The 139,624-nt window shown below is 39.4% G+C and overlaps 6 protein-coding genes, 2 long non-coding RNA genes and 1 other non-coding gene across 12 annotated transcripts; 4 read left to right on the top strand and 5 right to left on the bottom strand.

Moving 5' to 3' along the window:
* Positions 1 to 6,231: 6,231 nt before the first annotated feature.
* Positions 6,232 to 40,326, bottom strand: ubl3a (ubiquitin-like 3a). Its single transcript, XM_061055074.1, has 6 exons — positions 39,595 to 40,326; positions 12,366 to 12,474; positions 10,326 to 10,412; positions 9,121 to 9,198; positions 8,150 to 8,331; positions 6,232 to 8,079 (listed from the first exon to the last, which is right to left on the bottom strand). The coding sequence occupies exons 1-5, from the start codon at positions 39,622 to 39,624 to the stop codon at positions 8,279 to 8,281; spliced, it is 357 nt and encodes a 118-aa protein (XP_060911057.1). The 5' UTR covers positions 39,625 to 40,326; the 3' UTR covers positions 6,232 to 8,079; positions 8,150 to 8,278.
* A 14,629-nt stretch (positions 40,327 to 54,955) lies between these two features.
* On the bottom strand, positions 54,956 to 59,002 carry hmgb1a (high mobility group box 1a). Its single transcript, XM_061055063.1, has 5 exons — positions 58,852 to 59,002; positions 56,461 to 56,621; positions 56,102 to 56,250; positions 55,781 to 55,955; positions 54,956 to 55,636 (listed from the first exon to the last, which is right to left on the bottom strand). Exons 2-5 carry the CDS (start codon positions 56,605 to 56,607, stop codon positions 55,490 to 55,492), a joined length of 618 nt encoding a protein of 205 aa, XP_060911046.1. The 5' UTR covers positions 56,608 to 56,621; positions 58,852 to 59,002; the 3' UTR covers positions 54,956 to 55,489.
* Positions 59,003 to 62,554: 3,552 nt separating this feature from the next.
* Positions 62,555 to 77,885, top strand: uspl1 (ubiquitin specific peptidase like 1). Of its 2 annotated transcripts, XM_061055062.1 has the most exons (9): positions 62,555 to 62,711; positions 64,129 to 64,291; positions 65,002 to 65,124; positions 65,220 to 66,051; positions 69,641 to 69,751; positions 71,231 to 71,360; positions 73,595 to 73,720; positions 74,725 to 74,885; positions 75,751 to 77,885. In XM_061055062.1, exons 2-9 carry the CDS (start codon positions 64,166 to 64,168, stop codon positions 77,496 to 77,498), a joined length of 3,357 nt encoding a protein of 1,118 aa, XP_060911045.1. In that variant the 5' UTR covers positions 62,555 to 62,711; positions 64,129 to 64,165; the 3' UTR covers positions 77,499 to 77,885. The 2 variants fall into 2 exon arrangements, with proteins under 2 accessions (XP_060911045.1, XP_060911044.1); XM_061055061.1 differs by lacking the exons at positions 62,555 to 62,711; positions 64,129 to 64,291 and having other exon boundaries at positions 64,807 to 65,124.
* LOC132988001 (uncharacterized) lies at positions 64,548 to 65,028 on the bottom strand. The gene is made up of 2 exons (XR_009675772.1): positions 64,879 to 65,028; positions 64,548 to 64,725 (listed from the first exon to the last, which is right to left on the bottom strand). It is a non-coding gene; the product is annotated as an uncharacterized LOC132988001 (long non-coding RNA).
* Positions 77,886 to 78,598: 713 nt separating the features above from the next.
* Positions 78,599 to 78,670, bottom strand: trnae-uuc (transfer RNA glutamic acid (anticodon UUC)). Its single transcript has one exon. It is a non-coding gene; the product is annotated as a tRNA-Glu (tRNA).
* A 1,767-nt stretch (positions 78,671 to 80,437) lies between these two features.
* alox5ap (arachidonate 5-lipoxygenase-activating protein) lies at positions 80,438 to 83,198 on the top strand. 2 transcript variants are annotated; one of them, XM_061055059.1, is made up of 5 exons: positions 80,438 to 80,596; positions 80,688 to 80,769; positions 82,264 to 82,334; positions 82,711 to 82,792; positions 82,870 to 83,198. In XM_061055059.1, exons 1-5 carry the CDS (start codon positions 80,524 to 80,526, stop codon positions 83,030 to 83,032), a joined length of 471 nt encoding a protein of 156 aa, XP_060911042.1. In that variant the 5' UTR covers positions 80,438 to 80,523; the 3' UTR covers positions 83,033 to 83,198. The 2 variants fall into 2 exon arrangements, with proteins under 2 accessions (XP_060911042.1, XP_060911043.1); XM_061055060.1 differs by having other exon boundaries at positions 80,455 to 80,596; positions 80,705 to 80,769.
* On the bottom strand, positions 83,119 to 84,930 carry LOC132987998 (mesenteric estrogen-dependent adipogenesis protein-like). Its single transcript, XM_061055058.1, has 4 exons — positions 84,641 to 84,930; positions 84,388 to 84,524; positions 83,983 to 84,098; positions 83,119 to 83,871 (listed from the first exon to the last, which is right to left on the bottom strand). Exons 1-4 carry the CDS (start codon positions 84,841 to 84,843, stop codon positions 83,674 to 83,676), a joined length of 654 nt encoding a protein of 217 aa, XP_060911041.1. The 5' UTR covers positions 84,844 to 84,930; the 3' UTR covers positions 83,119 to 83,673.
* Positions 84,931 to 87,916: 2,986 nt separating this feature from the next.
* Positions 87,917 to 112,270, top strand: b3glctb (beta 3-glucosyltransferase b). 2 transcript variants are annotated; one of them, XM_061055055.1, is made up of 15 exons: positions 87,917 to 88,100; positions 90,800 to 90,837; positions 90,937 to 90,976; positions 91,745 to 91,854; positions 98,503 to 98,579; positions 98,726 to 98,837; positions 98,992 to 99,128; positions 99,725 to 99,788; positions 100,896 to 101,015; positions 103,941 to 104,010; positions 105,631 to 105,744; positions 107,993 to 108,092; positions 108,514 to 108,633; positions 109,403 to 109,547; positions 109,906 to 112,270. In XM_061055055.1, exons 1-15 carry the CDS (start codon positions 88,040 to 88,042, stop codon positions 110,038 to 110,040), a joined length of 1,443 nt encoding a protein of 480 aa, XP_060911038.1. In that variant the 5' UTR covers positions 87,917 to 88,039; the 3' UTR covers positions 110,041 to 112,270. The 2 variants fall into 2 exon arrangements, with proteins under 2 accessions (XP_060911038.1, XP_060911039.1); XM_061055056.1 differs by lacking the exon at positions 105,631 to 105,744.
* Positions 96,595 to 96,956, top strand: LOC132988811 (uncharacterized). The gene is made up of 2 exons (XR_009675865.1): positions 96,595 to 96,844; positions 96,876 to 96,956. It is a non-coding gene; the product is annotated as an uncharacterized LOC132988811 (long non-coding RNA).
* Positions 112,271 to 139,624: the final 27,354 nt, after the last annotated feature.

Raw genomic sequence — 139,624 nt, 5'->3', positions numbered from 1 at the left:
ACTTTGTCTCCAGAAAACAGGCTCAGGGCTCACAGTGATGGTGAGTAAAGTTTTGATTTCCGAGGGTTTTCTACTCTACTTCGGGTTGCGTTAGGATACTCAAATGAAATGCTATTTGACTGGTGAATAAATTAAGTAATGTCTAGCATGTCTGTGATAAAATTAGCCCATTCAGATGGTCACTGGACATGCAAATATCAGACAATATTATCGGTCGGGCTCTGATAATAACATCATTTGAGGGCTAAATATTTTGTCAGTAGCAGCAAACAACATTTGACCATTTAAAATGAAACCTAGAAAATAAATCTGACCCGACAAAACATCACTTCTGTTAAATAAAAGCACACCCTATATTCCTGACAAAAATGCAGATTCTTCTTAATTGAATTTCTCTCAGTCTGTGCCAAAAGCAATAGCAGAGCCTCCTCTCGAGATTAATAAAACTCCAGGGCCTCTGAACTCAAACTATTACATGGGATATAATCCTGAGGGGTTAAATATTAAGGTAGGGTAGGATTGTTGCCAGATAAATGGATTTAATTCCCTGGGGAACTTGCACATCCTCAAAAGAGGACAAAATGAGAAATGCAACCAAAGCCTCAGGCCTGCTGGGAGACATTATACTTTTTTTTGTGTTTGTTCACAAAAAAAAGTGGCACAAGTTCTCTTTAGAGAATCAAATCACCTGTTGATAAGATGAAGGTTTATAAGGCTTTATAAAGAACAACAACAGCCTGGTATTTCTAACACATTTTAGAAATAGCAGATTTTACAGCCCTGCCTGATGTATACAGCAGAGCTTCAAACATTACTAAGAGCAATTATGGTAATTCATTATAAAACTACTTTTGATTACATACACATTTATTTTATTTTTTTTAAGATATATTTTATAGATAGGACAGTGGATAGAGTTGGAAATCAGGGAGTGAGAGAGGGCAATGACATGCGGGAAAGGAGCCACAGGTCGGATTCGAACCCGGGCTGCCCGCTAGGAGGACTATAGCCTCCATACATGGGACACGCACTCTAGCCACTGCGCCACCAGCGCCCCATACATGTTTATAACCAATAAACAACTGTAGATTTCTGCATTTTTTTTCTGTACACTTTGGCATTGCTTGTTGCCATGACGTCATAGTAGCTCAAGATGAACATGGAACATTTCAGATGAAACTTTATCTTTTATGTTAGCAGTATTATTGCCTGCTGAATTACTGAACAGTTGCACTGTAGTAATGATATTACTTTCTGTAGTTGCAAGAAAACTTCTTACAAGTAAACAGAGCCTTCAATGCCCCCATCATAGATGATAAAATGAACTTCACTTCCTTTGATCCATTACAAACAGGTTCTGTCATTTCTTCTGACCCAGGAGAATATATCACCACAAAGTCACTGTTAACTTCTCATTCCCCCCTCGAGAAAGACGTGATCTGTTTTTCTCATTACGCCGAGCTGATTCCCAGAGGACGACGTTCTTCCTTGAACCTGTTATGACCAACCTAACTAATTGAACCTGAGAGGGTTTGAGGCTCCCTGCCTCCCTCATACAGACCGAGACACATGAAAATATTTACCACACAATGAAACATGAAGGCAGCGGAAAAGAAAAAAAATGTACTTTTTTAAACTTTCAGAATACCAAAAATAATTTGAGTCACTAAATAAGTATTTGAGACCATGTTATTATTGACCTATCATCAAGGTATTAAACAGAAAAAAATGACCGGAAAGAAATTACCTACAGAAGGTTGACAATAAGGGCAACAAGCGAGGGAAACAGTCATTATCGCTAAAGAACATAAAGTGTCTATGCTCCCTCCCTAACATTTTAAAACCAGCTCTGGTGTGATTCAAATTTTGATACTTTTAAATGTATTTAAGTGTTTGGATTTTTCTTCTTTTGAGTTTGACTTAAGGTTGGTGGGGTTTTTTGTTCACTGGTGAGGGTTTATGTTTTTTTTTTATCCGGTACATTCATTCACTCCCACCACATGGTTTGTTGCTTAACATCCAATAAAGCTTCATTCAATAAAGGGAGAAGAGTCAGGAACAATAGGAAGTACAAGAGATTTAAGATTTCTAAGATTTCTCTTTTGGCTGTCAAAGTAAAATTGGTCATAAAACAAAAGAAGAGTTTTTTTATTTTTTATTTTCCATACGGTCACGGTACCATGAACTTCCCCAACAAAAGTTCAGACAGAGCATTCCTGATCCAGTTTTGACAGGCACCCACATTTACAGCATTTAACTCCTGGGTTCTCTCTCTCACACTGGCTGTCCGTCTTTAACCGTATTTATTTTAAGATTTTACTGCTAACTTTTAAAGCCTTAAATTGCCCAAATATTCAAGAGCTCTTTTAACTCTATATGTGCCTGGGCATTCCCTCAATGGATGCAGCTTTGCTGATTGATTGTACCTAAATCCTGCCTTGTTACAAAACTGACCAGGCCTTTGCATTCAGAGCCCCCAGATTGTGGAACTTTCTGCCAATTACGACAATTCAAGCTGAATAATAAGCTTCTTTCAAATCCTCTCTTAAGAGAGAAGTACTTCCCTTCTTGCAATTTTTTATGTCCCTATTCTGCCCCCTTGTGGAGTCAAATCACTGTACTACTCTTTCTCTGAACTGATAGAAATAAAGTATCAGTGTCTTTTTTGTGTTCTTATCTTCTCTGTTTTTTTTTTTTTGTCTTTGTTTGTTTGAAATACAGTTTGTATTTTAAGACATATATTTGGACCATCTTCAACAGTCCAATCTTTATTAATTAAGAAATTAACTCTCGTCAAATCAACTTTGCTGTGGGTATAAAACACTCAAAACGTCCCTAAATAAAATTGAGAACATCTCCCATTTAGTGCTATGAATAACTTAATTGTAGTTAATTGAATCTATGAAAAGTGCAACAAACCCTCTTATTTTTTGTGAGTGTTTTACTCCTAGTTTATTAACTTACAATAATTTTGACTCCACACAGACGGGAGGATGAGACGTTAAACACTGAATGAAGTCCTTAAGAGGACTTTTTAGTCTTCCGCAGACGACATGCGGTGTTACTGCTTTGTTTACGTCACTGAAGCCAAACTGTTACTGCGACGTCTCGCTAAGCTTGAATTCCCAACAGCTCGATGTTTCAACTTGCCACTTGATGTGCTATCACTCAGTATTACGTTTAACCTGGCGTGTGTAGTTCTGAGTGGTGGGCTGATCTCACAGATGCTGCATCAAGTTTGATGTTTGAAACTTCAGCAACAACTTTTGTTTTGGCTCGTTATGACGAGGGCTCCGTCGTCTTGAATAGCTCGCTGGTCATTCTTGGTGTAGTCTACCTGAAAGGCCCCAACACTGCTGACTTCACTCGTTTATTCAGTGGACATAGGCTATATAACGCTACTACACTAAAGATAATGTAGCGTTGCCTGTTTCTTCATAATCATGGCAAATAATAGCCTAGCTGGTGCACAGGTGTCAAATGAATTATTTAAACAAGGTAATAAAGAAATAAAATACTACCCAATATAAGGAACGAACAAACAAGCAAATAAACTAAAAACCCATCCCACTCATCTCCTACCCTCCCTCCACCCACAGAGACCTTCACTCTTCAACCATCTCAGTTGCTGTGTAGTGTGTAGCCTACTATGAGGACTGCTGTAATGGAATGGTAGTTACAAGATATGTTCTTTTGAATTGTTGAAGTCGGTCCTTTCGAGCATATCTTGTTGTCCTATCCGAGAGGAGTGTGGTAGCGAAGCAATTAGCGCTCTGAAAATCAGAAATTGTATTGTTATATTGTATAGTTCAACGTATCACAGCATTCCTCGCTTAGTCTGGAAAGATCACATTTGTCTAAGAATGCTTTAATAGTTACAGGTTCTGGAGTGATTTTTTTTAAACGTACAAGCCAGCATAAAATTCACTAAACCTCCGCTGTTCACCTCCTTACAGTGGCTCCGATTACTGCCCGCATCAAATTTAAAACTCTGCTGCTCGCTTACAAAGCAGCAACAAAAACGGATCCTCCTGACCTAAACTCGTTAATCCAGGTCTACACTCCCTCCCGCCCACTACGCTCTGCCAATGAAAGGCGTCTGATCCAACCTTCACAACAGGGTCCTTAGATTCTAACTGGACTCTTCTCCTCTGTCGCCCCCCGGTGGTGGAATGAGCTTCCAAACCCCATTCGATCCCTTTGCACCTTTAAGAAAAAGCTAAAGACCCACTCTTTCATAGAAACCTACGCACTTAATGATATGAATGATGACAATGATGATGATGGTTTTGTTTGATAATCCCTGTGACGATGTTAGGATGGTTTTGATGCTGATTAGGACTCTCAAGAACAGCTGTCGATGTTGTGCTGTGCCTTTGCCTATCAGGACCTGTGTGTCCGATCGGACTCAAAGCTGTTCGTTTGCACTTACTGACATTTCTAGATTCTTGCTTGTGTTGTACTTACTCTCTGATGTATGTCGCTTTGGATATACGTGTCTGCTAAATGTATTGTAGAATTGTAGAAACCTGTCTTTTATATCTTCATGTTTTGTAAGGAATATTATCTTCAGCTTTAATTCTGTGCATTCTTCTTTCTATTTTTTTCTATAAGCTCTCTAGATAAGAGTTTGTGTGGCTTGTCACCAAATTGAAAATATTTTTGCCTGGTATAAAGAAAGGCTTTACTTATCTTCGCAGATATGATTTTGTTGTATTCATACTTGAGTGTTGCTATGGTTTGGTGTAAAACGGGAGAGGGGTGGTGGTGCATTCTCAATGTCTAGTAATTTAATCTGGTCTTCTTATATTTTTAACTTTGTTTTATGTTCTTTCTTTCTTGGAGTTCCAAATGAGATTATACTGCCTCTTATGTGAGCTTTGAATGCTTCCCAGAGAACGGAGGGAGAGGTCCCAGGGATGTTGTTGGTTTCAAAGTAAAGGGAAATCTGAGCTTTCAAGTATTCATGAAATGTATTTTTCGGCAAGTAAGTGTGAGTTTAGTATTCAAGAAGTGTGTGGTTTATTTATATGGTCTAAACGGAGTGAAAAGGTCAAGGGGCTTTGGTCTGAGATAACAACGCTGTGATATTTAACATTTACGGCAAAGGGTACAAGTTCAGCGTCAAAGAAGTCTATCCTACTATAGGATCTGTGGACAGGCAAGTAGAATATGAATATGAAGACAAAGCCCCCACAGTCCAAGAGTGGAATCAAATAACATCCTATATCATTGTGTCAGAGTTCTGACACAACAATGTCAAAGACGTACCCGATGTTATGGCCTATGATGACTACCAAACCATTAGAACAACCTTAAAATACCTGCTTTGGGTAAAGATGAAAGGCTGTGGCATTGGTGTTGACTTAAGTCCAAAGCATAGATAAAAGATATGTAAGGAGGTGGTCTTATTGTAAACTAATAAATTGAGGCAAACTGACTACTGACTACCGTTCTGTGTATTTTGGACCAATACAATTACTTTGTTCTGTAAGTGGGCTTCAGGTTTTCTTGAAGAACCTTGTCAAAAAATGTTTAAGAACCCTTCACTAAAGACAATGCTATAAATAACAGAACACAAAATGGATAAATCTAAATAGCAACAACTTAAATTTAAGTAACAAAGGTAGTTTTAAAAAGAGATTGTAAAAACAAGTTCAGTCTCACTCTGCTATCATGGGAAATTAAACGTATCACAAGACAGAACCAACCTTTTTTTCACGTATTGTGATCCAGTTATACTCGCATGTAAGTTGACTTGATAAGAGTTCATTTCTGACTAAATTTGGTCGCAAAAGAAATGGTCAAATATTCAACAATAAAGGAGAAGAGCACAAAAAGGACCACCGTGATTACTTCATTACTAAATGAAATGACATGTTTCTCCACAAGAGGGCAGTATAGGAACATAATTGTAACAATATAGACAGAACAATGGCATTTCATTCCTTATGAATAATAACAATCACCTTAAAATACTTCTCGGCAGAGTTTGATGACTCACAAACACACTTCATTATCACTTCAGCATGTTGACTGTGAACTCATCAGAATCTCATCTTCTACTTCATTTATTAAATAAATTAATCTAATGACTTCATTGCTTATTGAATTACACCTTTAGCAATACTTAAAAATCATTGCTGATAAAACATTTAAAGGCAGTAAAACTCATGTCACACTAAACAGTGTGATGGATTATGTGAGATATGTAATGACCAAAGGAAGCGGTGCACTTCAATAACCTTTATTTAGTTTACAGATGTATCCCATTTTAAAGTTCAGAGGGGGTAGAGGGAGTATTAGTGCTATTTACAATTGGTTTGAAAACGTTTATCTCTGTACAGATTTGAACCCTGATCAATATAAACAATATTTATTTTTGAAAGATCTATAGTGCTATTACAACGCATTTCTTGAAAACAAAAAAAAGAATTAACACACAAAAGAAAAAAGGGATTACATTAAATTATAAACAGCTGAAAAAAATAATAATAAAAGAGCACAGAAGAAAATAAAAGTACAGTCCGTCAATGATTAGGGAGGTCTTTTTTGCTGCTGCTAAGCACAAGACATTGTCAGCGAGTGACTGTGAACAGGCTAGAAGCTAACCGTATACACAATCATAGACTACACACCGATATACTGTATAGCAACAAGATCTAGAGTCATCATGTCCTATATAAGATTCATATTAAATATATTCTACACGTTACCTTAGTTTGTCTGGAGCATCACTTCCTTTTGAAAAATATAAAATAAAACAATAAAACTCGTATACGTTTGTATTAATCTGATGGAGCACATGCTTAAGTTGTGCAAAATGGACTTATTAATGCAGAGTGTGGATTAAGAAGCGCAAAGTAAGACAAATGAGGAACATTTTCATTTCCCTGCTTGGACAGTAACTGCCAGGACAGAGATCCTTCACAACACTGTTATAAAAGGAGCACAAATAGGAGGCTTTTCCTATCAGAGAGGAGGAGGAGGAGGAGGGGAGGGGGAGGGGGGGGGGACTGACATGACGTATTCTAATCACAACACTGGTCGGTCAGTAATATGCATGGACTGTCAAAAACACAGTCACAAATGTCATGGACAAACAAATAAACCCAAACAAGACAACCACCGCGGATTGTTTGTTTGTTTACTTGTTTGTTTGTTAGGCTTTGTTTGGCTAAAATATGACGACTGAAAGATGGACGTGCTTCGTCTCTACAGTGCTCTGCAGACAAAACAGAAAAGAGTTCTCCCTTGTGACCTTTAAAGGCACACACAGAGGAGGGCAGTTAAAAAAGGACACAGGTGTATGTGTGTGTGTGTGTGTGTGTGTGTGTGTGTGTGTGTGTGTGTGTGTGTGTGTGTGTGTGTGTGTGTGTGTGTGTGTGTGTGTGTGTGTGTGTGCGCGTCTGTGTGTATCTACTGTATGTGTATGTGTGTGTCCTTGTTTGAGTTATCTGATCAGGCACGTCTAAGCTTCGTCTGCTGCACCGAGGGAGATCACACAGGAACATATGGTTGGATGTGTAGACAGGATGCCATGGTGTTTGAATGTGTGTGTGTGTGTGTGTGTGTGTGTGTGTGTGTGTGTGTGTGTGTGTGTGTGTGTGTGTGTGTGTGTGTGTGTGTGTGTATGTTAGGGTGTTAGTGGTTAAAATTCTCAGCAGTCTGTATGAGAAAACAAGGCCACACACACACACAAACTTGGGCACTACATTATTATGACATCCAGCTAGAGAACGAGGAGCCAGTTAGAAACTGACTTTTTACCAGACGTGCTGAGGATGACTAGAAAAGGTTTGTGTTTGTCTGTGTGTGTAGGAGGATAGCAAAAAGGCTGGCGGTGTGCATTAAGAAGAAAAGAAGAAAAGAAAATACACAGCCAAAGTCCAGTTCCTTCCTCTCATTTTCAGTTATGACAACAAATCACGTACAAAACAATGAATCAACTCATTTTGTTTTGATCAAATTCATGCTTCCAAATCTGTTCTTGGATCATCCTGCTGTCTTTCTATGTGTGAGTGTGAGTTTCAGAGAGGGGGTATGAAAAAAAAAGAATACAAGAAGAGTGTGTGTGTGTGTGTGTGTGTGTGTGTGTGTGTGTGTGTGTGTGTGTGTGTGTGTGTGTTTGTGTGTGTGTGTGTGTGTGCATTTGTCTGTAAGCATATCCATCCTGTGGACAGGCTCCAGGACAGGGGACGAGCTCTTAAGGTCCAGGATGTTGGGGGTGGAGAACGGATGAGAAGAATGATGGAGGGCCAGCGGCGAAGGTGTTTATTTACAGGATGACGCAGCAGTTACTCTCCCCAGTCTTCTCTCTATTCCTCTGACCTGGAAAAACACACACACACACACACACACACACACACACACACACACACACACACACACAGTTACACACAATCATCATCATCATAGCAAACACTGATCCTACACAGTCAGAGTGGAGGGCTAAAAACAAAGATGCTCTATTTGTCACTGAATTGGCCTGTTAATATCAATCAGACTCCATCAGCTGCTTATTAACCAAAATATTGAATTAACCAATCACGTGGCAGCAAAGTCAAGATGACCACATTAAATATTTGAATAGAACTGAAACATGTTTTTAGTGACTATGAACTTTGAATGTTTGGAGGTGCATGGTTTGAGAGTTTCAGAGGCTACAAGCTGGTTCCTTGAGCATGACGTTCACTAAACTTTGGTCTGAATGTGTCATAGGTGTCAGTCCAATAAAGCATATTTGAGCTGGGATGGAACATGAGATTTGCGTCAAACCTGCAGCAAATGTATGCGAGTAAGAACACAATCTCAGAGAATCTCTCCCAGCACCGTGTTTAACAAACACTACAAAGAATGTGGAAAAATCTAAAGACAGGAGTGACCCTAAGCAGGTACTAGCAGGGTGTACCTCATAAAGCGAGGGTTTATTAGTTGTATATTCTGCACGCCATGCTGTATCTTAGGGAAACACTTAAGAGAGCCAATTATTTGCACCAGTTAACGTTCCAAAACAGAAGCTATGTGCAGAAATAAATAATGGCCCCCGGAGCAGAACGTTTAAAGCCTGGCGTGTGAAAGGTCCGCTGCAAGGAAGGAGGGAGACAGAAAGCTGGTTACCTTGGGAATTTGGCTCAGGCAAAGTCTCTCTGGCAACTAAATGCATCACTGTGGTCTTCCCCAAGGGCAGTTTGAGAGCTGGCAGGGGAGAGAGACAGAGAGAGACAGGATATAAAGGTTATTCAGTGAGCTACAGTATGAGGGTCTTTGCAAAGTCATTAACCATCAGTATCTTTTTTAAATAGCTCTCTGTAATTGTCAAACTTCTGCTACATCCAGCTCCAATAGAAAGAGCAGCCAACTCTTTTCAAGCAACATCATGAATTACTAAACTGTGGCTTGATGTCTCAAATGTTTTATTGTGAGGTAATTTTGTCGTGCAAGAATTTTCAGGAAAGAGCATGAAACCACTGCGGAAGTGATGTTTTATTTCACAGAGGCTGACTGACTGTTCTCACTACAGTAGCTAAAGCCATTTCCTCTTTTCTGAGAAGTTTACGAGCCGCTGCATTCCCGATTAAAAACACTCAGTAATCCCTCCAGTAAAAAATAACAATCAACATGTAATTTCTTTATTAAGGTGTGTATTCAGCTGCAAGGGAGTCAGTATGGCACTCTACTGACCCCTTACTGTTACATTTTTCCTAAATGAATCATCTCTAATTAAATTGTAGATGAATAATGTTGTATTTCAGTTTTAATTTAACTCTCAAACTATGTATGTATCAATCAAAACAACTTTGTCTGAATTAAATACCTCATGAAGAGTATTCTGTGTCAGTGTGCAAATATGTCAAACTAAAGATTTGGGAATAATCACATAGATGACAGTAGCTCATGGGCAGCCATTAAACCTTGAAAAGACACTAGTCAAAATAATTGAGCTACGTTTTCTTAAAAGCCTGAAAGTCAAAGGCGAAGTAAAGCCTAAAAGGATAACCCCCCCCTCCCTCCCTCCCCCCCCCCCCCCCTCCCTCCCCACACACTGTTTTTCTGTCTCTTCATTGTGCTGTTACTGCCACCGCCAGTCTTGCCCTTTTCCTGACCACCCTCTTTCCCTCTATTTCCTCTCCCCTCCCTCTCTCTCAGTCAAAGCAGGCTTGTCCGGAGCACTGAGGTACCTCTGTTCTGCAGCGCAGGAAAGGGATGAGAACAGCAAAGCACTTTCCAGCAACACACTGCTGAGATTTTTGTGTGCACGTGAGCACATATGGGATTTTTTTTTTTTTTTTTTTTTTCTTTTAGTACATTCTGTGTTTTCTCACCTCCTAATGTTACATTTCCATGTAGAAAACGGCCTTGGTAGATCAATCTCAGGATGTTAGGACTGCTGACCTGCTCTTCTTCCCAGTCTGAAAAAAAGGAAGAGGTGGATGGAAAGAGAGAGTTATAGAGAGAAATCAACATGAAGAGAAACATGCTCATCTTTTTTCTTGTTGAAAGCTCGCTCTCAGAAATGATTATTTTTTCTCAAATGCCCACATTATTTCTCTCTGTTCTCTTTTTAATCAGGCTTAATGTTTCTCTTTCCCTTCAGCTCGATGCTTTTGATGTCTTGCGTGAAGCACATTGAATTGCCTTGTTGCTGAAATGTGCTATATAAACAAACTTGCCTTGCCTTAAATCAAAAATATTGACAATCTTTAATTTAAAATCTGAGAAACAACAGGGACAATAATCACATTACTCAACCCTTGTATTGCCCCCAAGATGTAAATAAGATTTAATTTGTTTGGCTTTTTGTGCCTTTATTGGAGAGATAGGACAGTGGATAGAGTTGGAAATCAGGGAGAGAGAGAGAGAGAGAGAGTGGGGAACGACGTGCGGGAAAGGAGCCACAGATTGGATTTGAACCTAGGCCGCCCGCTTGGAGGACTACAGCCTCCGTACATGGGGAGCGCACACTAACTACTCTGCCACCAGCGCCCCCTAACAAAGCTTTTTAAATAAAATATTGCTACTGAAAGGTCAAAGACAATAGATTAGAAATTTTAAGGGACAAAATGCATCAACTCTTCAAAGGGCTCTGTCTGAGTTCATGATGAAAAGCTTTACATTTGAAACCACTACATAAATGAAGGGTTAACAACGCGGTGAAAAGATTTGTATGGTGAAATAAAAAGGCCACCAACAACCGCACTGAAGATATTTTAAGACATTTAAGAGCCTAAATTTCAGATAATTTATGCAGAATGTATAATAAGATGGCTTTGTGGAATGGATTACAGAATATAAGCGTTGAAGAATGCAAGGTGTGGCTTGGGAAGAGCCGAAGGACAAATGTGAGAGCATTAAATGAGAGCGAAAACAGAGACGGCAGCAGAGTCTGGCCGCCAGATGTTTGTGTCCGGCTAAGCAGAGGGTGTTGCTTGCTGCTGACGGAGAGCCGGCTCCGGGTCTCACAGGGTTCAGATTTGTTGTCTGGGAGGAACGCGGGGCGCTTCCAAAACTGACTGGAGTGTAAGGAAAAGTCCTCTTGTCAAAGTAGAACCTGCATCCGTCAGCGTAATTTATAGTTCTTCATGCACTGTGGGCTGCCCATAAACCAGACTACAGTCGGAGCATCGTGGGAAAAAGTGAACAGTCTGTTAAGATTTGAAGGTGGTGTAAGGTCGAACCCTGAGGAAGCAGCGTTTAGGGAGTGGGTGTATTACAGAGAAGAGGTGGCTGCACTGCGATCCCACATTCCTGTACGCAATGATAATCAGGCCGAAACAAGGAGTTCACTTTTATTCAACAGCAAAGACTGTCACACTCCCTCACAGCCACACACGCCTACATGTAAGTCATTATCAGAGGGTTTGGTTTTGGTCTCAGCTCTTTAGAAACTCGCAATAGCTTTTTCATCTGCCTTTATTTGTGTTATAGAAAATACGGCCTAGCTTAGTCGGAACACCTGCTGTCCAGGTGCTTTAGCAGCTAAACTGTTAGCAATTAGTGCTAACGCAAACACACAAATGCTGTGCTTATGCAAAGTGATCAATTACAAAAGAAAGACGACAACATTCTATTTATGCACAATGTGGTGGGGAAATAACACTCGGTTATCAGAATCCAAATATTACTGTTAAAATTGGCCTATGAGACTTCAATTAAAACGTAGAAATGTTGTAACGATTAAATCGAGGGTGAGTGACCTGTATACGCTTCCCCAAAAAAGATAAACGCCTGGATCATCTGAGGTTGATTCCACTCAAAGCAGTCCTCATTTTATTCCTTTTACATACTTGAATGAAGTTGGAGCTGCTTGTCTGTCTGCTGTCTTTGCCGGTAACAAACAGAGGTGTCTCAGTGCACCTACTCACCCATTGGCCAGTTGTCATAAACATGTTTGGCGATGTCCGCTGCCGAGTCGTTGGGAGAGAAGAGGAACTCTTTCGTCTTCCCGCTGACTAAAATAAGCCGCAGGTTTATCTGCAACACAGATGAAGAAAACCATGAGAAACATTATAGTGACACATTACTGTCTCATACGTTAGATTAACACATTCAAATCAGGAGGCATGCAGGTCCTAGTTCACTTATTTAATAGGAAACAGGAGGAGGATATGAGGACCCTGAAGGAGCGTCCTTCCGCTGGATCAACTACCATCTGCCTCCACAACTTCCTCTTATTCCCCCTCTCCTCTCATATCTGCCTTACTCTCCTTTTATTTTTCTTTGGTTCAGTATTCTGCTGCTTACAAGCCATTTGTCACCTCATCATCTTTAAAGCTTTCAAACAAGATCATTTGCCATCAACTCCTCGGGTTTCTCCATATAAACTCCAAATATAGACGCCATCTACATTTTTAAATAACCTCTTAATGTAGATTTTAAATGTAGGTTAATTTAGTTTTTTATTTTGTTATGCATTTTTAGGATTATTTCCTGGATAGCTGAACACTATTAAACCCTTACTTTCAGACATAAAGTAAAGTCTTACAATTATTTATGAATGAGAGAGAGTGGTGCTAAAATGACCCGACCAATAACCACTTCTTCAGATTGCTGGAAAATGTCAAACCTGCGGTAAAAGCGTATCCCAGGGGTCAGTGAGAAAGACGAATGTACTAATCAATGAGTGACGGTGTCAGACTCTGCTAGCAGACATCTGTCCTCTATCCCCTTTGCACAGAGGTTACAGCGAGCCACTGAACAGTTAAAATGACAATTAAACAATCAGAACGTGTCACCCAAACTTCTGAGAGGAGGCATTAAACAAACTCACTGTTTACATCTGATTAGTTTTACTTTGCTGAACTTAGTCCCACACAGATTTTTTTCTTCTTTCATCCTAAATCACCAACATACACAATAAACAGTTTTAAATTAATTTCTATTCTTTTGCTTATTAATTAAATTTACTTCTGAGCAAAGTCTGTGCATGTGTGTGTGTTTGCATGCGTGTGTGCTTAGTGTGTCTCGCCTGCAGTGCCCGCATGGCACAAGCACGTGTGTGTCATTGTTCCTAGGGTGTTTCCATGTGCCGAGCGTCTGTTAGCCCTCTACGCTACAACCCCCCCCCCCCCCCCCCGGCCCACCTAACCCACTCAGCTGAGTGACACAAACACAAACATGTAAACATATATACACACACACACACACACACACACACACACACACACACACACACACACACACACACACACACACACACACACACACACACACACACACACACACACACACACACACACACACACACACACACACACACACACACACACACACACACACACACACACACACACACACACACACACACACACACACACACGGCTGCAGTGATGTAACAGAGCTAACGCCAGTGGATGTAACATAGATCTGCGTAAGCCCGTTATCAAATCAGCTTATAGGTTTAAGAATGTAAGATACATACAAAAACATAAACATAGACACACACACACACACACACACACACAGTTTTTTAAAACAGCTAGGCCAGTTCACACATTGACCTCAACAGTGAGCCATCAATCACACAGTTTACAATCTGCCTATGAGAGGTCACATGTACAGTATCGCCGTCATCCATAAAAACACTGTAAACAAACAAGCAAAAAGTCTGAGACTAACGTTTATTATCATTGTCAACAAATCTGTGATCCATTTCTCCATTAGATGTTTGGGTCATGAAATATTAGAAAATGGTTAAAACAAATCTCCATGTGTGATAAACTCAAGATGACATCATTGAAATGTATTTTTTAATAAAGAAATTCATTTCAAAAGATGGAATCAGAGAATATTGACCTCTTGTTTCCAGCTGATCACAGAATTATCAACACTCCTACAGACAGCATGATTGGACTATTTACAGACTGAACTGAACGATAAACACAAATGAGACACTGATCATAAATCATGACACGCTTGTTTATTAAAGAATGTACTCTCACAACAAAACCTCAGAATGAATCTGAATGAGACAGATGGGAGTCAGAAATAATGAGAGCAGGAAGCACCTTTACATAAGCAAGGCCTTGCTCCTTCCTAGTTAAACAACTGGCTGTTACCATGGTATCACCATGGCGACAGCCGCTGGTGGGAGGCTTAACCTGATAACTCCTACAAGATAGCTCTAACCCCCCCCCCCCCCCCCCCCCCCCCCCCCCCCTTTTTTCCAACCATGTCACATCACATTGTCTTTCTCTCTTTGCAGCAATCTCTGCCTCCCCTCCCCTCCCCTCCTCTACCTCCTCACCCCTCCCTCCCTCCATCACTGTGTCTGTCGAGGTCTCTCTGCACAGCTTACAGTGGAGGAATGTACAAGGCCAGAATAACAAGAGGCACTGAGCTAGCTTCAATTAAACAAGGTAAACTCTGCCTCTCTCTTCACATCATCAACCTGCACTTCTTTCTTTCACTCTGTTTGCTTCCCTCCCTCTTTCCATCCTCCATTGCTTTCTCAATTCTCTCTCCATTTTCTTCCTCACATGTTACTACAGACAATCTTCTCTGACATTTAAATCCAGTTTAATTAAGACAAGTCAACTATTCAATATTAAATAGTAAAACACTCTCGAAAAAATATCTAGAAGCCTTTCTAAAACTTCAAATCACATTTTCAAACGACCAAAATGAAATAAAATTGCAGCAGAAATGTGTGGCACTTTGCACAATGCATTTTGATTCACAAGTGAAGTGAATGGTACAAGACTCATCCGTAGAACTACACTAATTAAAAGCCAAAGTAACTCTAGACTGATGCCGGCAGGGGGAGGGGGAGAGGAAGGTGACGTTGTTCTACTCAGCCCACCAGATTTCTTTTTCTAGAGTAATGCCATTTCGTTCCACTGCATGAATGTTACGTGGATTTGGGTGGAATGGTACAAAAGTAAGGTGGAACTGGAACTAGTTGTTCTGAAACGCGGCATGCTAAAAATGCCGTGTCAGCTATCTGAGAGATTGCTCGTCAACACACTGATGTACAGCCAACCTTTATAGGCTACTGGTTTCAGGTAAGTTAAAGGTTACATTCAACATCAGTGCAAAACGTAAAAAATGTCCGTCAAAGCTAGCAAAATGTCGGCAATCGATTTCCATCAATTTTATATTTAGAATGTTTTGCACTGCTGTCAAGGTCCAGATATCAGAGCTGGGGTCACACAATGGATGTGAAAAGCTCTGATTAGTTTGACTGCTAACACATAAGTAACACAGCAACACTTAAACAACAGGAAGACCTGCACACATCTCCTCAAGGAGAAGGTTACATCTCAGCAGAAACGTTTCAGAAAACTGAAGCTGGTCTTGCAGCTTGTGGTGGAGCAACACTCAACAATAAGTCATCCATCTGGATCTCTAGAGCTCAGCTTTCCTCTCTTTTAATTTCAGATTTTAACTGAATCAATCTCTTTTTTTCTCTCTCCCCGAGGGTCCCTGTTCTCTCTCCCTCAACTCTTCGGCGCAGAGGGGCAGGTAATGAGCTTTCACAGCCGGCTCAGGGAGGAATATTCAATTACAACCTATTCTCTGTAACAAAAATACAACCGCTCCAGGTTCAGGGAGAGCCGCACTTCATGCATAACCATGCAGTAACTACACATATCTTCAGGCCAACAGTCAATAACAAACAGCACGCCCTTGCCTTCAAGCAGTTTCACTCAGAGCTAGGGGGAAAAAACGGAAGAAGGCATACTGAGTAGATAACTTCCTCACTATGCGGTACGGATGTGAAAGCTTTTGTAAGTTCTGGTATCAGCTAGCCTAAATGTGAACGTACTAAAGAAACAGGCTACTTGTGCATGAAACAGGCCCCACAGCGCCACACTTTTCTACCTCCTCTGCTGACTGCAGAAACACTACAATGATCAGACGCCGCTGCCAAGTAGTGCCACGGTGTAAACATGTGCAGTAAGCAGACCCTCCTGGCTAAACACTGCTTGCTCACTGTGCAGAGCAGGAAATTCAATGCCATCTATAATTATTCTTCCCCGAGTACCACTCTCAAGTCTTTCTCAGGGGCAATAATGTGTGTGTATATGTTCGTATGTGTGTGTGTTTATAAGTGCATTTAAGAGTATTGCTACTCTTTAGAGCCTCTGCAGCAAGTAAACAAATTACAGCGTGGAAAGCCTTCCTGTGGGAATTTATTAGTGCAGCTTTATAGGTAGTCTATGCAGGAAGTTTTGCTGCTGCTGTCAGTGTGGATTCCTAACTGTATGAATGAATTCAGGGGAGGAGGGAGGGGTGATTAGCCTGACTGGGGTCTGTTTTAAAGCAGGCCAGCTGGATGCAGCAGGCAGCAGGCAGCACCGCTTTGACTGGTTCATTAAATCTGCAGAAAACTCAACAGTAAACCGAAGAATGAAGCCGCACAGCTTTCAGGCAATATGAGATCCCACAGGAATCATCAGTCGCTGACTTTATTGATATATTTAGATGGCACTTTATTTCTGGAAATCAATTTATCTAAATGAATATTAATTGCTACCAACTTCTTGGAGGCATAATGGGGTGTCTTGTTGCTTATTGGAAGACGTGTGGGAAGAAAATAAAAGGAAAAGAGCAGCCTAACAAACACTCGTCCAATTTTTTAATTAGTCAAAACTTTGTAAATATGACAGCTTCGCAAGCTGTACAAATGCAAAAAGAGTAACAGCAACCATTAGTCTCCATAAGCACATAAATCTTTCATGGCACCATCATTTTTATTTTATTCAAGCACACTCAAAAGGGAATATTAGACAGTAATTGTGCAAGAAATTACAGGCTGAATGCATGAATCAGAAGCTGCAGCTTCATTTTCTTAGATGTTACAAAAGAAAGCAAGCTCACAAGGAAATAAGTCGTCAAACAGCCTCATTTTGTCTTCATTTTTAATTGAATGTTGTAAGAAGAGTTTTTTTTTTGTCAGTGCGTGTTCTTACCAGAGTAGTGTCTAGACCTGCTCTGTATGAAAAGATAACTTCTGCTCAAATCTGGCACTGTGTAAATTAAATGGACTCTCTCGCGCACATTCACACAGACAGCAGGCGGCGGCTGACTGATGATGAGATATGAGAAACAAAGCCTGAGGTGAGGACTTGTAATCTCAGCATCTCTGTGAGGTTGGGTGTCTGACAGGGAGGGGGTAGTGTATTAATGCTATCTGTTTTTAGGTGCTTTCTTAAACTCTTACAGCTTCTTTGATTTTCAATTCCTTGAAACGGGCTCTCTTTAATATTTACTTGAGAGATCTCACACATTTGTAGACACACATCTGTAGATAAACATGTGAGTTTAGATCGTCAGATGGATATTTTCATCCTGGAAAAGAGCAGAAACTCTTCTGAGTCAACTGCAGAGGAGTGCATCTCTTAAATGAAAGCAGTCAAGGTTTGAATTAAGCTTTACAGCAAATTTAATAGATCAAACCAGGAGACAGAATCGTCCTATTGTGAGATTGAAAAATAATATACAAACTGAAGTAGCCTAGTTTACTAGAAAATTCAATTGAGCAGCACTCACACCATGCAATCCGTACCTTGCCCAAGCACGTTTGACCCCCAAAGTCAAGTTTGTTTGACTAGTTTGAGTGCTCCAAACTGTACTTAATCACGGTACACTACCTTAGCCCTGACACGGTTGGAAGAGGTGCGAATAGTACGGGTGCTGGAGCAAGAGTATGGTACCGCAACATGTACATGCAGTACAATCAATGAGACCGTTCCTCTCGACTTTCATTTTAAACAGTAGCAGTGATGCAGAGCCACAAAGTCAGTAAAGTTGCAGTGATGTTCTCTGTTTTTTTTTTTCTCACTGTGGTGACTCTGTGGCCGTGCTTCTTTTAAGCAAAGTATTGTATTACGACGTGATGACATGTGTACAACATCCCAGTTTGGCCTTGAGCAATGTGAGATCAGTCCAGCAGGGGATGCTTTGCTGCTGACACACGATTCGTCCGAGTTAGGCTCCGTTTTGAGCCCCTCGAGTAACAACTTTTTGCAGGGACACAACAGACTTCTACTTCAGATCAGATGCAGGACAGCAGTAGGCAGCAGTAAGACCCTGCCCTTTATTATATTCCTTAATGAGCATTTATCTTGATTAACTTCACTAACAGAAAAAAAAAAAAAAAAAATATGACGTGTGTGAACAGCTAAAAAGGGCAGAAAAATATCACCAAGCTAATATATAGACTGTGAATTAGAACTGAGCACAAGTAAAATATTTGTGTCTGAAAGTCAAACCAACAGAAAATAGGGCAGAGTGCAGACAGTTTCAACTGACTGAGAAGGAGAACGATTCCTGTGATGTATACTTCTCCTTTTTTTTTTGTTGCTGTTAGACAACACAGAAAGACAAGCCATGCAATTGGACCGGCTCAGATTTATCCAGACACATTACACTTACAGTCAAGCTCTGCAGGTTGCCATGCCAACACCAGGGAGCTGGTTAGTCATCTGTGCCGTTATGTCATGTTTTATGCATGTTTTGTATGAAGAAGACCTCTCAGACAGAGCCCTTGTAATTAATGCAAAATGATGATGCACCATAACATCATTACAATGGCCTTTAGTGAGACTGCACATACTTTGCTATTTCTGGTAACACTCAGGGGCTGTTTGAAAAGCTCTGTCATTATATTGTTAACTTCTATGAGGGGCTACTTTTCACCATCGCACATTGTTAGCTGAAGATATGTTACTCAGTTCAGTTAAATATTGAATTAAATCAAATATATATTTCTATCTAGGCAAAGAGGTCATGCCTGAATGATCCAAAATGGAAAATAACCCCGCCTTGTCTCCATGTTTAACACTGACAGCTCGCATTTTACACTGCAATAGAATCCACAGTTACTTCTTAAATCTAAATAATCTCGTGTTCCTATTTAACAAGCTTTATTTTGAAGTTTCTGAAGGCTCAACAGTTCCTTTAGGTGTTGAAATTGTTGCTCCCTAACGGCTGGTTGTGTAACTGTTTGCTAACTATTTAACAACATAATGAGAGTGTAATATCTGGGTGGTTAACTCTGCTATGCTCTGGATGTCACTGCTGGCCTGTGATCAAAGTTTTCTGTCCCTGTTTGTGCATAAAGAGAGCAGAGGGTTCAGCAGGACATTCAACACAGACCCCTTTTCCTGCTGGACTCTTTGAAGGCCATCAATCATTAAAGAGAGAATCTACTGTTAGAGAGACTGTAAGAGCAAACGCCACAGACCTTTGTCAGATGCACTCGCTGCTTCTGAGTGCTAGCTTCCTGGTGCAGAGGCAGCTGATGGCTAATACATCTGAGTTCTAATGGCTTTGAATGGCGTAAAATTAATGTTTGTCCTTCTCAATTAGAGCCCTTGTGATATTAGACTTTTAAGAACGATAGAGTGATTTAAAATAGGAAAAATTACTGATCATTCGGCCAGGTGATTAGATTGTTTGAGTAAGAATGAAAATGAGATTATCTACGTTAATTGTACATCAAAGTGTATTTCCTGCGCTGTGACAGGTGGCCGCCTATACAGCAGTTCCCGTCTTCCACTATTTGCCAGTTTGGGATCAATAAAGTACATCTATCTATCTATGCATCTAAAAACTGTATAACTGAGAGCAGTAAGTAATATTCGCTCTGTAACTGTTAATGCATGATATGTTCTGTTACAATATTGGAACAGATACACAGAAGCCAATATATACTATAAAATACTTTTCACAAGAACATCCAATGTACTATTACTGTTTAGTTGAAAGGTAATGAGACCTTTTGTTTTTTCGTCAAAATCTTTTAAACTTCCAACTGCACTTAAGTAATTGATCCAATTGGGCTGCAGGGGGAGTAATGATTAGCCAGTCAGTGCAATGGAAACTAAGTTGTGAAGTGTTGTCAAGCTGTGTGCTAGGGCTGGACGATAAGGCCTACATTTTAAATCACACACCCAACTTGATATACGATTCTAAGCGACACACCAATTGCCCCAAGAGGGGTTAATAAAGTTATTTTTTTTAAAGCAAACATAATGTGACTAAAACACATTTTTCTTTTATATGATCAGTAAATGATTTGGCGTTCATTAGTGTTTAAAAACAGACATCTTGGGGTGCTGGTGACGCATGTGTGGAGGCTGTGGTCTTCCGGGGGGGGGGGGACAAAAAAAATCGTCACGCAAGGGCTGCCTAATCTGGTCTTTAATGTCATATCTCAACACCCACTTCACTCACTCTTCTTCAAATGCTAGCTGGACTGTAAACAATGCAATGCACAGAATGAGGCAGTCCTGGTCCACAGTTATTTGTTGCTAACTACTGCTACAAAGGCAAGCCCCAAAACATTGACCGTCCCTTTAAAGGTATTATCGGGTCAGATGATAGCTGATGGTTTCTAGGAGTATATGATGTTAGAGATGTTAGTTAAACTCCCACCCTGTCATTTATCGATAGTGTAGCGCTTGTAGCTAAGATATTTCTCCATTTTGGATTCAGAAGAAAATGAACAACAAAACTACTGTGTTCCTTAAGCTGCTCACACTAGCATCCCTCACACGTCTCATTACGACTCAGTCGCCTCATCATTCCTCGTATCTCTCAAAGCCCCTTTTCTTTTTGAACTGTCATTCAATAAACCTATCCTTTGATATGCTGACGTCCTCATCACAGCTCTGTGTCCTTCCTGTCACGAGCACCATCAGCTGTTTCCTGCGCTCCGGCTGGCACCGCACCTGACAGCTCTCCGCTTTCTGTCCGCTCCCTCTTCATCACTCCCTCCTCTTCGCTTACAGTCTGATAACCCTTTAATCCATCAGTCGCTTCTCCACTTCACAGAATCAGGTATAGCTCTCTTTCATGCTGTCATCTTTCCCTCTCCATGCTGAACTGAAAAAAAAATCTCACACACACACACACACACACACACACACACACACACACACACACACACACACCCTGGGCTGCATTCCTCTTTCCTGACAGACAGCAGGTAGGTATATGCCCCTGATCAAACGCTCTTCCTCACACCTCGTCTCCGTGATCGGAGCTGTCACGACAGGCTGACGCCGGTTTTGCGCCGCACTTGCTGCCTTTCTGACTCTCCCTTAACTCCTGTGTCTTACTTCATTCATTCTTCAAAATAGCAGTTCAACACCCATGGGCTAAATGAATTAACATGCGAAATGTGAGCCCTGCCAAAACTGAAGCAAACTACTTTGCATTACCCACACACTAATGGGGGGGGACAGAGAGGGATCAAAGGGATCTTAAGCAGACATAAGTGTGTGATGTGACAGCGAGAGAGAGAGAGAGAGACAGCTGTGAGGAAGAAGGTGAAAGAGCTGATGGACTCTACAACATGCAGCTGCATTAGCTAGCATGGTGAAGAGATTTAACTGGTTCATGTGTGGCTAAATATTTACACCCATCCATGTTTATCCGCAACCAGAAGTTTGACTGTCCTCCTTTTTAAGGCTACTTCCCTTTTTCCACTAAAAACCAGAACAACTCATCAACCATTGACGTAGATTTTTAAAGAGTTACGACAAGGGTGGAGATGTTGTAAGTTAAACTTATTATAAAAGATTGGAAAAATTTCCAATGATTTCCTTTTCTAGGGAACATATTTTGTGTGTTTTAGTTTTGGAAATCAAGCAGGTTTTACTGCCTTAAGTTATGGTGATGAAATCTTGAGATAAAACTACAGGCAGTGAATAATAGAGCAAACTGTGGGACACTATAACGACTGCAACTTTGAACATTTGGACATCAAATGTTAGATATTAAGGACTGATAACACTGTCTGACACTTAAAGAGATAAACATGCGCATTTGAGGTTACAAACAACTTCTATGCTCAAACTTACTTCCTCTTTTTTATTTGAAGAGGTTACCAACTATCCTGAAAACTGATACACATTTGAATACCTTGATGGTTGCAATTGAAAAATAAAAAAACACGTAGTGCATGGTCAACACTTTGAAACATCAGAATTAAATGATATTTCTGTTCTTGTGTCCCTGATAAAGTCAACAAAGCCTTGTTAATATGTTAATACTTCATGTTAAGCTTTTTGTTTCACACCCTTTTTAGCAAGTCAATTTACTGTGAAGTTTTTTGTATAGAATTTCATTTGCATTTCCATGAGGCTTTATGACACACATTTGACATTTGCCCAGACAAGACCAACCCAACATATACAAACACAGGGGGCAACGTTTTGAACTTTTTACATCACATATTTTCAAATTCAACAGGAGTAAGGAAACTTCTTTGAAAAAAAAAAAATAAGAGCCAGAGAAGACTAAAGACTGATGGAAAAACATGAAAGAAAATGTCACTTAGTGAAGATACTGAAGTGAGACAATCTTTTTTTTATCCCCTCTGACAGCCCGATCCACACGTCAGTCCTCAGCTAAGAGGCTCGGCTGTCCTCATCTCATCAGGAAAAATAAAACTCCACTGGATAATTTGAGAAATGATTTAAAAACACATTTCACAGTGAAAGGAGAAAAACAAAACACCAGATTTTCAGAGTCCGGTCTTGCAAATCAGCAGTGAAGTGCTGATCTGATGCTGTGCAGGCACCATGAGAGTGATGACGAGGTCTAATGCTGCGGGAGGACACACAGAGGAAACGCTGACATTTTTGGAGACGTGCCAGAGGGACAGAGGAGGGAAATTAGAGAGAGAGGGCAAAGGGACAAGAGCGAGACTCCGAAAAGAAAGAAGCTGGAGCAATGAAGGTCAAAAACAGGCAACAAGAGGACGAAGTGTGAAGGTGAAGAGAGCAATGCAATCTGCTTAGTTCCTTCAGTAGTCCCATAACTCTCTGATGTTTTCAAATTCACCCACATATTTTCCACATGAACTTTGTTGTACGCACACGAGCTGTGGGCCTAGACATGAAATTGCTTTTCTTTGCTTTAATCGATTCTCCTCTCATCCCTCTGTCAGCGTCCAGAGTACTCTTTGTCCTTCTCTCAGTGTGAAACACGAGGAGATAGACGACAAAGAGAAAGGCATAACAAGGATCTGAGCAGTAGAATCAGATGCGTTTCTCATGCCATCGTTGGATGGGCAAAAAGAACAGGGGAAAGGTCAAGTGAGGTAAGCACCTTAAGGAGCTGATAAGGAGTCCAGTGAGGGCAATGTTTTCCCGCCCGCATGCTTCAGGCTAAGCAGGTGGTAATCAGCTGGTTACATCGACCTACGTCTTTAGATACAAACTGTAAGAATGCAGACGGAACTTCAAATGTGTTCCAGCTATGAAGAGGGGTTATGTAAAGGTATTCAAAGGCAGACCTGTGTGACCCCCATGTGTCAGGGGGTTAAATAGTTTTGGTCACAGCTGATAGTACTCAGGGAGCAACATGTTCACTTAGAACCGGTTTAGAGGATCCATCTTTCTTTATTTATCTTTTTGGTATCCCTCTTGAAAACAACCGACTCCACAGAAAGGCCTTTCATCTGGGTGAAAAAAGACCCACGTATCCACAACTGATGATGGATTTAGCCTTCCTGTATTCTGACATTATTATTGGGCCGGTAATGCCGGAGCATGGATTTTCTGGAATCATATTTCAGCTGTACCTTGAATGGGGCGAGCACATTATGTCCTTGCTGGAGATACGCGGAGGTTTGTTGGCCCAACTGAGTCGAGTAATGCAACATCACTTACGAGGGCCTTTTTTTTTTTCCCCCAGACGCTCCAGTATTTTCTCATATAAATCAGTCTGCCATAACTCAAAAGGTGAGTCATCCTGCAAAACACAGTCAAGATCCTTAAGCAAAATAAGGGTGTGCTGGGTCACTCAGAACCGTCGCCTTGCGCTCCAATCGGTCAGAACCCCTCCTTAAAGCCAGGCGTAATGGATACTGTTTTTTCACATTTTTCAGATGAGGGCTTGTCTATTGTTAAGCGTCACTACAGTCACTACTTTAAAGTAGTACAATTAAAGTAGGAATTTCCTTTTTCCTCTGGTCATTTTTTTTTTATATCTTCAAAGGCTTCCACTCATTCCGTTTAAAGTCATTCATCAGCTGCACTACTAAGACCAAATTAAACACAATCTGTCCCTATCTCACCCTTTCCCTTCTAACAATTGTGGAAGTCTGCTTCATTATTTAATTATTCAAACTGTTAAACGTTTGTGATGCCTTGCAGTTCACCATGGCGACTTCCTTCTCCTTTTGTGTTCGCTTGAAAATACAAAAAAAATGAAACAGCAAGCTGTGACTTTAAGCTTTTTGGTATCAAAGAGCATTAGCATTTTTTTTTTTATTGTCTTTTTTTCTGTGCAGCTCTGTTTTCCAAAAATGCCTTGCAATTTGCTGCATCCAGCCCCCTTTTCTGTCTGTTCAGCTTTAAACCAAAAAAAAAAAAACTACCCGTGAACACACAAAGCCACCCAAAGTCCGACACACCACATGTCGTCGCGCCGCTGCTGTGAAGGGACCACACAGACAGACCATCAGCCCTGATGATGACTTTGATGAGACGACCTCCTGTCCTTTACATCCTTCATGCTACCATTTGCTCTGCATCAGCCCTGTCTGCTCCCCCCCTCTCCAACTTCCTCTCACTCACTGACTTCCATCACAGGGTGTCTCACCAGTGTGACTTCCTCCCCTGTGGTTTCCTGACCCCCCCATACGTGAGATCCCTGAAGTCAAGTAAAGCATCCTCATGCTGTTTCTACCCCCTCTCCACCCCCCAAGAGAGAACATACATACTCTAATGTGACCTCTGCCTCCCCCTGTCTACCTCCCTCTCCTGTCTCTACAAACCCTCCCCCCTCCTATTTCCTAGGTGGTCTCCCCAGCGGTGTGCAGTCAGACGCCCTGCAGTCAGGATTAGCTTCATATGTAACCTTTTCATGTCCTTTACAAGCATCTCCCTTTTCTATCATGTATGCATAATGGTATCGAAGCCTTTTTCTTTTTCCTATCATTTTTAAACTTAAAATAAGACTTGTGTTGTGATGAGGTAATGCTCAAAAGGTAGTTTTTAGTTACATTTTTTTTAAAAATGCTGTTTGCGTGCTGCTTCCAGCTTCTAAATAATGACCATTTAAAAGGCCTGTTTATGCAACTTCTTTAACATATTATTATAAGATACAACGTAAAGCAATTGTGGATGGAATCATTACAATTTACCGCAAACATTTTGTCCTTCGTCTGTCTTGTTCTTGTCCCATGACACTGATGCTGTTTGGTAAATCATGTAGGTTTTTTTTTTTCCTTTCTAAAGATGGTTGGAAGGAAGGACATTACTGCACACACTGAGGTTGAAGAACTGCATCTCGTTCTGTCACCATCTTTGTCCCTTTCCTCAGATGAGATAGAATGGCTGAGCAGACATTTAAAAGAGAAACTGACGTAACATGCGAGGGAGTCAGAGAGGAGAAACGGCTGGGGGACAGCAGTGACATCCACAACGCTGCATTTTCTTCTCTCCCCCTCAGTGAAGAGTACTGCCCTGCAGTCACCATGCACGTGACGCTGTCAGTGCATGTGTGTGTTTGTGTCGAAGATAAATTGTGTGTCTACATTGTGAGTGTGTGTGGTGCAGAGAGAGAGAGAAAGAGAGGGAGAGAGAGAGAGAGAGAGAGAGAGAGAGAGAGAGAGCGGGGAGGAGGCACAGATTGCTGGCAAGCTGAAATGCTCTCTGTGCTGGAATTTACCAGATGGCACTGAAAAAACACAACCAGGAATATTACTACTACTACACACACACACACACACACACACACACACACACACACACACACACACACACACACACACACACACACACACACACACACACACACACACACACACACACACACACACACACACACACACACACACACACACACACACACACACACACACACACACACACACACACACACACACACACACACACACACACACACACACACACACACACACACACACACACACACACACACACTGCAGAGTAACTCTCAATACAATACAATACAATACTTTATATAGAATAGAATAGAATTACTTTATTGATCCCAAACTGGGAAATTGTGGAAATGTGAAAAATATGCTGCCCACGATTATGATCATATCAAAATACAGCAATTCAATGATCATTAATAAATTGCAAGACAATCATATAGTGATGCTACATTATACCTGATAAACTGAAGAATAGTAAATGCCATTAAAAAGCTCAAATGCAGGATTAAGGTTTTCATCCCCTACCTCTTAGCATGCTTTATCCTTTGACTTCTTGACAACACTGAAGTTCTAGAGGTCTGCCGGGCAAATACAATAAATCATGAATTTTTAAAGAGACATTCTTTAAAAATGCTTAATTCTGTATGTGTCTGTCTCTGCAGTGTCTACCGTGGGTAAAACATGCATCTACAGGGGCTTCCACTTTGTTCTTCTTTTCTTTTCTTTTTTTTTTTTTTCATTGTTGTCTGGTAAGAGTTCTGAGCCTTTGGTTATGTTTGTGTTGAGCGCCACAGGAAAAAGGCAGCGTCTATGGGGAGGCATGGGGAAGCAACACAAGCAACAACAGGAAGGAACAGAGCAGACAAGAACAAGCAGGGGAGGGGAGGGGGGGGTGGGCTGTCTGGGGACAAAATCAAGATCTTTAACAAACATTGTTGCACCCGGAGGAAGAAAAAAAAAATGGATTTAGATGACATCATCAGCTTGGGGTGATGTTTAGAGGATGTCGGGATCATAATTAAAATGTTTACAAGCAAAAAGTATCCAAAAGAATTGTCTTCTTTACATCTATCTCAGGGGACAGGCTTACAAAGTCAATATATTCAACACTGTGACTTTTAGACTGTGACTGAACTGTAAGATCAGCTGAATGAGCTTTTCTGTGTCGAGCTAATGCTGCTCTTATTTCCCAACGAAGATCCGACTTTTAAATCCCAGATATTTTGAACCCTGCTCTTTCTTTCCATAACTGTATCTTTAACCAACTGATCTCTGACTCAGAGAGGCCACTTCACAAAATGTGTAATTAGACTAAACCATGGGTTAATATCTGATGTCCTTTAGAGGAAGTCAAAGTTCTGCTGCTGCTGCTGCTGCTTCCCCGAAGATAAACCAACGCTTCCTCATTACAAGAAACAGGGGGAAAAAAAAAAAAAAACGATGAAAAGCCCTAAATCACTCCAGTCCAAGGTCCAATGCTTCATTACTGCCAGCTCATTCAGATAAGAATTCACATGCACACATGAAACACACACACACACACACACCCTGCTGGGGTCATTAGAGATATTCATAGTCAGAATTGCTCAATAACATCCAGCATGCAATGACAAATTTGTGCAAGACAGCATGAAGGCCAGATATACCCTCTGTGCAAGCTCCCTCTTTCACTCACATACTCACATTATATATACACACACACACTCACACACACACACACACACACACTCACACACACACACACACACACACACACAGACAGACACCCACACACGTTTCTGGCTGTCTCTGACCACAGCCTCTCTTTTTCTCACTGACTGTTTCATTCAATACAAAAAGATGCAAACAAGGAAGAAATGATTCTTGCTTCCAACTCCCTGTTACTGTTTCCTCTGACAGCTGATATATTCAAACACTAGATCGATACAGTGTTCCATCCTGTTCAACATAAAGTCTATAACATTAGGATCATATCCTGACTAGTGGTTAAGTTGTTGAGAAGACAAAAAGTTTAGTGCTGTACATTAAAAGAACATTTGCCAATACATTTTTAAAAGTTATTTATGCTTTTTTATACTTTATCAATCACTGAGGGGAAATTCTGGTTTACACTCTGTTATGGAGAGACATGCTACTCACACACATAGGCCTGAAACACACACGCACAAACAGGACCTGTGGATATACATTAATGGAGAGGGTTCAGAGGGGGGCTGCTGCACAGGGAGCAAGTTGGAGGTGTTGGGGTTTTGGTGGGTAGCTAAAGGGCACCTCAGCAGTACTCTGGAAGTGAACTGGCACCTCTCAAGCAACCAGGCCAACTTCCATACTTTTGGTCCACACCGGGACTTGGACTTTCGTTCTCTGTGGTTTGGGACTGAGGATCTCACTAAATAAGCTGAGGATGTTGTCAAATGCTCTTGAAAATTGTAGAGAAAAAACATTTACACATAGACCAATTAACCACAAAGATTTATAGAATGAGTAAAACATAACACTCAAATTGAAAACCACGACATGGAAACAGTCTGTGTTTAGGCCTGTTTGAGATCTGTATACCAGCTGATGTCTGAACATCCGGCCAGTGCAGCCTGACCTTTGGATGACTGCTCTCTCTGCCCTCTCTAGGAACTGAAAAAAGAAGTCCCTCCACTGACTCTAATTCCCTCAGAACATATTGTCTATCTGACTGAGCTGGCACGGGACTGTGAATATCAGGTCAGAATTAAGCACTGATTTAGAAATGGCAGCCTGTCCCAAAAATGAATCAGGAAGAGGGACAATTGATTCTTGCTAGTCGGCTGCTCTGACGCATGCACACACAGTGCGCGCTGGCATGGTGCTGCTTTAATATAAATGTCCCCTCAGCTGGAAATTGTTTCCAGTGTAGCTGAAAGGCTCCTGTTATTGCACTAGTCAAACACCACCCATAGCCCATCCCACCCCCGACTATTCCTGCACATACTCTTTTTACTCAACACTTCCACTTAGGGAAACACAAAGTGCATATTCACATGAGTGCTGTTGTTTTACATGTATTTAAATAAAGTAGTAAAAACAGCTGTAGAGTTCCATGGAAAGACTGTCTTATGTAACATTATTTGAATGCCATACACCACAACAAGACACTTTATCAAGATGCATGAGTTTGTCAATGAAAATAATGCCTGGTGTAAAACTGATATCAACACAGAACAGGCTTGCGCCAAGCATAGTGACTGAGCAAAATACCTGAGCAGAATTTACAGAGAAAAGTTCAAGGCAAACTGATGTCTGGATGGATAGATATTAGATAAGGCTAAAACGCAGGTTTATAACTGGTTATACAAGTGAGAAAAATGTGTTAACTTCATATTTATTTAGTAAGTATAACGTTTCTAAAGATGTTAGGCAACTCGTCTTCTCATGAGACTGTGACTCTTAAATTTCACTTCCTCCTTCTAGTTTCTTCATTGAGCAAGCCAACAATGTGTCATTCCTTCAGAATCAGAAGTAACATCTTCAACCAAAACGCTGTTGTTTTGCCCATTTACTTTGACTCACAGTCACAAACAAAGCTAAAAGGGCTGCCACCTCAAAGTCATAGTTGACCAAACAAACCAGTTATGTCACTAGTCTTCTACTAAGTTAAGCCTTAAACTCCAGGAGCTACATCTCGTCTGTTCCCTTTGAACCTTTCAGACCCATCCATTGTGTAAAAGGCCAGGCCTTCCACCCATTAAGACACAAAGGGGTGGGTGACATATCATGAAGATTTACAGCAGACGCAGCAAGACACTTGTTTCCAATAGGATGTTGTAACAGTTGCAAAGTGTGATACAGCAGAGAGAGAAGTTTTTTGCAATGTTTCTGGGATGTGTCACGACTACTCTTCACTAGGAAGTTAGCAGAGACAAGCCAGGCTTAAAGCAAGTAAAAACCAGAGGTCTCCACACATTATGTTTTTTGGATGAGAGGAAATGTGGGGAGGGGAGATTGGGGATGGCATGCACCAAATGGTCACAGGGCGGAGTCGGCCGGTGCGTGGAGTGCCTCCGAGTAAAGCAAAAAAGGGCAATGTAATAACAATAATCAAGTTCAGTCTCATTGCCAGTTCTTCCTGTAAGAATAATGAACACTTTTGCATTGTTGTTAACCGGCAGCTTATCATGCTTGTAAAACGTATATTTTAAATGATCATTCTTATGTTTATTTATCTCACTGTAATGAACCACAGTGTAATTATATCATAGTATAAAAAGAATGTAACTCATACCCATGTTACTGCCTAAAAAGGAACATTTAGATAATTAAATGAACATCTTAATTGTAGGACAAATAGTCAACAAACAAGCTGCAGTATTTATTCAAGCGAGAAGAAAGTTGTTTATTCTCAATTGTATTACTACACTGGTAAAAAAAAAAAAAAAAAGGCCTTCCGACAACATTATGGCACGGTGCCATAGCAACCTGTATGCAGACAAAGGCCTTTAGGTGCAGTTCAAGTTTGTGCTTTTCTCTGTAACAAAAGTGAACCGGTGGAGTGGGTGTTACTCCACTGGCAAAGCCATCAGCTAACACACCACACTTAACAGGAAGAACAGGTTGTGCTTAGGCCTGCTTCTCTATAACCCTTTTCACACATACGGAAATCTCATGAAAAACTCCGGAGATTTGGCTACCCGGAGGGTCTTTAGGCTGTGTGTGAACGCAAACAGCCGCATTTTTCGCACAGACTTTACCCGGAGTTTCTCCAGCCAGACCCCTAGTATTTTTTCCGCAGAAAATCCGAGTGAGCCGAAGTCTGAACGCGGCAGCATATTCCCCCGGAGATTTCAGCTCGAGCCAATGGGAAGAGAATGACGTTTATATATACGGTGACTGCCTAAAGTGTCTGCCCACGACCACTCTGCACTCTGAGCATTCTGTTTTCTGTTCGTCAGTATGTTGTTCTCCACTCTTTTGTGGATGTTGTCATTCCATTGGACTACACATAGCATTGATATAAAGGCAAATATTCTCATTATAACGTTGTGTAGCGGACTCTGTTGCTTCGGCCGTTGTTTATTTACGTCACGTCCCCCCTCACCTCTGACAGGGATAGTCCCCCGCTGTGAGGAGCATATGTGAACGGCTAGGTCGGGAGAATCTCTCCGGAGCGGTCCTCCTGTAATTATCTAGATATTATCCGGAGTGCATATGTGAAAACAGCTTATGCAAATGGTACGTGTGTGCATGCATGCACACACGTACTTCAGAAGTGGCCAGAGGCAGAGTTCATTTTGGACTTTGATGTTTTCAGTGCTCACGTATTAATCACACTGACACCCACTCATTTATGTCATCAGACTGCCTAACACTTGGCAAAAAAAAGCTGAGGAGTGTCCTCACTTTGCTTCAGAGCCGAATTGTTCAGAGTCCTGAGAGTGCTGCAGAGATGACTGCTGTTGTTATGAATCAGTAATCAGCGCTGTGTATTTGGTGTTTATGATGTCACAACTGCTGTTTCTACTAAATATTCAAGGAGATGAAGACAGGCAGAATTAAATACGTATATTTTCACTGTCATGAAAGATCAGGAGCAAAATCAACAGTGTAGACCAGAGACTTCCTCTTAGACCGAAACCCAGGAGCCCTCAAAACGATGAAGTAGTTCAACACATTCCTCAGCCTGAGCAAAGCCATACCTGCCAACACTGCCTGCTGAAAAGAGGGGGATTTTCCAGCAGAATAAGCTCTTATCCCAACAAGCACACCCTGACTTTTTCGTCCTCTGGGTTATTCACAGAACGGTTCATTCTTCTGACTTGGGCTGATCAGAAGTGCAAACGCACTGTCAAAGAGATGGGGTCCCTTTCAAGCCCGCTGGAAATGAAATCTAATAGCTTCATTCTTAAGATTTAATCTAGCTGATTATCAATGTTTGCTTTGTGAAATGAACAGAATGTACCTCTGGCTTGAATTATCATGTGCAGACTAAACAACAAAGACAAACTGCGGCAAACATCCAGAGTGTGATAGTTTCATTAAGACACACACATGGGTGTCTTTATTTAGGAGAATGAGTAGAAGCCCCCAAACTTCAGTGAAACATGAATTTTGCACACAATCTGGGTGACTAATCTGATGTTTTGTATGTTTTTGCTCCGAGCTAAGTTCAAACCACCAGCAAGTTCAACTATTTAGTTAGGTGTAACAAAGACACTACAAAATAAAAGGAAAGTTTTATTCACTCAAAAACAGCAATGCCATTGTTAATGCCATTTGTTATTCACCCGTTGTGAACCTAGTTTCAGCTGTATATTCATCATGTAGTAGCCTTGCTCTGATAACAAACCCTGACGTTGGTACATAAACATACAACAGACACTGTGTGTTTATGCACTGTGTCAGTTCAGGGAAATGATACATTTAAAACTTTCATTCTCAAACACTAAAAGGAGAAATAGCCTTTTGGTTACTGAGTTAAAGCTAGAGCGGAGGATACTTAAACCTATATTCTTTATAGTGGCCTGCAGGGGGCGTCTGCACTGGTTTTACATAAATGTCAGCTTGATACTCTGATGATTTATAACCTCAGTAAACATTCTCCTGTTATGTCAATGGTCTCAATCACTAGTTTCAAGTCTATGTTTATTTTCTAAATGATGGTTCTACTCGGAGGAAAATGGATAATAAAGTAGGTGAGGTGTTAGGGCATAGCTATCTGAACAGGAAAGAGTTGCAATGTGTGTCCACCCTGTTGTCTTAATAAGGTCACTTTTAGCTTAAAAGATACAGGATGGTGACATCATGCACCAGTAAGTAAGGTAGGACTAGATAATTAAATGCATAAAGAGTGTCACATGCACAGACACAAGCTGCATCAAAAAAAGAAACACAAGCAAGCAGTTGCATAAGCAATCAATACATGAGAGGTTCTCAATAGGACTCCCTGATGGTGTTGTAGACACCCATCAATACAATTGAATTAGCCCTACACAGCCACAGAGGATGGCTGAACGTCGACAAAAGCTGGGCTAGTACCCGCAGCTGCCACTGGAAATACCAAACAAAATCTTTAATAAAGGCAAAGCACAATAAAAACGTTATATTCTATGACGCAGCATAGAAACAGATCAACAACTTCCACGGCTGACTTTAATTCACTTTACATTTACATCCAGTTAAAAATGTCTAAAACAACCATTCATGCCTCGTCATTCATCTAACACTCCGATTCTTTATTCTCTTGCAATGTTTTGACATTAAAATAAATGGAGCAAAACTCCTGCACCTTCGCAACTTATTGTCAGAACTTTCCGTGGCGCTCCGAGGCCGACATGTGACATTGTCACAGTCAATGCATCAACGCGTGCACCAGGGGGAATATGATGTAATAATGATCTGTGACTCAGACTCACAACGCACAGCATCAGCAACACACACACACACACACACACACCCATTTACCAACAGGCCTCATCCAAGTGTCACTGTCACTGTTCAATAGGGTTCTTTGGTCTCCCTCTGAATGTGTCAATCAAAGCCTCCGTCAGCAGCTCCGCCCGAGGCCACACACCACCTACAGACTTCTCTGTAGGGATGTCTCTGGATGCTTTGTGTCGTAATGCTGAGCTAAGCTGAGTGAGAAGACGGACAGAGAGTGCTGTTTTCAGCAGCAAGGATTCCCCATCCATTGTTCTTTGAACCGCGACCAACCTGCGCCCTGACCTCTGATAACGACCTTTGACTCCTGTGTTGGTGTGTGTCGATTTGTGTGTGTGTGTGTGTGTGTGTGTGTGTGTGCCCCCAGGGGACTCTGAACAATGTGGGACCGAACTATTAACTGCTTTCAAAGCCCTCACACAGAGAGGCTGAGGTAACTAACTTACTAGATGTACACAGATAGAGACATACACATTAATCAGGTGTAACTGTGTCTTCTAATGTCATCATTTTCAACAGACATAAGTCATAATGGTAAATTTAATAATGCAAATTTGCAAATGTTTAATACTTTCAGATAAAGCTGAACTGAAAATTGTTTTTGTTCCTCTAAAGAAAACTGAATGGTTTTCTTTTTTTTTTAAAGGATTTCAGTCTTCTATTTGAAATGTATGTTCATTTGAGAATAAGGGCACATATAACTATAGTTGGTACACATGAATGAAATATTTATTTCTAACTATAATCAATAAGCATATTGATTATAATAGATGAACAGTTGAGTGTTGATACATTTTCTTCTACTTCCCGGTCTGGTTGAGAAACATGACTGTGATGGCCACCGTTTACAAAAAACTAACTAACTCAGCTCTGCACAATGACAAAGTGTTTTTGAAAGTGTTCGAGTCAGTGCGAGGGTGTGTGAGTGCGTGTACGTGTGGTCACAGTGTTTATTTCTTAATATGTTATCAGGTTTAGATGTGCGCCTGTTCATCCTCAATAACCACATCCTTCCTGGAGGACAATCCGCACATGACATGTTGTTACATCTGTCTGCAGAAAAAAGTGTTACTCACTGCTCTACTAATGGCTGATAAATTATTGACCCATTCTTTATACATCTTTCATGAGCACAGCTTGATTTCTGGGTTGTTTATCGTTCTCCAATGTGGCCTTGGAAGAGGTAGTAAAAGTTAGTAAAGGAAAATAGTTATGGACTACTAAAACAAAACTGTTGCAAGAATGGCATTCAATGACTTTGTTAAAGTAAAAAAAGTCAGATCAGAAAAATGAACTTTGAGCCTCAAGAGTATAAGTCAGCCTTTTAGCGTTTCATTTTTTTGTTTTCATTTGCAGAATTGTTTGCCGTATCATCCGGACATCATTTACAGTTGTTGAGCAGTTGCTTGGATCAGCAAGCTTGAAGTTTGTTTATGGCAGTAATATGATATCAGAGATGCTACTTCTGTAATTCATTCATGTATTACAACTAGGAGTGCAAAATATAGTCAGCCCACAGTGCAATAAGTACCTTGGATATTTGGTCTGATTTTTGGGTTCACACTTTCCCCGTCTGCATCAAGCAGGTAACATGTGGAGTCTGCGTGTGTAACAATCAGCAGCTTTACGTTAACTGTAACGCAGTCTGTTGCTGTCAACTTACAACCTCTGTAAGTTCCATTTGAGAAGCGACAAGTGTAAATTTATCTTCCTCGTCTCTCTCAAGAGGTATTTTAAAACCTGAGGCTGGTGGTCCCCATGTTGGAAATCCTAACTCTAACTAACTTCCAGCTACCTTATAAGCATGCAACAAGGTGGAGTTTTGTTGGACTGAATAAATATCTTGGTTACTGGTACACGTCCATCTAGCTTGTCTTGCTAGTCATCTAGCTGGCTCTTAAAAAAAAACAACATGAACAAAGCCAACAGTTTAAGGTCAATAATGGGATTTAATTAGTGAAGCCTATACTCAGTGCAAACAGCTACAACACACCCAGATTCTTCTCAGCCACGCCCCTTATCATACCTAGTTTTTACTTAATGAATGAGCCACAGAGACCAAACCCGTTTATTGAGCCATGCTGTAAAAAAAAAAAAAAAAAAAAAAGCCTATGTTTCCGTTGAAAAGTTGGGCATTATAATATGGGCTATAATGGGTATTTCTTTGTTTTCGGAGCAAGCCTCAAGTGGACACTCAAGGAACAGCAGTGGGGTTTTTGGCACTTCCATATTGGCTTATTTTTATTTTACCGTTTATGATTTATTATCAATTAATCTGCCATTTGTATTCTTTATTTATAGTTCAGTCAGTTGAAGAAAATGTATATTGTCAGTCACAAATTTCTAACACCCTTCAGGGATAGCAAATAATCCACATAAATAGTAAATCATTTATTGGGCTCATAAGGGTGCTAGTTCAAAAGTCATGTACTTCTCTGTCTAGATCTTCGTCCCATAGGTCTGATCTGCTGTTCTGGGACAGATCCAGAGTGTTGATGTTTGAAAATCCCTCTCTGCTTCATGGGCCGCTCTTCTCTTTTCTGGAGTGTATTCATTCATCTGGTCTCATCTGAGGTGCTTTATTCTCCTGCTGCCTCTGTATGACTTTCTCTCTCTCTCTCTCTCTCTCTCTCTCTCTCTCATACCTGCGAACCCCCCACCCAAATCTCTTCACATACTCACGCATTCACTCACAAGGGCATCCAGACCTCAGATCCAAGCGTCCCACTGTTGCCATGGATACCACTTCGTACCCTGTCAGCACTTCTGAGCTTTGCCTGGAGCGAGGTAATTTCTCCCCCTCCTCCCCCCTTCAAACCCTCCTCTCTCCTTTCTTTCCTTTTCTAAGAAAGAAAAAAAAATACCATCCTCCGTTCTCAAGAGGCATGACTATTCTGTCTCAGATTCATTCACCCACAATGTTTGGCAGCAGCAATCTCCTCCCCTCCTACTCCCACTCCCACTCTATACAGCCAGCAGAAGTGTGTGTGCATACACACTCTCTTTACAGACAGAGACACAGTTCAGGGAAAGGAGATGGAGGGAGAATCTGCATCTGCTGCTGATTGCAACCACACAGGATGAGTTAAATGCACATATTTCCCCATGTTTCCTTTGGGAACACATGGAGCTAGTTTAATGCAAGCTAAGCCACAAAGAGAAGACGTTTCTTCTCGAGAGTTACACTGGCAGAAATACTGAACGTCTTACTGATGTGCATAATTTGACCTTTATGTTTCTGCTGCAGGCACGTGAATAACACGAGCCTTAAGACAGCAGTTCTGGCAGAAAAGCCGGTTTAAAACTATGCTTGAGATTTAGCAGATGAAGAAAGATTACTACTTCACCGTTAGAGAAGTGAACTGTAGGCTGAACCCCGGGGATGAATGATGTGATAATAATGTGATACTTCCCTTACAGGGAAAACTTGGAGCCTAAATCAGGCTGAGCTTTAAACCAGCTGGCAGGAATTCAGTATTGTTTAAAGACGCTTTAGCAGTGGGGCAGGAGGCTCAAACCAAAGACCTCGAGCATAACGACGGTGAGGCTGTGAAACATAAGAAATAGAGATGCTCTAATACTGACACAACTGTCTGGAAACCTCAAATTAAGGTAACATTCAAGAGCAGACACACCAGTTTATGCAACAATCTGACCCCATAGCGTCTTTCTTTTTGTAAATGTAGCGCTGGAATGGGATGAGCTGACGCTAGCTTAGCTTGTTTGCAGTTATGGCTTCCTTGTTCATCCTTTGAACGTTTTCCTGACAGCCTAATTATCAGAATAGGTCCCCTACCTTTCAAATAAATGGACCTAGTGACTAAAACCAAAAAAAAAGTAGTAGTAATAGTAGCAGAATTAAACAGCTGTTAAAAACAGTATTTTGGATATGGGACTTTGGGCAAGCTTGTACACAAGAGCTGGTATCCAAATGAGCTGATCAAACACAATTCCAGAATTTGTATCTGCCTGAGATATTGCCTTAAATTCTGTGCTAGGTATCTGCAAGCACATCAGTCAATGCACCAAGCCAATACCATTAGACAACCCCAAAGATCAACTGAAATAGTTAGGTGCGAGCTAAAAGTATAATGGTCAATGGTAGCAAAACGTCAGCAATCCTTTTTTTTTTTACACCAATAAAATATTTTTTTGGTATAGGAAGGGTAATTGGCATTGGCTGATGTTCGAGTTTAGGTAGCTGTATCAGTATTAGAGAGGGGGGGAAATGATTAAGGTTCTCTGTCAAGTGAAACACTGTGAGGAATAGTAAAGTCAACACAACTGCAAACTGCCCTCTAACACACTCTACCTCTAGGTAATAGGTAACTGCACTCATCCACACAGAGAGTGACCCATGAGACTATCTATAAATATTCTCTAAGAGTCAGGGAAGATTTAGCTTCTGCGTTACATCAGGTCAGAATATCAGAGATCTGGCTCATGATTATGTCCATAATCCATGGAACTTCCTTGCTATACTTAGATGCTTTAGCCTTGAAAGGACCAACACGTTCACATCTGAACTTCCACACAGCATTACACCGATATCCCGACAGCATAATGGACCTGCTGTTTCAGGGGGATCAGCTGAACGTGGACGTAGCAGGAGCACAGGCACAGCTGGGATCGCTGGTCTTTGCATCGAGGGGCACATAACGTGGTTTTATCCTTTCTATACATAGACCTGGAAGTATTCTTGGAGCCACCAGGCACTCGCTGCAAAGATGACTGACAGATGGAGGGTTAATATTATGTCAAAGTCTGGGTAAACCCAGCTGAACACGTTTTTTTATAAGCGGTTCAATTTGAGGAATAGCTTACTGACGAGGAATGGCATAAATCTTTTTTGCTGACAGCTCGTAATACACAACCAGGAAGCTTGTGCACAACAAGTACATAAGTCATAAGAGGATAGTGTCTTGTGGGGGGGGGGTAAGCTGATAAAGTCACCTGGCGATGACCACGTACTTAGGGTCATAATGTTTTGCCGTCTGTTAAAGTGCAACTGCATCAGCAGATGTCATAACAACCGTCGATTGCACTCAAAACTAGAAAAAGAACAGCTAATCTCCAGGTTCACAACAAGTCACACATTAAGTTTACAGTAGACGCAACAGATTGGCTCAAGACGAATGTAGTTTCGGATGAGGTGCCAGTGCAACCAAACCTGAAATGGGGCATACAAATCCCAGTGCAAAACAATTCAATTAGTTGAACATGTCTGAACATGTCCCATAGGACAAAAAAAAAAAGGTTTAATTTGATTTGGCTCCCTCACTACCTTTTACTTATGATCACAGTTCATCATTTTGAAAATAAAATGCTGCCTCTTAGATATTTCAATGTAGCCATGCATATATATTTTTTATACCTAGCCAGGATGTAATTTACTTCCTTTAATTTCCATCTGATGCATTACTGGACTTTTTTTTTTCTGTTTTGTGGCTTTTTTAAACGACAACTCTACAACATCTACTCAGTTGTCATTCCATCGACATTTCTTTGACAGGTCAAAACAATTATCGCCACGGTAACGAATTAGCTATAGTGTAACACCAACATTAATGCAGACTTGATGATGTGATAAATGAGTGAATATTGAGCTTTAAAGAGCTTACTGGTTGGCCTACACGGTCAAGCAATAGTAAAATCAATGGGAGCCATTGACTGACCTGAAGCACAGGAAAATAGCATCAACAAAGTTTTTTGGTTTTTTTTAAGAGAAGAAATTGTCAGAACAAATAAAAGATTTAACTAGTCAAATATGAAGGCAGAGAAGTCGGATAGGACCATATCAGTTTAAAGAAACAGTGCCACAGTTTCCTTCACTAGATGGGCTGGAAATCCACAAACCAAACTGTGGGAACCACTGGGATGTAAAGCTCACCATCACTGTCATACTGGGCCTATAAAGCTACATTCTTAACACTATGAAGAAGAAGAAGAAGAAGAAGAACATCCACAAACCTATTCTACACCTTTGAGTGAACCCCCCCTCATGCGAATGATTAAGGGTGAAAAACTGTCAAGTCTCTTACCATGTCCGCTGGGGTGCAGCTGCTCGTCATCGTGAAGGTTTTCCAGGTCCTCAAAGGGATTCACAACACACGCTCACACACACACACACACGCAAGGCAAAGGACACAAATATTTCCCTTTTTTTTTTTTCGTCTCCCCTTGGTGAAAGCTGCTCACGAAACTCTTGAATCCAAGTCGTTTATTTTGGTTTATAGAAGGAAACAAAAGACAGAATGTATCCCAGATGGTGACTCGCACTCTCCACTGTCACAACACTGAGGTAGTCGGTACGTGTTTCAACGCTTCTTCTTCTTCTTCCTCCTCACTATTGCACAATCATTTCGTTGATCATTTTCCACACAATTCGGTCAAATTTGAGCGTGTAGTTAATGATAGTTGGATAAGCGGTCGACCCGAGGGCCTCCTCCAACTCTCCAATCATCCAAGAATCTGCCGCTGTAGAAAAGGTGCCTACGCCATGCGAAAAACTAAATACCGCTGGCACATCCGGACTCGGATCTTTTTCGCTCTTGGTGAAAAAAAGAAGAAACTATATCCGTAAGGTTTAACGGTTCACGTCCTCTGAAAAAAACTCAAACGCTTCAGTCAGTTGTTAAAAACGCGACGCACGATGAATTGTGCCAGTCCCTCTCCTTGGAAACGGGAGTTTGTGGTGATTTGTTGTTAATTTACTGACTGCAGCGCTGTACCTTTGAGACCCGTTCAGCTGTCATCCTGCCTCACCAACCTTACGTCAATACGGTGACGTAAGACGACACGGGACTTCCTGTTACATATTTCAGAATAAAACACAGGACATATTGTATTATTTCACAAAAATATTTTCATATTGTCTAATGGTGAACCGATGAATAACACAAGTGCCCTCCTGGACACGGGTGGGTGCAGTAACTCTGAAGCTAACTTTTCAAAAGTACACTCAGTTTACTGCACATTGCACAAGTTTACTTTTTCTTTAAATTTAATTTAATTTTATTTACCATTTTGTACCTTTTGCACAATTTAGAATTTATTACTGTAAATATTATTCATCTTATTTTACCTCTTTTTATTTTATCTATTTTACCTCATCTTATCTTACCTTATTTTGGTTGTATTGCACCGTGGGACGGAGACAAACGCAATTTCGATTCCATTGACAATAAAGTTGACTTTGACTTTGACTTTGAGGGAGTGGCCAGAGGTGGCCTGGGCCATGCTTTAAATGGTAGGCCTAAATTTGTATTTATATAGGCGTAGTGCTTTTCTACTCTTCTTGACCCCTCAAATGCCTTACACATCACATTCACCAATTCAGACACATATTCACACACTTACTGCAGAGGATGCTATCTTAAATAAAATGCCAATCAGCATTGACATGCTAATCAGCATCAATGCAATTTATACTCACTGATATTTTGCCCAAGGACACTTAGACACATGGACAAGAGCTAGGATTGAATTGCCAACCCTCTGATTGAGATCGACTCTACCTCTGCGCACAACTGCCCAGAAATCTGATAGGCCAATCTGATGGCCTAACTACATCATTAAACAAAGACCAACACATTACAACGGAGAAAACATAATCAAGAGCTTTTTAGCATGTCTGTTCAGAGGAGAAAACATTAGGCTAAAGCAGGATGTCCAGATTGTCCTTCCAGATGGGAAAATGGGAAAAAAGTGTCCTGCAAAATTTACTCCATTTTTTTTTTTTTTTTTGCCATACAATTTGTGTGGAAGGATGTTCTTGTGACTTTGTTTTATGAAGGTTATGTTTTGGAGATATTCATGAAAATAATAATTACTCTTAATAAAGTACGACAACGTGGGAAAACAATCTTCTAATAATATCGAGTAACAACACAGCTCAAATAAATACATCCTTTTTTTTTGTACACGATAATTACCTTCGAAGTTCTATTTTGAAGTCTAAGTAGCTCTGAATCCGGGTTTTATGTCTGTCAGAGTGCTGCTTGATGCAGCCCCTTTAAAAACATGGCGGCAGTCCTCAGCTCGGGGGCTGCATCAGAGAGGAGTGTCTGAAGTAACGGGAGATCATTGGGAGAGCGTAATGCGGAGGAACCGCACACACCTCCGGAGAAACTGTGAGGATGGGGGGGAGATGGTGGAGTTGTCTTTTTACTGAGAGGGTCAAAGGTGTGGGGAATAGGAAATGAGAGCTTACTGGAAAAGGAGGAAATCCATCTTTTAATATTTGATAGATGCAAAGTTTTGTAGTTCAAAAGTGTGGTCCTCACTCCAATGGGTGGAAGCATTCCAGCTCTACACTGGAAGACCCTTGCTGAGATTCAAACCAGGAACCAACTTGCTCTGAGGCTACTGGTAACCCCTACATAAACGTGTCTCTTTGCAGTGCTTACTATATGAAAATGAATGGTTGTTCTATTTTTTTTTTCAAGACAAACACAGCATTAAAAGGAAAAAAATTACATCAACCCACCCGTTCACTAAGGTTGAACACCCAGTCTGTCCCACACACATTTTAAAACTTGTGGTGATCGTGCGTTTGAGGCTATATAGCACCAATCCTCTTGAATTACATGCCCATTGATGTGTAGACAGGCCTATGGGTAATCAGGTCCATCCAGTCTACTTACTGATCTATGTTTTACTGTGCCAATTAGTCATACTGGTTATGGCAGGATTTTTTAATGTCAGTCCATGAAGTACTCATTTGTTCCTGTTTTTATTATAGGCTATGTATGTTGTTATTTTGTTGATGTAAAGCACTTCGTGACCTTCACTGTGAAAAGTGCTATATAAATAAACTTTAATGTCTTACTTGCTTACTTACTTTTCCCACTCAGTAGCGGTGAATTTTCCTGAATATTTCTTGCTGCATTCACACATCGGCTTAACAACATTTCTTCCTGAAATTTTACGATGTGGCTGGCAGGACAAATCTAGGATAAAGTCAAGATGGAACTATTAGAGTTTAGTGTTCACAAATGCAGTAAGAAAATGTACTGAAAAATATGCATGAGTATAGTTCACTGTCCACAAACAACTAATCAACGAATAAACCAATCAGTAATGTGGACTGCATTTTCTGTCATGGGGAGAGCTGAACTGGGTCAATAATGGCCTTTGATAGCATTAGTGATTTTGGGGGGCTGAATAAAGGATTTAACGTATCTATACTACAATAAAGAATATGATATAGAGATTATATCTAATATTCTGATAAATCAAAATGAATGAGAGTTAACAGTTTTATCATATTAGTTCAATATAGTTGTGGTCTTATTTATGACATGCATCTAATGCATATGTAATATAATATCCTGTCTGTGCAGAAGTGATCTTTCTTGTGTGTGTGCCTGTGTCTGTGTGGTTTGTGTGTGTGCATGTGCATGTGCATATGTGTGTGTGTGTGTGTGTGTGTGTGTGTGTGTGTGTGTGTGTGTGTGTGTGTGTGTGTGTGGGCCCTGTTTCCGTCAGAGGTTGAGATGTGTATCAGCAGCAGGTCTGTCCTCTCTCTGGTGGACTGAGTGAAATCCATTGTGGCATCAGGAGTGGCTTTTTCTCTGAGATCTACAGGATTAACCACCTAATCTCCCCACCATAAAGGGAGAGTGGAGAGGGGGTAGTGAGTCTAACACACACACAAAAGGGTAAGCATGCCTGCACAAACACAGTGAGGTGTGAATGTGTTTTTGTTGGCCATGTTTTCAAAATTAAGGTCAGTGTGTGTTTTTCAGCCACTAAGCCAAGTGGGGCAGCAACCCGAAGCTATTGTCTTTATACACTCATGATTTATTTATAATTGGTTGTTTTAAGACACACAAAATGACAAATATTTCTAAACCCTCATAATTCCGCATAGGTACGCATGAAACTGCTTGCTTTGTCTGACCAAAGCTATTACATATAATAATATTAAAATAGTCGCAGCAAATCTCCTCATTTTAAAAGCTTTATATGTGACAAATGAATGATGTGGTTGGTGGATTCATCAGTAAATCAGCATATGTTTTAATATCCACATTCTCCCTGTTGAGCCTATACTCTCATGCATGTGTACAGGTGTGTAAACTGGGTGCTTGCACATAAACAATGCACCAACCACCTCAGTCATTATTTAGTAAGTCTTTGACTTAAGTGCAACTCTATAAATTATATAAATGCAACTTATTTCTTTCACATTATATACAAAGGTACTAAAACAATTACAACAATCATATCAAGAAGTACGCGCCAGTGTCTGCAGAAATACACTTTCTATCACCCACTTTCCTACTTGTACTTTCACAAACTGCCATTTATATAGGTTGCATGAATACGAACATGAAATACATGCATTCGTTTTTTTTTTAAGTTTGTGGCTGGCAGCAGCTAATATTGTCGGTATTTTGAGCAGCTGTTTAAAAGACACAACAGTGAGGGTAAGTGTCACAAAAGTCTGACACGTTTTAGCCATTAAATAAAAGTTGTACATATAGTGTTCTTTTACATATTACATAATCAGCTTTACTAACACATTTTAATCAGGCACTATGTAAAATATCTAATCATTAATTATAAAATGTGCATAAATTGATCTGTTAGTTGTTCAAAAATCATCATTACATTAAGTTTTAACAATTTTTTTCAAGTATTGGTTAATGGTAGTTATTACAAAAGTTACCTGCTACAATACCTCTTTAAAAGTGCAGGTACAATGTAAAGCAGGGTATACAATAAAACACTCAAAATATAGCGTGCCGCTTTCTACTCTCAAGGATTTCTTGCAGTCCAACAAACTAACACATTCAAAACTTAATGTCCAATAAAGGACCCAGGAAAAATCACTGTGTCTGAATGATTTATGGTAAAGTTCTAACGATTTAGCTTATTCTACTCAGCATTTATTGAGTATGAGCTTGTTTTTATTCTGTATATTACATGAGACTGGGTATAAGAAGCCCAGCCTGACTTCACATTCAAACAGAAGTGCTTGTGTATAATCTGCTGGCTGTCTCATATGTTCCAACCAAAACCTGAATGAACCTAGACAGAATAAACACAAGTGTGTGTGTGTGTGAGAGTGTGTGTGTGTGTGTGTTTCTCTGTGTGTGTCTGTCTATCTATGCCGCCTGTGTTTCCCTCCTCAGCAACTTGCCTGTACTTGTTCCATAGTGCCGGATGGTGTAATATGAACCAGCAGGTCACCTTTACAGTGCCTCAGAGCCCCTCTTTAAGGTCTGCTGATCAAATATAAATGTTACATTTTGTGTTAAGACAATACCACTCTGTAATCCTCTTAGACTCTGCTCTCACTTAAACTTTCGTCTGAGCACCTGCTGCCTCATTCAGACCACACACAGACAAACTGTTAACATGAAGCACATGTAGCACACATCTCATAAAAAAGGACCATCATTAACAGGGTCTTGTGTTTGAAAAGTCGAAAGGGCATGATAATAGTACAGCAGTTCATTGCACACTGTCAGAGAAGAAGATACACTGATCTATTTCTGCTCCCAGTGTCACTACATGACAGTTGCTGCTTTTTGACTTTGAAGGGCGGCATGCGCTACGCACTTTGTGGTTACCACTGATCCATATATAAACACTGACGCTGATCAGCACATGGAGATCCTGCTGCTTCGCTTCACGCAGATTATTAACATGAACCATGTGCCATCGGCTATTCTAAGAAACTGAGGCAGACTTTGAGCTCTGACTGTGGCTGTGCAAAGGTTGGTGCTGCTTGGAGCCACCAACAAAGCAACACAACACCCAGCGTGACGTTTCACACCGCCCTGACTGGAAGGACAATTCAGAGTGGCTCTCGTAGAGGACATGTGGACAATTTGTCCCTACCATAAACCCACAGTCCTGTTTGTGTCCCCTTCCTGCATGTCTCCTGGATGCCCATCTGATCCTTGAGTTGGAGATCGATGACATCGATGACACTGCCTGACTTTATCTAGATGGTATAGTTCTTTTCAAAGAAAACTGTTGGTTTTTAGAACTGTTGGTCTGTAAGGCTTTTTTTTTTTTATCAACCAATGGTTTGTATTTCTCTTTCCAGCACCTCCATAAGAAATAGACATTAGCCCTCTTTTCGACGAAAAAAAAATACTGTGGTGGATTCTGTCCAAACACTTATGTTCCCCTCAGAATGACTTAAATTGCTTTCCTTTCATCTCTAGAGCCACAATCACATGAATAAATTCTGCTTTTGATACTTATGTTTAAGGCCAAATACCTAAAGGACTACTGACAATCCAATCAGCCTTGCGTACACTTTGTGTCAAGCAGACAATAGATCTCTAACACACTAAAATGAGATCTTTGATCATGATAAATATTAGACCTGTTCAACATAATCTAATAAATATTCATGTGCTATTAGCATGCTATTGTGGTGTTTGGCTATAGTATTCAAGAGACACATGCTTTGGAACCCCTATTTTTACCTTCAACTTTTGGATTTGTCAGTGTTTTATAGAAAGGTTTAAAAATGATTCCTGTAGACAATCGTCATGTTTGCATCGTCATAGTTAGCGCATGTTAGCGGGCTAAACTAAGCATTTAGATAAAGATCGTCAGTGACAGGGGGGCAATGGCAAATGTGATCAAAACCCTTCCATACTTTCACTGAACTGTGTCAAGGCGGTGATGATTGATGGTGATGAGTTCAAAATATAAATCATCTCACATTTGAACCCATTCTTCTCTGTGGCTGACAGCTCTGTCTTCATTACTTGGGATAAGCTTCCTCTAGAAAGGGATAGTCAAAACCTGAGTTGGATTTGGCTCAGACTTAGCAGGAGACAGCATAAGCCTGAGCTTATCTACAACGAACTGTTGTTGTGGGGGATCAGGAGGAGGTGGGTGCTTCTCTCTTCTGCCCACCTGTCTAACACACTCCATGGTAAATGTACACAGGGATTTGTCCTGAGATTTCACTGATAGGCCTTTTTTGCTGGAGGCTAAATCTGAGATACAAGGTTTAAAGTAACTGCTGTGTTTTGAGTCATTGTCAAGTGCGGCTGGTTGTTTGTTGGGCGAGGCGGGCGCTCTAGCCCTCGTCATACATAAAAGCCTCCTCCCTTCTGTTGAGAAAACAATTTGTCATCATCTTACGTTTTGCCATCTGTCTCCCACAGTAGGGAGTAAAGTGCATGCTCAGTGCTTGTGTTTTGTATCTAGAGTCTGTAAGCCTGCCTCCGGCTGTGTACACAGGTCTGTTCTCCTCCTGTTTACCTGTGAGTGGGAGTTATTTAACATTTTATGTCTTTCTGTTTTTATGAGTACACTTTTATCAAAGAGAGGCTCTGTTCAGTATACTTTTACTGGCTTTTGAGAAATATTAATCTCTTCAGCCTCATGGTCACTCATGGGTTCTTCACAGTTCTTCAGCCTCTGGGTGTGTTCAGGCATGTCAGGTATTGTCTGTTTGACTTTTATCATGCAGCAGTTTAACTGGTATCTTCTTCCTATACTGCATACATAACAAAGTCAAAGGTGGATTTGGCTGTATGCAGGAAAATGGTCAGTGTGGAGAGCATAAAGTGCAAATGCAATACGCCGTGATGAAATAGCTCCTGTCACTGGTCATCTGACAACGACTTAGCTTGAATTGCTCTTAATAATCACACACACATCACCAAGGACAATTATGTTGCCATGGATAAGACATAATTAGCTCTCAGCTTTATTCATCTTACATTTAGTCTTTTATTTATAATGGGCCAATAAGCATGAATGTAGAATCAACAGTTATTCCATTAACCTGGTATGCCATGCCGGCACGTCTTCTAGTTTCTTTTTACAGAAAGTTAATCCACAGGAGCTGTATCTTATTAATAAGAAAAACAACACAGACAGATTTTTGTGTTCTTTATTTCAGGGACAGACTGATTTTTTAGAGAAGTCATATGACACTAGGAAGGCACTAAACCTGCACAATCATCTCGTAAAAGAATAACTTGTCACTTGCAGTAGAAACCATCAAACCTGGATGTGCCTGCAGTGACTATTACCACCCTACCTGGTTGCTGCTGCTGCAATTTTCCTAATCATAGTGTCTATTGTCTTTTCACTCCAGTAGTCATAGTCAGACATTACCATGTACGCACGCACACACAAGTACACTGAGTACTGTATTTTTAGAGCATACCACAGGCATCAACCTCTGCCTACCTGAGTCAACCTCCCTCCCCCTCCTGATGCTCCTCTCTCCGTTCCTCCCTCTCTCATGGTGACAAGGCAGGTATAAAGTAGAGGGTGAGGCGGGGGGGGGGGGGGGGGGGGGGGGGGGTTATGAGCAGTGCATGACTAGCATTAAAGCTTCCATGTGGATGTCAGACAGTTATTGTGGCAGAAAAATAACTGTGATTAGATGAGCTGCAGTCCTCCCTGCAGAGCCCACATCAACAACAAGAGGCCTGTCAGACAACATCGATTGTGGCTTTCATGGTTACCCTTTGGTTTCAAAACTTTACAAGCTCAAACACCCACAAAAATAAAGGCACAGAGTCTCCATTCTGCGAGAGTGCGTAACTCTTCAAAGCAAATAATAAGATTATGTTTTGTTTTTTTTTTAGCTCAAGTGATTATCTCAATAGGTGTTTGTTCCAGGATGCTGCATTGAGTCATCAGGGGTTAGGGCTGTGTTGTTGTTACATGATTTTGGTTTTCACACCCAGCACATGGCAAATGTATAAATATAGAGTGTTCATTGGAGAAAAACACAGTCTGGAAAACAGAGAGGGCAGGGATAATGCTGACTCAGCAAAAGTAAATTGTTAATAGAAGGTTAGTTAAGAATGACAACACACTTCTGATTCAATGTACCGTGATGGTTGTGAAGTGCAAATTGAAAAACCCTTAAATTGGGCAATGTGGCTGTCTGCATATTGTTTTTTGGAGCTATACTAGACCATATTTGAGGAGCTGAAAAGAAGCCTTGGGTTAGCAGATACCTTGAGTTATCTATAAACGCTAGCGGTAGTTTAGTTTGCCGGGTGGATACATTATTCACCGTATAGGCTATCAGTTGGGATACTTATTATTTAAGCTATAATAAAAAGAAATATTGTAAGCAAAAAACATTAACCAAAAAAACAAAAAGCTGATTCCCGAGAATGTTAACTGAACACCATGGTAGCTACATGTTCGTTACAAGGCAGCCATAACCTAAAGCACAGACTTACAACAGTTACACATCCTCTCTCTCTCTCTCTCTCTCACACACACACACACACACACACACACACACACACAGAGTTAATTAGGTACATATGGCATGGCATGATTTGATTTGGGTGTTTAACAGAAAAACTAGTTTTTTCTATTTGACCTATTTGCAGCTGGCAAAAGGGATCACAAATGAATTGATCACTTCCTCATGATCCAAGAAAAAAAGGGGGTCAGAACAGTGGAGCAGCTCTAAACCAGTTAAAGGAAAAAACTGGATTATTACTGCAGGGTGCAAACTGTATTTTTAGCCCCTTGTTTGAACACATCGTTGTCAAAGAACCACAAACACTTTATGTATTGCAATTTCAGTGTTAGTTCATTAGCATTCAGGCATTCGTGTGATGGTATTTTCTCCGGTTCTCTCTGGGTTCTCCTGGTGTACTGCATGCTGGCTCACTCTCCCTCTGTTATTGTTTTACTGGGAAATTTTAATAGAAGGAAGCATGGCATCACCTGGTATTTTATTACTATGAGAAGTCAAAATGTCTGCAGCAATAAAAGGCTTTATATTCTACTTTGACAGATATGGAAAACAAGGCTGCACAATGCACGTATGATCCGGGAAGCACGGCAAGACAAACTTCTGAAGAAAGAGAATGGGATTATCTCCTCCAAAAAAAAAATTGCACCTATCGTCTGGCCTGACAATATGTTTATCTCTCCATGTCTGCTATATTGATCACATAGAATAGATCTATTATATTTTGTCAGTAAAACTTCAGGGCTTTGACTTAAAGAATGTATAAATTCCTGAATGAATTTCACAATGAATTCCTGAATTATGTTGGTATTAGATAAATACAAGAAAAGATGTGTAGTGCAGAAATCTGATGAAAGCCGCCGTTAAGACTGTAGCAGCTTTTAGAGTGATTCCTCAGCACTCTAAACCATCATCAATGTATTTATTAAGGGAAACTCCAAAGGAAAGAATGTTGCATTAATGGCTGAAGCCTTTAATGTGTTAGTCATCTGTATTTTGAATCTATTTCCTCAAGAAAGTTCCTTGTTTTTATTTTGCTTTACTAACAACAGAACACTTCATGGTGAGTGTTGATCCACATATACTAGTGTTAGCCGCATTTCTCTGATTTCTTCTCCTTTGTTCATAGGCCAAAAGTCAACACACAGTTGAACACATGGGTCATACAGACACACAAGCTATACTGTTTAAAGACTGACACAACGCTGACACTGTGTCAAACAAAAGAAATACAATGAACAAAGAATGAAGCTTTAGATGACTCATCATGAGACACAACTCTGTCCGCAGGATGGCAAACGTGATTTCACAAGATCCCAACATTTGTTGAGCCACCTACTCAGGCATTTGAAACACTCAGAAACACATAGTGGCTTTCACATTAAGCAGGTGTGTAGGCACAACAAACCTGGTTAACCTGGTGGTTCATGTTTTCTGAAAGTGGTTTTAGAAAAATAGTTTTTGTGTTTTATGTCTTTGAATTTGTGTATTTTTCTGTATATTCATTTATTAACCAGCAGCAATATTCTACTTAATCTTTGTTTTGGATGGACTTGTTTCGTTTCAGTTGACAATGAGTGCTTGATTTCAGTTCGTTTCAACTGCTGTCAGATAAATGTGACACATTCACACAAGCTTAACTTACACCAATGAATTATTTCTGTTCGTTTCTGCTGGTTCTGTACGGAGAGAAAATGGGAATACAACTATGTGAACATTTCACAAAGAGTTTGAGATAATCGTTCATGTCTGATGAGTTTGTTTCAGACGTCATAGAGGCTGTCGCAACGTTGAAGTAGGTGTGTTTTAGAAAGGGGGACTTGTTCTTTGCAACAGCACCATCCAGTGGAGAAAGAGAGGAATATCAGTGTACAGCAGGAGTGACATGATGCTGCAAGAAACATCTTTAAAAAAAAATTAAAAAAAGCTGCTTCCTTCAGATTAACTTGAGGTTTTTATCCAGCAAAATTACTTCTTAACGACTCGCTTCTTTACATAAAAACGGATCTTTGTCTGCACAGCTGATCGTCATGCTCTAGGTCTGATCAAAACAGCCCTCACGTGATTGGTGCAGAGGTGGGCTGGGACTGAGACGATGCATCTGATTGGTCGCTCACTTTGACTCACATTGACAATTAAATGCATTAAGCTCTATTATTTAAAGAGTTTTATTTTTTTAAATCTTTTTTTATGAGAGATTCTGATGACACACTCAGACAAACACATAAAGGAGAAATACATTGAACACTGAAAGAATGCAGTGTACATTTAGAGCATCTGCTGAGTCACAGCCTGAGCTCTGCAACATCATGAGCTCTCCTACAATTATTTTTTTTATTTTATATTGTACTAACACTTTTTTATGAAAGACTGCTCAGGATAAACTATCATCATCTTTTGGACATGGAAAACGGCATATCCTTGTTGCTGTGGCTCAATGGTAGAGTTTGTTAGTTCGTAAATCAGAAGATTGGGGGTTTGGTGCTCAGCTCACGCTATCACATGTGTAAGCAGTGTAATAATGGCAGCAGTGTAATAATGCTTGTGACTGCAGTAGTACGGTTGGGCAGTTTGGCACTCTATGAAGCAGTCTCTAACACCAGGGTGTGAATGTGATAAGTTGTGTAAAAGTGCTTTGAGTTGTCAGAAGACTTGAAAAGCCTGTGAGCCTTTTGCAGTTAATCTGGGAGATGGGCATTTCTGTTGCAGGGGGTCTTTAGAGATGCATGCACATATAAAGAAACAGAACACGTTTTATAACAACGACTGAATGAACAAAAATCAAGAAACCAACTCACTGAATCACAATCCTGAAGGGTGTCTTTTGTCTTGTTCAGAAAAAGCAATTAATCCTCCTATCCTGCCAGTCCTCTGCAGAGCCTTGATATGCTTACTTCACTGAACACAAACCTGATAGTTACAGCTTCATGATGAGTGTCTCATGCTGCCTACAGCCTTGTGACTGTGCAAAAACAAATGAAGAAATCAATTGTTTCCAACGGATTTTCTGTTGCATAGAAATATCACTTTGTGGTTATCACATGCCCTCGAAAACAACAACTGACAATAAATCTGTTTTTGAAATGTATACAAGCACAATCATTATTTCTAAAAAAAAAAAAATGTTTACATTGAACAACAATTGAGAAAACATGCATATCCAAACCATATAGGGCAGGTGCTGAGTCATGCAAAAAAAATATATATTTAAAACAAATGTATTTCACCAGGGCACCATCTTTCTCTGGGCAATGTATACAAGATTCAGAAAATGATGCAAAAGGGGCACAGGTGGCTAAGTTGTTAGTGTGCGCACCCCATGTACAGAGGCTGTAGTCCTTTCAGCGGGCGGACCAGGTTCAAATCCGACCTGTGGCCTCCTTTCCCGCATGTCATTCCCCCCTCTCTCTGTCCCTGACTTGCGACACTATCCACGGTCCAGTCTCTGAATAAAGGCATTTTAAATTTTTGTTAAGAAAGGAAGTACTCAATCCTTAACATTATCCAAGAAAATGTGTGCAAAAAATGACACCTAACTACACCTGAGAGAGATCTGTATGCTATCTGTAATGCTGTTCTGAGACAAAGAGGTACAACAGAAGGGTGAATAAAAATCAGTTGCCTTAGAATTCATTCTCAAATAATGTAAAATATATATAGTTGTCACATTATGGTTGAATACAAAGTGAGAGAACCCAGTTGCAGACAATGAGGTGAATGCAGTCAAAAATAAGACTAAAACAAAAGGCTTACTGTTTTGAGTCCACAGAGTTACATATCCACAGAAACAAAAACAAATGACAAGTCCATCAGAGAAACATGTAAAAACCCAGGTAGAGCCTCGAGAAGCAAATCCACACACGGAACATGTAGCGTTAAGAAAGGAACCAACACTGCGATCAGATAGGACATGAAACTTAAAACACTGGGGGTTATCACTTTCAGAGAGACAGGTGTCATTTAGGACAGACGACACAGAAAGGGCCTGCCACACAATCACACAGGCATGCAGGAAAGCACAGCACGGTAGGAAGTCAACACACTATGCATTTGAGGGGAATATTAAATGACAAAATAAATCAGGAAAAAAAGATAACAGTAAGATGTTTTTATACAGATAAACACAATGCAACACACAGAGAGAATATAATGCTCAGAAAAGTTCATCAGTCAGTCAGTCAGTCTTCACAGTGGAGGAAATAATTCCCCAAAAGAATTACCAATCTCACAGTTCTTAAAAATATTGGTGATGAAACATAAATTGCGATGCTGACCCGCAGTGTTTCAAACATATTTGCGTAAAGTTTTTCTCTGTCAATCATTACGGTAAATGATGCATGTCATAAAGGTACAGCACGGACAGTGTTAATACACTGATGCATTATAGTTTTAATGTAACATAGTAGAAGGAAAACAGAGTCAAAAAGGGGACCTGATAGATGCTCAGCATCACCACAGCTTCCCTTGTACTGTACATTTTTTTGAATGGTGAGACTATTCACCTTGGAAGTACAGAAAGTTCAAATTCATGCTTTTACTCAATTTCGCCTCTTAATTAATTATCTAAATGTTTTTGGACACACCTCTGACGATGGATTTCTTCACGTTTTTGGATGCATTTGCCGTATTTGACCATTTGGTGTCGCACATGGACCACAGTTTGATAGCAGTGTGCCTAGTGGACACCAGGTGGCTGGGATTATCTGGTTTTGGAGCCGGCCGTAGCGCTCTGTAGCTAAACCTGCTATATACTGAATACGCACAGTGGCCTACACAGGCCCATACACAGATCAACAGCTGAGAGCAGCCACGAGGCGCTACAACTGTTTCAGCACTGTTCACCCCTTTACAGACTCCCTGCTGTGCAATAAGAATCTGTCGGCACATTCAGTGTGTGTGAGTGTAAACAGTCTCTATTTTATCTGCCTGCCTAAATCTTCTGTAACTGTAAGCAGGCCATATAGCATGTTGTACCCAGAAGCAGGGTAGAAATAATAATGAGCAGTGACAGCAGCTTGCAGCTGTCACATGTGTGGTGAGAGGGCCTCAAGTCATGTTCCCTAACAGCTTTCCTGTTACACGGATGTAGACGACACATCCATGATATGACCCAAGGTTGGAGGGGGAATTTTCTAAACATGACTGTCACCTTTCACTAGATTCAAATAGACAAGGAAGAGGAAAGCATGACGTTTAAAGGTGAAGGAATGATCAGGGTTAGCAGGAGGCTGCGTCACCTTCAGGGACAAGCTGCCTGGTGTTTCTTCAGAGTATAGTGCGGAGGTCAGCTGCTGCTGCCCTGTGTTTGCCTGACTGTCCTCCATAGCAAGGCTCATCCAGTAGGCCAAGACTGCCTTAGATACAGGGGATAAAAGGCAGCACAGAAGACACATATTTGTTTATTTGCATTTCTGTGCTGCTCTGATCATTTCCACAAATAGGCCTACTTGTGCCTGACAGTCCGACCCCCCGCTGTCTCTTGTGGGGGAAACTCTGCCATTCACACCTCATTGTAGGCCTACAGTTTGTGTTTGTGTGTCTTTTAGGATTTGATGGCAGTGGTTTGTACACACCAGCCATATTCTTATGTCACTGGGTCTGTCAAAGCACATAATCCTTCTTATATAATATATTTTTTTTTACCCTGGATGGGACCTAGAGAGTACGTGCGAGATGAAGCAGCTGTATCTAAATAAAACAGGAACAGGCAGCGATGCATGTTTGCCTCCAGAGCATACTATGATGCCACAACTTTCATTGCATCCACACCAAGGCAAGGGCCTTCAGCTGGGCGAGCTTCTTTGCGTTTAACCATGTTATGCTTAAGTAAACAATATACATCTACCAGTTTCGGTGATGAGTCATTCTTCATGCAAGCAGCTAATGAAAACCTGGCTAACCATTTTTTTTTCTTTCCCAGCAGACTGAAGTCAGCTCCGTTTGACTTGATGTACTATATTCAAATGCAAGTTGCCACACAAGATTACGCAGACATAAAAAAAAATGTACCCATTTGTCTCTTTTCAACATATACCACAGAGGATGGTTTGTCAAAGCTGCTTTAGAGTTGTATATTTAAATTCAAATTATAGAGCTGCCTTATATCCATTCTTCCAGACAGCTTTTTACACCATTAACTATGTACATTATATGTGCTCTCCCTGCACAGACTCATGGACAAGTTATTAAAAAAAAATGTTTATTGACATCAGAAGCAATTTAAATTTCAACAATAAACCAGGCTTTTTTTCTTACTTTTGCTATTACAGTGGTACGTAAAGATCAGTAAAACAACCGTGATACGTCAAATTCGATAACATGTCATTTAAAATAATAACACACAGGAAAAGGTGGAAAAAAAGGAAGAGAAACACTCAGATCAAACTCAGAACGTTTTTTATGTGCTGTGCACCTCTAACTAGGGTAATTACTGAAGGCCCACCCCTCTACACTGTACCAGGCCGGATAGTGGTCTAGGAACTATCACTGGAAATAATAAGACTGGCAGAAAGATACAGATACGACACTTTTGTAGTGTTAACTATACAAAAAAGGAGAAAAAAACTGTACAGCATAAAAACAACTGATATACACAGCCTTTTTTGATGTTTTTTTTACCCCTTGGATACTAACGTATTTTCTTTCAGTAAGTGAAGTGTGTACAAGGGGGTTAAATGCTTTATAAACAAGAAATTGACCACTATATATGTCACCATCTAATCATCATCATCATCGAAGTCGTCGTCGTCATCGTCTTCCTCATCATCATCGTCGTCGTCGTCGTCTTTTTTCTCCACCTTGGCCGGGGCTTTTGCTGGTGCTGCAGCGCCGGTTTTGCCCTTAGCACGATAGGCTGCAACATCCTGTATTGGAGTAATCAAAATGTGAATCTAATATTGAGACTTGAGCTGTCATTGGGCTTTAAAGATTACGACAAAGCATGATTCATCATTCGTTTGAGTTAAGTCCTCTGGTAGCATCGATGCAACAAATACCCATTTCCTTACCTTCTCATACTTCTCCTTCAGTTTAGCGGCCTTCTTCTCGTAGGGCTGCTTGTCCTCTGAAGAGGTGCCGTTCCACATCTCGCCCAGCCTCTTGGCAACATCTCCAATGGTCAGACCAGGGCTCTCACCTTTCACCTTAGGGCGAAAATCTGCGCAGAAGATGAAGAAAGCGGATCTGGGGAGGAAAACCAGAAAAATATTCATTTTTTATTTATCTATACGTCATAAAAACATTGTTTTTTAATTTGCCTTTGCATTATTGGTTTGTTTGACTCAAATTAAAGTCACTTTTAACATTAACACGAGGTTGGGATTACTTACGGGGGTCTCTTGGGGGCATTGGGGTCCTTGAACTTCTTCGTCTTGCCTGCTCCCCTGGCAGGCACGTAGTTCACCATCTCCCTCTCATAGCGGACTTTGTCCTGCCTTGCCAGGTCCTCAAACTTGCCCTTCTCCTTGGCAGACATTGTCTGTAACCACAGGGAAAACTGGATTATTGTACTATTCCTATCTTTTAATTTGACTGTTTTAAACAGATCCCTTAAGTTAAGTGAGGGACTGAGTTACCACCAGCTAACTTAATCCAAATTATGTGAATGGGTTTTAAAGATGGGTGGACCCCTGAACAATATTTGAATTAAAAGTAAAAGAACCCGTTATAACAACCATCGGACTCTTACCTTCCAGCGCTCAGAACACTTCTTGGAGAACTCGGAAAAGTTCACAGAAGCCTCAGGGTGTTTCTTCTTGTGCTCCTCCCGACAGGTCTGGACAAAATACGCATAAGAGGACATCTTGCCCCTCGGCTTGGTCGGATCTTTCCCCATTATGACGGCAGTATCTACAAAGGAAATATATTGAAAAATAAAATAAAACCAGGGGGGACAAAAACCTTAAATAAAAAGATCTAAAACCCTAATGTATTTGTGGACATGTTTAATTATCCATTTACACTGTATTAGAAATTAAAATAATTAAGAAAGTATTATTCATGTAAAATCTGAATATTTCATTCCCACCTACCATGCATACCTGTACTCTACTAGAGACATCAATATGTGATACCTATAGTAAGTACTTATTGTGACCCACCCTCTTTGCTGTCAAACTACACAAGTTAAGACTCATCAATTCAACCTGCCAACATAATGAGGCAAATGCTTATTAAAACAGCTGTTTTGACGACAATGACGACATCGTTACTGTGCCCTTTAAATAAAAGAGCAAGGGACTCCAATTGTCGTGGCTTTAAACTGACCAGACCCCATTACCACGGATTTCTGATTTAAATCATATAGACAGGTCTATAAATATATTTTCCTGCAGCGATTAACTCCCCGACCATCTTCCTATGATTCTGCAAAAGTTCCCCCCCCCCCACCACCACCCAAGTACAACTAACATAAGCTCAGCCCTGTGTGGGACCGCGAAAGCGTCAACACAATATGACTCGTTTTTTTTTTTTTTTTGTTAAGAGGAAAAAAAAAAAAAAAACACTCTCAGACATGGTTTGCAATAAAAATAGACCTCCAGGAAACTCCCCATTTCATTCGCGTTCATGTTTTAATGAAACAAATAACTTTGACACAAAAAGACACAAATATGAGATAAAGTCGTTATTTATTGAAAATAAAACACTTAAAACTGTGTTTAATGTGATTCAACACTTCAGCACTTTAAGTGTTAATTTTGCCTTATTCTGAAAATGATTCTTCATCTTCATCCAAAATCTTAAAAACTGATAAAATTTGTCGCCGTGTTTGCCTGTTTAACGCCACTGTAACTCCATGTAAAGCTCCGTCGACTGAAGTAGTAATGGCGCATAGGCTTTCGTTGAGGAAAAGGAGGTCAACAACGACGGCAATATTTCTTCTTCCATTTTGTGAGAATGCCTTCTTCATGAAAGAAAGTCCCCATCAAATGTCTCCTCACGCCCCCTAGTTCGCTTTGCAACACGACAAATACGTCTGGAAATCCGGTGATCTTGGCAAAATATTTCCCCGATTGAAACCTATTGCACTAGCCGGTTTGTATGGTAATACATTGGGTCTGTGCTGTGTCTATGAGCGGGCTGTGCTACTGCCTTGGTTTCTATGAGCTCCTAATGGCCGCTCGTCTTCATCCACTAACATGGAGAATATGGCTCCTTCTCTTTGTGTCAGCGCACAGCCATTGCACTGCATGCAATAGAGGGCAGAGCGACCGCAGCGACCACTTCATTTCAAGCCCCAAATTGAGACTGTTAACAGCATCGGAAAAACCCAGAAAAGGCGTCGTTCGAAAGACGAAAGATTGAACTTTATTTTGTCGTCGTTACATTTAATAGTTACGCGTTGGTTTCTCGAGAAAACACGGTTAGAAAAAGTTGAGCTGAACTGCGCCTCTGTCGCTGGCTTCCCTTTGCCTTGCCTCCTATGCGAATACAGTCAGCCATTACAGTAAAGCGCAGATCGTGAGGTAATTTTTTCACCGTCTTGTTGGGTGAATTATTTGCAAACAAACACACGTACGTGTAGGTTTTCAGCCTGTCTTTCTTTTTCTTATGTTTTAACATTTTTTAATGTCCGTATGGAAAACCGCTATCTTCCGATGACAGGCATTCAGCTTCGCAGTGCAGTGCAATGCAATGCCAATGCCAAGCTAGTGGTAAGTCTCCTACCATTGTCGCTAACCGTGTTGTCCGCTAGACATTCCTGAATTTTAACGCGATAAATACCATTTGATTCGACTCCATTTTGCACAAATGACTCGACAGTAGTTTACAAAATTATTCCTATTTGACACAATCAAAAGTTTTCGTCGAATTTCGTCAAGGTTAATATTTTTTTCTTCCTTTTTTTTAAAGAGCGTCTGGTCCACACTCCCTGACAGGGCAATGTAACGCTGCCTGCCCAGAGCCGGCTATTTTTTTTGTTGTTTTTTTTTTTCCATGGTTCCTCGCAAGAAAATCATTTCTATACAGTAAGATGTTTAACAATCAATCACAGCAATCACATAATTATAATATTTAAAAATGTTATCGTCATTTTCATCATTATGAACACTTGTGAATTTGCGTGTGTGATACTTACCAAGGGACTATCGCTGGATCTCAATGCTCTGCAATGGCTGTATGTGAGGGAACAGTGGCGATACGCAGTGTCTTCAGTCTTCAGCTCTCTAACATTACTCTCGGCGGGGCTCAAACGCCATTGGCCAGCGCCCAGTCTGGCGCTCCTCTGGTTGGCCAGAGGCTTTTCATTGTCCTAATAGAAGACGAAGGCTCATTGGCTGCCTTTTGTGAAACGTCACTGAAGTTTTCTGAGGCGCGTGGATACAAAATATTTCTGTCAGAGCATGCTGTAGCTGGTAGTAGTGTAGTGTGTTTGCCATAGTATTGAATTCACTACGTTGAGCACAGTGTACAGTAGGCAAGTTAAATGAATGAGACAACGTGGAGCGCTTGTAGTCAGTGAACCGGGTGGCTGTAAACTGTTGTGCGACAGTGTTGGATGGGCTGTCCCCCTCTTCATCAACTAGCCCCATTGTCCATTCTCCTCAATACACGGGAGCTTATTTGCAAATTATGACTTTTAAAACGTATCAGAAGAACATCGCGTAATCGCGTGCAAATGACAGAAGACGCACTTGCCCATCCCATACGGGATAATTAGGCACTGGATATGACATTTTAAAGAATTTGGCATGGAGTTTGAATGCAAGCACAATAGCATTTCAGTCTATACAATGCCTTTTAATTGCCGTATAAGTCTGAATTTACCGTTTTCGCCCTTTATGAGAAGGAGACTATCACTACATGGCATTATCACACCATTGTACTGCTAGTCTTCCCCACAAGCACACTTAATTATCACTATTAATGAGGCACTCATTTGATACTTAGGCAATATTTACATAAAAGCCAGCATTTCTTCTGAAGACAGAGACGTCAAAAGTGATATAGGTAGGTATCATATAGGTAGAATATGCCTCATGATTGATGGTTTTACATTTTCTTGGCACAGTCAATATTTTATGTCTCTGTTTTTTTGTTTCATATTCTAACTGAAATATGAAAATATTCTGTAACACAGTTTAAATTCCGCTTTAGCTGAAGTTAGTAGATAAAGCATTCATATGACAGACGGATTTTGTAATTTAGTGCCAAAAATAATTAATTTTTTATCAAGTAGACAGAGGGAAGTATAGGCCTATTGGTAGAAAGACTGCTTGTAGGCTACTTCACATACTATATATCTGTACAGGTCTATATTGTAGCTTTTTTTGTCAGCTGGCACACCTATAAATCTCAAAACATTATTTTGTGCACTAAAATAAAATAGAAAACAAAACACTAATGAGAAAACAAATCAGTTTATTTTTAAGCAGTTAATTTTTTTTCGCCCAACCAAAATGTTGTATTGAGTTCTTTCGGTATTAACTCATATATTTCTCATCCGGACAATTATAACTAATTTGATTATTTCATAGAGATAACCAAATGGAATTTGGAATAAGTCTTATTGGCACATTTTCAGCATTTTTGCCCTCATGTTTAAACAAATGCAACATTTCATTGAACTATTTGTTGTGCTTGCTGTTCTACAGCCATTAGCTCTGCAAAGGGATGTCAGTAGGCTACAGCTATTCAAGATTCAATATTAACTTTATTGTTTCACAAAGGGATTTGTCTTGGGCTCTTCACCCATTCTGCTGCCATAGAAAGACAACAATCAACATCATTCACATTAAACATGAAACAATGAACAACACAAATTAAGAATAGCCTATAAATATAACATCAGGTTGTTAAAATACCAGGGCAAAAATGCAGAGACATATTATAGTCCAGTGCCTATATCCTGTCTCATTGCTGCTATTTATAAGCCTTATAGACACAGGGATGAATATTTTTTTCTTACCAGAGGGCAGAAGCTTGTATTTTGCATGTAGAACATGTTATGTGATGTGATTATTCACTACAGAGCTCAATTATTATGGTTTGGCATAGCATTTCCTGTGCACGATGCTATCAAACAATCTATACTCCAATGAGTTTGATGACAGTCTGTAGTGATGTAACAACTATCGCTGTTAAACTGTGTCTATATGATATCTCTTGAACTGTTAAACAGATACAGGTGCTCTGTAAGATCACTTGTATGATTTAACACAGTATTTGCTAAACCTGTAAAGATTACAGAAGTGCAGTTGCCTATTTTTAACATACACAGTTTGAGCAGTTAAGAATGCTGACTTTTTTGACCCAGTTTTCTTATCTCTGACAAAATGTTAAGTTGTAAACAGAGGAATAAAGGCAAGACTTTTTCATTTCAAGGATTTAAAAAAAAATCTGTGATAAGGCCTTCTTTGTCCAAATTAAAGGTAATGTAATCTGAATTTAGAGCCTTGTTTGTGTGTTTAAATATAGATGTGGGGGTTGGAGGACCAAATATGAGGGAAATGCAAATGTTTATTATGGTTTTTCAAAATGTAGTCCAGCCAGCAGTCATATGCCCATTTAGGATACTCTTATATACTCAAGGAATGATCCATTATTTCAGCATACAGTTAGTGATGAAATAGGTATCTAAGATGCTTCTGCTTAGCAGCTAATACAGAAACAAAGAAAAAATGGCTGACACATAGTTTATTCTTATCCATGAATTAAGGAAGGGAAGGGTGAACTGATTCCAAATGCCAATCACAACCCAGACTCAGGCCACATGTCTGCCTGTGATGCTGCCTGTCTGAGTCTCATTTTGCATCAGGAGATGCCACGGCAGAAAGCTATAGCCTGCTCATGAGGCTAGGAGGCGGCCGGTTTATGCATTCTAATGAGCACTCCCTGGGAAAAATATGCAAATTCATTTTGTCATCAAGAGGAAAATAGAGGACAGGAGAGCAGTAGATACAGGAGGGGCTTAATGGAGGAGGGCACATGCAAGAGGCGGGATTGGGTGGAGGGAGATCTGAGTGTGTGCGTCTGTTTATGTGTGTGTATGTGTGTGAGAGATGGGAGGCTAAAGGAGCAGAAGGTGTATTATGGAAGCAGAGTGAGGGACATATGAAACCCCACCATCTAGTCAAATCCACTCTAATTTTTCTCTCAAAAAGACACACACGCTTGGTTAAAAAAAAAAAAATATATATATATATATATATATATATATATATAAAAAGAAGCATCAAAACAGATTTGATTATAGTCTGACTGGTTACGGGTAATGCCTTATTAAATGTGTGTTTTGATCATCTTTTAGGAGTAGATGCTTCTACTCATACTATAACCACTACTACTTACAAGATAATTAATATTATTAACAATGATGACAATAATAACAATAATTATGATAATAAAATAATTATGAATTTGTATTATTAGTAGAAGCCTACAATTAAAGCTAACATTATTATCATGAATACATTGTTGAAAATAATAACTATATAACTATATATCCCATGATTCTTACTTGCTGTTAATCTGTATATTTCACACTTCAGTAACAAAGCTGATAAAAAATGTCATGTAGATATAAACAGGTTTAGGCCTATTAAAAAAATGAAGATTGCAATGACACTTATTTTCGGGTTTGAATGCATCTTAAAATATATCAAGTTTGTGTACTCTCGACTGGTGCTGATTCCATTGGTAGTGCAATATCAAACAAACGTCAGTAACGTTACAATCATACACCGTAAATATTAACCCGTGCACTTGTTGCGGTTCACTTCAGTTACCATGTGGGAGGCAAGCGGAACCTATGTCCGCTAGAGGGGGACGACAAAAGGTGCTGCACCCCGGCCGGCACACAAACGTTTAAGACACGAACGGGCTGAAGGGTGCACATGGACTCTCCCCGCGCAGATATGATTTAAAGAATCTCGCACTGTTCCTATGGATTTAAGCTACCAGCATCGCGCTGACAGATACACTTCTGGTTTTGTCACGGTATGTATAATTTTAATAACAAAATAACTTGAAATGAGTCTTTGGGAGCGACTGAAACGAATGCCCGGCTGTAGGCTAACTCGTTAGCATGCTAGCAGCCTGGTGTAGTTAATGCACACACGCCTGTGAATGGAGATTATCTCAACAGTAACTTTAATTGTTTTCCAAACAAAGCAATATCATTACGAAATGTTGTCCATAAATAGTTTTTCTGTGTGTGTCAGGCGAACCTTTTTTATTCCACTGCTGGTTTGATAAAATCTATACACTGCTTTGTTTAAGCATAGGTCGCACCAGTACCATGGTCAAAACATTTCATGATTAATGTGATGATCTGTGTTTTCATTCTGAATGTGTGCATCTCAATGAAAGATCTATGTTTTCTCTTCCAGATCTGACACAAACGTAGAGCCTTACTGGATGTGTTTTTGGTCATGAGGCTAGTGGTGCACACAAAGAAACAAACAATAATCCTTTCCTACTTTCAAAATGATTATATACATTTGGACCTTTTTAATTAGAGAAAGTTGGGCTTTGGTAATTAATTCCATTACATGTATTATTACACATGAATTTATCACACCTGTTTTAAAATCTTTACACTGGCTGCCTGTTAGTTTTCGTGTTGATTTTAAAATAATTTTATTAGTTTGTAAAGCATTACATGGCCTTGCACCAGACTACCTATCAGATATGATTTTAGTTTATGAACCAGTACGGCCCCATCAGATCCTCCAGTTCCTCTCTCTTAGTTGTTCCACAGAGCAGGACAAAAACCTTTGGTGATGCTGCTTTCAGGTGTTACGCGCCGAGACTGTGGAATGACCTTCCTGAGGGTCTGAGAGGAGCCGAGTCTTAAAACTTTATTCAGTCCGGCTTTTATATAGTGTTTTATATCAATTCAAATCTTAACACTACTGTATTGTCTTTTTTATCCTACGACAATTTTGAATATTTTCCTCTTTATGTATTTATTTTAATATCTTGTTGCTTTTTTGTGTCTTATTTTATTTTATTTTTATACATATCTTTTAATTCTTATTGGTGTGCATTAGTCTCTCAATGATTTTATCAATGATTTTATAAACTACTTTTTGTCAACAACTTTTCTGCACTCTTGTTAAGCACTTTGAACTGCAATTTAATTTGTCTGAAAGGTGCTATACAAATAAAGTTTGATTGATATTACATCTTTTTAAATTCAAATGAGGAGCACTCACGCTGACAGCCAATGCGGATTAATTGCAGATTTAGATGTGAAATGCAATAACACATTTGTTAAAATTTTTATTCTCCTCCCTTTACATGTTGTTTATATCATCATATAGATCACCTTTAAAGAGGAATTCACCTCTATCATTGTAATAACATCATTAGTAGTGACATACCTTGTGTTTTGCTATATTTTTCTCCTCAGCTTCTTCGGGAGGAGAGGTGAGCCAGGTTGCAGTGGCATGGTTGTGTATTCTGAATGGCACCGGACAGCAATGGACCCGAAGAGCAGCTGCAGTTTGCCAATGACTGATGAAGACACTGGTTTGGGGTCTTTGGCCTCACCACTGGTGGGGTATTTGGGAAAAGTCAGTAGAGCTCTTGTTTTCCTCTCGCAGTGTCACTTGCGCAAAGCTGAATTGAATTTGAAACATACTGTGAATGGGCAGTACCAATCCAAATTAAACAACAACAAAAAATAAATAAAAACGGAAATCTTTGTTGGTAAAAGGCGAAAGTTTCTGGTAAAGTTGATGATGTGTGAACGAGAAGATCTTTTTCTTACACTGCTTTGAAAGTTGTGTACCACATGCAACATGTTTTTCTTATATTTTGAAGAAAGTGTTTCGTTTTTTCGTTTATTCTTAAGATGTGCCATTCAGCCTTTCCAAACTGTCACTTAAACTGACTGAGCAAAAATGTGAAGCTCAAAAAGTCTTCAAACCTGACATCTCTGTCTGCAGAACCTGTGCATACTTTGACGTTAACTTTCAGCAGAATAGTTTATTGTAACCAGCAAAATCTAATAAAAATATTGAATATAGTGAACTTGTCAGATGTGGCACTAGGGTGAAAGCGTTGCTGATACATGGCAGTGAGTTTATCAGTTGTTGTGAGAATGTTAACAATCCAAAAATATCAACTGGAAAGTCTAAGATTTGTCATATTTGTCCACTCTTGCATCTTTTACAAAACTGGAAATATCTTGGATTCAAAATTGAAATGGTGGATTACCTCATCTTTTTATTTTTTTGAGGTCTGTGGTCTTTGCACTTACATTTCTGCTATCTTTCTAAAGGTTCAGGAAAGAGCTGCTTCACTGGAGTGTTGTCCCTGGTGTACTTCGAAGGGCTTGAACTATGCTCTGCGCTCTTACCGCATCAACCTAAAGGAGTCCATAACACTTTGCACAAACCCACAGGTAAATCCCAGTACTGCTTTCACACAAACAAACACACTTCCAACAAAACAGCCTTCTCTTGCCATGTTAATCATTCTGTATCTATTCCCACACAGTGCCTTTTCCCTCTGGTCAGCCGGTCCTTGGAGGATGTTTTGGCCAACTTGGTTCCCGTGGAGCCCTCTGTTGGGAGCAAAAGAAAAAATGCCATGGCACAGGAAGACGAAGAAGAGCCGATTAAACCCATGCAAAAACGCCTGCGATCAAGTCATCAGGACAGTCAAAGTCTAACAGACACGCATGTCAGCCAAGCAGAGCATGTTGCTCTAAACATTGTTAGTAATGGCCAACATGCAGAACCAAAGACAGACAGTGGAAAGTCAAATGGATGCCACTGGGATTCTCCAGTTGCAGAGGCAGGATGGGAATCACAACAAGAGAACGAACTAGACAAGAAGCCAGAGACTGTTACTTGTACGGATGGTATTGTTTCTACTTGCAAGACCGCAGTTGGACACCTGCAGAGCTTATTCGACAGCTTGCTGATCACTGATGAGGACAAGCGTGAGGCAGAGGAGAACAGACGCTGCAGTTTGGACTCCAATCCACCACTTCTCACAGATACGGATATTCATTCAACCCAAATCAATACTCTGAAGGTGCAGAAATCAGAGACTGCAGAAAACAACACTTGTAAGAACATAACAAGTGTTGAGTCTGAGACGGAGTCAGAGTCAGATGAGCTTGTAGCAGTTCCCAATCAGCTTTTCTGGAGGAACAGCAACAACCTGTGCTGGTTGGACTCACTGCTTGTTGCTTTGGTGAACTGTAAGAGCTTGAGAAAGTGTACAGCTAAAGATGAGCCTCAGCGTTCCTCTGTCCGCCAGCTGCTGCAAAGATATGAAGACATTTCCGCTGATATCCAAGTCCATCATCAGACCGGCAGAGGTGAGTAAACAGATCATTTACACCATAGATGGGAGTGGTCCATTACATTTGTTTTTTGTCCATTTGATGCCTTTTTGTTTTATAGAGGCGCGGATGATCTTCTTCATCCGCGCACAGACCCAAACACCAGGCCCGTGTTCACAAATATTCTGAGAATCCTCTGAGAGCTCCTAACTTAGCTTAAAAATCCTTGCAAGGAGTCTTAACCCCAATTTACACATACTCCGTGCGCGCCGCGGTCCGTCAGCGCCGCGCACTACGTTGTACTTAACTGCCACTCTAGTCTATCATTGTGTTCACACAGGGCGCGCTGCGGTCCGTCTCCGGCGCGTGCCACCAACGGCACTACGCTCTGCTCCGTTTCAAATACGCAGCGAGTCTATTTTCGCCGGAGTACGCTGCAGGCACGCGTCAAGCTGGACAGAATATGACAGCCCGGACAGGAAGTCAGACAAGGAAACGCACAGAGCATCCGGTCAATTTCAAAATAAAACACAATATACGGACTCGCGATCGTATTTTTCATCACTTTCAACATTTCAACATTACGTCAAAACAGGAACCAAATTAACAACAATGCATCTTCAGAAAGACAAAGCAACATGTTGTTTGCATGTTTTTCTCTTTATTCGCACTCCGCTGCGCTGACGTCCCAGAAACGGATTCAGTGTGAATGGGCGCGAGCCATCCGACTGAGTAAAACCGTGGCGCTGGCGGACCGTGGCGCGTACAGAGTATGTGTGAATTGGGGGTTAGCCTAGGAGTGATTTAGGAATATTCTCAGTCAGGACAAGCATCTTAGTGAGGTGTTGTTGACCCCGTTGCTAGGTATGACACATTTTTTCAGAAGCTGTGATTGGTTGATCCAACAAAATGGAGAGAAAAAAAGTAAATCATAGAATCGAGTCAGAAATTGTATAATGATGAACACTATGAAATTAGCACCTGTGTGATCATTTGTAAGATGTATTTTAAAAGAATATGGCCTACACAGTTTGAAATCTCAGACCCACTTGAGCAGCAGCTTCTTCACATGCCAAAAGTTGTATCACCATGTAAAGAGGCTTAATTAGTGATTGGACACACCTGTGGAGGTAACCACATGTAGAGAAACTCAACGTGTCTGTGTCACTTTGGAGAGAGGTGGTAGATGGATTTAAATGTCTTCACCAATCATTTTTGTCTGTTGGGACCAACATTGAGTCAAAAATAATTATTCCTTATGTCCTGTTTGGAGAAAATTGTTCCATTTTCCCCTCACCCTAAGAAACTATTAAGCCTCTTAAAAGTCCTCCTCCCTACTCCTAACAGTTTGACACCTTAGGAGCTCTCTTAAGGGCTAAGACACTTCGATACCTGGGCAGTCCGCCCAGGTATTGTCCGTGTGCGAAACACTGAGCACAACAGACTGTCATAGAAAATCTGCATCATTTCAATAACAGCCCCAGTAAGATGAAAATTTCCACAAAAAAATGTAAATCTGTGATAAGAGTACTGTAAAAATTCAAAAATAAAAAATATTCCTCTTATAAACTTTAACAATTCAGACTGCTTGTGTTGCATGAGTCAAACAAAACAATATGTGCATGTGTCTCAGGACTTTATTTTCAACTTTTGGACCAAACGTAGCGTTAAGTTTCTGATTGTTGTCACCTGTAACAACTTGCTGATACTGATAAATGCAGACACATTGAGATGAGGCGGAGAAAAGTTGAAGCAGTGTTTAAAACAAAAGTGACCGTTCACTATGAAATATCAACGCAACGCAAAGTTCACGTTCAGGGTTACTAACTGTTGTGGCCAATACAGTTTATTTTAAACCTCTGAGGTGGAAACGATGGCATTCCCTAGATGAGAAGGTGTAAATTAGTATTCTTGTGTAAGTGTTATTTATGTATGAATTTTACCATTAGTAATGTTATTTTCACACTAGAGATAAATAACATGATATAATTCCCTTGAAACACATGGACCTTATCAAACCCTATCGTCCCTTTGAATTGTTACATTATGTTTGACTTTTGTCATTTGCACCAACAAAAGGCTTAACACTTGTGGGAAAAAAAATTATAAAATTAATAATTTAAATGGGAAGAAATTCATATGTTACAGTTAAATCAATGAAGTACTTTTTTTGGACACTTTAAAAGCAGTGTGAAAAACAGAGGTGGTCTGCATTGCTTGATTCCACAAGACAATGGGTGTGGCAAAAAGAAGCTCATTATGTGATATAATAACATCTTGGTGCTATCTGACCGTAAATGTCGTGCTTACCAGTGGCCGGGCTCCCCAAGCATATTACTTGACCACTTTTTTTTATTTATCATAAAAAGCTGTGTGCACGAGAGAGAGAGCAAGAAAGACAGATGTCCCCTGTCCGTATGTCCTTCCCTTAAAGAGTACAGTCTTTTACCTGCTCTTCGTAAAGTGTCTCGAGATAACACTTAATATGAATACAAATATTGATTGATTGAAAGGCACCGATTGAGATGCAGTGCTCATGTCAAAATTGAATGCCTTTTGTTAGAATGTTTTCTGCAGCTGCTTGTAGCCAATGAGGTCAAGCAGTCTTAAGCTGAGTACACACCTAACGCGAAAATAATATTCCTGTCGCGTGATTGCGCAAATGTCATTGAGTTGATCAAATTTATTGAAGCGAATTTTCGCCCGTCTGACCCTGAAGCGACAAGCTTGCTGAGGCTTGTCACCTAGATACCAATGCTTGTTTGCGCCTCCTTCTCCTATAATCAGCCACAGTGGGTACTGTTATCACTGCCTTCAACCTGTTGACCGAAGTCAGACAAGTTGTAGATTCAAACACCGTCATCTCTGTGTTTACAACATACTTTGGAGCAGCTCTGTGAATATCACTGTTTTCTTCAGGAAGTGCATTTACGGCCACTCAGACTTGTGCAGCTCCAGTAGTTTCTCCTCCATTCCTGACGTCAGCCTTGTCATCGTCTTCTGTCAATGATGATTGGCTGTCGCGTCAAGGCATCAAGCGAATTTGTCGCTGAAGTTGAATTTCGCGTCTATTTCGTTGCACGACGAGTCCATCGAACCACACCACGCGATTTGCGTCGTTCCATTGACTTTCTATGTACTTTTGTAGCACGGCAGATTACATTTGCGTTTGGTGTCTACACAGCATGAGTTAAGGATGATTGTTGTGAGTCGCGCCATCAACAATAAGCCTCCTCCTAGACGGATCACCTGATGTGATAACAGAATATCGAATAGAACATTTCAAGTAGTCCTATTTTTGTTTTTAGCGTACTGCTGTCGATGCGTTCAAAAGAGCAGAAACACACAAACAACAAAGCTTCAAAATATGGCGGAGCAGGACAAGATGCTGAGTGTAAGAGAAATGCAGAATTGGGAGTAAAATGAGCAGTTTAAAGTTTTTTGTTACACATACTAAAATAAGTTGGAGAATATATAGCATCATACTGTGGGAAACACTGCTTACGTTATAAATTTAGATAGATAAGAAATGTATTTAACTTACCAACATGCATTTGTTTCATTCATTTAATTTAATGCATTGCCTCTACATGTACTTGATTTATCTGAATTTGATTCTGACTAGATGGCGTTGTGAGGGTTCCACATCACGTGCTGAAAGGAGCCAACGAAGAACTGCAGAGTCTGAGGATGTCGATCTTTAAACTTCTGCAGCCCAAGCTGCACGTCAAACTTGGTAATCTCAGTCTCTGAAGGCGTTCTCTGCACCTGTTTACTTAGATGAATTTAGTACCTGAAATGTGTCATTTTTGTGGGCTATTCTACTTCCTGTCCCTTGGACTCTTGACTTGAATGTATGTTTTGAAACACTTCACAACTACTACAAAATGTCACAATTCCTCAGAGGCAGTCGAAAAGTGTTTAGTTGTAGTATATGATACTGTTACGCCCTGCCATAAGGCGGCCCTATGGGGCTAACAACAAACCTCACATTGACCCATTAAAAGACACTAAACACCTTAACAAAAGTCAAAAGGGATTTATTACAATTACTTAAACTTAATGATAACAAAGAGCAACTTGGAAACAAAACACAACAAACAATCCCCGACCGAGCAGCACAGTAGTCCCAACTCCAGATGCCTCCTCCAAAATGCCTCCTTTTTCTGCAGCCAACACTGGGCTTTTAAATATTGAGGCCAGGTGTGCCTGTTGTTCAATTAGTGGCTTCACCTGTGCTGGAGACAACAGGAAGTGCAGAAGGAACACACAGCATAGGGAAACATATAGCCGTAACAGATACTACCACCCAAAAACTCCTCATTTGACCCAATTTTTATGAAATGTTATGAGAAAGGCAGCAGAGCTGCTTAATTGAGAATGTGCTATGTCATGGTTAACATTCGGACTTGCTGCAGATCTATTTGTCCATGCACTTTCCCTTAGTGGCTTGGTAAGACGAAACCGTCCCGCACGCCTGTGAAAAGCTAAAACTACAAACAAATGAACTCTTATTAAAAACTGACCTATGAAGCCACTGCTGTGGCACTACTGATCACAAAAATGTGTTGGATCAGAAACTATGAGCAGATTGTGCTAAGCTGTGTGAGCAAGTTGTCTGGGCGAATGTTTTTCAAACTGCACAGCACAACGATCACAGGGCCCCTCAAGCCTTCTGTTCATTAATATTAGATTTCACATTTTTACATAGCCTAATGCCACTTTTCATTTCACACAGATTACTCCTACAAAACAAAGTCACAGAGGAGATTTGTTTTTGCGAATTGCAACTGCAAAAACAATCGCACTTTGATAAAACACAACATGACGGGCTCCATGTACAATTATCCAACAGCTAACGTGCATAATAAATGACCTTGTATTATTTTCTTGAACCACAGAGTTTGCTTCAGATATTGGTCTGACAGGGCTGAAGTAACTGTGTGATATTTCAAAGTAAGAATTATCATCTGACAATAGCAGTAAGTGACATGTCCTGACATGCACTTGTTAAATAATCTTTACATTTTAATAAAGTTGGAAAACTTGCTTAGTTTTTGTCACAATGTTTTTAAAAAAGAGAGGGAGGCAGGGAAAGATTAGGAAGAAAAGCAGAGGTGTTCATATTTTGGCTATCTTTCATTCACAGATTTACCTCATAATAATGATGGGAGGATGACGTGGGTGGATTCTCTAACTAGTTTTTGTCCTTCAGGTTGCAGGGAAAGCCCGGTTTTCGCCATGCCGCTTCTACTTACCATGGACACGTGGGCGGAGCCTCTCTTTCAGTCGACCTTTCTTTGGGAGTTTGTGTGCAGTGAATGCAAAGTTGCCATGAAAGAAAGGTAGGTGATGATCAATGCATGCCATTTTAGTGGACTCACCTGAGTGTGTGGTCTTTTCGGAACTGGCTTAAGAAGTTGAACGAGATTGTATAATATGAAAGGATGGTACCACAAGCCAATATTGATACAACCTCAGAAACCTTCTGTTGTACCGCCCACATTGTTAATTGACTCTCATAGCCGTGCTCTTTAAAAATGATGTGGCTGCCGACACACTCTGATTGCTGACCACGGCCCCTGATTGGCCAGTGTATGATCAAGTTTTACCACCAAGCCTGTCTAGAAGTTATGAGATCTTCTATTTATTAACAGTCATTGACCACACCACTTATTTAACGCAGACCACTTTATACTGCTTGCTCTGTACAACTGTTTTGGTACTTTAAATACCTCGGCTAAGTCACGAGATGGTTCAACAGTTAACTAATCTTTGGTAATTTCACAGATACTACTCGTGATATTTAGTGTTGTAATAAGAACATCACCAAAGTACAGATAATCAACTGTTTATAATTGGAACAGCTAAAGATTTTAAATCAATATTAGCATTAACAACTTATTATAATGTTAAGATGGGGAGGACTGATGATGTTAATTATTGCATTTTGAGACGAGATTAACATGTATATAGATAAAAGTCTTCAAAGTTTGGGGGAAAAAAAGCTTTATTTTACATTTTCACAGTGAAGAATCTGATTGATTTAATCCACAGTCTTTTAAAATTTCAAACATAACCTGAGCATCACAATCCTTAATGTATTAGAAATTAAACACAACCATCTCGTGTTTGTTTTCTGCTGGCGTCTCACAGCAGGCACAGAGCAATAAACTAAACAACAGGTGGATTTAGTCCTTGCTTCAGCAGCATGCCAGGTGTTGTTTAAATGCCAACTGTCTAGCTAACATAATATCAAAGATATCCTTCTGAGCACAGCCATATAAAGGAAGATATACAGCTGTAAGAAATCAAGAGACACTTAACATTTACGGCTGTGACGATTCTGCAAACCTTTATTTTTCTTTATTTAACTTATAGTGTAAAAAAATCAGGTGGCATTATGAAGTTTTCAAAGTCTGAACAGCTCTGGGTTATGACTCTTCCAAGCCTGATAACAACCAAAATTACACAAGTGTTTAGTGAGAAATCTGATAGCTCTTGTGTTTGTGTGTGACGGTTAGGGTTATGTTTGACACAACCTGCACTGAACGAAAACAATGACGCCTGTTAAACCAGATCTGCCATGCTTATCAAGAGACAGGCTATGCTACATTAGCTTTAGTATGACAAGGGGACACTGCAGCGAAGTCATTCAGGACCACTTAGCACCCATCCACAAAACCTGCAGGGAAAAAGTTGCAAGTGACAAAGACTCAGATTTAATGCAACATCTGTGTGATCAGATCACCACCCAGCACTACAAGCCAAGGTAAAGGTAGAGATGGGACAGATCCCATCTAAAATCGGTAGCACATGTGGTGACTCAGTGACTGTTTAACATCTTATCCTCTCATCTGTGTGGAGTAAATATTATTGGCATGATGGGTGTCAAACAATATAACATCCGGAGCTTGAAGACTTCCAGCACTTCATAGATTAAAATATTTAGAATTAACTTATTAATAACCCTGCATGAGAAAAGTTCTCAATTTTATTTTACTTCTACAACTCACTTAGCAGACGCTTTTATCCAAAGCGACGTACATCAGAGAGTAAGTACAACACTAATCCATGCATTGCGGGGTTAAGTGTCTTGCCCAAGGACACAACGGTCATGTTGTTCAGCTGGGGATCGAACCCTCGACCTTCCGGTTGAGGCGACGACTCTACCAACTGAGCCACAGCCGCCCACTTCGGTCCTTTCTACTAAAACGTAAGATTAAGAAAAGCAGTAAAGTACAGGGTTTTTCTCATGGTGCATTGTAAGAGAGGAGTGATATATTATTTGTGAATGACAAAAAAAACAAGACATGTAGGGCAGTATATAACCTGATTTTTTTTTACCCACATTAAGAGCTTGGGTGGTGATTGAGTTAGTATATGTGTTACATGTTTATTGGTATTGGATCATTGGTTGTCATGTGATATTGAAAAATGTTGTCCACCATCTATAAAATAACTGTATTTAGTTATTTTATAGGTCAGCATCTGTCTGTTGAGATTACTTTGACTAGTAGAAGGCGCGGTAGTAGTTAAACTGTTTAAATCCTAAATGTCTGTCGTGTTATTTTTCCAGGGTTATGAAAACTCTCCCGACCTTCACGAACATATTACCTGACTGGCGCCCTCTCCATGCGGTCCACGCCGCCCCATGTAATGTGTGCGGCAAGAAGGACCAGAGGAGGACGATGTTGCTGGAGAGGTGAGAACAAAAAACTTTTTATCTACCTTTGAAAATATGTGGACAGAGGCTTATATGAAACCTAACATTTGTTCATTGGTGGAGATGCATTAACTTCAAGTAGGTGCAGTATATCGACCTGTTTACTTTCAAATTGTTATTGATGAATTTTGGAGATGTGATTTTAGAGTCTTTACTCCTGATTGGACCAATGTTAGCAAACTAATTGCACCTCCGCTTAGGACGGACAATACTTGAGTTGTTTAAGCACAGAGAGTAAATGAATGACTGTTTCAACATAGGACACATAAGTGCTACGTGTAGTTCAACTGAATCACAATTGAGTAGAGGAGAACATCCTGCCGAACAGAAAACACAAAGAAGCTGTTAAATGATGTGCACGGAGATCGTAGCAGTCGCGTGCATACAGTCCAGGCAACAACTCGAGCCATAGGTTATAAGCGGCACTCCCCCCTTCCATTGACTTGAGCTGAATTCTCTGGATAATATCCTGATGCGTTCTCACATAAGCTCTGCGGAAAAAATACTAGGGGACTGGCAGGAAAAACTCCTGAAATATCAGGAGGTTTCTGCAGGTGTGAAAGCCCTATCTGTCTCTGTAACTGATCGACAGGGTGAGTTAAATTACCAAATCTATACGACTTAACCCTTAAACACAATAATCTCAAATTTCCACAAAAAAGTGAACACATTTCATGATGACTCGCTTGTAAGTTAACATCAGCGTCACAACAAAGAAAAAAAATGTAGTTCGATGGTTGCCTCACACACTACGTTTCTTTTCTAAAACAGTTGAATTAGCTTTATATCCATTAAATTGTATATGATTTAGAGGAGTCAACCATCAGAAATTAATCAGTAATTGTTTAGAATATCGTTTAAGCCAATTTCTTGGGAATGTCTCATTGAACTCATTGTTAATAGACCAAACAGTTAACCAATCAAATGAAGAAGAACATGCTGATTATTTGCTGATAAAGTCTTTTGCTTTGTGTTTTGTCTAGTTTGCCTCCGGTGTTCGCGCTGCACTTTGTAGAGGGGCTTCCTGACAATGACGTCAAAGTCTACACCTTCACCTTTAAGGGTAAACGCTACTCAGTCTCAACTGTCATACAGTACAAGCAGACACTGAAGCACTTTGTCACCTGGATTCACAAGTCTAATGGTAAGTTGTTGTTGTTTTTGTGTTGTTGGGTTTTTTTTGGGGGGGAGTTGGGTTGGGTTGTCAACATCTACCATTACCTAACTAGAATTTACCTCTTTTTTTTTATTATTTGATAAAGAAGTGAAATGAATAACTTTGCCAGGTTTGGTCAGAATGAAATGTAATCGGTGGAAGTAACTTCATGGAGTATGAATTCAAGTGTGGGAACACTTGCTTGATTTTGCTTCTCGGTATGAATCTGTCAGCTAGTTTTGTAATTGGTGTGAAACCACAAACTCTGTAGCTCTTAGCTGAGTCACATGAAGAGAGATATCTGTATTGCTTTTCATTGAAGTTTGCCAACAGCACCTTCTGCTGGACAACTCCTGTAGTGTTAAACTGATGAGGACTGCAGACAGAGTTGGGGCCTGTTTCATCATTGATTTGAAAGACTAATTTTAACCATTTAAAATGTATCTTGGCTTTGCAATGTTTTCAGGGCATTTTTTGGTTTAATTAGGTATTTTTATTATATAATATATATATATAATTATTGTTTGTCTATTAATATTGCAAACAGATAAAGCTTTACTGGCCAAGTATCAATTATCATACAATATGAACAAAGCAGTGCATCTTTATTTATGTCAACCAATGAAAAACATGTACAAGTGTTTATATACAATAATATATATACTGCAGAGCACTTTGTAAACATTAGTTTTTAAAGGTGCTATATAAATAAAATTATTCATATTAAATAATTTGAACACATTTTGTGCATGATTATGTTTCTTTACAGAATATATTGTGATAAATACACATTAAGTAATAAGTAATTGGTAAAAGATGAGTAACCGTGGATTGTATTGACTGTATGCTGCAGGATCCTGGCTGGAGTACGACGACCTGAAACATCCAGACTGGGAATCTCATCTGACGCTCCCGGTCCCTGCTCACGAGATGCACATTGTCTTCTGGGAGGCGGAGGACGATAAGGAGCATCACGTCTGTTCTCCCTCCAGCACGTTTACTGAAACTCCCCTATCCAAACGCAAGATGAACTCCAGTCTGTGCGACAAAGACTTAAAAGCAGATCGACTTTTGGCTCGCACTCCAGATCAGTCGATTTTTACATCGCACAATGACACGGACATCATGTGTGCGCTCTCAGCACCTGAAGACTCGACAATCACGGCTGGTCTTGATGCATCCATAGGTTCGACAACACTTCTTGACACCTTCCAAGGCCTCAGCCATAATGACATCATTACACTCACACTTGTGGAATTAAAACCTGACTCAGAAACGGAGCCTCTAAATGACATCCAACAAAATCAGGATTTGGTTGTTTCCAGTAGGATTGAAAACCTTGACTCTACACCTGACAGCTCCTCAACTGTTATATGTAATAAAAACTCTCATGGCTCTGTAGCAGAGTTCCCCACCCTCTCCAGCTCTTCTGGATCTGAGGACAGCTCGTCGAGTGATCCCACATTTTTTCCACGTGGCAGGGGTGGACGGAGGAGAGGAAGAGGAGTTGGCAGAGGCCAAACTGTTGGCAGACAAAACACAAGAAGGTCAGCCTCATCCAAAGCTGCCCCACTTATTTCTGCATTTCCTGAGCCGCCCAAAGTGATCAGTCACAAACCTGTGGATCTTCCAGCTAAACAGGAAGCTCCTCAAGTTGTTTCTTCTTCTGACGCCTCACCCTTGTGCTCGAGTAAGGATAGTCCCACAATGCCTCCAACGCTAGATCAGAATGCTCGTTTGTCCTTCCTCCTCAGCAAAAACCCACTACACAAAGGTGTCAAGCCGATTTCTAAAGTCCCCCCCACCCCAGTTATACAAGTAAAGAAGCCCATTCCTCTTTCTCAATCTACACCAAACCCTGTAAGAAAACAGCAGATTTCTGCAGCCGTCTACCCCAAACCACCGCTTAAGACAGAAAAAACTGATGGTCTCCCACTGAAAGCTGCAGAAATGTACGGAGCATTCGGTGCAAAGACCTCAAACACACAAAGTCTGCTTCCAACCCCTGCCAAATCAATCCCATTCAAACCCCAAATTTTACTGACGAACACTACAAAGGTGTCTGGCACATCACTTCCTATTCTTGGAGAAAAGGAAATCTACTCCTCAAAGAAACACAGCAGCTCCTCGAAGGTTCCTCCAGGTGTCGGCACGACTGAAGCCCTCCGGTACAAGCTAATCAAGAAACTGAAGGCGAAGAAGAAGAAGCTTGCCAAGCTTAATGAAATGTTGGGTCATCAAGGCAGAACTAGCCTCAGACCAGACAGCACCGACTTGGGCTCTCCGAGCACCGTCACCTCCAGCACATACGACAGCTCCATCTGCGACGACCCCCTCTCTGACCTGCTCTCGCCTGCAACCACAGCCAGCAACCTCTCGCCAGACAGCACTGGCTTACTTGAGATGCTGGCAAATGGGAAAGATGGCGTCGACCAGTTGGGAGGAGCTAGCGTTGCAACGTCACAGATAAACACTTACGGAAATGAGCCAATTAGTGAAAACTTCATGGATGACTTCTTGTTGCAGGCAGAATCTCAGAGGCCGACTGACGAGGAGACAGAGGCACTGGAAGCACTTCTTTTGTCTGAGCTTTGGGGATAGTAGTTGTCTCAAAAACTATGCCAAATTGACTGCGGTCCTAGACTGCCAACTAATATGAAAGTAATGAAACATCAGGATGCATTTATGTTGATATAAATGTCAATAGATCCAATAAAAACTGTGTGCATGTTCAGTCTTGTACATTAAATAATGGGGGAATTTATAAAACATATCACAGCTTTTTTTCCACTCTTTTGGCACTTAGCTGTATACATACAGTACCTATATACTATTTATACATAATGTATGCGTTTGGGTTGTATGAAGTTATTATGTTTACATCTGAAGCAGCTTGTTTGCTGTTTTTTAAGTTATATGACAAATTACTTGAATTCACATGATACATGTTTTTGTGTCATTTAATAAATTCTCTAGATGACTCCAGAATCATTCCTACCTTCACTGTTTTGACAAAATCATGCTCACCTCAACCAGCTCCTGAGAGAGGATTAGCTATCAATACAGGTTTTTCCTTTTAAATATTAATCCATGAAATACTCGTTAAAAAAACATCTCCCAATAGTTACCTCCTCCTTTTTAAATAAATATTGACCATTGGTTAATTTAGTTATGTGGAATAATTGGTTTCTGAATCTTGCAATCATAATGTGTGGATTAACTGTACATAAAAGCTTAATTGAAATGGTCCTATAAAGAAAGTTAGTGCAAATTGGAAATACAACCAAACACTGTAATCAGGGAAATGTGTTCTTAAATATTTAACAAAATCAGTTAATTAATGAAGCTATACCCGTCCAAATTGAATCACCACCCTCTATTTTTTTTTTTTTAAGCTGAGTTAAGGCCAATACAATTACTTTTTCATGTCACCAAACAAAGAGCATCGAGTTACTATATTTTCCGTTATCCTAATAGATTCATAACTACCCCTAAATGAATCCACACTGCCTCCTTAGATCAGCTCTTTTACAGCCATTGAAGTGCCATCTAGTGGTTCCTGTGTGGAGCTAGTTACACCAATCTAAGTGTATATAAGAACAGGTTATAGTATCTCAACCACATACGGTGTATTTTACCTGTCCTGGGTGTCATGTTAAAAGCGTATCATCGTTGTAGGAAGGTGAGGATCAAAAGAGTCGTTCCCATACCGGGAGTCGAACCCGGGCCGCCTGGGTGAAAACCAGGAATCCTAACCGCTAGACCATATGGGACGTGCTGATGATGGCCATGTTTACTGTTTATATACGGAGGGCTGCTATAGAGATTTCAAAATGTAAACATGTATACACTGGCGGATCTTTCGGTTGCATGTATCGTATCCTCAAGAATGAGAATGTGTTTTGTCTCTATTGATGGTTCAAGTGTTCAGGGCCATATTCCTCTTTGATCAGTCGATTAATTAATCATACTTTCTCGTTAGCCTGCTGTGCTAAAACATGCAACAACACTGTTTCTCTGGGTTTTTCTCTATCTTACTCCAAAATACCATCATCATATATATATTTACTTTTGGTTAATAGACGAAGTAAAAATGTTCAATTAATATGCAATGCACAAAACGACAGATTAAGGAACTATTCATTCAGTGAATGTTTGCTCATGGTTTTAATTCATCACACTGTCAGACATATTGGCACTCTGGCAGTCATTCTGGATGAGACAGAGACGGATGAAGCAGTCGCTGTCTCTGTTTTCCCTTTTTGTTTGTTACTGTCCTAGAATATCAACAACCTAGCTTTTGTAAATGTATGACAATGTTAACGGAAAATGTCAAAGGAGGAAGCTGCATTACCAGTGAAAAGCACTTGAAGGTGCTGTTTGACTGTAGGGCAGCCAAGTCAGAAAAAGCTTCTCAAATTAATTGAGTGTAATAAGTAACACACCATTTATTTTACAAAAAGACCAGCGGTGGGATCAACTATGTACCTATTGTTATCCACTTACTGAATATAGGATTGTTAAATACAATTTGATTTACTTTTGTTTTAATAGAGTATTTTAGAGCAATCTCAGTGAAAGCATGTGCTACCAATACCTTTGTTATACAGCATTTGTACTCCTTAATAATTAGGATCAAAATGACATAGTTACCGTCACAGAGCATGACACTGATTTGCTGCACCGTGACTTACTTTTATATTATTTATTGTTGAGTTTTTGAACGTTAAATTAAGATACACAGTTTTTACTATCGTGAATGCACTTAACATACATTAAATTCTGCTCTAAAAATGCTCTTGGGCTTGACTAAAAAAAAACAAGTGTATATGGCAATACTACAGGAGGGGGAGTGCAGTTGTACTGAATATCAGCACAGCTGTGATCCAATCATAGGTACTCCACCTGCAGCCTCAGACCAAAACAGATCCCTGCCCTGTTGATATTTGATACAACAGCTCGACCTCAGTTGTGATGTCTCTTATACAACTTAGTTCTACAAGCAGAATAAGATATTAAAAGTAATGAACCGCAACTAATGATGTTCTTTTTTTCAATCAGATGCCACAAAAAAATGTTCTTTAAGTTGACTGGAACTGGATGTTAACAAATGACCACAGACCTGCATGATTCTGAGGTGCGATGCATCTCTACAGAAATATGTTTACTGTAACATTATTTTAAGTTATTCAGAACAACTGAAGTTTAGTGATGCGTGTAGTTAAAAGTCCCAATAATATATTGTCCACTATCTCAGCACTTATGGAATGCATCTTGTCAAGTTATATAGTGACCAACTACACTGAGTTTTTAAATGCTCTTTTTCCCCATGTGACAGTAAAAAAAAAAAAATTCTAGCCCCCTTAAAGAACCTCGATGAGAAGTAATACATGAAGAAATAAATAACGGCCATGCAAATTTCCTGTATATGTACGTGTGCAAAGTAGCTATAGAGGAAGTAACAGGCAACTTGTTTGCACACCTATGTGTTAGGCCAGATCATCATTTACATAAAGAGGAAGCCACAAATGTGTGCGTATGAGGGATGGAGAGTGGGATGAGGATGTAGAGTTTCAAATCAGGTTTATCTTCTCTATCCAGCTGTAACGATAACTCACTCACTATCATGGACTCCAGCATCGTGGTGGAAAACATCTACCTCCTCGTCATCGTCACCCTCATCAGCGTTCTTCAGAATGGTGAGTAAAAGCAAAAAGCATCTTTCATTTCTTTGTAAATTCTGTTAAGCTATGTTTTGATTTAAGACATAAATGACCTTTGTGTTCAAAGCATTCTTTGCCCTGAAGGTGGAGAAGGAATGCATCAGACAAAATGTCCAAACGTCTGCTTTTGAACGAGTTTCCTGCGCCAAGTAAGTGTCCCCCATTTTTTGATACTCATTTCTTGTGTTAAAATAATCTTTGACAGTAGAACAACCAACAGATTTGTATTATTTCTGTTTCTGAAAAAAAAATGCTCAGAAACTTTCTGTTGAATTTTCCATTTGTCCTCATTATCACATCCATTGAGAGGCAGTCCTCATTTGACTGAACACCGAGATAAGAGGGATCATTTGACTGTGTTCTAGGAAAACAACAACAGACTTCAGACTTTGGGACTATTTTGCTCGGTATAAAAACACATTTACCAGCTGACTCATGAGTAAATGTAACTGAATAGATTTCCTCATCAAACAATCACCTATTTGTTTGGTTTTACAATTTTTCAGTGCATTTTCAACTGAAATACTCAAATTGCTCAACTCAAGTTTTATTTTTCTTTCAATTCAGCATTAATTGAATGTGATTTGTTGTTTTGGACCGATGATCAGACAGTCTGAATACGTCACTTTGTGCATAAGGATTATAATGTTGTACTATTTATAGATTAGCCAATTAGAAAATAATCAATGAATAAATATCAATACAAAGTGGTCATCAATTGCTGGACCCGGTTTATCACTTAGATGTTTTTTGAAAGTAGTAACAAACATCAAAGTTCAGTCTACTCTTCGGTTGCTCTGGTAGAACAAAAGCAACATTATACTTCCTTCTTTTAAAGGAAATGTCTGACCCAAATCCTCTCTTGTATGCAACGGAAAGATTAATGTGGGCCTCTAAAATGTGAAGCAAAGGATCTGTGACGGTTTAAAACGTACGCTTCTTTTGAATATATCCTGTTCGGGATTATTTCAACATTTATTATTCAGATGAAAGGGGTTAAAGGTGGGGTTCATTTGGGGATTGATAAAAAGCTCAGGAGTTTTGGACATGGTTACAGAAATGTACTTAAGGAGTGGTTTTATGGTTAACATGTGGCACAGAGGTTTTGGCCTTTGTAAAGAAAATATTGACCATATACTGGTTTGATTTCTCAGATTGTTTGAAGGTCAAGGGTTTGACATAAAAGTTTCCAGTACTTCACAACAAAAATCTAAAATCTTTTCTTTTTCTTTTTATAAAAGTGATAAAAAAACATGTGAAATAATTACTCCTCTTGTTGTTTTTTTTAAAACCCTGCCTACTGTTCTGTAGCTGTAGATAATACGAGGTTTCAAGAACACCGTGTGCAACACATTGCTCTGATTATTGCAACTCATTGCAACAGCCCGCTCAGGCTGACTAGGACTCAGTTTTTCCTGGACGCCAACACTCAGAGAGCCACATTGACCTTTTCTTAGCTCATGCATGTTTTCATAGTCCATTTATGCTCTGCCGTTTCAGAACATTTCCTCAAACAGAGGTATAAAAAAGGGCTCTGTATATCAGCCCACCTCTGTTTGATGCTAAATGACTATTGCTTCAGAGGTTCTTATTGCACTAGACTTCTTGGAAATGTCTTAATCACACTTGTTGGTTTCTTCCAGCCGTAATTGCATGGATGCTTATTCAACTTTCCTGGCAGTGATGTGGTGTGCCGGTGTGTGTCTCAATCAAGGTAATCATTAACCAGTAGCTGGAATATCGGCTATAATGTTAATCTTTGATCCACTTCAGTTTACTCTCATTAGCCCTGAAAACATTCCTTTGACACTTTTCCCTCTGCATATGTGGGCTACATGCCGTTTACTTCATTTAGAACTATTTTCACATCAAGCTCAGCTATACACGAACTTAAAGCTGGCTACAGAGAAGCACACGTTTCTCTTGAATATCTAAATTTATATTCACAGCGTTTTAAGATTTTCTAAAATGGAAAGCTTGGGCCTGGAAACACAGTACCAAGAAACAGGTCTTTATTATTTTTGAACCATTTTGTATTATTGAACCAAAGTTAATTCAGGATAATTCTATTTTTGTGTCTTCGTTTTAAGCTCCTGCCGCCTTTGCTGGGATCATCTACCTGGTTGTCAGGCAGAAGTACTTTGTGGGATACATGGGACAAACCTCTCAAAGGTAAACCACCGCAACATGCTACAGTAAATGTATGATTATTTGAGGCATTTTCTAACTAATGTGTTGCGTCTTTAAAGCACTCCTGGCTACCTGTTTGGGAAACGTGTCCTCTTCTTCCTGTTCCTGATGTGCATTGTGGGCATATTCAACTACCTTCTGGTGCATTATTATGGCAGAGACTACAAGGGGTACGTGGAGACCATCACCAGCGCTGCATCTGCTCTGCTCCTCATCCCTTAGTCCAGTATGTGTCACGTAACAGATATTTCTCAAAAAGCATCTTTAATGGGAGAGACTGTATCAGACAGAATTTGACCTGGGTAGTCTTTCATTTTGTAAAACAGCTTTTATTGTAATTGAGTTTGGTAAAAAAAAATAAAAAATAAACCTCAACAACAAAGTCTGATTATTTAGTACAAAACATCTGTATTTGAAGTAGCACAGAAGTAAACCCTTCAACTCTCACACATCATCTGTAAAAAAAATAAGTGCAGTGCATATTTATGAACAGCTTTAAAAATACATTTTGGCACACAATAGGCCTTAAATGTTCAGGGCATTCGAGATTCCCTCGTCGGTTCTTATCAGTGATCTTCATCCACTGAAGAAAAAGCAATCTGGACTAAATAAAGTAGTTCCTTCAGTCCAAAGCTGCTCTTGCCTGGCAGGCTGCCATCACAAACATCCCTCAACTTTCTTGAGGAAGCAGAGCCGGGCTCCGGTAAAGAAAAACCACGGCAACTTCACTTTGACACCCTTGTCTTCATCCACAGCTGGCTCATGACAGTGTCAACTTTAAATGGAAGCAAAACAAAAAAAAAGAGCAGAAGTAGAAAGTTAGACATGCATGTGGACAAAACGTCTAACAATTAATAGGCTATTCAATGAGCAGAATATAAACATACGCTAAATTCTCTTTCGCTGAAGCCGAACCAGCGCGAGAAGTCGAAGAGGGCATCAGAGTAGTACTTGAGGGTGAAGCAGGCGTCTCTCCACACAGGCTTTACTTTAAGCGGCTTGTCAGGGATGATGTGGAGGTTTTTAGCTCCCCAGCTCTCGAGAACATCAGTCAAGTCAATCTGGATTTAGAAAAAGTCACATTAAGTACCCAAATGTGGAAAAATCTGGAATAAATAAACCACAAAAAATAAAAGGGGAATGTACAGAGGGAAAAAACAAGTCCTGCTTACATCCACCCTGTAGCTTTCCCCAGCCACGGAGGATATGGTCCAGTCCAGGCCTCGCTCCAACTGCCACCTGATGTAAGGATCATTGCCATAGATGGACACCACGTACTGTTGCAGCACTGATACAGGGAGAAAGATAACTCGTGAGGAAAACAGGAAAGGAGAGAGAGAGTGCAGAAAAAAAACATGTGCCGACGTTAAAAATCCCGTGCTCCACCCATGGCAAATTAGTTTGGAAGCCAAAATGAGTCACACTTTATGACCTACTTAGAACAAACTGGGTCCAAATACAACATTTTCTCCGAATTTTCATAGCTTTTATATGCAATTACAATCTATGTGTTTTGAATCGAGTGTGTGTAAGTAATGCAGGGGTCTAATGGTAAAATAACAGAAATTTTGAATTACTTCTGGCTTCATTGTTTGGCTTTTTGTTGGTCTCTGATGAGTTTTCCTCGTAGGCTGACACGAGCAGATAGATCCTCTTAGACAGTAGACTCTTTCTCATGCTGGTGTACTCCCATAGATTCTGCATTTTAACTTTCCTGTTACATAAAGAACAAAAACATCATTTAATGGGACTTCAAAAAAAATCAAGAAGAAGCGCGAAATCATTGCAAACTGAAGTGCCCCATCCCATGCAGTCAACGTTTTTCCTCACCTTCCCAGCGACTGCTGGAAAACTATTTTCCCTCTGCAGGAGTCGAACTCATCGATGAGCACCATGCTCTCCTCCGGGTCGCTGTGAACTCGGAAACCACCAGAGCCGAGAGCCTCTACGGAGAAACCGGCTGGAGGTTTTTTCAGGAACTCTTCAACCTCTGTCACATTCATCCTGCTGGGGACAAGTGTGTTTGTCGTCATAATGTCACACTTCTGTCTAGCGCCTCTTAGATGTAGATACTCCTGTTGCGACTGCTGCTGTTGTTTATGTTCCAAGGTTCGCCTGCGGTTTAATATAACGTCAAGCACGTCAAGTTAGCTATACCCACACAATACGACTTCCGGTCTGCTTTGCCAACAACAAAATTAATCCGCTCAATAAAAATAGTAGTGACTTTTATTTATTTATATAAACACCAAAATTATTATATATATTTATAATATATATTATATATATAATATAATACAAATATATATATAATATAATATAATATAATATATATAATATATATATATATATTTATATATATAATATAATATAAATATATATAATACAATAATATAATATAATATATATATAATATAATATAATATAATATATAATATATATAATAATATATTTATATAAACACCAATAATTAGTCCAGTTTCAAAGTTTCTTTGAAATAGCCTACTTCATTTCTAAATTTATAAAGGATTTGCGAATATTAAGAACCAATTATTAACAGCTATTGATAGGTTATATCAGAATCAGAATCGGTTTTTATAGCCAAGTACATTTAAGAAATTTCACTTGGTGTTTGTTGCAAAACAATTAGCAAATGGCCTCAGAAAAAATTACAAGACAATATAAAACAGCTGAACCGACTTGCTGACAGGAACTTAAAGATACAAATATAAAGAGCATTTAAGAATTTAAGAATGTAAAAACACAAAATATACAAACGGTGAAATGGAGGAGCTGTGCAGGTATGTAATGCATGCATAAAGGCTTAAATAGTCCTAGCTTTAATGTTGAAGTAATTATAAAACAATATATAAAACAAAAATAGGCTAGTTAGTCAAAATAAATAGGTTACGCATGTTTATCAGACAGAAAAAGACATTTCGAAGTCTTCTCCTTAAAATGTTGGGAAGATGTTGAAATTGTTTAAAAGCAAAACCTTATCATGGAATACAAACATGAAAGTTAATGTCTCAGATAAATGTTTCCTAGCGTTTCTCAACTACTCAAGGGACGAATGTGCTTTTATTTTGAAGGCGAACTGCTTTTCTATTCGAGTAGGCCTAGTTTATATTTCTGATTTAGATTTTACAGCAGCACATCTTTCAACGCTGGCTGGCTCTTCCCTACACACATAATGTTATTGAACATGAATATAACACACATACTACGTAGGCCTACGCAAAAAAGGAAATGAGTAAACAAATTCAGATACCGTTTATGATTTACGATTTTCTAAGCGCCATATGAAGGCAGCATTTGGCCCAATGTTTGGAAAAGCTACAGATGGAAAAAAACAACATACCACCACACCTACAGTGGTTTGAGACTTGTGTGAGTTCTGAGTCACCTGAGAATGACAACACCAGAGATTAATGAGCTCCATGTGATCCATATCAGAGGCTCTTCTGCTCACCTTGACATGTTTTAATATTTGCTCAGACCTTTTTTCTTACTGATAAATGCATAGTTTAGGCTATAGCCTACTTACCTAGGTTACTGCAGCCTATTAGTCATTATAACAGTTTGACACACAAAGTAACAATAAACCCAGTTGTGTGACACATTAATTACGGTCGTGGATACTTTAGGCTAAAATACAACTAACTCAAGTGGATTTCTTTCTTTAAAATTCATTTTATTACCACAAAAACGTGAACAGTCACAGTGGTAGGCTACACTGCCTGCCAATCTAAATGATGTCGCCAGACTGTCCATGTTTGGACTTTGTGGTCTGGAAACTGTTGACTCATTTGTTTTGTATGTCTCCACTCCAGCAGTCTGCAGCAAACTACAAAAAAACAAACTTTCATCCTACTTTCTGGTTATATTTTTCTCTTAATCAAAACCCAGCCAATAAAGCAGTTTATGCTTTAATGTGCAATATGAATAATCTATATTGACCCATTATCTTATCAACACGTGACATCGTCTAGATCAACAACACACCCTTCAAACACAGCTTTTGTAAATGTATAAAAACTGCTTATCTTAATCTTTTTATGATATTTTTGTTTTAGGGCCAATCTTTGACATACTATGGGAGGGACAGTCAAGACTCTCAAGTTCTCAAACACTCAAATTCTTTTTTTAAAAGTCAGACACATAGACTGTAAATATTGTTCAGACACAACCCAAACAACAGTGATAATGACCATATGTCTGTGAATTGTAGCAGACAGTAGCCCACCCCTCCGTCAACAAAAAAAGACACAAACTAAATGTACTTTACAGGAGCCCTAAGAAAGTTTTTTTTTTTTTCTACAGCAGGCCTATTTATTTTTTTAATAAAACAGGAACGATTTATAAAGACAATAATCTAAAATTAGGAAATTAAATAGGCCTATATGTCAATAATTTGCGCTTATAACATTAAAAAATAATCTGGTCAGAATCACAGTAGGATATATTTTTTATTCTAAATCAGAAAATAAAATAAACTTTGTTGTAAAGACTTTAATTTAATATTCTCACATTTAAAAAAAAAAAAATTCTGGTAAATTAAACCAGATAAGGCAGATCCAATCAAATTAACAACAAAATAGGCTACATGAACACATTAAGATAAGATAATCCTTTATTTATCCCACAGTGGGGAAATTTACATTGTTACAGCAGCAAAGAGCAAAGATTGCAGACAAAAAGTGAACACAGTATAATTTAAATAAAAAAGAAAAATTAAGGATGTACAAAAAAAAAATACATTTCAAAAATAAAAAATAGATCAGCTATTTGACAAAAGTGTAGTCTGTAATATTCAGTGCAACACAGACATGGACACAGTGAACATAAAGTGTAACATGTTATTGCACAAAGTGGATTGGTAAACATAATATAACATTAATATAACATTAATATAACATTATTATTGCACAGAGTCAGAGTGAATTGTCCAGTTGTGTGTGTGCGCATTGGAAGTTGGCCTAAAGATACTGAATAATATAAAATATATACCCTACCAAAAGGGGAAGTTTTAAGAGAAGAATAGATAAGAAACAATAAACTTTCGTATGTCATAGCAGCATTGTCTCCACTAGAGGTCACTAAAGCTTCGCACGAACAGCCACTACAGTAAAGTAGAGTTCTGCCAGAACAAGAATGTAGCTGACCTATTTCTCGGCTTCGCCATGAAAAGACGGTAATCCCAAAAGCCAGACAGCGGTCACGGGAGCCATGTCACCTCACAACATAGTTGACGGATGTAAACTGGTTGCCGTTCTCACGCTTTGGCTTGGTAAGTGGGTTCATTCCACGACGGAGACAGCTACCGTGTTAGCTACCGTTGCTAACGCTAAACGTAACGACAGCTGCTTCAATTTGGCCTTCAAAATAAAGTTACCCATTCAAGTTAACAATAACAAATAGGCTACACCTGTACCCGTAAAGGTATTTACGTCAGATAACCCAGCTGAGTTATTCTTTGGTGTCGTTATGGTACACGCTGTGCTACAAAATGTGTAGAATTTATTACCACGTGGTAGTAATTACAGGAAATTAAGGTTTTAGTCTGGGGAGCTTGACGCGTCACAAATAGACCAGGGGTGGGCAACTGGCGGCCCGGGGGCCACATGCGGCCCCCATCAACCCTCAACGTGGCCCTCAGGTCAATTTTTACACATCAATTAATTGGAAACATGAAGAAAACATGACAAAATCAGCCATGAAATCATGAAAACCATAAATATGTCCATAATAATATTTGATCACTGCCATATGTTGAGTTAAATTTGAGACATAATCGACTGTAATCGTTTTTGTATACTACAATTTGGCCCCTCTGGCAGTGAGAATTAAATGAATGTGGCCCCCTGCTGTGACCAAAGTTGCCCATCCCCTCCAAGTGATCCCGTTTGTAAACAAAAGGCCAGTACAGTTACACGCGAGTGTATATATTTGATAGCCTATTTAATGTGAAAGATCTTCACATTAAATAGGCTATCAAATATAAATCAAATGCATCCTGAAGAAGTCTTTGCAAGTAAAGTAATTTAATTGTAAGTAATTTTTTTTGTGGCATTGAAACAAGCCCGCATTATTTCTTAAATATATTGTTGCACACGTGAATAATCATCAATCATCAACAAGATGGAAGTCCTCCACACCATTTAAGTCGGGGCAATTACACCTCTGCTGTCGGTAAAGCTGGGCTGAGCTTTGCTGGGAAATACACGAGGTCATTAAACTACAAAGAGAATATCAGTGAACGATTAAAAGGTCCTGGTACTTCTGGCAAAGATGGATGGTAAACACAATCTCATGGTCTCATCAGACACATCTCCCCTGTGTGGGTGAGTGGCATGGGTTGGCAGAGCCTTTCAATTAGATACTGGAAATTATAAACGTGTGTTAATCCAACCTTCGGATTCATAAAATGACATACATTTTTTTTCCAGAAATCACGTGACACACCTAAGACAGTCATTGTTGTCTTTGGCGGTAATTCTTTCACATTATTGTCGTTGAACATTTTGGCTTCATGTTGCGTACAATTCATTTAGCAGCAAGACATTAAGTCACGACCCCTCAGTGGGTGCACAGCCTCCTCTCAGGGGTGCTCTATGTCTCGCCTTGACTTTATATGTAGATGCATTTCTTTTGGTTGAAATTGGAGAAAATGGTAATCCTCAGATCAGCCTATTTGTTTTTACTGTGAGTAAAAAGACATATTGTGTTGATGTCTGAGTGAGAAGGATGATAGTCCATTTAAAGAATGATCCACTGCATGCCCGTACTGTTATAACGAACGCAGACAGACCCACAATACAGACACAAAACAGTTGGATTAAAGTTAAAAAAAAAGTGATTTATTGTACGTCTTTTGGATACTGGCAGGAGGTCCGGAGGTATGAGAGCTTCTCTCTGGTGTCTTGCTGTTCAATATATGTGGTCTCAGGGTCAGTGTTGAAGCAGAGGTGAGGTCATGGAGCTGGGCGTTGAATGCTGAAGATTGAGGTATGGAAATCTGGACACAGGAGAAGACAATTTTAACAAAGAAATCTTATCATTTCAAAAAATATTATAAACAAGCCGGACTGAGAAACACTCTGGTGGGTAAACGGACAATCTGGCGTCAAGTGGAAGACTGAGCCGTCTTTTATACTGTGGAGTGTGTAGGTAGCTTGATTTCAGATGAGCAGCAGTATTGCAGACTTTAATGGTGGCACCCAGCTCCAGGTGAACAAACACACACACACACACACACACACACACACACACACACACACACACAAAATTTGATTTTTATGCATTTTGTGCCAAAATTAACAGATTATTTATTTTATTATTTATTACATTTTTATTATTTTATTTATTTTAACTACACTGTTTACAGGATGTGTTTTCATATCTCAGTGATATATTGACATGTTGATATTAATATACAACATTGTACTCATAAGTAGGACATGTTAAACGTGTCCTGGTTTCAAAGTCTATCGGGAGTTCTTCTAGGTTCACAGAATTTTATCTTGTTAAGACGAAGATAGAGGTGTTGTTTGTGCAGAAATATCTACTGCTAATGAGTCTACTTCTGTTCAGACTGTACTTGCAGCATGTCAACATACCGTACTGTAACAGATATGTCAAGATGTTAGACGCCTGTTTTATTTGCTGCTCTAATTTTTAAAGTAACAATAATGTTAATAAGAAGTATTTTCTTATGAATGGGCTTCAACTAACAGCCTCAGTGAAGTTCAGTATATTCAGTAAGTATATATATTCAGTTAGCTTGATTTGTCTGAAAGATTTAAAATAAAAAGGCCTTCTTGCTTGATGTAGAATCTAAAATGATCCTCTTCTTCTCTCATTTTCATTTATCGACTGATCATCAGCCTGACTAAAACATTACAAACTATACGCTTGCTGCTCATGTCAGTACAACTAATTATTTATTTTTGATGAGCACTGTCGCCTTTTCTCTCGCCCCCCCTCCAGGTCCCTGTGCTGGAGTCAAACACACAGGTGGTGCTGATGTAAGTGCCGCCCCAAAAGATTCTCACTGTGATTATTCTTCATCATGAAGCTCAGCAGCGTGCGTCAGACTTAACAAGTCTCTTTCTGACTCCTCACAGGCAGCAGAGCGCCGAGAGCACACCACACACAGCTCTGTTGGTGAGTGAGGGACCAAAACAGCAGATGGCACTTTGTAAATCTCGTCTGAAATGCCATTAGTGCACACATGTAAAGTGCAAATGAAAGCCTCCACCAAAACCTTTGAGAGTTTTTGTTTTAATAAATAAATCTGGGGGAGAAGGACAAAAAGTGATACGAATAGTTTGTAATTTGGGGATATAGGCTTATTGCTTTTTTAGTAAGAATATTTGTGAAAGATTGAAGCAGTAAACACTAAATATTAAGCTACACCAAGCAGCCAGTTTGCTTAGCGTAGCAAAAAGACTGGAAACAGCTAACCTGGCTTTGTCCAAAGGTGGCTCACCTGAAATAACTGTTTTATGTTTTGTGATATACATACAAGAACGTACATGTAAAAAGCTTTTTTACATTACATTTAGTTGAAATTGACTTGTATGGGGATATTTCATGACCGAGTGCAGAGACAGCAAGGAAAATAAGAAGCATATTTCCCAAATTTTCCAATTGTTATTTGCGTTTCTGCTTTGCCTATATATATATATATATATATATATATATATATATATATATATTTTTTTTTTTTTTTTTTAGATCATTTTTTATTGATTTCACATGTTTAGGCAGTATACATTTTAATATCACATGTTACATCATTAATAAGAAAAAAAATTTCTGCCATGTGAGTACATTTGTGTATAGCTGCACATTGTCATCATAAAGTAAAGTTTTCTGGGTGGAAGGTTCAGGTTCGCTTTGCCTATATATATTCTTTTTTTTTTTTGTCAGGGTTGGGGGAGGTTGTCTTGGTGATCCAGAGTCAGAGGAACTCCTACCACGCCCGTCGAGCTGGTCAGAGGAAGGTGGAGATTCTGCAGCAGGCAGCTGAACTGGGACAGGTAACATTTGGCAGGAAGTAGAAGGCTTACTGATCAGTGCTGTTGTACTCATTAGGATAACATACTCAGTTTAGATCTTGGTCTTAGTCGAACATTTTTGTCTTAATTCTGGCCTTACATTTTTGTACAGAGATTCATGGTCACCAGGAGATGAACTCTGCTGCTTTGACGAGCCCAAGACTTTTCCACATGAGCCACTATTCATCTCTGGCATGTTTGCATTGAAGTCAAATATTTGTAGTTTTTTTGCAATCCATTTTAGAACTGACTCTGATTCTATTCAATTAAATCCAGAAATTCATGTCCCACTCAACTTACCTTGTTGACAAAAAAATCACTTTTGGTTGATCACATAACAAGTGAAGAGCTCCTACATGTCTGTGCACATCTGGCATACGATTTGTCTCCAGATGGGTCTGTATTGACCACCCGTGTTAGGATCTTCTCACAGCAGAGAGAGAGAGAGAGAGAGAGAGAGATAGAGAGAGACAGAGGGTAATAATAAAAGACTAAGCTTTTGGAGAGACGTGGTATAAAACTTTTTTTGAGCATAAAGCCTAATTGTCTGTCAAAGTTTGGTGGTTAATCAGTAAAGTTTGAGAACTTCACTGCAGACTGGAGCTCATTAAGTCTCCCTGTGCTGCAGTATTCTAAACTATGATGAACAGGTCATGAGTCACATCTCCTGCAGTGTCTAGTGCTGTCCTGTTGTTCTCCCTCACCCCTTAATATAGTCATTCACTGTCCTTCAAGAAATCAATACAGGACACTTTTGTGTTAATTTCTAAAATACATTCTTATATGCTCAGAATGATGTGAGAAATCTTCACTACACACCGCTAAAATACTGTGGTCAGATGTACCCCCGATCGCTTCTCAATGTGCTCTGAGTATTCTGATCGAAGGGTCGTCAATGTGTCTTGGTTGTATTTACACCTGGGCTCATGTATTCCAAAGTAACCTGACCAAATTAAAGGTTTCAATTGTGTCAAGCGTTGAAATACTGGTGGGGTTGTTCAAAAGAGGAAAAAAAAGGGATTTGGAAATCAGATTTTTTATCTGGTTATAAAACTCAAACTTTTGAGTATGATAATCAGAACTTTGATCCAAAATGTCAGGATTATCGAGATCCAATCAGACGGCTGGATTCAGGCTGGATTACAATTTCACTGGATAAGGTTTGTCAAATCTTCTTTTTCTTTGAAAAAAACAGGACTCAGGTCAGGACACTCTACCAAGAATCAAAATGTAGCAATCTTGTTCATTTAATCGTTGCTGTGGTATTTTACAGGCACCGGTAGGTGTCCTCCTCTCCACAGAGCTCCCCTACTACTGAACCAAACGAGACCCTGCAGAGTGGCTGTGAAAATGAAATATTTGTAGACCTCAGAGAAATGAATCGACGGCCATATGGACATGACAGCCCGCAGTAGAGACACAGAATTGTTGATATTCCTTTGATGGGAACGTGTACTGTGAAAAGAAAGGAAGAATCATTTGGTCTTTGATTCTTGCTCCAGCCTCATTTATAATCCAGAAAACACTCCCTGACAGGAGAAATGACAGAAGGCAGTCAGCAGGGGCTCCAACGGAAGATTTCTACAACAACATGTGAAAAATAAAAAGTGTCATGAAATCTTTATTTCCCCCGACTACTGAAACGGTTTCAGAAATGATGTGGTTGTTTCAATGATCTCAATGACATTTATAATAATATTGTTTGCTGATGGATTGATACATTCTTTTAATTGTTTTTCCATTTGTCCCTCCCCCTCTCTCTGAGTCTGTGTTGTACGCACATCAGAGGACGATTTACCAGCGACAGTGATTGGGTTTGACACGCCTATGACTGTTCTGATCTGACACCAGGGGGTGGTGGTTTTTGGTTTGAGGTTTTCACGCACCAATTTCACTCTGACAGACAGAAAAAGAATTGAGTAGAAGAGAAACCCCCGATGGTATGAAACATGACTCAATATGAGTGAGCCGCCCTTTAAATAAACAACATCTTATCATTCATAGCTTGTTAAATGACTGTTAGTACATCAGAGTTGTGAAGAGTAATAATACAATCAACAGTTTGTGTTGTTGTCAGTTTAACAGAACAGAAGAAAACTAAAACACAAATACATACAATACAAGTTGCATGACTTCTGGTGAGTCTGAAATTCACTGTTAAGAAAATACTGCTGAATAATATAGATATTAAGTAATGGCACAACTTTTGTGTTTCCTGCTTTGAAAAAAAAACTTTTGGGAAACATGATTTAGTGATCATAAAAATATCTATAGATTTTTCTCCTATTTGCATGCAGTATTGTATTGATAAAAAACATTGTCTTGGATACTCAGTGAATGATGGGTAGTCTTACTCATGTTTTTTATTTTATTTTATTTTACCTTTATTTAACCAGGTAGGTCCCATTGAGCTTAAGAACCTCTTTTCCAAGGGAGACCTGGTCAAGACAGGCAGCATAAAAAACACAAAGTTACAGACAAAGGGAGACAAAGTACAATTTACAAAACACTAAATTTTACATTGAAAGAGAACCATCTATGAGTCACATCTGGGGGTCAGTAGTCCAAGCAGTCAAGCTAAAAGCAATCTGCTTCCAAGTCTTTCATTTTAGATTTAAAAGCATTTAAGGACACCATGCTCCTTGAGTTTGAAGTCATTCTGCATCAGATTCCAGGCTGAGGGTGCAGAATGCCCAAAAGCCCTTTTCCCAATTTCTGTCCGAGCGTTTGGTACAGAGAGCATAAAGAGGTCCTGAGAACACAAAGATTACTGTCCGGTACTTTTCTGCATGATCAAAACACATACATAGTGTGGGAGCAGAACAAGAATTGCCTTATATATAAAGGTGTGCCCGTGTAGGAGCCTATGGGTTGCCAGAGCAGGCCGTCCAACCCGAGAGTTCAACTCACAATGGTGAGTCAGGGCTTTACAGTTTGTTTTGAACCTCAAGAACACATGGTAGGCTGTATTATTTTATGGTTTATTTGATAGGGACAGACACAACACACGTAGAGAAATTGAAAACCATATGGGGACACTGTATCATGAAGTTATGACATGGCTTTTATCAAGTTTCTTCATACATAGTTTCTTGGTCCTCCCTTCAAACAATAATGTTTGTAACTCGTAGTTTGTGACCACATTTGAGATAATGCTATTTAGCCTGGGAGGCCAAAGAGAGAAGCTCAGCATGCAGTTATTAATATCTGCACCTATGAAGAGGTTTTATGAGTATCCGCTTTATCTCTATGGGTTGAACGCGTCAGACTGCTGAAACATTGGCTGCACATGGCGAGGTTCATAATTACCATCTTTGGATGCATGCTAGTGTGCAATCATCTCTGCACGTGTAATTTGTTCTGACAGGCTGCGATGCCTCCTTAAGGAAGTGCGTAACACAGCCAGATTGAGCTTGATTGTAGTGCGCTGTTCAAATGTGGGGGGGGGGGGCGTGTTGTGCGTCATGCGATTTGTAACTCACGTGTATTCGACGGTGTGCTCTGACAAAGGTGGTCATAAAATCTGACATGATGATAGTTTACGGTCAAAAAACATGTTTCCTTCTTCACGTTTTGCGCTGGTGACCTCATTTTGGAGCCAGAGTCTGAACAGTACTGATGTCTCGCCCTTTCTGCAAACCAAATAAAGCAGACAGTGTGACCTGCACTGCAGCTCATTAGGGGTATATGTTTTTGCTTCACTTTTTGGGAGCTGTCATGTTATCCTTCTCCTTTTTTTTTTTTTTTTTTTTTACAGTCTATGTTGCCACCTTAAGGATTTACCTTAGAGTAAATTGTAGCTACACCTGAAGTTCTGAGCAGAAGCACTTCATTATATTCTCAGTGTTTATTTTAACCCAGCTTCCTGTCTACATCAATATTTATATGAAGAAGCCTTTGGTTGTGGCAGTGCCACATGGTTCTTTGTTGTTGGCTGTAAGTGAAAGCCTTTAATCCAAGATGTCACTGCCAATGCAGCCTCATCATTCAGCCTCCATTCACAGCTGTCACATTTGGCTGCTGTGCTCTCCTCTCTTTTTCACCCACACATTCAGCAGATTGTAGTACACACCCCGACACCCTCTGAATTGGATGTGAACATGGGCAGAGGTGTGTTAGGATATTACATTTTCGATGGTGGTTGTCTAAGGGGAAATTATGTAATACTCATAAAACTTTTGATGAATTTATACAGAAAAAAAAGACTTTCTTTTATTAGATGTTTAGACATGATGTTACTAAGTATTCTCATGTGATTTTGTCTCAGCTGTTGGTTTGGTTTGAATAAACAAAATTGCAAAGTATAATTAAGCTATTAGTTGATTTAGAATTTCCAAGGGCTGGCCAGGTTCGAGGACAAAATGTCTTCGGGTGCATCTGAGATTAAAGTGGGTGCAGCTATAGTGACCGTCAAAAGCGATAAAAAAAAATAGCCTAGGTGTTACGGGTCCTGCATGTGGTCCCCGGTGAATGTACAAGTCACGTGCACCTGTCATGACCATCAGATCATGGATGTAATAAACACGATCTTAGTCACTGTTGTCATTTAAAAGCCAATGATCTTTCTTTCTTTCTTTTTTTTTTACAATCGTGTTGACTCAAATGAGGGTACAATCAGCCTTTTGTACCCTCTGTCCAAGGGGCTTAATCTACAGGTACATACAGAATCTCTCTGTCTACAAGAGATTAGATCAACACAACATGTGAGGCCGTAGGAGGCTGCTAGGCTAGGTAGCTAGTTCCATTTACTATGGCTTCTAATTCAGTGCTGTACATAGAGATTTGGCAAGGCATGATTTAGTAGCAAATTGTTTGGCATTGTTTCAAACATCCCTCATATTACTTTTAAAGATTCTTATGGTGGCAAGTAAAAAAGCGATTACTAAATGTTGGCTTCAGAGGAACCCTCCTACCATGAGACTCTTGAGGAACATTGTGAATTCCATCAGCTTTATGGAAAAAAATGACTTTTGTCCTGCGACTACAAAAGGAGAAGGGAGAAGAATATTGGAGAAAGTGGGATTTATACAAAGATAAAGACTCGTAAATATATCTTGTTTCATTAGAATGTACCATCCATTATGTACTGTACCTGTGCCTTTTACATTCTTGTATTTGATCTTATTCATACTGTCTTGCCCAAGTCCTCACTTGTTCTGTGTTTCTTGTAAAACAAAAATGAAAAATAAAGTATAAAAAAACCCCCAAAAAAACAAAACATCCCTCATATTAGATAAACTGATGCTTAAGATTGGCATAGCCTGAATCAGTTCAGGTGAAAGTGTGTCTGAATATGATGGGGTCCAGACGCATCTGCAAGAGCAAATAAAACATGAACACACAGATTAGTTTTGTTGCCAAGGCTACTTAATCTCCTGGAAGACTTTTAAACCAACAAATAATGGGTTTTTGGATAGTGTGGAAATTTTGTCCGGACATTTATGGCCTCAGAGGATAAATCACTATGACTTTGAGAATCCCCTTTTCATTATCTCACTCTCTCCATCATGACTCTGATGTTTATTTACGTGATATGTCTCAACAACTCATGAGCTGGCATTTGGGACACACATTTTTTTAATGCTGGATTATAAATGCTTTTGGGACACTTGTATTTTGAACCCTAGTGATCGGCTAGAATGTGTCAGTCTTTAGCCAAGTAAACTTGACGACTGTTTGTGTCGTTGAGTTCATGCTTAGCACTAATAAGATAAAAAACGAGCATGCTAAGTTTGTGAACATAGCAACACTTTACCAGTTAATAATTAGCTTGTTACCATCATCACTGTGAGGATGTCGATTTTAGCATTTCTTTAGCTGTGCCTGGAATAGCTTCCCTATCGTCATATCTCAAAGAGTTTTACGTTTTCTCTTGGTCACTCTATAGTCCTCGAGTTAAACAAAGATGTGACTCAGAGAGAGACTTGATCTCAGCCTACACAGCAAAAAATAAAACACATTAATCCTTAGCACCGTGTCTAAGCCTGTGCTATTTGTGGCTGCACTGAAGACATTTTGGAGTTCATCTGCGTGAGCCATTTAATGTGAAGGGAGACGGAGAACAGCATCACACAGCAGGATGGTGTGCAGATGTTGTTACTCAACATTGTGCTGTTGAAGGACACACAGTACTTTTGTCAGCTTCAAGGTTTCTCTTCCAATGTCAAACCTTACCTGGAAACATTTGTTTCTTGAAAGACAGTTGATATACAACTTATATTGCACACATTTTCAACATGTGTCTAATGATAAATGACCTTTTGTGTGTAGCTTTTTGTACAGTCACATTAGAGTGGGAAGGGACATACTCACCCTCACAGTGCCCTCTAGAGGTGAACAATTAGAACCATTATTAAACTGAACCATATTTGTTTTTGATTGTCATTAGAGTATTTTGTTCTTCAACTCTCACAGTTCTTCAAATGTTTTTTTTTATGTTTGTGGGATTTTTCAAAAGTGTTTTTTTTTCTCTCTTAAATCATTGTTATTTAAGTTTTTGGTCATAATAATTTAACCAAAACTCCACATAAAATCACCTTAAACATGTTGTGGGAATATATCTGTTTACTTGGCAAATGTACTGTATTATTCAAATGAAGTTTTTGTACTGAGATCATTTGTTCCACATAGGGCGCTCCAGTTGTTCTTCTCCTCCATGAGCTTTCAGAGTTTGACGGGGACTGGAGCATCCTCCCGGCACTTCCTCAGTGAGTGTTAAACCAAAAATATGAGGATGATAAACGAATGAATTAAATGAGGTTAAATAACGTTTTCTGTGAATAAAGCTTTAATTTTTCCTATGGGGGTTGGAAATAAAGGCATACAGTTAATGTCTTCTTATGGATCTTTCCAGTCTCTCTGCCACTTATGGTCAATCAGCATCCTGGTTTTTCTTCATTGAGGAGGAGACCAGAGTCACGCTGTCTGCTCTGCTGCACGTCCTCAACAGATATCCAGTACAATACGTGAGATACAAATATTAAACCTTCAGAAATCCTTGATGGTGACTGAGTTGGCTGTTGTGTTGCACATATTGAACAAGCTTTGTGAAGAGAATTACAAAAAAAAGATGTTCATTTCACATCAACCTTCCCCGTTTCCCTTTTCAAAAACTCACAGGAATGGTTTTTGGGAAAGCGTCTTCATGACAAGGAGGCTTCAATCATTCACCACTATGCCTTCTCTGAAGACCCCTGCTCCTTCGGTTACCCCGACCCCGCAGCAGGCTGGGCTCTCAGCACGCCGCTGCTCCACAGGTGTGTGACTAGATGTTTGTTATATACAGTCTATGGTTAGAATAAAAAGGACTCCTTTTATTCAGACGTCAATTATATTTTTTACATTTTTTTAAAAACACGGTCACACAAGGAAGTCCTATCTGCAGAAAGACCTTATCATCTATTCTGCATGAATCTATCTGGCACTAATAGAGTGAATAATTCAAATCATATTTACCCAATAGTAGAAAAGAATAGAATTAGAAAAACAATAGAAGCCTTTATTGTAATTGTATGTCAAACAATAAATTAAGGAGTACTCCTGATTTAAAAAATGAAGAGGTCAGGAGGAAAAGAACACAGCTAACAACACGATACAATCACTTACTTAGCCGTTTAAAAGAATAAATGGAATAAAAATGTGCTTTTGTTGAGGTGTAGTCATTCAGGATGCTGACATCAAACCCATTACCCATAGTGAAAGAAAAATCCCTTTCAGTGCAGTGTTTTGAATTAACACAAAGGAGGACTCAGAGGTAACCAATCATTCAGGACCGCCATAGTACATTCTCTAACAAAACGGAATAAGAGTTATTCTCTCTTTTTTCAATACCTTTCACTTTCTTGTGTTTCAGACTTGCTGCGAGGGTCCAATACGAACCTCTGAAGTCTGATTTCTCCATTGATTTGAAACACGAGGTACACGAGACAGTTTCCAGGAGAATTTGTAAAACCTGCGTCTAGTTTCTGGCCTTTTCACTGTGATTACTTATTACTTGTTGAAACTCTGGTTCTATTCTACTTTTACCACTGTGAAAAGTGAAAACGGTGTAATCTTTCAGACTGCCCGCTGAGCTGCTCAGACATTTCACAATGACAGACGTTTTTTCCTCGGGCACTGAGGCTCCTTTTGTTGAAAAGGCCCCTGCAGCTTTCTATGCCTCAAGCTTATTATGTGTATTTGCACGTTTCCTGGTTTTAAGTTAATGCACACAATAAAGCTCATGACATGAATACTGCAGAAGCAGAAGAGATGGTCTTGGGAAACCTTATTTTTGCACGATTGTATTTATTTTTCTGTTTAAAAGTTTAAGATTGGGTTGAAATTACTACTGTTGAACTTTCATTTTGTGTCGATGTTGATCAACCATGTGGACAAAGCGGAACAGAACGAAGCAAAAAGAATCCATATTTATTTTAAATGTCAGATGCAGACAAAGGCCGTTTCTGCAGCGTGCTGTAAATCACCTCCTGTAACACCGACCCTGTGTTGAATAAAAGAGTCGGTCTTCTCGCTGGTGTTCCTGATTGCTTTTGTGGGTCATATAGAGGCATCTGTATAATTTTCAGTCTGTTTTGTAACCAGCTTAATCTTCTCACAGGAGCTTAAAAATTGTACATCTTGTGTTAGATTGAATTCAAGGTCAAGACAAAGTTATGTTTCAATTTATTTCTGATCTCCAGATTTAGAGCAGACATTATAATGTGATGTTAATCCTCCTGTCCTCCTCAAAATGCAAAGTAATGATGGTAGATCGAGATATTGATTAAGCATGTTACACTTGATACACCTGTAATGCTCAACTAACCACTAGGCCACCGGCGCCCAATGACTTCAACTTTGTGTGCGTGTGTTTGTGTGAGAGTTATCAACATGTCCAGAGCTGTCATGAAGTTAGAGATATTTACTTCTTTTAGACCCCTCGGCCGCTGTGGTACCATTACTGGAAATAGGCCACAAATCACTTTTAAGCTGTTTCCCCTCAAGAGCTTCATAAATCTGCATGTGTGCCTCTGTTGTTCTAGATCGCGTTGTTTATTTGGGAGGAAGGAAACGGTCCGAAGCTGACAGCAGTTCCAGAGTTTTGCACAGAGGCAAGAGACGACGACTGTGCCTCCACATTTGCGACCTACCTGCCCAACTGTGTATGTACAAACCTTTAATTATTGACATTTAAGAGGCTATTGTTGGAAGCTACACATGTTTTGTGGATATGGGTATGGGTGGTAATGACAGTGTCTGTTTTCCTATGCATGTGTTTTGCGTCACCACTGGGAAACTTTTGCTAAATCAGAATCATTACATTTAATTTAGAAGAGAAAATGTGCACTCTTTCTAGCCCAAAGAAACATTAGTTATATAGCAGGTGATACAAGTTGTGGTGACAGGTGTTACAGAATATTAAACTGATGTACTGTAGACATAGTTTAGGTTTTCTGTACGGATAATCACCAAAAAGGAGGAAAAACATGAGAAATAAGCCGTCGTATTATAAGTCGTATTTATAACTGAGTCCAGCTAAATGTGAGCACTTTACACATGTTTCCGTTGCCAAGAGTCGACCTATTGTGCTGCAATACAAATGCAGCGATGAGTGGGCTGAGTCAGTCTGAAGGCTAAAGGGAAATCAAGCAGACACCTAACAAGGCTGAGTGGGATGACGGATCACTGCAACAGTTGTCTGTTGAGTTGGAACAAATCAAACACAAAAAAGCATTAAAGCACATTTTGGAATAAACAAGACTAAAGAAAAGAGGGACTGCGTATGTCAGAGAGGCAGGACTACAGTAGTTCTCTCAAAATCTTTATTTAGAGTACTATCTGAGATAAACAGACGTGATTTGCTTTGCACATGGTGGACCCTCCATATTAAACCACTTTTTTTTTTGGAGGGATAACGTTGATTTTTCAAGGGTTTCACACTTCTTATGTTGTCAAAATGTTTTAACTTCAAAAATCGGGGTTGAAGGAAAAGGAGAGCTATTTGTCTGAGGTCTCTGTTTTCTTTTCCACCTTTATTAAGAGGATAGCTGAGGACATTTTACTGGATACAAAGGAATAGCAGTGCAGTCAGAGAGCATTATGTGTCTGCAGCAAATTAACAGCACTTCTTTAAATCCTGTCCTTCTCAGTATCCCTCCGTTTTGAAGGAAAATGATTTTTATTACAGTGTTGAATTATCATTTAGGCCCACACTCTGAAAAAAGCAATACACAGAAACAAAGATCAGTATTAGCATGCAAGGTATTTATAATCTTTATTCTCCTTAAGGTCCTTTGTAGAATATTCAAGTTTAAACTGCACATCATTTATTCATGTACTTTCTTTTTAGCAATGGTGTGAAGAGAGTTTGCTTGTAACACATTTCTTTAAAACCTCAAACAAATGACATCATGCAGCAGATTCCTGAATTACTGCAATCATTGCAACACCACCAAGATAATCTTTTGAAGATTTTTTTTTTTGGACCATTTGCTTTTATTTTTGACAGGACGAATGAAGATAGACAGGAAATGTAGTGGGGAGATGACATGCATGTTTGTAGATGTGTGATACTTTTTTGATGCAGTGAAATACTCGAAAACCAAGGCCCATTACTCAACTACAAGGTAAATAAAGTAGAAATGTCTCAGCTCATGTGCTGTACTGCCATCGAAGAACAATATGTCTACCCAACAATGAATTCCCTCCGAGGAAAGCAGACACCAAAAAACAGCCTTCATCCTTGAGATCCACAGCAGGTATCAACCATGCTGTAGAAAAAACATCCTGATGTGCATCCTAAGGGGGACAAGCTATAAACTATTGCCTCATTTTAGACTTGATTAGTATTAGAAGAAGCTGAGAGTAAGGAAGCTTACATAGCAGGATGATGTCTCCTCTGGCTTTTTTTTTTCTCATTAAAACTAGAAGGTAAAGAAACCAGTACAAAAACTAATGAACTATACGAGTCTGTTTTTGTGTGACAGTGATAAAAAAAAGATGTAAGTAGATCTCAGTAAATAAATATGTTCATCTAGTTTAGATGTATATATATGCATGTTTAAATCAATAAACATCTGCTTATTTGGTGGCACTTTTAAGTTAAGGTCTCAATATTCATCATTAACTAGCTGCTTATTAGCATGCTTATTAATAGCATAAGGGTGATCATTAGTCATTATTAAGGGTTTATTAGTACCTTATTCTACTTTGCCCTCAATACCGTCCTAACTACTGCTTATTGATAGTAAGTTAGGAAGTTGTTGAACATGAATTTTGATCTTAATATGCTTTTGCTTACTTCTACCTTATAAAGGGCCATACTGAGCAAAGCATATTAAGATAATAATGAATGTACAACAACTTCCCTAGTATTAATAAGCAGTAATTAAGTGGATATTGAGGGTAAACTCTCATTAAAAACTCTCTCGGTCAGATGTTTCCGCTCCTTGTAAGCCAAGTGAAGGGGCGTCCTTTTTGGCTCGTCAGACCAAAGTCTATGTTAAAAAAAAACCTTATTCTCAAAGAGTTGCACTACTTGCCAGCACTGTCTTTTACAGGCTGTTGAAGTCATCTTTACTGTGAGAGACTCTGCCCCTCTGGGAAGCTCTATTTATGCCGAGTCATGTTGCCATGGGTTGTAGATCAAAAAAAAAAATGACAGTGTATAAATATGGACAAAAATGTAAATGCACACCATACTCTACACATGACTCTTACTAAGTAGATGTGATTTGAAGACAAAGCTTACATAATACATTTAGCACTTGTCATAAAGGTTTACTATCCATCATGAGAAAGTTCCTGGTGTGTGTTATGGTCTACTTTGTATTCTGCAAGGCTAGCAGATCAATTTACACCTGTCAATAAGTCATAACATCTAGCTTACTGTTGGTAATGTCATGGAATAAGAGGTCAAATGTGAAATGGGATTTCAGCCCCAAAGAGATGAAAGTGTTCATATCAGACACGAACACATGATACACTGCTAGGAACTCATGTTCCCTTATTTTCCTTCACTGATTCAGTTTTAAGTGGGTTATATTCTGTACATGTTGCACCTCACACAATGTTCCTCTCTTTTGCAGGGAGATCCAGTTTCAGAGAAAGATGTTTTTGTTGCTGTGAAAACGTGTGCAAAGTTCCACTCAGACAGAGGTGTGTTTGACTTATTGATGGACCAAAGATGTTAAAGAGAAAAATTAATAATACGTTTTATCTTGCTGTGGTGGGACACCTTTTTTAAGAGTGAATGCAAATTGTATCTGTCAAACAATAGATGCAGGCTGTAATGACTTCATTAGAAAATGAACAGAAGAACACTTTTCACACCAGTAAATTAAAAAAATTAAGATTTAAGATTAACTTTTTATTGATCCCTGCAAGGGGAAATTTCAGTTTTTACACTCTGTAAGCCATGAACACACACGTAGGCCGAAATACACACACACATGCAGAAACAGGATCCTATGGACATGCACTAATGGAGAGAAGCCAGATTGACGGAGAGGCCCACAGCGGGCGCTCCTGAGCTGATGGTGGGGAGGGGGTTAGGTGCCTTGCTCAAGGGCACCTCGGCAGTGCTCAGGCGGTGATCTGGCACCTCTCCAGCTACCAGACCAACTTCCATATTTTGGTCCGCACCGGGACTTGAGCTGGCGACCCTCCGGTTCCCAACCCAAGTCCCTACAGACTGAGCTACTGCCGCCCTAGGATAGGAAGCTCAGTCTCAGCTCAAAGCTCAGTCTCAGATCAAAGGAAAATTGACGGCCTGCAATGTTTTTTTTTAATGATTGAAAAGGGACACCAAACTAATATGTCTTATTTTGACATGCTGGTTTTTTTTGTTTGTTTTTTTTACCATATTAGTAATTAAAACAGTTAAAATCATAAAAGATGAAGAAAAAACAGATAAAAACTACAAATGTACAAAATGACCTCACAAAATAACATCCAATTACAAGTGGTCAAAAAGCAATTTGGAAAGGTTTGCCTTAAGCTGCTTTCAAAAGCATCAGTAGAAAGTGCAGAGTGTATGTGCATCGGAAAGGAGTTCCACAGGGTTCGAGCCACAAATTCAAACGCTTCGATCGAACATGATGGATCAAGTAGACTAACCTGAAGGGATGTACTGGTGATGTAAAGATGGAGTAGGTCAGATATATAAACAGATGCCTGATCTTGCAGGGCTTCATTAAAAAAAAAACTAGGATCTTAAAAAGAATCCTGGATTTCATGGGAGGCCAAGGAAGAGAAAATAAGATGGGTGTCATGTGAGTTGACCTGCTGGATTTAAATATGCAGTGAAAGTGTAAAGTATTGAGTTACACACTGAACACACACAAATATTTGCAATCTGATTCAGTGTGAAGTCAGTCATGTTGATTCATGCTGCATTTTCGGTGTAAAAGTCTCTTTCAGTTCATGTTTATTATGGGGAAAAAAATCAAATTAAATGTAAATTACAGAACATTTAGCTGCAAAAGTTTGACTGCAGTTATCACGCTTGCCACTACATTTTATGTGACTGCACTTTTTGCTAAAAAGTCAGCAGGTCATTCAGCCCAAGTTAATCTGCGCGGGCGAAAAACTACCTGCTTAAATTCACAAGCTCATGTGGTTTGTGTAATTATCCAAAACATGGATGTTTTTTGTTTTTTTTAGGGTCAAAATGATCCAGAAGTCAATGACTATTTCAAAGCTATTAACCAAAGTACACAAGCAGAAAGAACAGTGTGTGAAAATCTTTTTTTTTTCTACCCCTTTTTCTCCTCACAGTCCCGGTGGTGAAAGCAACCTGGGAGAAAGACGCTGCATTTTTAGAATATTACAGCGATGTCACTGATGCATCCATACCCACAATCAACCTTGGAGTGCCCAATACTGAGAGAGGTGAGCCTATCAGCAACAGTTTAAAATACTCCTGTCTCAGAATAAACTGAAGAAACTCACTACACAAAGTTGGGATCTGAAGCCAACATCCTCTAGGGATGGTTATGATGGTCGGTCAAACATTTGTTCTTGACTGAAATATCCTTACAAGCTGCTCGTTGATGGTTCAAAGAGGATAAAAAACAATGACTAAACTGATCCCCTACATTTTTTTTTTTTTTTAATCTTTTTATTAGTTTGCACAGATGATAAGAAAACATACAGTTGGCATAAGAGTTGACATTGTACTGTGGTCATCTTTTATAAACCCCATTCCTGCCTTTTCCCGCCCAACCCAGTTAACCCCATACTCACCGAGTCAGGAATCCTATTCCCACTCCGGAGGTAGCCTCTTTCCATCGTAGCCTACCCAGGAGTCTCATTCACACTCATGCATACTAGGACAAGGAGCAAGAAGACAGAGGAAATAATAAATTACTAAAGTAAATGCATTTTGTACGATTCCACACTTCAAATACTAAGATAGTGAGCATGTTGAACATTACCGACATTCATGCTTATCATATGAAAAGGATGGTAGAGGTAGGTGTAAAATGGTAAATGGACTTGGACGGGCATAGCACTTTTCCGGTCCGCTTACTTATAATAACACTCAACTTTCTGGTTGAGAGAGACGACAGACTCTACCCCTGTGCTACAGAAGATGGTTGTTTGACTATAGAGTTGGTCATTTGAGTACAACTAAGATTAAGATGAACTTTTATTGATCCCCGCAAGGGGAAATTTCAGTTTTTACACTCTGTAAGTCATGAACACACACATGCAGAAACAGGATCCTATGGACATGCACTAATGGAGAGAAGCCAGAGTGACGGAGCGGCCCACAGCGGGCGCTCCTGCGCTGATGGTGAGGAGGGGGTCAACATCAACAACATCATCATATAGGAAATGTTGTTTTAGCCACATAGAGCAATGTCATTTGCCTGGAATACAAATGGCCACAGAGCCATTTGAATTCCTGCAGTATGTGTGAGCCCTCAGAATAATCTGTTTCCCAGTTATAATCTGGCTTGCAGGTTTGTTTGATTGCTGTGAGCAGGTTTGAATTTAGAAATATGAAGCAGCATTAGCATTGTGATAGTGATAGCATGTTGAGACGAGCGTGTAGTTTAAAGCAACAGACCACTTCACATATTTTTGAAGCTCAATAATTGTCAACTTCAAGTGGTGGTTCAATTATCGAGCGGCCACTTAACATCATCACCTTTTGTTTTCCTGTCTTTAACTATTCACTTCTTTTTCTCATACACTTTTAGTGTATCACAGCAATCAGGGAAAATAAACATAAATCAAAGACTAGATACTCAAAGCTAATGACCACAGAGCCATTAGTATTCATAGAGAAACGATGGGTGGGTTTGCCTCGAGAAAGGAGCCAGATACAATAACTGGTCCTGATAGCCTCAAGTGGACACTCGAGGAACAGCACGTCTGTACTGGCTTCATTTTTCAGCACCCGATGTTGCCGTTTGAATCAGAAGGATGTACCTTCAGGGCAGCATGGATGTCTGTACAGAATTTTATGGCAACCAATTTATTGGTTTCGGGAAAGATGTGACCAAAATTATAATGTGTATAGCAGGCCAATAGTGGTAAAAGTATGAACTCATTTGCATTACTTAGAGCAAACCAGCAACTGGGGGAAAAAAATCACTTCAAGTAGATACAGATCAGGTTTGTTTGAAGTATGTGCCGCACCAGTGTGTGCTTCTTTTATCTTGGTACAGAGGAGCAGATTATGAAAAAAAACAAAACAAAGCAATTACAATGCACATTAAAGAAAACCTGTATGAATCATTCTTTCAGCAAAGTGTGGCATTTTATTTGCCACACATTATCACATGACAGATTTGAAGGAATCTGTGCTAGCTCAAATTAAACAAGAATTACATGTTAAGAGAATTTAGACTGTTTTTTACACACATCAAACTGTTTTCCAGTGAACCTAAATCCACTTATTCTACATGAACTTAATGTTTGGCCCTCTGTTATGAACCGAAACAAACACATGCAGACATTTCATTTTTTCTTCAGGGTCATAAGACATTGTTAAAATGATTATTTCATTTGATGAAAGAAATACACTCCTTTCAGTTTGCATTGTATAAACTCTAAGCCTGAACTAATAACTCCAGCTTCATCATTTTTTTCCAGTTTTTTGTTTTGTTTACATGTCTTCTCCTTGCAGGGCATTGTGGGAAGACATTTGCAATCTTGAGGCGGTTCCTGAGCCAAGCTGTGCCCAGAGCTGATTGGCTGCTCATTGTTGATGATGATACACTCGTCAGGTAACTAGGAGACACGTTTTTGAAGATAATAAAATCATTTGGAAGATTTCCTGTGTAACATCTATTTGAATAATGTGATTAACTGAATTATCTTTCACAAAACACTACAGACATTTTCACCCACTGACTATTTAGAATTTAGGACAGGTTCAGGAAACTGTGCATGCCCACATAGCCGTGAGAAAAGCTCAATCAGGCAGAATCAGTGAGACAATCTACGGGATTATGTTTGTGTACAAGTCAAACCTTGAAAAAAGCTAAAATGCAAGGTTGCTAATGCAATACAGAGACACATGTAGTAATGTTTTTGATCCTCTTGCAATCCCATGGAGTCTTTACGCATGTGTTATGATGTAGTTTGTTTTGTGTCTTTATTGATCTATGAGTTGTCTTCTGTCTGTTGATTATTGCTCATCTATAGTTTATCCAGGTTGAGACGACTTCTGCGTTGCTACAACCCGAAGGAAGCAGTGAGCCTGGGGGAGAAATACGGCTATGGCCTGGTTCAGAATGGATACAGCTACACGACAGGAGGAGGAGGGTGAGAAGGAGAGTGGTCGGCTAACTTTGTTTCATTCAGTTACAGTATATGTTGCCTTTTGACTGCAACTGTATCCAATACATTGGCTGTCAGTTAGCCAGTAACACAGTAAGTATTTTGATTAAGTTTGAACATTGGCAGCTTTGCATTTGTTGTCTTCCATTTAACTGTACACAACCATACATCATTTAAAATTTGTTTTATTTCCGAATACACAGTTTTTGTACGAGAACAATGATGTAACATTTTGAGGTCTTTAAAATGTAGCAGAGATTTTTCCCATGGATCAGAGAGTCGTTCACATTCTTGTAAGTGTTTAGATAAATACTCTTTCAGCTTTAGTTGTAAATACCACATTTTCTGAGACGATAAGTAATAGAATTAAAACATGTGAGGCCCAAAATAAAAATCAGTTTATGAAGAGAAGAGATTATTAAGAAATGTTGGCTAGTGATAAAAGCCTCTCAATAAGCAATATAGCTATCGATTTTGAATTAGAAACACTAACTGCCAGAGTTAGATAATGTACACAGAGAATGTGTTTACTTGATCAAATTCATCATTGCACCTGCTTCACAGGAAATGTTTAGACAGGTTATACATTTTAGCACCATTCTTAATATTGCAACACATGAAATGTGTATGATGGGTTGGATACTGATAAGTCCAATGTTTACTCTCTTTTTAGCTCTGGTTGGGTTTCTACCAACTCCTGTTTATTATTTACTGTTAATTTCCTTTTTTTTAAAAGTCTGTTGTGTTTGTGCAGGATGGTGCTCAGCAGGGTGGCAGTGTCCAGGTTAGTCTCCAGTGGTTGTGGCTGTTTCAGTGATGACGCTCCTGATGACATGGTGCTGGGCAGGTGCTTCACTTCAATGGGTGTTCCCATCACTCACAGCCCGCTTTTCCACCAGGTAGGAAACAATACACACACATGTGCGCAAACACCCACACAAACACACACATACACACGCTAACTACGATAAACAAAAACAAGATAAAACAGTAAAAGACACAAGGAGCAGGGAGAAAATAACACACCACTCTCATTCAGAGTTAAAAGAGAAAATATTGTTGAGTCCATTATTTAGTATCAGACAATTCTCTGCATGACACCTAATTCTTATTTGACAAAACTAACAGATTATACAATGAACCAACCCTGGAGCAATGGTGAAATTGTTTCCCCTGAATAATCAAAAATTAGTCCTTAAGCAGACGTGAAATACCAACACACAGACAAACCACCACTTCTTCGTCTTGATATTTCAGGCCCGACCAGACGACTATTCAGAGACACTGATCTCCTCGCAGCAGGCCGTCTCATTCCACAAGCACTGGAACATAGACCCTGTGGCCGTCTACAAACACTGGCTGCAGGACACACACCCTCGGGATGAGCTGTAGAAACACTGTGTAAACAACAGAGGACACGAGATGTCTGTGAGACCACGCAGGATTGGAGTTAGTCTCTCTGTGCATCACATGGAAGGGACAGGACAGAAACAAGTCCAACAGAGTGGGCGGTGCAGAATACTTATAACAAGAAGTCAGTTTAATTCAACATTTTAAAAACAGTTCTTTATGTTACACAAAGATCAGTCATTTCTGTTTTCAATCATTTCTTTCTTCCTAATCTATGAGTAGTTGCAGGTGGGTTGCAGCCTGACTCGTGCATTAAGCATGAGGATTTAGGATTGTATGGGTTGGGTTTGATACATATAGCTTGTTTTGAGGGCCAGCGTCTCCTTCCAGTTGTTGCAAATGGTACAAAAACATATACTTTAGAAACACAAGTCTCTGAAGTGCAGGCTGGTGTTATCACTGTATCTACTATTACAGCAGCTAGTATTGAATAGGCTCTCTATCACTTATTAGATGGGGCAGGGTTCTTCACCCTCTAAGCCAAGAAGATGAAGGAGAAGCAGTCAGAGCAAGCTCGTCAGACCTTTTGACAATGTCTTTCTATTTTAAACTTAACGATATGTCCCACAGAAAATGTAATTTCAGGGGACATAAAGCTTGTTTGTAGGGGCCAATTGGCTAGAGACTTACGCTTGTGGCTGTTTTTAGGGTTCGGACAGACTCGATTATTTTGCTCCGAAAAAGGCCTGGGATGGGACAGGTTTGTTTGGGCTGAAATGGGATGTGGCAGGATTAAGACTACTCCTATGTTTGCCATCTTTTGTAGACTTTATGTTAACTTTACTGTGAAAACACTGAATCCAAATGTGCACAGCAGCTAAGAGCGTGAATAAAAAAAGCAGCAGCCCTACACAAACTGTAACTCCTCAGGAACCAGGCAGGCACACAAATTGTGCAATAGATATTTTTGCCTCTGCCAGATGTTCGAGGATGTGATTCCGTTGAACATGCAAAAGGAGGACAGAATTTGTGTTTCAAGCATTACTGCATCACTTGTGTATTCAAAGTTCAGCCACACTGGTTGCTGCTGCTTTGATTGTCTGAGAGGATGTTGAGTAATAGTAATCTATTTCTCACTAGGAGTAATTCAGTGTTTTAGTGACAGGTTAAATATGTGTACGGTTGTTTAATTACATTAATTATGTAGTGAGGTGAGTCCCATTGAGGTTGGAAAAGCAATGGAAGCAGCAGAAAAAAACAACAAACAAAATGAGACAACTGCCTAATAGCAACGCCTTTAAAAACATTTCATTGTCTTGTGTCGCCAGTACTGTATTGGCTCGAGTGTGTGCGCATGTGTGTGTGTGTGTGTGTGTGTGTGTGTGTGTGTGTGTGTGTGTGTCTGTATTATGGTTGTTCTGATTTTTTTTTAGTTCCGCAAGCAAGTATGTATTTTTGATACATCCTGTTTGCATCTTCTCCACATTGCGTGAGTCTAACTGAGGTAGTTTCAGTATAACTTTGTATTATTGTATTCCTGTTCTGTGAACAGAAATTGGGTAAGTCAGTGTGGATGTAAAAGTAATTACGGAGACAGACATAAGCCTTCATTAAAATTCATTTTTGCACCTGGATTTTGAGAGTGCCTGCTGAAAACCTGTTATTTCTTTGATGGAAACTACACTTTTGGAATACATTTCAAATAAAGAGCCAACTCTTTTTGTGAATCCCATTTTCAAGCAGCGGACTGACAAGAGTTGAGGGTGACATGCTGTTTTAGGAAACACACAAAAAGAAACACAAATTGATGTCTGCCTTCCTCCACTTTTCATCTGAGGAATAATTACGCACACAGACAGACACAGTCAGAGTTTACTCCTCTTGAATGAACCATTGCCAAATTTTTGACTTGAAGTTTTAGTAAACAAGATCTGCTTCAGCGTTAAAATAAGGGTTGCTACAAATGTATTAGAACAAGTTTTTCATGAGTTGTCACTTCATGAGTTGTCATTTTAAGCCATTTCTCGTACAATGTTGGGTGATGATGAGGCTTCTATGTCTCTGGATAATTGTACTGATCCTTCATTATATTTAAAGACATCCAGCTTCTCCTTTTGTCTGTGTTTCTTTCCTTTTTTCTGGACTTTTCACACTCATTGAGACCAGAATCACAAAAGCTGTGGCGTGAAGTGCCTACCTATTATGTCACTGTGACACTGTTACCATAGTAACAGGGGTACAGCCCACAGTGAGAGACCCGTAAAGTTTCTCATTGTTAGCTTTGTGTGATTCCAGGCACATCAGTTTTAATACTAATGCTTATGTTTTAAAGAAAGTCTCATTTTAATTATTCATAATACCAGTTGTTAATATTTCAATTTCCACATGTGTATGTATGAGATAACAAGCCTCAAACCATATTGGAAGCATGACAGGCTGTGTGTTGATTTTGTGCTAATCAGTCTGCTCTGCTTCCTCTCAGAAGTATTTTTTTCTTTCAATTTTCAAAGTTCATATCAGGATTCAACTACAGCTCTTTATTTCGCAAATGAAGAATAAAAAACTACAACAACAAAAACACAATCGTCTTGCATTTTTATTGGCAGACACAAGAACACACATTGCCATCATTAAAGTGCTGAGATGATTTCATCCTCACTCCTGAAATGTTCTCTCTGAGGGTAATTATATGCTGTTAAGCTAAGGTTAGATAGCTAACGATAGCACCGTGGGCAGAAGCCATACATGTTTCATAGTTTCTTAGTTGATCTAATAGACCACCTGTGAAAACATTCACTAACTGTGTAACTTACCATGGTTATTTATGTTTTTTAACCACTTTATTCACTTAAATCAGACTCATTAAGTAACTTAACTCAGGGGTCTCCAACAGGTAGCTCGGGAGCTACTGGTAGCCCGCGGGCAGGTTTTCAGTAGCTCGCCTCTATAGGTTGACCGACTGTGTTAAAAATAAAAATAAAAATCTGACGACGGTAAATGCACCTCTTCCCACTATTCATATATTTGGCCCATAAAAACAAGTATGAAGTACAAATGTTTTCTTGGACATTGATGTGAATTTAAGATTATTGATAAGCATTGGCTTATTGCAATTTCACACATGTACAAACAGTAGATTAATTCAGCTGAGCTATGTAAATAAATGCAAGCGATTTGATGCAAGTAGCCCTTGGCCACTTTCACTTTTTGAAAGTAGCTCTCAGATGAAAAAAGGTTGGAGACCCCTGACTTAACTGAATTATTTTATTAGCCTGTCTAAAGCATGTAATAAATCAGTGCAGAATTTAGTCATGGTGTACAGTTTCTACATGATGTTTTAATATTGTTGGCCTCCTGTTCATGAGTTTTTTCACAAGTAAACCCAAATCTTTGGTTGTTTGAATACCAGTGCATCTTTTATCATTTTAAGAATTTCAGTCACCTCTTTCTTTGCCTTTATTCGTCCAATTCATGACACAGCTTTCATTAGGCGTTACGAACATAATCTCTGTTCAAAACAAGACTGCTTTCCGCAATCACAAATATACAGACTTTGATCCAGACCAAAGTGATAATCAATGTAGAGTGTATTAAACTCATTGAGGTCTTCATTGTTCTGGGGGATGAATCCTTAATGTTTGGAGGAGTTTCTACACCAATGTAGAAACTTCAAATAAATTAGAAATGCGAGTGTTCCCCCTCTACCTAAATAAATTCAGGTTGTTACAAAATATGTTAGGCACTTATGAAGATATCACTACATGAAGTTGCTGATTTTTATATGGAATGGTTAAATCACATACCGTCTTCACAACTTTTTGCCAACATGAGTGAATGTACTATTTGACATTTGCTAATTTTGCGTTTAATCCAGTCTAAATAGCCTTTATATATATCAAGTTATACATTTTGCCTTTATTTGAAAGGACAGCTGAAGAGAGATAGGAAAAGTTGGGGGGAGAAATCGGGGGGCGACCTGCAACAAAGGGACGAGGTCAGATTCGACCCCACGGCAGCTGCCTCTGGGGCATGTGAGATAACCGTAAGGCTATCCGACGCCCCTCATTTATACATTTAAACACCATAACTTGTCTTTTGCTGATTAAAGCACAATTTGTCTCACAAATGAACTCGTTTTTAAACAGTAGAAGTGAAGTTACGAAACAAATGTCAGGAGAGACTAAGTTATTGTAATATTCTTTATTCATCGGTTCAGTTTGAAAAATAAAAAAGTTTTAACATTTAATGCATTATTTCAGAGTAAGCTACCTGACATATTGAGCATTGAAATGTAAACGAAAGATTTAAAGATCAAGCAGATCATTACTTATACACAGACTTAAAAATATTTTTAATAGATTTTATGTGAAAGCTTATCTTTGATGTATTGAGCTTAATAAAGTATACTGTATCTGCTGTCTGTATCTGCTGTCTCCGTTGGTGAATGTACCAGACCAAAGACGTTTTAGACCTTTAGGTAAATGTAACTGACCAGGATGGAATCAGTGATGTCTGCTTTTTGTTGGATGACTAGCTGATTATTTATTTTACCCTTGCTTTATAACTCATGTGCTTTTAGATTTCAGAGGCTTTGTTTCATTGTGAAGTTGCATGCTGAATTATCTTGTCACTTTTAAAACATCAAGCTAGATGAATCTTTGGCCCCTTGATCATGGTTTTCTGAGTTTTCTTTTTTCCCTTTGCTCTTCTCCACTCACCTGTAGCCCAACATCAGGCCAGAAAACCATACAGATTCATTTGTCTATGGTCTGTTTATACCTCAAATATCTGTAAGCCTGCCTCACAGCAGCTTTCTCATGTTTTTCTAGGACAGATGATCCCAGATGTGTAGATTTAGAGGCTCAACGTCATCCTTGTTTTCTATTAAATTTGATTATTTTTGGTTTTGCTTTGTTGTTTGTTTGGCCTTGTAGAATGGGTTACCTTGGTTGTACGTCTGTTCGTTTGATTTAGAAAGCAAGAAAATAGACCACCAATTCTAAATAGGCTCATATTACCAAACAGAACATCTTATAAACGTCATATGAAATCTGTTGGTAGCTCTTTAAAAATAAAGGAGATAAAACCTCATGTTTCCGTTCTGAATCACTGGGCCTGATTCTTTAATCCACTTAAGCACCATACTAAAGTTGACCCTTGTTGTTTTATACCCGGCTCTTATTTTCCGAGTGATCCTTGATGAGCACTTTGTAAAGGCTTTTTTATAAAGACTTTATTTGCTTCTATTCACCAGCCTGTCTGTGAGGTTGTTTGGTGTATAGTAGAGGGTGATGTATTTTTTTTACAGTGACACGTAAAAAACGTGCAGAAAACTTTGATTTCTGTGAAAAGATTGTGAATAAAACAATATAATGCTTCTTCTGGAATGTTATTCTTAGTTTCATACTACTGCAAAACGATTTTTCCTGCGGTAATTAAAGGTATATGAGGGTAAAGAGGATTTGTGCTCCTCAAATCACATGTACCAAGAGGTACTCTTGAGGTTTTTGGAAGGGAATGGCCACCCTAGCAATATTCCTGAAGGAAGAACAGTTGAAGTTGTGTGTGTGTGCAGCTATCAAATATAACTGAATAAGTACATGATTATTATAGCATTATTCTGCTATCTCTGCTGACTGTGATATTGCTAGTTTTGGTTTGTTTGTTGTTGTTTTAATGTGTTTGTGTATGTTCTTGTTGTGGTTTTCTTTATTTCTTGTATTCATTTGTTGCTTCTTGTATCACATTATTCCGTTTTTTTTTTTTTTTAAATCACAAAACATTTACAGCATAGAAAAATGACTTGACGTAAACCTATACATTTATTATTTTATACAACGCTTTTAGCTTTGATCTATTCTAAAGGAAAAATGTATTGCTCTGAAAGCACTCACTGATCCTCTGACAACCCGACTGACTTAACCAGTGAATCATTTACTTCCCAGCTCACTCTAATGAGTTCTGCTATCAGGCTTATTTATTTATTCATCATATCTTTTATTAATTAACACTCTGTTTTTCTCTGTCATCAGGGGAGGCTTGTATCTTGTTAAAAGTTTGTTAAAAGTTTCCCCCCAAACTGCCCCTTTTATTTATAGTAATCTTAACAATGTTAATGTTCCCCTGATGCCGGGTGTTGAATTTACAGGCATTCATTGAGCTCAGTAAGAGTGTTTCCTGGGGCCAATTTCAAAGTAAACATGATATTGAATAATGGATCATGAGGATAACAATTGCTCTGCAGTCAGAAATGACAGAGCATTAAAATTGTTTTATAATAACGAGTTGTACACACTAAATTGATTCACTTGATCAGACTTGATCAAACAACAGATAATCCTACATTTTCAGTTTCACAAGTCAGTCTCCTGATTGTCGTTGCCGATTGCTGCTTGCCTTTGATTTTTGGCTTTTGTTGTGTCAGAACAAAGACTTTGAAATTAACTTGTTACCTACTGGCTGGCTTTGAATCCCCTCCTGACATCTGGGGATTTTCTGCCTGCGCCTTTGAATTTGTATGCCTGAATGTTCTGCCTTTCTGGTTCTGACTCTTGGTTGCCTATCTTTTCCTTATCTCCAGACTTTAATTTTTTTTTTTTTTTAATTCATGTTGTGTATCAGTCTGCGTGTATTTGGGTTCTTTCCTTAATGTTTCACTTGATTTGTAATCGTTCCTTTCCTGTGTATCGATCTGCTTGCATTGTCTACATTTGAGACAGGACACATGGAAGTGAACCACAATCTTAAGTTTAGTATGTAAACAGAAGTGAACCACAATCTTGAGTTTAGTATGTAAACAGTGCTCAGCAGTCAGTATTTGTGTCACGTATCTGTCTGCTGTCTTTTCTGAGACTCAAATGGCATCCGGAACAAGAAAGGACCAATATAAAGAAGCATATCTGTGCACAGACCTGAATGTAGACAAACCCCCTTGAGAACACATATTTTTACCTTTTAGTTTTTGTTGTAATAAAATCATTTATAAGCGGACTAAAATAGGCTTCACCTGAGGAAATAGAACTGCGAAACTGATGATACACGGGTGTTTTCTACACCATGTTTGTTGGTGAAAACAAAAACTATTTTCTTTTGTAGCCTGGGGAAAAAACACTGAAATAAGTGGCATTAAAACTGCCAGAAAGTTCTAGCAAACATCCAAAGTGTATAGCCACATCCACACATGTAGTGTTAATAAATATTTGCAAATTGTATCAAACAAACTTTTGTAACAAGGCCGTTTATTCTTATACATGATTTTGCTCGTTGATACTCTATTATAGTGTTACTCTTCTAAAATTAAACACTTGATGTGGATTCCTGCTTAGCGCCAACCTCGGGAGTTGAAAGATGAAGCCAATGTGGAAGTGCAAAAAAAAAAACTGCAGTTCAGAAGTAACATACACACCCTGTTCAAGAAATGCCAGTTTTTCCAACAGAAATTAACATGTTTACAGCCAGGTACAGAAGTTATTTTGGTCTGATTAATTATTGTCTTCAGTGGCACACACTTTACAGATTTATTACATGTTTTACATTCTTTGATGTAACCTTTTAGTCAGATTTTCAATCAATCAATCAATTTTTATTTGTATAGTGTCAACTCATAACAAGTGTTATCTCGAGACACTTTACAAGAAGCAGGTAAAATACCTTACTCTTTGTCTGTTAACATTACAAAAGAGCAGGTAAAAAGACCTTACTTATTGCTATGTTACAAAGATCCGGCCTATCCATCATGAGCACTTTAGCAAAGCAGCAAAAGTTACAGTGGTAAGAAAAAACTGCCTTATTAAAAGGCAGAAATCTTCGGCCGGATCCCCGGCTCATGACGAAACAGCCTTCACAGACCTAGACTGCGCCAGGCTTGGAAAGGGATAGGGGGAGAGATGGGATAAAATGCAGGAAGAGGGATAAGGAGCAAGGGGGTGGGGGGAGGCAAGCCGTCCATCAACAATCCGGTGGGGGGGGGGGGGGGTTGCTCTGGCAGGCCGTCAACCTCGAGGAGCCTAAGAGAGCTCAAGAGCTCCCAGGAAAGTAGGTGGTTAGTGACTGAGATTTACAGATAGATACATGCAGTAATATGATGTACTGTATATACACAGACAGAGAGAGAGAGAGAGAGAGAGAGAGAGGGGAGCTCAGGGTGCCAGTTCCCCCGGTAGTCTAAGCCTATTGCGGTATACCTTAGAGCTGGTCTACACCAGCACCAGCCCTAACTATAAGATTTATCAAAAAGGAAAGTTTTAAGTCTATTCTTAAAAATACAGACTGTGCCTGCCTCCCGGACCCCGGCTGGAAGATGATTCCAGAGGAGAGGAGCCTGATAACTGAAGGCTTTACCTCCCATAGTACACTTAGAGGCTGTAGGTACCACTAGCAGGCCTGCATTCTGGGACCGTAATGTTCTCGAGGGGCAGTACGGCACTAGTAGCTCCTGAAGATAAGATGGTGCCTGGCCATTTAGAGCTTTGTAGGTGAGAAGAAGGATCTTGAATTCTATTCTAGATTGTATAGGGAGCCAGTGCAGAGAAGCCAACACAGGAGTAATGTGGTCCCTCTTCCTAGTTCTAGTCAGTATACGAGCTGCAGCGTTCTGGACTAGTTGAAGAGTCTTTAGAGACTTACCAGAGCACCCTGACAAAAGAGAATTACAATAATCCAACCTGGAGGTAACAAATGCATGAAGTAGTTTTTCTGCATCATTTTGCGATAGGATGTTCCTGATCTTGGATATATTACGAAGGTGAAAATAGGCTGTTCTTGAATTTTGCCTGATGTGAGAGCTAAAGGACATGTCTTGATCAAATAGAACTCCTAGATTCCTAACAGCGGTGTAGATGCCAGGCTGATGTCATTAAGGACAGTCAAATCACTAGAAAAAGTCTCTCTGAAGTTTTTAGGGCCTAGCACAATAACTTCAGTCTTGTCTGAGTTAAGTAGCAAAACATTTCTGGTCAGATTGCTGCTAATTTGTCATCTATTCAAGGTTCTTCTGATAGTAGTTGGAGCTAAGCAAATGTATTTTCCCTTTTTTGGTGTTCTGCTCCTAAATTAGAATTTTTCATGTTGCAGATTTCTAAATGGGGGGAAAAATACCCTTGAGGGTTTTTTTTTTTCAGTTCGATAGGCGCTGCTGGTTTTCCCTCACTGGTCGTTGTCCTGTTTTAGTGGAGTCTTATTTTCTCTTGAAATCCGATGTCAAGAAGCTGGCTGCTTTGTAGTCAAAGCAGTGACTGTAAGCCAATAGCTTTTGTCACACTGAAAGACTCTCCATTTTAATCCTCTCTGTACTCAATATTCAGCTGAGCATTGTAATCCACACAGAAAAAGTAGGAAACCTGAAAGTATTACGAGAGCAGTGTGATGAAAAAAAAAAAACATACCCTGTCTTTTCTGCATGAATACAGGCACACAGAACACCAGAAACCCAGCATGTTGAGCTTTGTTGTAGCTTGGGCATGGCTCATTGATGTACAATTTGAGTAGGTCAAAACTTGTTCTGAACAGCTCCTATCCTTTCTTCAGATGGAAAAGAGTCATCTAGAAAATTGGTTAATGCACAACCAATGCATCCACCCTGTGAGAATACATTCCTCAGGATTTGTGGACCATTTTGCTCCCGTTTGTTCACAAACATAGACTCTGAAATTGTGTGAAGACTCGCCACAGAGCAGCGGTCCAGTTCATCCCGGTGGTGTTGGATGGTGTTTAAGTCAACGCTATGTCCAGGCCTGTCATGGTCTCACACAGCAAACTTCAAAAGCAAGGTCTTTATGGCGCTTGCTTTGTGTATGAGGATATATAGTATGTTGAAACAGTGGGTGTATGCTGTGGCATTAGATTTTCCTATAAATGTACTGAAAGAAATTAGAAACCGAAAGAACCCAGAACTAGCTGTATATGGACACGTTTAGCCATTTCCTTTATACCTTCATTCATTTATTCATTGACTTCAACTGCCACAGACCCTTAAATTTGCCACAACAAACAAACAGTGTGCTTGTGTATTTAAATGAAATTTAAATGTTACATAAATATATGTAGGCTACAGAAAAAAAATTGCAGGTAGCGCTCCTTTTTTTTTTCTTAAGTTAATTTTTAGGCCTTTTTGCCTTTACTGGATAGGACAGCTGAAGAAAGACAGGAAATGTTGGGAGAGGGTTTGGGATGGCATGCAGCAGGTCAGGGCCAAGGTCAGATTTGAACCCAGCTGCTGCAACAAGGACTATAGCCTCTGTACATGTGGAGTGTTCTGCATTAGTAAAACAGAAATGCTGCATTTAAAAGCTAAGAAATGAGTGAATGTGAATGTGTAGTGTATGATTTCCTTTTTTCTGCAGCCGGATATTTTACTTTGAGAAATAGTACGACAAGATATAATGTAAAAGTGGTAACCACATTGTGAAACCCAATTGTAAGAGATTCGATTTATTTTGTGGAAGAATCCTTTTAGAAAACCAACTTTCAAATCAGATGAACTGAACATTGAATAAAAATAATATTTATTTTCCATTATAACTTTTTCTATGATGGTGTGATTCACAAAGCCTGCACCAGTCACATCAGTTAGGTTTGCCTCAGTATTTCTACACCTTTTAAAGACAAAACACGCCATTGGGAGACAAACTAATTGATTTAAGGTACGTCTGTGTTTGTCTCTCCTTACAATAAAAAGAGAAAAGCCTAATTATTCTCTTGCGCAGAAATGACAAAGAAACAAGAATATCATTTGGATCCCACGATAGCATAATGAAATATATGTTCATTTCCCAATCTTAAATCCACTATAATCCCTCAATTTAATGTTGTGTTGCAAAAGAAAAGCTTAACTTTTTTGTTTATTTCTATGTTTGGAGTGACTAAGCAGCTAGTGAAGATAAAGCTGTCAAACCTGAAATAAATAGATGAAGAAATAGAATTATTTGTAGTATGGTGGACAGCCTCTAAAAGCCTTGTAACATGGACAAATGAAGGATGAAAAAATCCTAACATTTAGAAATTATTCTTTAAAAATAAAAATGTGAATACAAATTGTGCAAGGCAGACGGGACTCCGGACCGTCAGGTGGATGGCACAGGAGTCAGCTGGGCCTCTGACGAGGGCGCAGGAGTCACCAGGGCCTCTGACGAGGGCGCAGGAGTGGCCAGGGCCTCTGACGAGAACACAGAAGTGGGCAGGACCTCCTACTAGGAAACAGGAGTGGGCAGGGCCTCCCACAGAGACACGGGAGTCATAGGCGTGCCCTGCCGGAACTGATGGCAAACAGCGCTCTGCTGGAACAGGAAGAGGGAGCAGACAGTGCCCTGCCGGAACTGGTGGCAGACAGCGCTCTGCTGGAACAGGAACAGGGGGCAGACGGCGCTCTGCAGGAACACAGGGAGGCTGAGGCTTGAGCTGAGGCTTGAGCTGGGTTGAGGCCCGGCATCGAAGGCCCTGACTGAGTCTCCTCCTACCTCGAGTGCCAGAGAAAAAGGCAAGACGAGTCCCTTCCCAGGGAGAAGGCTTGTTGAAACAATTCTAAAAATCTGCTGGGTCCATTGCTGGTCAGTTCATTCTGTCACAGGTGTGGAAAATCAGGAACTGGACCCAAGTGCAGAATGAAACAATAAAAATATTTATTTAAACAAAAACTTACTTTCTTGAAAAGACGAAATGTAATAAAGTTAGCCACGAGGAATCACTGGGAGCACAAGGAAAACTAACATCTGACATCACTACAAACAACACCGACAAATGACAATGAACTGACACAGAGGGGAAGAAACACAGAGACTAAATAAACATAGGGTAATCAGACACAAGTGAGACTAACAAGACACAGGTGAGGACAATCAGGGCAAACAACATGGAGGGAAACACACAGAGGCAGGAATACAATACAAGAAACACTGAGGACAACTACAAAACTAAATCATGAAACACTAAAGACACACAGAACTCAAGAATGAAACAAAACACACTAGAACATAAAGAAACACTAGGATACGAAGTTACAAAATAACACATGAAACACTGACCTAGAAAACACACAAGGGAAACAACACCATCAGGGAAGAATGAGAACTAAAAACAACAAGAAAATCTAAACTCTGAAAATAAGAAACTCTCTACTGATTTAACATTGCACTTCATTAACACTGTGGAACAACCTTGTTATCTGTCTTTATTTACCTGGTGGTGCATGTTGTTTAAAACAGTCTTAATGAACCAAGAAGTCAGAGCTCATTTGTATCACATACTTTCATTTAGCCACTCTGAGCTTTACTAGCAGAGTAGAACAAAACTTTTTCAACATAAATGTATCCAACTTCAGGAAGCGTCCTCACAGCATTTGTTAAACATATGCAGGTTAAATACTCAGATCTGACTTTTTGAGACCGGAATCATTGACTTTTGTAAGTCTGACAAAATCAAATTTTCTATTGGCACAGTCATTCCTTGTGTTGGATCTTATGGACCTATATTTAAGCCAAACCTCTGCTGTGGTTGCCCCCACGGCTAAATCCCGGCTAAATCCCTGCAGTCCAGGGGGCTGTGATATTTTGCTTTTGACTCACAATGTCAGGACTGTAACTTGACTGGTGCAGAAGTGCATGTGGCAACATTGAGAATTTATTGTTATATCACTAACTGTTCCAACAGCATCAGAGTTCACAAGTTTATAACCACTGCTAAATATTAGCAGTTATGCATTCACATGATTTTTTTTCCTTGTCTCTTGGGACCCTTGGCAATGAACCTTGTGCGAATATTGTTGATTGATTGAAGATTGCTGCACATGACTCAGCTGCCTAGTGATAATGAAATTGATTTAGTCACTGTTAAGGTTTTTTTAATGGCTTCCCCAGATATCGCTAACTTTTATGGGGAAGGGATATTTTGAGATTTGGCTGCTCCAGAGTCCCAGCTGGAGACTAAAGGGCCAAGAGGCCCTGCCTGAGATTTAATGTTTCCTGAACAGACTTTTATTTATTTACTCTAAACTGTATTAGTATTGGGTCCTCCATAGATAAAGATATTTTATTGTAATGATCAGTGGGGATGTTGGCGTGCTATGCTAATTAGCTTTCACATCCAGAGTGAAACACAATCTTAGCAGTATGTTCTCTCCTAGTGATTTATGTTGGGTAGGTGCAGGATCCTCAAGTAACTGGTACATAACCAACACTGTGTGGGCTTGTTGAACAAAGGAACCAGCCTAAAAAAATAAAACTGATCTCTCTATGACCTGCAAAAGCAAACCTGACGATAATCAAAAAGAGTTTATTCATAATGTGTCATTTTTTCATGTCTGTTACTGCTGCCACCATGGTCTGTGTCAGATGAGGACATTAACGTCACACTGCTAAACATCCTTTGTTTACATTTCTCATGGAAACGTTTCACGGTAAGTTGCACGTAAAACATGTAGATTAAAGAGATTTTTAATCAGAATACACTACCTCGACATGTACAGGCCAGGATGGGCAAAGAGATAAGAAGTATGGCTTTGTCCACAGGCGGCAGCAAGATCAACACTTCTCCTTTTACATTTCAAAGTAAAGACAATTTTTGTATCCGAGGAGGCAACAATAAAGATGAATTATTCTGGCCTTTACACCTCTCTTTGAGCTTATATAGTACCTCCTGTTCCCCAGATGTAGTGCAGAAGGTCGTCTAAAATTGGTCAGTGTTTTTTTCTTTGTCACGGCTGGCTCAACTCAACTCGACTCTCTTGCAGTCTACCGTGAAGGCTCATTATCACGGCATCGGTGCAGCCTGTCCCACATTCCTTTTTCTGTGATCTTCCCTTAGTGATGTTAGCCACTGCCTCCACTATGCAGATAAAAAGCTTTAACCATTTAGTTGATCATTAGCAAATGCTATGATGTACCTGGATCACAGAGAAATAAATCTTATAAAAGCTCACATGATATGTTCAGATACTATCGTGCACAAAATTGGACACAAATTTGAAGCATCTTGTGGACTAAGACCAAGAATTGTAATATCTTTTACCACATGTAGTACGCGCTCTGTGTTCCAGCATTGTCACAGGATTGACAGCAGTGGGGTGAATACTGATGAGCCAACCAAGAAATGACTTAAATGTATCTGTCAATGAAGACAACATTCAAACAATCTCAGTTAAAGGTTTCTGTGGATTGATTAGAGGTTGGTGCTCTCCAGAGTATTTTTGTGAAACTCTTTTCCAAGTGGGAACCAGAGTTGGTCAGTTTTATCTCTAAAAAGACTTAAACAAATATCATGATAAGTGCTTCTCCTTTACCCACATCGTGAAGGTATATTTTGTGAAAGATAGCAAGCTTAAAGTTAATACCAAGTCAACCCAGGAGTAGTACTAATAACCAATGAAACACAAGTTATTGTGCTACACTACCAATACTTTATCTCTAGCAAATTATTGAAAAAAGTCTTGGTGTAAAGAAGTTGAGGGGAAAGACTTGAAAAGGCACTGTAGAGTAAACCTCCAGTGGTAACACAGCAGCACTAAAGGGCCCAGTATGGTCTCAGAATGACGTAGTTTGGCCTGAATACGAGAGAAGCAGTTGATCAATCTGCTCAGTCTTGAAAAGTAAATAGATATCCAGCAGGATTTGGGGAAGCTCAGGGTCTGTCTCAATCTGTTAGAACTGACAGGTTTTACTGGTAACATGATGTTCTTGGTCACAGGGGGTTTAATTGCCACTAAGTCTTAGGGCTGTAGAGCATAGAGACAAACAGGGCAGACTGACCCTGTAGGCCTTAGAAGGATGCCTTACCTGTGACCTTGGTGCACTTTTCACTCTCTCTGCTGTCACTCAACTTGCATTGTGTCTTCTTCTAGTTAGAGCGTGATCACACTGGCAATGTTGTCTGTACTGTGCTTGAGCACGATTATACTGTCAATGAAGCTGACTTATGTCCTGTATAACCCTATGACATAGTATATTTTCAAATATATCGTCCTCAGACATAACTAATGCTCATGGGCGTTTTTGGTCGGGGGGTAAAAGTGGGACTGATTACCCAGTTTTTCTCAAAGTCATGAAAGCTGGTCCACTATCCCACGGCCAGAACAGAATCTGCATTGTTCCTCCTGTAAACGAGGTTCGACAATTGGGCAGAGCCTCCTCTCCAGCACCCTCGAGTAAACTTTCCCCTGGGAGGCTGATAAGTGTGATAGTAGGAGCGCACCCCAATCTCATCCGCCCTGGCGCCTTGCCACAGAGGATCTTTCTGACTGCCTCAGTGGTCTCTGCCAATGTTATTTTTGCCAATGTTATGTTAAGTACAAAACAAAAATGTGCACATAGACATGACAATTAAAGCGACGGCAAATAAACAAAAACAGGCAAAACAGAAATAAACAAAACAAAATCAAAATGCGCAAACATTAGCAAAGACAAATACAATTGAAGCAGATATAATAAAAGTCAAGTAGTAAGTTGAAGTAGTGTATAAGAAACGTGTGAATGTGTGTGTGGCAGTATAATACATTAAAGTGAGTGGCTGAATGGGAAGTAGCAAGAAAAATAAATAGCAACAAAAGATAATTGAGAGGAAGAGAAAAGAGGGGAGAAAAACAAAAAAAGATATACATGTGTCAACATTAAAGGAAAGAAGAACATTTTAAATTTTAATTTCAGTTTGAGGTATGATTTTTCTGAGATTTAGGTGAATTATGAATGGATTCCAGGTGTTATTAAAGGTTGATATATTGTTATTCTTGCAGGCTGCGATTCTTTCTATTACAATGTGTTCTGGGAGCAGGTGGGTCCAGTGAGTTATGTGGCAGCATTTTTTTTGATTTCCAGTTCTGAGAGATGATTTTCTTGGCGATAGTTAGAGAAATGAGTAGCAGGTTTTTGGAGTTATTTGGGATGGTGATTTGTGATGTGTCTCCAAGTAAGCAAAGTAATGGGGACGGGAGGATTCTGCAGCCCAAGATAGTGGAGAGATTTTCAGTGACTGTGATGCAAAATGAGTGAACTGGTTGACAGGCCCAAGTGGCGTGAAGATAGTCGTCTGTGAAATCATGAGTGCATTGTGAACAGATGTCTGTGTTAGCTAAACCCATTTTGAACATTTTACCTTGAGTGATGTGTGTCCTGTGGATGGTTTTGCATTGTATAAGTTGTAAATTAGTATTATTGGTCATAGAAAAGATGTTTTGATTGATTTGTGTCCAGAAGTCAGGGTTGGGGGGCAGCGTCAGATCCTTTTCCCATTTTGTAGTGGGGAGTGTAATGGAGGTTGTTGATGTGGCTATAAGTTTATAAAGTTTAGAGATAATTTTATTTGAACTGTTGATTTTCATGATTTCTTCACTAAGTTGGGAGGGTCGCAGAGTGTTGTTAGTTATATTCATTTTGGATTTGACTATTGATTTTAATTGTTGATACTGTAGGAACTGATCCCTCCCAACCCCGTACTTCTGGATTAATGTATTGAGTGACATAAACTGATTGTTTTGAAATAGGTGATTGAGGTGAGTGATTCCTTTTTGTTGCCATGATGGGAAGTAGATGGGGGGTGTTACGTAGCTGGAAGCCTGGGTTATGCCATATTGGGGTGTGTCTACATGGTGATAGTGATGACTTGGTGATATTATGAGTTTTCCACCAGGCTGTCAGAGTTGAGGATATGGTGATGGTTTTGTGGTAGTCCAGTTTTTTAATTGATTGTGGTAGGAAGGGAAGGTCTGCAATTGAAGTGGTTTTTACATTGGTTTTGTTCCAGTTCTAGCCATTGGTTGCTGTGTTTTTCTTTTTTTTGCGTCCATTTGAATAAATATTGTAATTGATTTGACAGATGGTAGTAGAGAAAGTTTGGTGCGTCGAGGCCGCCCTGTGACTTATGGTTTGGTAATGTTTTTAATGAAATTCTAGCTTTTGTTTTTCCAGTAAAATTGTGATGATAATAAATCTATTGTTTTAAACCATTTGTCAGTGGGAGTGATGGGGAACATTGAGAATAAATAATTCATCTGTGGTAAGGTTTTCATTTTAACTGTGGCGATTCGTCCAATGAGAGTGAGTGGTGGTTTGGGCCAGCGCTTAAAGTCATCCTCTATTTTTTTTAGCAGGGGTAAGGCTTCCCCTGGAGCTTCAGACTCTGCCTGGATGTGTTTTCTGGTTTCAGGAGTTCCTCAAAGTATTCCTTCCACCGCCCAACGATGTCCCCATCTGGGTCAGCAGCTCTCCACCCCTGCTGATAACAGCCTGGGGCAAACCCTGCTTTCCCCTCCTAGCAGTCAGATGGCTGTTAAAAATGGTTTTGTTGTATCTTTTTGAGTTTAATTATTCAACAAGTAGATTTGGACACTACTAAAAAACATGTCGGAGACAGTTTTTTGTAACTGTTAATCTGCTTCTAGAATACTCTAATGTAGACTTTCTGTCTGCCCTCAGACAATCTCAAAGTATACAACAGGTATACTGACATTAAGCGCCCAATCAAAAATAACCAACATGCAATTGTTGCTGGACATCAGTGCAGGAATCAGGAAATAAAGAGTTTATGGATGAACTCTATGAGACCGCCATGGAAACTCATATGATTTATGTTTGTCTTTTGTTTCCAGGAAAGCAGCACTATGACTCAGGTCCTTCGAGCAATAAAAAGACTAAGCGATTTGCTAGTGCCGTAAATTTCTTTTATAGTTTTTGTTTTTTATGCATCAATGTATCTAGAATGAAGCTAACACACAAATAACTAAAACATATAATCAATGTGGCTTTATGACTCTAATCAAATCATGGTGCCATTTCCTCCCAAATGATCTTTTCTTATTACAGACAGTAGTTTAAAATAATAAATGACAATAATAATAATAATAACTAGATAATTTAATTACTCTTAATCTAAGAACGACTCGAAGTGATACTGAACACCATGTTCTATGTATTGTTTCTGCAGTTTTGTTTTGTTGTTGTTCTTTGTGAGGCGCCTTTGAGTATTCAGAAAAGCGCTGTATAAGTGTGATGTATTAATATTATTATGTTGAGATGATACCAGAACAGATAGGCTGGTTCCTTCGCGGCTATTTAAATGAACAAACAGTTTAAAGGAGAAGAACCTCACGGGTGACAGAGCTCTTTGCCTGACCTGTCTGTGACATTTAAAACTGGGGTCAGAGATTTTTTGCCCCTTTGTATTAATAATCCAAGCTGTGACGAGGAAGAGAGTGAAACATGAGTTCCTTGTTAAATGCCAGGCTGTACTTGTCCTCTGTCTCTATCCCTCCCATGTGTCCTTCTCACAGCTGCTCTCAAAGTTTGGTGTTACAATACATCCAACACGATTGCTGTGGCTCTTTGATAAAATCAGCGAATAATGGAAAAATCCAGATTTTCAGCTGATTTATATGTCACTCAATACATTGTTGTGTACAGCTGTCACACCATCTATACACTTAAAATTATTAATATTTAGCATTTTTTTCGTCTATATTTAAAAAAGCATGTATTTTACTGGGCCCTTTTTGATCGGTTTGTAGCGCATGCAAGGACTATTGTACACAACTCGGCACACTTTGCTGTAAGAGCCAAACACCCTTCACGGATGGGTGCGGGTTCATTTGCTGCTTAGACATAGAGGAAGCTGTACCTGTATAACGACACCTTCAATGACAAAGCTATGAGAGATGCACTGCCACTGGGGACACATGAGACAGTAAGATATTGCTCTGAGATCGAAAGCCACATTAGCAGCTCTTTTTAGCTAAGTCAACATGCTATCAGGTTTACGTTAAGTTTGTTAGCATGTTGACATTTGCTAATAAACACTAAACAAAAAGTTACAGTAGAGGCTGGTAGGAATTTCATGTAGGTATTAGACTTTTAACAGATATATTGGGCAATTCTAAAGTTAAATCTGTTAATTATCAAATATATTGGGATTAAATATCTGGGGACCCATACTATTTGCAGGGACACTTTGTGCCTTTATGTGTTATTATGTTGACTGCTAGTCCTACATATATAGTCATCATTCATGCAGAATTCTATTGTGGGAAAAATGCTGCTGTTGATAAATGTGTCAAACATAAAAAGAGTTTTAAGGGTAAATTGTTGGAGGACCATTCTTGATGTCCGTTGTGATTTATGACAACAAAGATTAATGAGAGCACTTCAGAGTCAGTCGCCCATCTGGCTACAAATCTCGGCCTTCAACAAAAAGCAGGTACATTAGACAAACTCAACTATGAATGACTGATTCAATTTGTTGCGGTTCATTTAAAGTTATGAAAGGATCTGTGAGGAATGTTTAAAAAATGTTTATCTGGGAGGCCCCTGTAGAAAAAAAAAAAACAGTATGTTGGGGATGCCGATAGCCTATGTTGCACGCCCCATGTACAGGGTCTGTGGTCCTTGTTGCAGCGACCGTGGGTTCAAATCCGACCTTCAACCGTTGCTGGACGTCATCCCCCACTCTCTCCTCCAAACATTTCCTCTCTCTCTTCAGCTGTCATATATAATAAAGGCAAAAAGGCTCCAAAACTTACTTCAAAAAACACGTATGTCTTGACTTTTTACTGATCCTGTACAATACATTCATGTGTAGTATTATCAAATTAAATCTCCTCCTGCATTCTTTTACACTAAGTGACTTAAGAACTACTTATTGTGAATCTGTGCCCTGGAAAATACAGAACAAGACTTTTTAGGTATTTATTGTTGTACAGTTTGTTAAATTGACTAGATTGTAGTGGCTATAGGCGTTGAAACTTACTAAAGTAAGTAAAGTAATTGTTCTTTCTGTCTGGTTTGTGTTTGGAGGTCATCCATTTTAAATTGAGATTATATTTCCCTGTTAAAAACCCCTAACAGAATGTTTAAAGTTAGTCTTTGTATATGTTGAAGGTTGTTATAGACTATAAATTCCTAATGATTCTAATAAAATACCTTTTCTTTGTAGAGAAATTACACATTCTTATTAGAGATATTTGCTCTTGTGCTGCATAAATAATAAAACTAAACTCTTTAAAGTCATGCTACTCTACCATTGTTATACACATTTATTCATTCATGAATTCAAAAGTATTGATAAAAGGAAAAACACGAGATATTGCATTAAATAATTCGCGGTTTAAGTCGTAAATTAGCATCATTCGCAATCTATGTGAAATGTTAAAACTAAACTACTTAAAGTAAAACGTTTTCTTTAAAATCATGTCAGAGGTGAGGCTGTACAACATGCAAGACAAAATCAGCATCACTTTTTATTGATGCATACATAATGAAAGAGATCCAATGTTGTCTCATCTCATTGTTCAAACTTTATTTAAAAACCAACAACATAAGCAAGGATAGGGACTCAAGCCAGAGAGTGAGGATGATCTTATGAGTAGCTGGTTCTGATGGTTAGGGTTAGGTTTATCTTAAACTGGGGGACCTTTTCATCGCACTGTAATCTGCATCATGCCACCACACAACACCACAGCACACAACACCATAATATGGCTTGATATTCACTGCCTACTCATGCCTGTTCCGTGCCTAAGAAGTGTCGGACGGCAGAGATTAAGAATTAACAGTTTCTTGTGATTTGGTAACTGTGGGCTGAAAAGACATTCAGTAAAACCTGCCTGACCTTGAAAGAAGATTGATTTTGTTTCCATGCCAGGCAAAACAAGTGCCAAGCGACAGATTGTGCTGATGTTTGAGGGTAAGTAGAGGCCATCAGTTTGATTAGTTCTGCCTTTGATTAGAGGAAGTGGGCATGTCAAGCCTAGAAACGACCATATTGAACACCCAGCAACAACAGGCATTGAATAAGCAGTTCACTGATATTCCTTGTTTTGGAAGGGATTTTGAACTTTTCTGTTATTTTCTGCCAATCTGTTCGCTAAATTGGCTTCCCCGGCTGTTATTTTGATTACCAGTCAGAATTTGTTCATGAGGCCTTTCACTTTCTGCAACCACCTCTGCTTTAATGAAAATGGCACTCCTTTCTTTTTCTTGCTGAGCAACATATTCAGTCACCAGATTCTTTGATTCGGACCTCACACCCTGTCTCCTGAAATTACCTCACAGTAACGACAGTCTCTGCAGGCACTGGCTGAGAGCAGGGGTGTGTGATGAGTTTGTCCGCCTTTGAGAGCTCCTAGGGCGGATAGAAGTGTGTGGAAGGCGGCCTTTGGCTGTGGAGGTGAAGACCCGGAGTGTGTGATGAGTTTGTCCGCCTTTGAGAGCTCTTAAGGCGGATAGAAGTGTGTGGAAGGCGGCCTCTGGCTATATCGGGAGTGTGTGATGAGTTTGTACTGTTGATCTCTGTAAGCGGAGTGAGGAGGACGTTGAGAACGTGCATAAAATGTCACTTCCTGGAGCTTTCGCGGAAAATACGACCCGGGGAAACTTTTTATACAGGCAACACAGATAGACAGTGAACATCTACTTTTTCACATCAGTTAACCGTTCACTTATTAATGAGCGATAAAAACGATATATACATGTAAAAAGTTACATATAGCCCCTTTAAGTCTTATGTGATCGGCAGGAACACTTGCCTTTTTTCAATAGCATACTGAAACAAGTCCACGATATGACCAAATCTCAGACAAAAATGTTACAGAATAAAATATCACAATCCATGCCATTAAAATCTAAAGTGTAAAAATGTAAATGTTTTTTTCTGGCCCCCAGCACCATTAGGTAATTTGACATGATTGGGGGCCTGGAAATACAAAGAAGCCGGGGCTGCATGTGAGCAATGCATCCTGGTACTTGTAGGCACTGCAGGCCTAAATACAGCAGTACTCATTGTTCTTTGTCAGTAACCCTCACAGATGAATTTATGGCCTAGATTAATTACTTTTACCATCCACACTGACCATTGACTTAAAAAGACTGGAAATGTCCATTCATCTATTTCTCAAAAATAAATATATTAATTGTGTTTCAGTTCTGCATGAAGTTTGGCAACAGCAGATATAGAGAGAAAGGACACATCTTAGGAGAAAATTACCTTAACCATAACCCTAACCCTATTTCTGAATGACTAGATAAGTTTCCTCATTATGTTGCCAGTTAATAACTCAGGTGGCATTGTGTATTGATTTGAACAAATTCTTTTTGTCAAAAGGAGAGAGGATCATTTGTCCTGTGAGCCTTGAGGAAGTGATGGAAAAGGTTAATCCTGCAGCTGTAAAACAAATCAGAAAGATGTGGCTCAACAAAGCCAGAGCTGAGTTCTGTGAATTTCTTAACCCAAGTATTTGAAAAATAAAACAGAAAAACTAGGATTATAATATATTTTTAGGTGATGGAATGGTAAATTTAACTAAAATAAATTATATTTTTGCCATACTGAATCCTTTTCTGCTTATTACATCATAGATGCACAGCCATCCACTCAGGGTTGTTTGCAAGTCTGCCTGTAGCTATCAGAAAGAATCACAGCACTCATTTAAGCCCTGTTAATCTCCTAAATGTGTAACATGTTTTTAAAGGAGAAGAGGGTTTTATGCAGTGACTGCGTCTGCTCTATGACTGGGACAAACCAACTCTTTAGTAGAAATGAACATCAGCAGAAAACACTCTGGGATCTTAAAAGACCGTAAAAGTAGCACGTCCCCTGAGGGGAAGTGTGAAAAACTTTGACTATAACCTATAGCCTAATTAGAATTAATCAAATGAGTGTGTGTAGTATAAAAGTCCCTTTTTAGTGCAAGATGCATTAGTGAATATGTGATACAATAAAACAGGCTCTGTAGTGGTCAGGTAACTAGCTCAAATTACCTTCTGGGAGGAGGTAAGGGGGAAGTAAAAAGAAAACAGGAAGACCAAAAAGAAACATTTGACATTAACAGGGAGGTAAAAAGGAAGCAGGAAGACCAAAAGAAAAGTTTGACATTAAAAAAGTGGCACAAAGAAACAGACTCAGACAGGATAACCTACTCTGGGAGGTTAGACTGGTAAATGCAGGTGACACAAGTTAAGGCGACCGTACTGTTGGAAAACAAGCTCAGACTGGAGATTCAAGTATATTTACCTGATTGTCTCCTCCCTGCAGTTGAGGTAGGGATCTGGTTTGGGCCTTTTCAGTACCAACAATCTGCTCAGATAATCAAGTAATATGATGGATTACATCTTCAACTATTAAACCTCCTACAAAGCTTGTCGTTTCATCAAGGCAAAAGTAAATCCAAATTATTTGATATGAAGGCGTTGCATCTTCAGTCCATTTCAATTATTAACGTCCAGTCTTATCTATTATATAGCTATATTTCTGAATTGGATTGTAACCATTGGGGGCTCCAAACTTATTAGATATGGTTGTGAAATATAAAGAAAATCCTCATCTTTTGCTGAATTTATTAATTTTCGTCACTTAGATAAAATAACTAATTTCTCCTGTTACAGAAACTTGTTTTTCTCATAGTAACGATAATGATGCAAAAAGAAATCAAATCTTTTGAATCACGATGATGAATAATTAGAGATCAGAATCATTCCCTTTCTTAATTTCTCTCTAAAAACATCAATATGTTGAATAATTAAACTATTTAAAAACTAAAAGCCCAACAGCTGCACACACACTTCTCATTAATATATATTAGCTTACATGTTTGTACTGTTCATTTGTAACCCTAAGTGTTACACCTTCGTGAGTCTGTTGATTGCAACAAAATGTTTTATTCTGTGGGAACGTGTGTGTCTTTGTTTGTGTACTGCAGATGGTGAGGCTTGATCTTTGCTTAAAAGCTAATTTGGCCGTGTTTCACCCCGGATTGATAATTGTGAGCAGACAGCCGGGGTCCTTTATACTTTCTCTGGCCTCTTTAGTGCTTCTGAGACATCTGATGCTTTTACTGATCATCAAATGTAACGAGTTTGGAATGTATGAATCCCAACAACAGCTTTCTGCCAACAGGAGTCTATTGCTATACAGCTTAGGCCACAGGGAGACACACATGTCAACATTTTGTCAAAGAATAGGTGACATACTGTATAAAGAAAACAAATTATATTTAGATTTTAATAAATTAAACAAATAGTTATGCTAACTTAAAGTTATATATAAGTACTGTAAGGTATGTTTCTTTTCTTCAAATGACATCGGATATGAAAGCTCAATGATTGAACTTTCTAGTAATTTATAAAAAGTTTTTCTTTTAAACAAGTAAAGAATAAAAAAGAGATGCATAATCACCTTACTACCTCTTTTATGTTTTTATTACTGCCTTCACTCAACATCCAGCCACCTGCAATAAAAGCACTAAATCAATTAAATTTGAGATATCAAAGGATCAAATATGATGAAAGCTCCCTTTAATGTGCAATTATAACATATTTGATTTAAAGGCCTCAACCCATGAGTTGTAAAGCTTCAGTAATCAATATGCTCCAGAAACTCAGTTGAAAGCTGTCATTCAGAATGACAAAGTCACAGAGAATTATTTGCCCACTCTGAGGTCTGTATCTGCTCTACTTTATTGTGTCCTTCAGCCGATTGTTTCAAAAGTGAAGTCAAAAATTTGGATTAAATTTGTACATTAGGATTCAATTTGTCTTTAAAAACTGAATTTCCAGCTGCAGTAATCAACTGACTTTGTGAAAGAAACACTGTACTGTCCTTGCAGGTAAAACAGAGAAAGAAGCTTACTTTCAAAGCTTAACAAGCCCATTGGTTTGTTGAATACTCTCAAAGCTGCAGGAGCCCTAATTATGCTAAGCATAAAGGCCGTAATATTATGAATTAATAATGAGTTTAATTAAATTAATCTCCTCTAGAGTTGTCATTGAAATAGAAAGCACTGAAAACAAATCTGGATTTTTGACCAGACTATAAACAGGTTTAATTCTGCTGTAAAGTTTGACATTTCAACATGAGGGTCTATGGGTATTGAGTCACTTTTGGAGCCTGCCCAAAGTGACCATTGACAGAACTGCAGTTTAATAATTCATTGTTTGCTGATATTTTAGTCATGGAGGTTGCGGCTTGCTCAGTGCTCAAGATGTTTTAGCACAAGATCTTATCCATTTGCTCCAGGTCCAATATGTAAGATATCTACTGAACTAAATCATATAATGACATTACTATATCATCAGAAATTAAGGAACATGTGAATATTTCGATTCCAGTCCGGAGTGGTCTCTATTTCTTTTGACCAGAGAAGGCGCACATAGCTATTTTGCCCCTCACTCCTTGGTTTTCCAGGCAAATGGCAAACCAACAGGTGTTGCAGCATTGAAAGTGAACTGGTTTCATACATAACTGATTCTACCCGACCTAAAAAGCATTTTCTAATAATCTCCACGACCAGAAACGTGGTAAAACTAGGATGACTTTTGGAGATGCTTTTGAAAAATGGAGAGAGGTTAGAACGCAAAGAATAGATTCATACCGATGCAGAGCTGGTTCAATACTGAAGCTTCAGTGTGCGCGTCATGGCAACCTGCGTGCACATCGACTCTAGAGAGGAGGGGGCAGGGGGCGACAGCTCTCTCCATTGTTTTGAATTTTGAACTGCAGTGCCCATTTTAACACTAGGTGTCAGAGTAACATATTTATCCTTTAAACTAACCAAGAACTTCAGTCGTCCTAACCTTACCAAAATGTCACAATTTCACTATATTTGTTGGTTTACGTACCAAAACTATTTGGATACATTTGGGTTCAATGCTGTCTTATGTTTCGCATACCAGTGCTTTCCAGGGAAGAGTACTTTGTTTGACTAAGTCAGAACGTGAACCCTGTTACTCTTTTGGCTTTGTCACCAGAGAATAAAGGCTTCTTGCAAAAAAGGCCCGAGGGCAAACTTGTCACAGAACCACAGAAGTGAACAAAATAAGCAGATAGCTGGGGAGCATGGTGAAGCATTTGGCATCTTAGATATTGCCCCTCAAGAGATCCTTGAGCAGCGGACTCAAATGGGGCGAATAATACATTCCTTGGGTGTCAGAAACAATAAATGTTGGACTTTGCTTGCTGAATGAGTAAAGAGGTACATGCTTGTAAACATGAAGTCTAAATCACTGCACCCTAGAGACCATGAAACCATATTCTGCAGGTTTCAGACTCAAAGCAATCGTCTATTGGATCTCGAGATCAAAACACATGCATTCATTTGATCTGTGGCAAAATGTGCTTTCATTGAGTTTACTGGGAACACAGATGTCCCGCAGTTCATCCATCTCCAGGCTCATCGGTGGGTCTGAAAAATAAAACACAAGACAACTGTTGCTGCACAGTGTCAACTCACTAGGAACATGAGGAAATGCAACATGTGGTGCCAACAAGTTATTGCCTCCATTTCTTTTTCCAAGAAAATTGTTGCAAGTTAAGCCACAGCAATATAAAACAGTAGATAACTCAGTATCAAGGAAGGGAATTCGTGGAATCACTGATTGAAACTTCCTGGACACAGATAGACGTCATAAATCTTAACCGCAGCAATTTTTTAAAAGGTTTATTGTTGGGCTTTGTATGCCTTTATTTAGATAGGACAGTGGATTGAGTCGAAAATCAACAACGGAGAGAGTGGGGCATGACATGCGGGAAAGGTGCCACAGGATGGATTTGAACCCGGGCCACCCGCTTCGAGGACTAGAGCCTCTGTACATGGGTCTTGAGTTCCATTTCACTAGAGTTAATAAAATATCTTCTTGGTCAATAAAAAAGCTAAGCTTCTAAAAATCAATTTGTTTCAGATGACAGCAGCTTGTCAAGTAAAAAAATAGAAACAATGAAACCATTTATTTCCCTTTTTTTAAGAGGATCATGCTCTTTTTTTTTTTATTATTGTTGATTCCTTTTAATGCTTCTTAATTTCATATTTTTAAGATTACAGTCTACATCCCTTCAGATTGAGATGTGCTTTGTTTTTATGCATTAAAAAAATGTAAATTAGGTAACTGAAATTATAAAAAAAAAAAAAATCTAATTTGATGGTAGTTTAGAGTCTACCATGTCAACTGATGATATTGTAAACTGGATCTTGTAAAATCAAAGCCTTGTCATTTGCGGTTCAGCAATTCACCTGAAAAAAGTGTCAAAATAAGTAGTGTTGTTCTTGTGCTCTTTAAAACTTATATGACTCCATGACGTTCTTAATCCTGAAATATGATTGTTATGTGACAGTGCAACTGAAAACATTGAACAAATGTCCTTATTTTGTTCTCGACCATTTGGATTCACGCGGTGGACACTTCAAGAGTTGGGACAGATCATCTGATCCTGAGGTTAGGTGGAGAAGAATGTTAAAGTGCCAAAACAGTGTGCATCTAACCCCCATCTGTTGACCTGACCTACAGCATTTATTTGTTGATGTCTTCATTTTTTGTATACTTTTATGTATAGCCCCTGACAATCATTGAAACATTTTCTGAAATGTTTCTGATTTTTTTGGGGGGAAAGTAAACAGCCAAATATTCACCCCCATAGGAAATAGTGCTAAGAGGTTGAGCCAGTGTGTAAACACAGCAGGTAATATTAAAGGTAATTCACTGGGAGCTATTGGGTGATGATGTTAATATTCTTCATAGAAAGGAAATTAAAAAAAGTGCTCACCCTCAGTAACTCATACGAGTGCTGAATCCTCAGCAAAATATATATATATATATATACACACCGCAGGTCACACCTACCCATTAACCATTAAGAGCTTTCTATGTAAAGTGACAATCAGAAGTAACACATTCGTACACATTCAAGCACTGCCGACAAAGCAGCGGGAGCAACTTGGGGTTAAGTTTCTTGCTCAAGAACACATCTGTCATGTAGCGGCAGGAGCTGGGGATCAAACCCAACAAAGAAAGAAAGAAAGAAATGTTCACATGTTAATGGACTTTACCCGGAGTTTCTCCAGCCAGACCCCTAGTATTTTTTCCGCAGAAAGTCTGAGTGAGCTGATGTCTGAACGCGGCAGCATATACTCTGGAGAGTTCAACTCCAGCCAATAGAAAGAGAATGACGTTTATATAGTGACTGGCTAAAGTGTCTGCACGCGACCACTACAATCTCCGAGCACGTAATTAAACGGCTGCATTCTGTTTTCTGTTCGTCAGTATGTCGTTCTCCACTCTTTTGTGGATGTTGTCATTCCATTGGATTACACATAGCATTGATATAAAGGCAAATATTCTCATTATAACGTCGTGTAGCGGACTCTGTACTTCCGTGTTGTTTATTTACGTCAGGAAATCCCTCGATCGGATAGTCCCCCGCTGTGAGGAGCATATGGTAACGGCTAGGTCGGGAGAATCTCCGGAGCGGTCCTCCTGTAATTATCTAGATATTATCCGGAGTGCATATGTGAAAACGGCTTTACAGTTGCTAACAAACCTGCAGAAGGGAAGGAGCACTTACCGAAGGGATTTTGCCCAAATGACACAGATCTGATTCAGACTTTCCTAGGGCGTCCAAAATGGCTTTGAAAAATACCGGGCTCTCCATGGAGAACAATTAGCAACACTTAAACATATGCTCATTGTTTACTGACTGCAGCTACGACCGTGTTTCTGCTGCTGCAGAAAGTGCTGTGTTTCTTACTCTGTCAGAGAATCCAAGAAACCTTTAGGTGAGCCAACTTCACAAATACTTTTCCCCCGCTCATTTTCCTCCTGCAGTATTGGATGAGACCAGGCCCTAACTTCAATAAATCTTTTTTTTTTTTTTGTCTATTATGACCACTTTACTACTTCTAAGCTCTTCCTCTGTCACACCAAAACTGAGCTGAGCAGTTATGTGATTAAATTAATTCTGTTAAATTCTTTAACATTCAAAACCAACCTTGGATCAAAAGACCATGGTTAATTCAAAATGTCAGTGATATTTAGTGAATAACAGGGATGAGATAAATGGGTCTAGTTTGTAAAAGGCAAACATATCCATATATATCCAATAAAGCTCAACTTTGAAACTTTGGCAGTACATTGTGCGTTTGTGTTAAATGATGGTAATATATTCAGTATATTGAAATTCTCTTTTCTGAATGTGATAATAGTTCAGTCTCAGTGCTCTTCACTGTGATTTTATAAACTACTGGTTACTGTGTGGGCTGTATAACTTACAACATCTCTTAAATAAATTGTTCAGTGGGGGATTTAAGGAGTAAATGGACGTATTGGTGCATCAACATAGTGTTTTCTATTAAGGGTTACTTGAGAGGATTTCTGTAGTAGCAGTAGTGAAGCTAAGGAAGTTTGTGGCTAGTTTAGCTCTATTACAAAATTAAGAATTTTAGAGGTGATGTTCAAAATATTATATTATTGCCTCCCTATACCTCTAAAAGTGAGCAACAACTGATGACCAACTTACCACTATTACCTCTCTCAACTTACATGCTCCCTCTCTGCCTCTCCTTTAGCCTTTTCGCACCAAGCAAAAAACCTCATGAAAATGTCTCCAAATTTTCAGGGTGAGCTGTACGTGTGGACACAAACTGAGGAATTTTCCGCCCCAACTTTATTCAGACTTTTTCCTGACCCCCAACATTTTCACAAAACAGGGGTCTGAGTTGATGTGTAAACGCAGCAGGTAACTTTCAGGAACATGCTCATAAGGAAACCACTTTACACTCTTTGTCCAATTACACATAGCACTGATATAAAGGCAACTCATTATAGTGTAGGACTCCATCGCTTTAATCACGTCTTAGATTGGTAATAAACACTGCAGCATCTTTTGTTTTACATCA

This window comes from Labrus mixtus, chromosome 14 (assembly GCF_963584025.1).
Source record: "Labrus mixtus chromosome 14, fLabMix1.1, whole genome shotgun sequence".
NCBI lineage: Eukaryota > Metazoa > Chordata > Actinopteri > Labriformes > Labridae > Labrus > Labrus mixtus.
This window is presented reverse-complemented; position numbering and strand designations above follow the sequence as displayed.

What these genes read in the sequence shown, in the direction of transcription:
- ubl3a (XM_061055074.1), bottom strand. Translation starts at nt 39,624, where the DNA reads ATGACGAGCAGCTGCACCCCAGCGGACATG. An exon ending in GCTGCACCCCAGCGGACATG is followed by an intron (nt 12,475 to 39,594) that starts GTAAGAGACTTG and finishes TCTGTGTTGCAG; the next exon opens with ATAAACCTGCGGCTTATTTT. An exon ending in TTATGACAACTGGCCAATGG is followed by an intron (nt 10,413 to 12,365) that starts GTGAGTAGGTGC and finishes CCTTTTTTTCAG; the next exon opens with ACTGGGAAGAAGAGCAGGTC.
- hmgb1a (XM_061055063.1), bottom strand. Translation starts at nt 56,607, where the DNA reads ATGGGGAAAGATCCGACCAAGCCGAGGGGCAAGATGTCCTCTTATGCG. An exon ending in AATGCCCCCAAGAGACCCCC is followed by an intron (nt 55,956 to 56,101) that starts GTAAGTAATCCC and finishes TTTCCTCCCCAG; the next exon opens with ATCCGCTTTCTTCATCTTCT. An exon ending in TGAAGGAGAAGTATGAGAAG is followed by an intron (nt 55,637 to 55,780) that starts GTAAGGAAATGG and finishes ACTCCAATACAG; the next exon opens with GATGTTGCAGCCTATCGTGC.
- uspl1 (XM_061055061.1), top strand. Translation starts at nt 64,822, where the DNA reads ATGTTAACAATCCAAAAATATCAACTGGAAAGTCTAAGATTTGTCATA. An exon ending in CACTTTGCACAAACCCACAG is followed by an intron (nt 65,125 to 65,219) that starts GTAAATCCCAGT and finishes ATTCCCACACAG; the next exon opens with TGCCTTTTCCCTCTGGTCAG. An exon ending in AGGACGATGTTGCTGGAGAG is followed by an intron (nt 73,721 to 74,724) that starts GTGAGAACAAAA and finishes TGTTTTGTCTAG; the next exon opens with TTTGCCTCCGGTGTTCGCGC.
- alox5ap (XM_061055059.1), top strand. Translation starts at nt 80,524, where the DNA reads ATGGACTCCAGCATCGTGGTGGAAAACATCTACCTCCTCGTCATCGTC. An exon ending in CATCAGCGTTCTTCAGAATG is followed by an intron (nt 80,597 to 80,687) that starts GTGAGTAAAAGC and finishes TTGTGTTCAAAG; the next exon opens with CATTCTTTGCCCTGAAGGTG. An exon ending in GAACGAGTTTCCTGCGCCAA is followed by an intron (nt 80,770 to 82,263) that starts GTAAGTGTCCCC and finishes GGTTTCTTCCAG; the next exon opens with CCGTAATTGCATGGATGCTT.
- LOC132987998 (XM_061055058.1), bottom strand. Translation starts at nt 84,843, where the DNA reads ATGACGACAAACACACTTGTCCCCAGCAGGATGAATGTGACAGAGGTT. An exon ending in GCCAAACAATGAAGCCAGAA is followed by an intron (nt 84,099 to 84,387) that starts GTAATTCAAAAT and finishes TCCCTGTATCAG; the next exon opens with TGCTGCAACAGTACGTGGTG. An exon ending in GGGAAAGCTACAGGGTGGAT is followed by an intron (nt 83,872 to 83,982) that starts GTAAGCAGGACT and finishes TTCTAAATCCAG; the next exon opens with ATTGACTTGACTGATGTTCT.
- b3glctb (XM_061055055.1), top strand. Translation starts at nt 88,040, where the DNA reads ATGTCACCTCACAACATAGTTGACGGATGTAAACTGGTTGCCGTTCTC. An exon ending in ATCCTCCCGGCACTTCCTCA is followed by an intron (nt 98,580 to 98,725) that starts GTGAGTGTTAAA and finishes GGATCTTTCCAG; the next exon opens with TCTCTCTGCCACTTATGGTC. An exon ending in ACAGCCCGCTTTTCCACCAG is followed by an intron (nt 109,548 to 109,905) that starts GTAGGAAACAAT and finishes TTGATATTTCAG; the next exon opens with GCCCGACCAGACGACTATTC.